Source organism: Schistocerca americana, chromosome 3 (genome assembly GCF_021461395.2).
Source record: "Schistocerca americana isolate TAMUIC-IGC-003095 chromosome 3, iqSchAmer2.1, whole genome shotgun sequence".
Lineage (NCBI taxonomy): Eukaryota > Metazoa > Arthropoda > Insecta > Orthoptera > Acrididae > Schistocerca > Schistocerca americana.
Window position 1 is genome coordinate 608,717,905 of NC_060121.1, and position 144,179 is coordinate 608,862,083.

Consider the following 144,179-nt stretch of genomic DNA (forward strand, 5'->3'; position numbering starts at 1 on the left):
TCACACGAACGGTTTATAAACTTAGCCGTTCCAGTAAGGCTTCCACTCTTGGCCCGAAAGCCAATGATCATGCCCTTTTGGACGTTAGACAATTCGCTCCGTTTTATATACCCTCCACTGCGGGTACTGTCACCAGCCGTCTGTGAGTGGTTATTTACGTTGACGCGGTCACATTTAAATTAGAGATTAATCAGTTGTCGATGAGAAGGTCATTAGATGTAGAGCTCAAGTTCAGTTACAGAAAAGACGGGAAACAAAATCTCTATGTCTATTTAAAACGAATAGTCCTGGGTTCACGCTGTTTACGGAAACCACGGAAAATCTCATAGGAGAAAGCCGCACAACACTTCGAAACCCTCTACTCCCAAATACGACTCCACTGCCTGCCAATGGTGGACCACCGCGTTGTTGACTTGCTCAATTTGTGAAACCCTTTATCTCGAATAAATCGTCCAAGTTTTCTGAAAATGTAAGCGTTTGTTTGTCTTTACTTTCACATCACATATACTGATTTCCTTTCCATTCCGAAAAGTACATCGTGGTGCGTCGTCTTTTCTTTTTTCTTTCTTTCTTTTTTTCTTTTATATTTTTTTTTTCTCGTAGAGTGTACGCAATGTGTTCAAAATGCACCAATGCAAACAAACGATGCTCTGTGACTGAGCCCATCTCCCAGCACATATTTTTCTTTAGCGTTCACTCGTTTGAATGAGAAATAATTTTATGTCCGTATCTTTGATATTCAGAAATACGAAAGTTTATATCCAATAAAGACTTTTCAAGAGAATGTAATATCTAAAATTAGAAATGGCCATTCAGACCATTCACGACTCACGTAATCACTGTAGTAACTGTTGGACGAATAACCAAAACGTACTTTTCAATAGATAGACGAAGACAGTGTTCTTACTTTTATCCACATTGCCAACGGAACATCTATTTATATCTGATGGCAAACTACCGTTTCAGATAATGAAATTTATTCCCGAAACCCGGATTTACCACTTATTCCGAGCAGTTTTCTAACCACTTACGTTTTCCGAGCACACTCCCCAGACCGACCTCAGCTTTCACATGTCACACACTTATCTATTTATTCTCATAGATTTATTTTATTCTCATAGATTTATTTATTATCATAGATTCATTTACCTACACACGCACATCCCGTGATTCCTTGCAAGTTTTAGAACCATGACAACAAGAAGTCATGTTCTATCATTGTCGTTTTCGTCGCAGGCCCATGTTCGCCTTATGTATATTTATGTTCGATGACGAACTACAATCAAGTACAGATATTTATTCCAGAAATTCGACCTAACTGTAATAGATATAGACGTACTACCTAAAGTGAAGTATGAAAATTGGTGCCGACGGAGACTTGAACCCGGATTTCCCACTTATCCCTAGCAGTCGTCTTACCGCTTAGGACATCAGATTACACTATCTATTTCCTTTCATCCATTATTAATTCATTTATGCACACTCCCACATCTCGTGATTCCACTGCATGTTTTTCGAATTAAGACATATGACATGTGACATGTGAAAGTTTGGGTCTCTCCAGGGCTCGTGTTCAGGTAGCCTAAGTGGTAGGGCGAGCCATCGCGATAAGCGGGAACTCTTGAGTTCGAATCCCACTCCGGCACAGATTTTCAAATGTCGCTTTACGCAGTACAACTAGTTCCATTTTAGGAATGAATTTAAATGGAAAATCTGTTTATGTGAAATTCTGAGCAGTTCATCACAACCATGGAGAAAATATAAAACAGATACTATGATAGTATGAAGGTTTTCCACGGGCAAATCATATTTGTATGTAAACGAATTCCTTAAACAGATGTTTCAGGACACATGACGTGTGCATTTATGAATATCAAATAAATTTGTACACATAATTTACTAGCTCGGATGAGCGCATACTGGAAAAATTTGCCTACGTGTATACTCAGATCTTTGACATCGCATGCAAGAGTTAAAGAGCTTACCACTGACAATGGGAAGGCCTCAGACACCGCCAACTGATTCGCCTGCTACCGGTATTTGTGTGGTCCAAGGTGTACTTCCTAAAATGAAAGACTTTTTAGATATTTTGTCTCAGCTCCCCTCGGTTCATGGGGAAGCCACACCTAAAGTTGACGACGTGCAATCGGCTCAAAATTGACAGGATAAATAGATAACTGAGAATTCAGCATTTGCCATCATCATATATGTTGTATTCAAACGCATATATTCCTAGAAATCGAGGAAATAAATTTTCACGACTGCCGCTTATGTTCCCATAACTTTTCATCGAAAGCGCCACTAGCGTAGAGACAACGGAATCTGAATGGAGACCAGAGAAAATGGAGTCCCAAATGCTGTGCACTTTATTTTTTCGTTTGTATTTTTTTCGTTCCGTTCGTAGAAATAGAAGGATTAATAAGGTGACTAAATCAATGAGGAATAATAAGGCAGGTAAATAAATTGCTCAAACGTCTTTGATTAGTAAACCATTAAAAGTTTAATCCTTGTCACTTTACAATGGTTCTTCCACTCACTCTTTCAGATGTACTGAGTTCCCTTCGAACATGATGGAAGTTACTTCTTATACAAACATTCGAAGCAAATATACTTCGAGCACTAAGAACATCTAATGAATCGAATCTTCGCGCAACTACATCGTTCCTCCCAAAGAGGCGGCGGAAACATTTAGAAATATTTCTTTTCTGAGAATTATTTTCGATGTATACCAAGCATACTATAACATTTCCTGAAAATCGGTGCTGAAAAAAATGTTCAAATGTGTGTGAAATCTTATGGGACTTTACTGATAAGGTCATCAGTCCCTAAGCTTACACACTACTTAACCTAAATTATCCTAAGGACAAACACACACACCCATGCCCGAGGGAGGACTCGAACCTCCGCCGGGACCAACTAAACAGTACATGACTGCAGCGCTCGGCTAATCCCGCGTGGCTCGGTGCTGAAAACTGATCATGAATTATGCTGTGAATTGCTATTACATCTGTGCGGTTATGCAATTCTGCTGAGTTGCTGACGGTAATCTTGAATCTTCTAAATAAAGTTTACAACCTGGCGATAAAAATAAGCATAACATGGCTGACACACAGCTGTGCATTTTGACAGTATTGTCCTACCGCCCATGTCGGCTGACCCTCGTCGTCTGTAAACAAGCTATTGTTCATGGCGGCATTAGTTTGTCCACTCTAGGAATCCCCTATCCGACCTATCAGACAAAACTTGCTATCGGAAACATACAGTTTTAAAATGTTCTCCAGATATGTTCTGTAAACTCAATTTGTGAATTTATCGACTTTTGCAGCAAATGATGTAAGCATTTTGTAAGAGTTGGTTAAATTATTGACCTTTTGTACACACCGAGGACCAAATTAAGTATGAGTTTCTTATAAGCACAGGGAAATCTTAGGCAACAATTTTCCGGACGCTATGGTGGAACATTGAGTCGCATGCAAAGACGTTAGTTTAGTTGCCTAAACTACCTTTTGAAACAAGGATTCGTTTTTCTCCCTTAAGCGTTAACGTCCGTTGTATGCTCGTCTTCGCAGTAGTTTACTCGGAATCGTTTTCACACAAAGAGGATTAAGACTTAAAATCTTTATTTATTCAAGTCGTTTAGAAATTTATTTGCATCTCTTGTTATTATACCTCGTTGATTAAATGAACTTATACAACCACCTATTCCTACCAGTTTCAGTGCGAGAAAAATCCAAACGAATGAAAAGGAACTGGTGAATGCACTTGCAAATTGAACACAGTTCAGAACTGTAGTTGAAGAGCGTTTATCCTATGGATACATTCGGGGCAGTCTTAAAAATTGCTTTCCTCGATTCCTAGGAAAATGGGTATCTGCGGACCCCATGTTAATCATGAAGAAAAACGTTCAGTTTTCAATTATCTGTCTATCATGTCAGTTCTGAGTTGATTAGACGTCGTAGAATTCAGGTATGGTTTACTCGAAAACGGTGGGTTATTAAGCCAAAATATCTTAATCCCTCCTTTTAGGTTCTACACAAGCGACCTGCCAAATCGGTTGTCTATGTCTGAGGCCCTGCCCTTATGAGCCTCCAACGCTCCACAGTGACAAACACATATAAAGTGTATAAGAACTACAACGATCAATCCTCGAACGCCATTTCCTCGATAGTGGCTGCTTGTGTCTTATGCCTTTGCCTACTGCAAGTCTCAGTCATGAACTTGACGTATTCTAAATGAGGATCGAATCGTTGAGGGGACGTTCTCACCTATCCTTATTAGTGAAAATTCAATGAGTGACAGGCTCCTGGGCATAGTCCGTTGACTGAGAACTGTTGGCAGTAGGACGTCCGGGAGCCCCCTGCAGTAGCAGCCTTGTCGAAATATTTGTGGGATTACAGTGAAGGGAGCTATCTAAATCATAATGACGAAAACATACACCATATGTACCAACGCCGAAGCTACGAAAGGGTTACGAATCTAAAGTTTTTACTTGCACATGTTTCTCACTGTTCTCCGACTCATGACTGAAAATTTATCTGTAACTGATGAAGGGCACAGGCGTTAAAGGGGGAGTAATTTTTATGAAATCTTAGGACAAAAAGCAGCATTACGGGATGTCTAATTGTGTATCCTACTGTCATGTTCCGATTGACTGCAAAGGCAACAAGAAAATTATTTGTTATTATTACTATTATTTTCGTTACAGTCATCTATGGGCTACGTTTACACAACTTCCCTCACTTTCTAAAGTTCTCTTCCTTTCTCTTTCGCCAGTACTCCTTCATCCGTTGGCGCCGGCCGGAGTGGCCAGAGGTTCTAGGCGCTACAGTCTGGAACCGCGCGACCGCTACGTTCGCAGGTTCGAATCCTGCCTCGGGCGTGGATGTGTGTGATGTCCTTAGGTTAGTTAGGTGTAAGTAGTTCTAAGTTCTAGGGGGCTGGTGGCCTCAGTAGTTAAGTCCCATAGTGCTCAGAGCCATTTGAGCCATTTTCATCCGCTGACGCACTCGTGCACGTTCATCTGCCGAGAATACTCTGTTCTTCCTTATTTTCTCCTCGAAGAAATCCTTTAACTCCGCAACTTTTTTCCTAAAGATCTGCCTGTTCACAATTTCTTCTGTCGTGATACCGCATTTTTCTAGATCCCAGTACACTTCTTTCACCCATGTAACTTGTGTCTTCCTGTTCTCCTGGAAGAGAAGAATCTTGTTGGCGAGCCTCTCTGATTCCATTCTTTTAATATGTCCATAGAAAGTCAGTCTTCTTTTCTTCATTGTGGTGCTGATATTTTCTAATCGTTGATAAAGTTCTTGATTTGATCTTAGACGGAAGGTCAATTCATTAGATATTTTTCTAGGCCCAAGAATTTTTCTAAGAAATTTTCTTTCTTTCTTTTCCAAGTCTGGAAGTCCCTTCCTGACTATTGTCTCAGATGCATATAAACATTCAGGTTTGACGACTGTGCTGTAGTGCTGGAATTTGGCCTGGAATGAGAGTGATTTGGATTTGTGTCTGTTCTGACACCATCTGAATGCTATTTCCGTTTTTCTTGCTCGTTCTTCAATTGTTGCCTTCTTATTGTTTTTTGAACTCAAAATCTTTCCTAGGCACTTGAAATTCTGAACTCTTTTGATGTCGCCATACTTGGTCCTCGATGTGCAGACTTGATCAGTGGCATTTATGTTGATATATTGTGTCTTCTCAAAAGATATTTGCAATCCTGCTTTCACTGCTGTATCCTTGAGGGCTTTAATCTGTTTAGTTGCAATTTATAGATTCTCTGCAAAAACCGCTATATCAACTGCATACGCGAGGCATTCAAATGTAAGCCCAGACTGTTTGCGGCGTAGTCTGATTCCTTTTGGAAAGTTGAACTGACATACTTCTTTTCGCCATTCCCTGATAACTTTTTCTAAATCACAGTTGAGCAAGATCAGAGAGAGACTGTCTCCTTGTATCAAACCTGTTTTCATTTCAAAGGGCTCTGACAGTTCTCCTAAAAATTTAATTTGTGATCGGATGTTTGATAGTGTTTGCTGAATAAGCCTGGTTGTGTTATCATCTGTTCCAAATTCTTTCAGCACTTCTATTAATGTGTCTCTATCTACGGAGTCGTACGCCTTTTTAAAGTCCACAAATGTCATGATCACTTTCTTATGAGCTGCTAGTGTCTTTGTTTTGATTAAGGTTTTGATGGTAAAGATCTGCTCTGCACACAATCTTCCTGTCCTAAAGCCGGCTTGACACTCACCTAGTTATTGATCTATGTGTTGCTCTATTCTATGTTTGAGAGCAATGGCAAGGATCTTGTATACTACAGGTAGAAGTGATATTCCTCTGTAATTATTGACATTGGATTTGTCTCCTTTCTTGTGCAACGGGTGGATGACAGCATCTCTCGATTCTTCTGGGATCTCCCCCGTGAGCCAGATTTTTTGAAAGAGTCTTTCAAGTCGTTTCAGGAAACTGTCTCCTGCGTACTTCAAAAGTTCTGCAACAACTGAATCTTTGCCAGACACTTCCTTTCGTATTTCCTTTTCATCTGGTGGGGTGGAATCAGAAAGTTTGTTTTGTGGTTTCTGGAAGCTTAATTTTTCTGGTGATGGGTCACAGTTAAGTTACCATAGAAGCTCGTTCTGATGTCATGACACTCTGAATTATCAAGGTAAGTTTCCAGGTGTTCTGCCGAGTTGTGGTTTCCGTTTTTTATACACTATCTCGAACAGAACCCAACCATTTTATTTAGTTGCTGCGACTTTTGCTGTTACGTGTATTTACTGCCTCGACGCCAACTAGACTGTGACCTATTGTTGATCTCACACCGCTGTTAGTAGCCGAGCTCGATTTCCGATACACACTATGCCGTTTGGTGCTGTTCAGAAAAAAACATTACTTAGACAGAAAAGACAGAAGGGGAGAGTACGTCATCTGGTGTTCAAGAAGGGAGTGAATATTTTGACCAAATGGTTTGTTATCTATAGGGCAATAAATTATTTAATGTGTGTGTAGGACCTTCCAGCGTATGAAGAAAGGTACACACAAATGCAGCAGAAGTTGAAACGCTTAGAGGTACGAAATCACCCAGATTGCATCACATCTCGAACATGAAGCCACTCAGGAAGTTAAGCTTAGTAGAACAGGAGTTAGCCTTTTTATTTCTTCTCGGCGTGTTGGAATTATGAAATGTGCAACCCAACTAAAATTGAATTCGGTTCAGTGCCAAGTAATAGAGAGATATGTATTGGATGGATTTTAATGGATGCTTATTTCATATACCGATGCACTTTGCGAGCTAACATCCCAAAGACGTTCGGACTTACATGCGTCTGCTCTTCGTCGAAATGTCTTGGCTCAAATTCATCTAGGGGTTGAACCGCACGTGTCACATTACACGTCCTAAACTAGACACTTGTGACCCTTTGATTAAATTGTCTGGCTGATGGCAAGTTAGCGAAATTGTATGAAACAAAGTTAATGTAATGTGTAATTAAAGTAATAATAATACCAGAAGCTAAATTAACGACCCATAAATGATGTAGGCCACACAGTTGCGATTTGGTAAGAATAATGTTTATTCAGAAAGGAAACTAATAGCGAAAGTGGTCGTATTTAGAAATTACTATTACACTCGAGCGCATACCCATTTGACACAGTTCGATCATTCACAATCATTTAGAAATTACTATTACATTCGAGCACATATCAATTTGACACAGTTAAATCATTCACAATCTCATAGCGAAACACAAGTCCAATTCTCCACTTTGATATTTACACGAAAAGTTAGAGTTCACACCAGGCGCGCGGCTGCTCACTGCTCAGTGACCAAGTCCCGCGATACCACACAACGCGACATTTTCTAAGTCGTTTCACTTCCTAGCTGCCTAAAGACCGACTGTCCACTTTCACGTCTCAATCCGAACTGTCCCCTTTGGTGTCTAGACCAGAACTGTCCGCTTTCACGTCTGCACCAGCATTGTCCTCTGCCCGTCCCCGGGCGCGTATCCCGCGCGCCGAATATCCTCGCTCCACTAACTAGGGCAGTTCCCATCCCTGAAGCCGTCCATCTGATTAGCTACAACTTGTTCTACATCGTTTTACATTTTAACATATTTAAATAATAAAAGCTTGACCACTTTCACGTTCTAAATAAAGTAACAGTAATATCCACTACACAATAAACGTTAAATTCTTTTACATAAAACCAGTACAATTTCCTTCTTAACTTTGAATGTCACGGCCAGTAGCGTTGCACCAATGTGCTTTCTGATAAATAAATAAAGAACAAAAGTAACTATTATGCACTAAACCTCACAACAAATATTCTATTACCTAATGCTTAAATGAGGTGTCATGCTGTCATCGTTCAATGTGTTTTGCGTGGAGGAAATGATGATCTGATGCTTAACTGAAAATACTGATAGTTTAAAATTACTATATCTTTTAAACAAATTAAGTTACAGAGTTGATATTTACAACGTAACAGCGCTTCTATATGAAACGTCGATCGTTAAGATCCACCAAAGCGTCCAGATTTTAGCATTCAGGTCTTTGTTACAAAACTCGTTAATTTCACTTTAACAGTAAATCCTAAACTATCATAGGTATGTTCAATATTCAAGTTTTATTGGGATCACCATGAAAATTTATGGAGGATGGCAGATTAGAATTACTGTGGCTTCATTCCCTGAATTACTACAGAATTAAATAGCTTTCATAAATGTTTCCCTGCATGGCCGATCTTAGGTCCGCCATATTTAACACTGCCACGTCTGTCTGGCCACAGACAACTTCTACTGGGTTTCCCTATGTTCTCGTCGGTCTCATTCACATACTACAGCGCTTATGCCTCAATAGACAATGAACGCCTGTGATTTTCCCCATGTCGTAGTAAATTTTCGCCCTTTGTGGCGCACGGTCCTGGACGACAGGGTTCGTTTCACAATTCCTGTAGGCTGACTCTTTCGGCCATATGTTTAAATGAGAGAGCAATGCTCGTTAACTCACAACTTGTGAATAGTGCACATAAGATTGAAAGAATAGTCTGTTGAAGGGAATGTTGATTTAGCCGTGCAAGGGAGCAAAGGGATATTTTATGCGTCTATTCAGCCCCTATAGTGATGCCCATGGAAGAATGGTGCTCATGGGGTCGTTTTGTTGCGCTGAGAGAACGCTAGAGGATCCCTGAGAATAGGGAGAGAATGGAAGCAGAACAGGCAGACGAAGGTGAGTCGGAACGAGCGAGCGCTGACAATGGAAGATGCTTTACACGTTATGTTTCAGAGAAGGTAGGGTGTATCGCAGCCACTGCAACGCAAGGAATGAAATATGATCAAAGCAAGCACAAATGATGACCGAATAACTTTTAGAGAAACGACGCAGGTGTGAAGTGACCGAAACATCGAACAGCAGGGAATGTAAACAACGAAGTTAAGTGCAGTAATTAATAAGAACGCCCTGTAGCTACGATTTAATTTAGAAGGCATGTAAAATAGTGTGTATCTTATTCTGGTAGAATCTGAAAAAGAATGTTGCGATTAATGATGTGTGTTTTTTGTCATCAGTAATCAATGTTGCATGTCTAAAGTGTGATGCAAGCGCAGATAATACAAAGATGGAAGTGCGGTGTGAGACCTTCTAGCAAAAGAAAACTGGATTCAGAGCCCCAGTGCTCGCTCTTAGCCATGGTATTCCGTAGAAAATTAATGCAGAAAGGAAGTGAGGACACTGAAGAATGGAGGTGAAGTACATGTAACGTTTCGTTACCAAAGGTCGGACATCAGATTAAGAGGAGGTGAGTGTAGGTGCGTTTTGTTTCATTGATGTGTTGTATAGCGTTCAAGTGGAATTATGAGTGAGTATATCCACATGAGGCAGCCGAGAGAGATTGTCTACACTTCTGGACTATTTCATTATGTTCTGTAATTTCCTTCGTGGTACTAATGGTAAAGATTTGATATCTTGTGAATGTGCGATGTATTTGTGAGCTGAGTGATTTATTCATGCAAGTTACTATGGCGAAAATTAAAAATAATTTATAATGTTTGAATTGAGCTAACCAAGGATAACTTGACTCAGTTTTAAGAGAATATTTTTGTCGATAACATGAGTAGATTAATAACGATTTGGTGGTGGGTAGCTCCTCGTTTGTGTTGTTAGCACTCGTCCATCTTACATCCAATGTCAACGTAAAGAAAAACAAGAGAGAGAGTGATGACAAAATATTTCTTTCTCCTTTGACTATACCGTGAGCCATATTTCGTCATACGTATATTGATGAGACTGCATTTGTAGGTGATTACTAGTAAATAAATAAGGCACGCACTTTGCCACACTTGTTATGGCGGAGTGGCTGTAAGTAATTAAAAATGGAATTCCTTTTTTAACTGTTTTGATTTCGGAGGACAGGCATGCCAGTGTGGTGCACTTAAGTTATTCTGTCATACTTATTGTATGTGATTAAGGAGACCGCTGCTTTGTAAAGCAACTATTCGATTTAGTGTAATGTAGATCTCTTAAGTGTAATGATGAAATGATTAACGTGAATTTTAAATAAATGTATTAGCATTTGTTAGTTAGCGCCACTAAGGTATTATTTGCATATGTATAGGTTAAGGAGCTTGTCGTTCACAATTTCGCTTTTGTCATTTTAATATAATGTAGTATACATTTTAGTAGGCAAGTGACTACCAGACAAGTAATTGCAAAGTATTGTCTAGTACGCACAGAGCAGTAAACTTTAAAAGAAGACGTGAAGGTGAAATAGGATGCTAACCCCCATGTATGTGAATGTTGCAAGCGACTTACGTTCGTCGGAGAGAAAGAAGGTGCTTTTAGACTGATGGGCTGGCTCCGCCGATGCATTCATGTGCAGACCCATAACGGAACGCTGAGGGGCGTGTCCTGCTCAGGGGCTTTCTGGTGGGTTTCCCGCTGAGAGCCGCAATAGGTACATCCCGTAGTGTACGGCAGAGTACACTGGTACTGCCGTCACACGCAGCTGGTCGTCGGCGTTACCTGCCAAGCCGCCCAGCTGATGCGAGGGGCACATCCGCCAACCCCAGGACAGCTTTCTGAGGGTGTGTGCATCCCCACTTTCCTTACCGAAGGCGAAAGAGAACTCACGTCTAGAACGGCATGGGATCATAATTACTCAACAGAAACAATATACTCCGGTGTTTTGTGACGCGAGGTTGAGGTGTGACACACGAATTGGAGCAGCTACAGAGACAATGCCTCTAAAGGTAAGGTTGTTTGGGAAATTGTAAACATGGCTGGAGCAGAAATAGTGTTGTGGACGATCACATTCAATGAAGAGGCAACTGCTAGTGTCAGAACTATTGAAATTTTGAAGAGTTTGTAATGGTTCTTTATTTACGTGACCATTACAGCACTCCAGCTCCAATTCTCGATACCAGTAATATCGTACAATTTTCTGCGAAGTAACAGATATATTTTTCTGACAATTTTCACATTTGGTTTTATTAATGTATAGGTACTCCGATGTATCGATATATTACAGTGATATGGCTCTTGTGTGTCTTCATTTCTGTGAGACTGTCATAATCTTTGACTTACTTGTAACCGTTTTGGCGTCAATCCGCACAGAGCAGTCTTTGTTTCACTTTGCAGAAGTTAAGTTGTTATTTCGCTTTGTAAAACAAAAGTCAAGTCTTGTGTTTGGTTAAAGTGGAAATTAAATATATGAAGATTGATACAAAACTGTTTTCTTGATGATGAGACAATTAAGAAGAAGTATATGTGAATTTACAAGAAGTTTAATAGAAATGTGGATCGTGAACACCAAGTCAAAAATTATTTCTACCATACCATTGTTCTAATCTGGGATTGTTTGATCATTAAGAATTTCCTGAAAAACACATTTGTTAGGTCTTCAAATATAGCTAAAATACAGATCTGGACCTTCTAGCAGTCAAAGTGGAGTCACCCTAGAATCAACAAGATGAGCCATAACAACTTCGACGAAACCTACGTGGGAATCCATTCAAGATAAGTGCCAAAATTAATTACCTTTTTACAGTGACTTCATTATTTCCATTCTGACGATACCATCCACAGTCAATAACTTTGTTGTTGCCCGATAAAGCGAACGTATGCTGCGTGAGCAACATTATTAATCTGATTTCTAACCTACTTTGCAAGTGGTGTTACTGTTAGAAGTTGCACTAAGTCGTCTTTGAACAGTAACATGCTGAGTTTCGTGGTGTATTGTTTTCCACGAAGTATGAGTTAACGTGACTGGATTATATGGAACATCTCTGGATTTGGCGAAGAAAACATTACTATCACTGCGTCGGCATGGTATTATGAGGATCCAAGAACTGCGAGGACAACATCGATTCGACGGTAGCAGTTAATATTATGGTAATATCGGTTAGCATTTTTAGGTGGATAGCACCGTGTCATACACGTAATACATCTACAAGGCTAACATTTTTTAAAGGATTTACTATGACGTAATTAAATTTTCCACATACTGTAATGTGAAAGTAAAAAGTAGGTTCTAAAAGACAAGATCGAGATTGAATTACATTTAACAGCAACATGTCATCATCTTTTTGCTGGGGTGCAAAGATACAATCAAGTAATCCCTCAATAGAACAAAAAACCAGTCCAAGTTGAAAATTTTTGCTTTTTATTCATTCGCTGACTAGATTCTGGCCGAGACCCATTTTCAAATCATAATAACAAAGTCGAAAATGGCACTTTCGAAGATGTTAGAAATGTGCAGCTCACATTTACACTCCATACAGCTATCTGTATGCACTGTAAATGTTCACTGCACATTTGTGACATCTTCTAACATGCCATTTCTTTGTTATGATGATTTGAAAATGGGTCTCGGTCCTAAAATAGTCATCGAATGAATAAAAAGTGGACTCGTTTTTCGTTCCATTGATTAACAGAAGTTGCTAACCCAAGCTACTCCAGAATGCTGGAAGTTCTCAAGGTACCTCGCAGGAACCTTTGGAAGTCCTCCCTAGCGATAAACCAGACCACGCCTGCCACCCTACCATTACACATTCTCGTAAGTATTATTTCAGAGCACTGAAACTTCTGTTATTTACGTGTCCGGAGTGTAATCTCAAGTTGTCAGTATTCATATTTTAATTATTTGTTGTTTTCATTCGTTTGTGCGTTCAATGAGAATTGGCTTGTGAATGTTGTAGCTACCGTGAGTCACCAGTTTGCTGTATGAAGTTACCAAGTGTTCCTGGTGCAGTGCGTGTCCAGTCCCGTTGACAGACTCCACCACATGACTGTAAATTGCGTGCGTTGAAGTTGTTGTTATAAATTGTCTTAAGATTGCGGTTTTGCAGGTGATTATATTCTTCTATTTGTTGTTAAGCCCTACGATAGTTAGATTTCACTCTTTTGTGGAGTACTGGATTCAGTAAATAAAATAATTAGCTTTTAGAACAAGTATTTTTTTGAGTGGCAACTATTGCTATAGCTCCTTGCCCTCAATCCTTCAAGATTTTTTTTCAGAAACATTCTTTTCATAGTAGAGAAATATTACAATAGTTGCTGGAAATTAAGGATGCCATTTGCCAACATATTATTTAAAAGCTGAACAATTTTGGAAATGTATTTATTTAGTATATTGTACATATTCTAAAATAAACAATAAACAGGTAAATAAATATTCTACAAAATAGAAGAAATAGAAAATTGGTGGTGATTTACAATCCAATTCAGGTATCACAGGTATTGAATTCCTGAAATGTGGAAACAGGTAGTCACTTGATACCTATAATTTGGTGTATGTATATGTTGTTGTATTTTGATTATAAAGACGTCATTCTCAGCCCAGGTTGTTGAGGAGCCGATTTACTGAATTCAGTGCAGAAATAGGTATCTGAAAGAGAGAAATGTGATGCTTTAGTATGAATATGCAGCGTTGCACATGAAACAAAATGAAATAAAACAGATCAAACAGTGGTAGCTCAGGTAATACTGATTCATGCATTACGATGTAAACTTAAAACTCTCTTTCTCTTTTACTCTCTCTATTTCTTCCCCTGCATCGTGACTCAAAAATGATGATTTATGACTGCAGTTAAGTAGAAGGACCGTCTACTAATCAAATATTTCCAACTGGACCAGAGTCTCAAATATCAAACAGCTATACGCAAAAATTACGGAGAAAAAATAGTTTTTGTGAACTGTTGTAATTTCTGAGTGCAGTTAAGTGTGATAATTGTATAAAAGTTATTGACTTTGTTAACAAAACATAAATATTTATGATATTACCACGATAAACTACTGTTGATATTGGCCTTGTTCAGTGTTTCGTTGTGCAAGGTTAGTATATGATTAACTTATTTAAGTAAAAATTTCATTTTGATCTAAATTGTTGCTAACATTACCTGTCAATATTTTCCAACAATAATAATTAAAATTCAGTCTTGTAAGGTTCAGGTGCTTTAGAATTTGCATACTCGATTATGAATGTATTTATATTTTGCCATGAGGAGTATTGCCATCGCTGTTGACAGGCATAATTCCCATAAATATACATTGAACTGAAGATGAAAATACACCAACTGCCATGCACTGCAGAAAGCACTTTAGTATTTGCTTTTTCTGACTCCAATAATGGCTTCACAATTACAAGTAATGTCAAAAACTTGTCGTGGTCGTGTGACAATGAATTGGAATATGCGAAGTGCAAAATACATTTTGTTTGCTTATCAACATAAATCATGGTAGAAATTTAAACATATTGAATTGACTTAGAAGATGCTTAGTTACTTTTTACTCTACAGTCACATGGAGTGTTTTCTTATTTAATGAACATGTCTCAGTTTGACGTGCATATGAAGACTTCAGCATTCATTACAATGTCTTTCACATTAGAAGAGTTACAGGGCATTAACATTAACTTTTCATTTAGTGGAGAGCTGAAACACTGACAGTATCCTTTAGTTCTGTGAAACTGTTTGGTTGTTTTCTTGAAAGACTAGATCGTGAGCAAAATGTGGATCTGGATTGTTGAAGACTATGCAGAAATTGTTCTGGACCCGACACTTACATCGTGATGTTTGCCATGCAAACCCTTATCGTCTTGTATCATACTGTGATAACAAACAGATGATGTAAGTCATATGTATGGTAACAAATAATTAGAAAAGGCATTGAGTCACTAAGGAATAAGACATATCACACGGCTAAATGCCACAACCCAGTGTGAGTAAAACAGAAGCGTGTTGCTTCCATTTAAATAATCGGTTGGTGAACGTAAAATTGGAAGTAAGTTTCAGAGGCAAAATTCATCGTCATAATTGGAGCCCAAAATATCTTGGTGTCATTCTGCACCATATATTATGCTTCAAACAACACCTTCTTAACTTGGCCCAAAAGTTGAGGACTCGAAACAACATTCTCCATAAGCCATGCGGAACTAGCCGGTGATCTTCAGCAACCACCCTGCGAACTTCAGCTCTGGGTTTGGTGTACTCACGTACTGAGTATTGTGCATGTGTTTGGATGAACAGTCATCATACAAGGCTTGTTGACACCCAGGTGAATACGACAATGAGCATAATATCTGGCGCAATCAGATCTACTCCATTTTATTGGCTTCCACTGTCAACTGGTATAATGCCTGCTGATCTTCACAGATGTGCTGCCCTTATGAGGGAATTCCACAGGATCTCAAGGAATTCTAATCTACCTGTGCATAGCGACCTGCCACTTTTAAATCGAAAGAAACTGAAGTCACATCATCGAACTCTGTGCGATGCTGCTGACATGGTTTCTAAGGATTTCAAACCCCTTGAAGAATGGAAAGTTCGGAGGGAAGCAGTGACTGATGAGCCCCTGCACAACATCTTCTTAGGTGCTAAACTTCCAAGTGGATTCGACCTACCACGTATAACGGATCTTTTACGTTGGGATAAATTTATTTTATTTTTTCTTAGATGTTTTCGTTAAATCGCTGAATAAATTGTAATTAGCAATAATTTAATTATGCAGAGTAGAAAAAATAAAGTCAAAGAGATGTTCATTGGGCAGACATTGTCGTAATGTAACGTCGTTGCGTTGTTCGGTTGTTAAAACAAGTCGTTTGTGTTCCGTTCTGCTGTTCGGTCGCGCGCGTACCTGAAAGGAATTAATTCGGGGACTAAAATAAACTTCCACATAATAGTTACGATTCGATGTTCCGACAAAAGGGGTTAACGTCAGTGTTAATTTGAATTGTGGGCGACAGGATTAGTTTTGACAGATACGTGAAAACGGACGTAACGAAACTTGTTCGCGTATCATTCTTGAACGTGACTTTTTATTTAATTAACGATTGCGGGCTCATTAAAAGCTATTATCTCATGATTAGGATCAATCCCTCTTTCCTCCTAGATGGTTATCATTCATTAACATTTACGTCATAAGAAAAAGGATTATTAATAAAAGTGATGTTAAATGACAATTACGCGTTATTCCGTTCGTGTGGAACCGACTAATATCTCTGAAATGACATTGATATATAATTTGTGTTAAATACTGAACTGAGATAGGAAGTAAATGAAATTAGTGAACATTTGATACTGAGATTATAGAAGCAGAAGCGCTTAAGGTTTCTCTTCTCTAAAATGGCAAAACAGGTACGAACTTTAACTCGATAGTCGACATTATGTATTGCAAAGACATTAGCATTTCATACTTATTTTGACGACGCGCTGTTAAACAAAGGAACGGTTAGTCTCTGTACGAGTAATAAAATTAAATCTAAAAACATAATTAACATCGGCGAACTCCTCTTTAACAAACTGTATTGCGTGTCGTCATCGGGCAATAACTGCTCAACCCTGGAGACTTGTGTGGGTAAATTAGAAGTCGGGCATATAAAACAAACTTAAAAATCCATTCAAGCTACAGTGGAGTCGGCACAACACGACGTGGGTAGTTATACACGCAAGACCTGGACTGCCATCAACAGAATCCGTACCAGCCATGGTCGATGCAGGGATGCTGTCTTTAAATGGAAGAAGCTGACTAATCCAGCCTGTGACTGTGGGGCTCCATACCAGACTGTTCACCACATTGTCAGAGAATGCAGGATTCGAGCCTATCACGGTGCTGAAGAGGACTTCCTGCTAGCAACTCCAGATGCAGTGCGCTGGGTTGAAGGACTGAATATTCAGTTGTAAAGCCAAACTTAAGTTTGGGTGTAAATATGTATATATGTTTACGTAATTTAATTATATGAAATGTCTGTGTTAGCCATATGCTAAATAAATGAATAAATCAGTGACTTTGTAACACTTATGTTAGACTTAATTGTGTTTGCTACATGTAGCTTCTATGTTTTCCTACGTGTAATGTAATATCTGTGTTACTATGTTCTTTGCTTCAACATGTGTGTAAATAAGTCTTCTTATTTTCTGTAAAGTTATTTGACAATAATTTATTTGTAATTGTATGTTTTGTATCTATGTAATAAAAATATATCAAAGTATTGTGTGTAAAATTGGTTCATGCATGTGGCACGTAGGTTTATATAGATGTATAACCTGAATGGAAGTCCCTCCACCAGGGAAAACTGTAAGCGGGAATGTAAGAAGGTGGTTTGCCGCGAAGTACCGCAAGAAGTCTTTGTGACATACACAGTCGGCGGTCAGCATTCATCCATTTAACACCAGATTTGCTAAATCAAGCAAGAATAACCGCAAGATTGAATTAATTATCCTTCTGATGGGGATATATATTGTCTGTTAAGTCTTGAGATTTGTTGGTTTGCTCTGAATTAATATACTTCAAAAGAATTAGTGGTAACAAAAAGTCGTAATTAGATTGTTTGATTTTCATTATTAATAGAATCTTTGCGTAGTGCTAAAGGTAACAGGCAGCTGTTGTGATTATAAGCAGGAGTTATAGGCCATTACAGTTTAAATTTTTTCTGTGTTATTATTTAATTAATAGGTTTTAATAGTGCTTTTCTTCACATTATTGTGTTTATGTGTGTATCCTTATTGTGTTTGTTTTAAGTGGTTGTCCTAAACCCAGTCAGTAGGTAGAGCAGTCTCTGAATCACTTCCCCTCCCCCGACACCCTGATTTGGTAGTTCAGTAATTCTCACAGCGAACGTGTTTATGAAGTGCAACAACCATTCTAGAGATATTTCAGTTCATGTAAATCCAACTGGCTACAACTTATTGAAAATGTAGCAGATTAAGATATCTCTTATGCTCTACATAATGCTCCATCTGAACACAAACAATAACCATGTTGGTTAGCATTAGAGTTCGACATTTATTTCTACTATACTGTCTTTCAATAGTAAAGTATTAAAGTCACCGCACATCTGGATTAGCTTGCGCCCTCCTTACAAACTGTTAGTGTGTAATGAACACTGTCTTTTTTGCTTTAGTACAGACGGTGCACGTTGGTGACAGATACTTCGTTGCTAAAACATTTTAAACTTTCATGTGTGTTGCTCATGGTTAGCTGCCTGTCACAATTCTTGCTAGATTATACTGTTAGTTTGAAGTTCAATTTACAAAGCAGATTTAAGACCCATGTAAAGCTACAACAGTAGTCAGTTTTCTTCATTAACAGTGTATTTACTTTGACTCACATTGCCTAATTACCCTCTTTTATTTAGGAGACATCAGTTTCACTTTACAACCACAATAGCACTGGCTCCATTCCAGATAAATTACACTACTGGCCATTAAAATTGCTACATCACGAAGGTAACGTGCTACAGACGCGAAATTTAACCGACAAGAAGATGATGCTGTGATATGCAAACGATTAGCTTTTCAGAGCATTCACACAAGGTTGGCGCCGGTGGCGACACCTACAACGTGCTGACATGAGGAAAGTTTCCAACCGATTTCTCATACACAAACAGCAGCTGACCGGCGTTGCCTGGTGAAACGTTATTTTGATGCCTCGTGTAAGGAGGAGAAATGCGTACCATCACGTTTCCGACTTTGATAAAGGTCGGATTGTAGCCTATCACGATTGCGGTTTATCGTATCGCGACATTGCTGCTCGCGTTGGTCGTGATTCAGTGACTTAAACAGAATATGGAATCGGTGGGTTCAAAAAAATGTTCGAATGTGTGTGAAATCTTATGGGACTTAACTGCTAAGGTCATCAGTCGCTACGCTTACACACTACTTAATCTACATTATCCTAAGGACAATCACACACACCCATGCCAGAGGGACGACTTGAACCTCCGCCGGGACCAGGCGCACAGTCCATGACTGCAGCGCCCTAGACCGCTCGGCTAACCCAGCGCGAATCGGTGGGTTCAGGAGGGTAATACGGAACGCCGTGCTGGATCCCAACTGACTCGTATCACTAGCAGTCGAGATGACAGACATCTTATTCGCATGGATGGATCGTGCAGCCACGTCTCGATCCCTGAGTCAACAGATGGGGACGTTTGCAAGACAACAACTATCTGGACGAACAGTTCGACAACGTTTGCAGCAGCATGGACTATCAGATCGGAGACCATTGCTGCGGTTACCCTTGACGCTGCATCACAGACGGAGCGCCTGCTATGGTGTACTCAACGACGAACCTGGGTGCACGAATGGCAAAACGTCATTTTTTCGGATGAATCCAGATTCTGTTTACAGCATCATGATGGTCGCATCCGTGTTTGGCAACATCGCGGTGAACGAACATTGGAAGAGTGTATTCTTCATCGCCATACTGGCGTATCACCTGGTGTGATGGTATGGGGTGCCATTGGTTACCTCTTGTTCGCATTGACGGCACTTTGAATAGTGGACGTTACATTTCAGATGTGTCACGACCCGTGGCTCTACCCTTCATTCGTTCCCTGCGAAACCCTACATTTCAGCAGGATAAAACACGACCGCATGTTGCAGGTCCTGTACGGGCGTTTCTGGATACAGAAAATGTTCGACTGCTGCCCTGGTCAGCACATTCTCCAGATCTCTCAGCAGTTGAAAACGTCTGGTCAATGGTGGCCGAGCAACTGGCTCGTCACAATACGCCAGTCATTACTCTTGATGAACTGTGGTATCGTGTTGAAGCTGCATGGGCAGCTGTACCTGTACACGCCATCCAAGCTCTGATTGACTCAGTGCCCAGACGTATCAAGGCCGTTATTACGGCCAGTTGTGGTCGTTCTGGGTACTGATTTCTCAGGATCTGTGCATCCAAATAGCGCGAAAATATAATCACTTGCCATTTCTAGTATAATACACTCCTGGAAATGGAAAAAAGAACACATTGACAACGGTGTGTCACACCCACCATACTTGCTCCGGACACTGTGAGAGGGCTGTACAAGCAATGATCACACGCACGGCACAGCGGACACACCAGGAACCGCGGTGTTGGCCGTCGAATGGCGCTAGCTGCGCAGCATTTGTGCACCGCCGCCGTCAGTGTCAGCCAGTTTGCCGTGGCATACGGAGCTCCATCGCAGTCTTTAACACTGGTAGCATGCCGCGACAGCGTGGACGTGAACCGTATGTGCAGTTGACGGACTTTGAGCGAGGGCGTATAGTGGGCATGCGGGAGGCCGGGTGGGCGTACCGCCGAATTGCTCAACACGTGGGGCGTGAGGTCTCCACAGTACATCGATGTTGTCGCCAGTGGTCGGCGGAAGGTGCACATGCCCGTCGACCTGGGACCGGACCGCAGCGACGCACGGATGCACGCCAAGACCGTAGGATCCTACGCAGTGCCGTAGGGGACCGCACCGCCACTTCCCAGCAAATTAGGGACACTGTTGCTCCTGGGGTATCGGCGAGGACCATTTGCAACCGTCTCCATGAAGCTGGGCTACGGTCCCGCACACCGTTAGGCCGTCTTCCGCTCACGCCCCAACATCGTGCAGCCCGCCTCCAGTGGTGTCGCGACAGGCGTGAATGGAGGGACGAATGGAGACGTGTCGTCTTCAGCGATGAGAGTCGCTTCTGCCTTGGTGCCAATGATGGTCGTATGCGTGTTTGGCGCCGTGCAGGTGAGCGCCACAATCAGGACTGCATACGACCGAGGCACACAGGGCCAACACCCGGCATCATGGTGTGGGGAGCGATCTCCTACACTGGCCGTACACCACTGGTGATCGTCGAGGGGACACTGAATAGTGCACGGTACATCCAAACCGTCATCGAACCCATCGTTCTACCATTCCTAGACCGGGAAGGGAACTTGCTGTTCCAACAGGTCAGTGCACGTCCGCATGTATCCCGTGCCACCCAACGTGCTCTAGAAGGTGTAAGTCAACTACCCTGGCCAGCAAGATCTCCGGATCTGTCCCCCATTGAGCATGTTTGGGACTGGATGAAGCGTCGTCTCACGCGGTCTGCACGTCCAGCACGAACGCTGGTCCAACTGAGGCGCCAGGTGGAAATGGCATGGCAAGCCGTTCCACAGGACTACATCCAGCATCTCTACGATCGTCTCCATGGGAGAATAGCAGCCTGCATTGCTGCGAAAGGTGGATATACACTGTACTAGTGCCGACATTGTGCATGCTCTGTTGCCTGTGTCTATGTGCCTGTGGTTCTGTCAGTGTGATCATGTGATGTATCTGACCCCAGGAATGTGTCAATAAAGTTTCCCCTTCCTGGGACAATGAATTCACGGTGTTCTTATTTCAATTTCCAGGAGTGTATATGTGTCCAATGAATGCCCGTTTATCATCTGCATTTCTTCTTGGTGTAGCAATTTTAATGGCCAGTAGTGTAACTATTGCTTACTATCAATAAGTAATCTACCTGATAACGTAACGAAGTCCGATACCTTGACATCTGTACACGATTACGACCAACTTAAAATCCTGTATCGAGAGTAACGTTATTGGCATCTTGTCCTTGTTGTGGGAACAACCAATAGTGTTATACCTGTCTTTTGTCTTAACAGGAGTAGCAATAGCCGGCAGAGTTACAACTTGTCCCGAAAAGTCCCTGACAGCAGAAACCATCAGTTTAAGAGGTGAGACTGTTTGAATCATCTGTGATATTCCAAGGTAAATGTGTTTCCCCTATTTCTCGTTACACGGCTGGAAGGAGGAGACTAGCAGAGATTGTGGCACTCACGTTGAAGATGGCGTCGTAGTTGGCGGGGTGGCCGCCTGCAGAGCCTCCTGCCGAGGCCGACGCCGAGGCGCCGGCGCTGGACGCGGCACCCGAGCGCGAGCCCACGGCTCCCTGATGGCTGGCGCTGTTGGAGCTGCCCTGGCTGTACGTGTACGTCTTCTTGGGGTAGTGCCGTCCCGCGCCCCCGTAGTTGCCGTAGCCTCCGTAGTTGCCGTAGCCTCCGTATTTCACCACCGTCACCCCTCCAGAGGCTGCACAGTCCAACACAACGAAAAAATTTTTCAAGTGAGCCACTCGGTGGCAATACCATTGTGACAAATAATAAATATCTAGGACAAATAGAGGTGTAGGGTGGGGTGAGAGAGAACAGTGGCGTAGTGGGGATAGAGTTGAAGTGAGGTTGAGGAGGGAGGTTGAGATAAACGTGCGTACCAATGATGAAAAAATGAAGGAGCGGGTGGGGAGGGCTAGCTGGTAGGAGATGGGAAAGGAGGGTTAAATTACGGGGTTTTTCAAAAGATAACAAAGTAGCCTCGAGGCTAGCGCATTGCTAGTTTCACTTATCATACAATTAAATACATCCAACAAAAATTGCCAGTTGTTGATAGTATGCAAAAACGTAGTATAAGATGTCGTGCCCACTTGAAACTTCGCTTTTCTCAGCCACACCCTCTATTGGAGCGCCACAATGCAATTAATTTTATAACAAATGTACTGACAGTACGCTATTCTCGAGGTTACTTTGTTAACATTGAAAATCCTTATATTTCTCCCCACTCTTCCGAAATCCACTTATTATGAGCCACTCTTGCCCCCTCCCATACACCCACATATTTTTAAATATTGGTTTTTATCCTTCTCTTTTCTTCACTTAACATGCATCTGTACAATACCGCATTCCTGAATACATACAGTGATATGTGCAAACCAATTAAGATACATAATACAATGCATAGATATTTCATGATTTCATGTAATTGAAATATGTGCATGATAGTGTCCATGATGAACGATAAATAGTAGTGACTGTCCACAGTTAGACTGAATATATATATTTCACAGTAATGTCACCAATTTTGTATTCATAAAAGCAAAGTTTATGCATGTATCTCTGAAGAACTTTGCAATTACATCTACTGGTAAATGATCGATGTAAGGTGATGACCACATAGTTTTAGGTAGTTGATTGTGTCACACGTTCTTATCAAAAGTTTGAAGTGTGGAGTCAGTTACATGCTGTGTATTTCCCATCTGAATTTTGTTTTCATAAGCAATGAGATGAATACACTAAGCAGATTCAGAAGTATGTAGGTTGCAGTAGGTACTGGGAGATGAAGAAGCTTGCACAGGATAGAGTAGCAGTCTCAGGACTGAAGACCACAACAACAACAAGAAGCAATGACATCTCTTTCTATGGGCTGGAGATCCACATAAGGTCACAATCCATTTAATTGTAAGACAAATGTAACTGACACTACACTAACCTCATGGCTACCAAGTTATCTTTTGAAAACCAACGTAATTTCCCCTTCTTTCCCGCCACCTTGCCTCTAAGGACTCCCTTCGTTCTCCTTCATTCTGTTTCGTCATTGCTACCCACGTTTATCTCAACCTTTCCCGTACCTCGTACTCAGCCTCAGCCCACGACAGGTCCGTTCTCTCTCCCCACCCCCCAACCACCCCCATCTTCGTCCCCAATTTTAACGATTTATTCTTATCTTTCTTCCCTTCATTCCATGTACACATACGCAGTGATTAATGCACACCTACTGGGATAAATGTAACTTTTATCGTTAACTAATGAATTTTATATACTCAAAGTAGGTTCATAATGTTGTCCATCATAAGCTGCATATAGCAGTCAATATTTACAATGAGGCTACGGTCGTATACAGTTTATAAGTAAATCAATAACTCTGTATCTGCACTACGATATTTTACCCATGTACATCCTATGAAGGACTGTGCTTTCACATCGATCTCTTAAAGAACAATATGAAGTAATTTTACTCATTTCATCACTACACTTCTTGCATTTGCAGCCTGTCAGAGGCTTTTGCAAGTAAATTTAAATGAGAGATGTATAATGAGTTTCGTATTTACTGTGTACGTAAATGATGAGTTTTGTCTCAAGCTATCTCATCTATCGGTTTGTGATGTAACTCTAGTTAGGACTTTTTCTCTAAATGCAACACCCTCTATTGGTTTGTGTTTTAACTCCACTTACTTCTGTTAGAATACAATTACTTGTAGGAAAAATGTAATAGACAGTTTGTTGGTTTTAAGATTACTTCTTAACTTTTTAAAATTTTTTAAAAAATATGTACACAATCTTGTGGGTAATCGGCAAACGTATCACTGCACCAGTGCCCTCCTGCCTCCGACTTTAATTAAGATCACGCAGCGTTATGATCAGTTTGCTCTTGGCTGTGGTACACAACAGATACTGAGACAGAATGTACTCGGTTTCAAGAGTATTTTAGCATGAACATTTTTTATATTTTTAAAATTTCGGACGATATACCCATGAATTTTAGGAGATTCATTGTGACATTTATGTAATCATTACTTACTTATAATACCTTATATATACTTCTTCGTAACCCGTGGAAAAGATGTAGTATCGAAATGCGTAAAGCAATTTTCATCCGATAAAACGTGTAACTGAGACAAGCAAAGTTTCAGTGACTAATTACAGCACCAAGAAGGACTCAGCTGGTTGGCTCTGCATCAGAGGAAGGTGTAGAGCAAGGTAAGATACTTTTTTGCAGCATGCTGTGTTAATAACGGGAGAGCAAATTGTGTTAACCAGTTTTATGTAGAAAACAGCCAAGATACAGCTTCTGTATTTAATTGATGACAAGTTTTAGGTTACCTGAACCTAATTTCAAAACATCCTGTGGTAGGGAAAGTTAAAATCACAATTTATCTAATAACTGGCTACAAAAATGTAGTGCATATAACAAGATACAGAGCATGTCATACAGGATATTTATACCAAACGGACCAAATGCTATATTCGATAACAGCATACAAACAATGTTATGATTGTACACACACTTCTATCAACGTCAAGTTTTTCAGTAAAGACTAGCAGGGCAAACGTACAACTGATAGTCTATTTCCTACACTGTCACAAGGAAACGACAGGTAGGGGGCGTTCCATAAGGATGCAGTGAATTTTATTACAATTGAATGATATTGAGGTGCAGACACCTCAAGCTTGGTCAGAAAAGTATGAAAGATGAAGGGCGAAGTGGAGGACCACCCATCTGTAAAGAAATGGGATTTGCAACAGATGTGGAGGCCGAGGTGCTCGAAGACGTGTATATCAAAGTAGGGACGACTGTAGAAAGACAATCATGTCTCAGTTTTCAGCTGGGTTTCAAGACTGTTTGCGCGATTCAAACAGCCGGCCGAACCGAGAAAGCCACAGAAATGTTGCAACTGGATCAGACCAGTGCGGATGACTTATGGACCATATGAATCACCATAGAAGAGCGCTGGATATTTCACTATGATCTCGAGATAAAGGAGAAAGCAAAGCAGTGGAAACAGGTAGTTTCACAACTACCGAAACGACGCAGAGGCAACCATTATCGGGCAAAGAGTTGCTCAGTGCTTTTTGGAACTGCTATGTTGTGGAGCTGACAGATTATGCTGGTAAGAGGCAAACCATCACAGCGGCATAGTATCGAAAGCTGACGATATTACGGAAGGCGTCACGGAAAGCTATCAACAGCTCCTCAACAACATCCGAGCTCATCCTCTTCATGACACAGTCACACATGCTATTTCTTTGGAATATCAAATTTTTACTCTCCCTCCCGTATTTCCCTGACATGCTACACAGTAACTTACCTCCCCTTTCTTCAGGTGAAGGAACCACTCAATGGCAAGCATTTCCAGAATACTGACGACGTCTTGTTTCTGATGGGCATTTCCAAAAGGCAGACGTTTACAAAGAAGGTGAGCGTCATTAGGAAAAATACGAAGCATTGAAAGGTGAATATGTAAAGATCAGCTAACATTGTCACCAAAGTTAATGGTCGCCTTGATAAGAATAACTTCATAGCTAGTCGTAATAACATTAGTTAGTGTGATGAAAACACGTGCAGTGCAATTTTAAATGTTGTGTAGTGGCACGTTTAAAATGCACCCAGTTATCTTTGGTTTTCTGCTATCCAAATTTCACTAATATACAGGAAATGCTGAAAAACTTCAGTTCGAAGACGACTGAATATAGACGACAGTTACCCCGAGAAAGGCAACTCGCAAAGTACCATTATTAACTGGAACATCTAGATCTATGGCTCAACTCCTCGCATACTGCTTCTGAATGTACCACGAAAAACACATTATGCTGACTGCAACGCGCATACAGACATTTAAGCAGTCATTATTCGCGGAACATGTGGTGCAATGTCTCACAGTCGTTAGTACGACGGCGGGCTGTAAAGCAATGCTTCCGAATTTTTTATGTGAAAACTCTTAGTTATTATATTGTACACCTTTGTTGTTCATATCTGTACAGGGGATATGCAAAATAATATGAACGTCTGTTAAATGTTATGCCACTCTTCGATCCAGAAACTGTTCTAACGTTGCAGTTCAGTTCCGTGCTCCACATATCACGATTGTACTGTCCTAGCTGTGTGAATGGGTGCATTGTCAGCCTGAAATATGGCATCATTGTTGCTGAACGACATTTGAATCATGGGGTGCACCTGATTTATTAAAATGTTCATATAATCGTTGGCTGTAACACGGCCTTTGAGACTAATGATGGGACGAACAGAATACCATGATATGGCTGCACACACCATCACACTTCCACCTCCATGATTAACCGTCGGAATCAAGCAGACAGGACTGTAAGCTTCTTTTGGCATTCTCCAGACGCAAACCCGATCCGATGTTGCAAATAACGAAAACGTCCACTGATCAACCGTCCACGATTTATGCTCCTGACACTATGTTTTACGCTTCTTTGCGTTGGTTGTCGTCACTAATGCTTTTGGTATAGCAGCTCGTCCATGAATATTCGCTTTATGGAGTTCTCGACAGAGAACCATTTCAACAGTGCGTTGCTGTTCCTGCACAGCTTGTTTAACTGCACGTTCAGATGGAAATGTGAACTTACAAGAACACGTGTTTCTCGAAACGTGCCGAAAACCCTGGTAAACACTCTACGATGAGGAATTGGACATGTCGGAAATCGCCGATGGTATTCTTCCATGGCCGTCCGTTGTGGCCGAGCTGTTCTAGGCGCTTCAGTCTGGAACCGCGCGACTTCTACGGTCGCAGGTTCGAATCCTGCCTCGGGCATGGATGTGTGTGATGTCCTTAGGTTAGTTAGGTTTAAATAGTTCTAAGTTCTAGGGGACTGATGACCTCAGATGTTAAGTCCCATAGTGCTCAGTGCCATTTATTCTTCCAAAGCAGCAGGAGCACTACCAGCTTAGAAGCAGTAACCATACATCCTATCTGCACTGTCTTCATTAGTGTAAATGTGTGGCATTTTGTACAGCTCGTGTACAAACACAGTTAACTGTTTGCTTCTCTCTGGTACACACTCAATTCCTCGCACTACTTTACTCGTAATACACCACGGACAGCTGAGAGTTAACTGGCTAATTTAATGGCAGAAAGACATCCCGAGCAAAGAAGTTGAAATCAACGAGGCAGGGTGGGCTGGAACAAAATGTTAAAGAGTTTGGATTGGTAAGAAACACACGTGAGCGATACTATCACAGAAAAAAAATGTATATTGAATGTATTCTAAATTGTAAAGTTTTCGGAATAGGGCAATATGTTCATATAAAGTTTCTTGCTTCAGATGAGCATTCCTGTCATATCCCTGAATATTGACGTTTCCTCCTGGGACACGCTTTTACAGGCTATCCGTATGTACTATATGAGAACTCTTTGTTTTAATACGAGTACAACGGAAGTTTGTACGCTGTTAGAATTTTACGTTATTTCCTCCTGTGTTCTATATGAAATTATGCAATTTTAAATAGAAATACAACCTGTTATATCTACTTCTTAGATTCTCGCACGCCCCTTGCACTCGCGCCGCGTTACTTGATTGTCACAAGACTGTTCGAGCAGGCTCGCTACTGTATCAACCACTGTGGCATATCTCGATCCAGTTTGAGAGCAAATATAGTTTGGCCACACCTATGTGAGATCTGAATTTTTTCTGATTTTACCGGTGGACCAGTTTGTGAGGCGTATGTGCTAGTAAGTGATATGTTTCTTGATTCTTTATTGAATACGAGCTCTTGGAATTTTTACAGTAGTCCACGCCTATTTTTAATTTCATTTTGCCTTCTTACAAAATTTTGCATGATCCTGAACCACAGCTACGAGAAGTTAATCCAAGTTTATGATTGAGATTTGTTCAATATGTTATATTACAAGGTCACGAAAACGTTCCCAGAGACACTAAATGGAAAATATTATTATGTAGTACTCGTATTATACCATTTTCACGCCTTAGTTTCCCATCTTCTAAGTTCACTGCCAGGCCGCTAGGCACATGTCGTTCTGTTTTCGTGTCGTAACAAGGGCAGTTATCTGCTTATGTTTTGGTGTTCTGTGTTCTCCACTCACGACACTTTTTCTCTTTTCTCTGCAGAGAACCTGCTCATTCCGTATTTTGTCAGTCCACTTAATTTACAACATTCTTTTGTAGCGCCGCACCTAGAAATGCTTCGATTCTCTTCTGTTCACTTTTCCTTCGCAGTTCATGATACATTACCATTCAATGCTGTGATTCAAAAGTACAATCTCAGAAAATTCTTTCTCAGAAATAAGCCCATGTTTGATACTAATAGAATTCTTTGGGGCAGGAATTCCCTTTTTGCTTTTGTTAGTCTGCTTCTTATGTCTTCCTTCCTCCGTCCATCATGGGTTATTTTGCTTCTAATGTAGCATATTTCCTTAACTTCGTCTGTTTAGTAATACCAGTTTTGATGTTCAGTTTCTTGCTATTCTCTGCTACTTCTCGTTACTTTCTTCTTTCTTCGATCTACTCTCAATCCATATTCTGTCTCATTAGAACGTTCATTCCATCCGACAGGTCCTGTACTTCTCCATCTCCTTCATTAAAGGGTAGCAATATCATTAGCGAATCTTATTATAGATATCCTTTCACATTGAATTTTAATCCCAATAATGAAACTCGTTTTATTTCCGTCATTGCTTCTTTTTAATACGAGCACATCGTTCTAGATCGTCTAATCTTATTGTTTCCTCTTGGTTCTTGTATGTATTTGATATTACCCTTCCTTCTCTTCAGTTTATTCGTATTTTTGCACCATTTTACATTGTGGAAAGCTTTTTGCAGGTCGACAACTCTCTTGATTTTTCTTCAGTCTTGCTGAGCGCAATGTCATGACTGCCTCTCTGGTGTCTCTACCTTTTCTTAAGCCAAACTGATCCGCAATTTTTTCCCTTTTTTCTGTATATATTATTCTTGTCAGCAACTTTGATGCATGTGCTTTTAAGCTGATTGTGTGATAGTTCTCACAGTTGCAATTTGATGCTGTTGTGTGGATGATGTGTTTTCCCGAAAGTCTGCTGGTATGGCGGGAGTCCCATAGGTTCTGCACAACAATATGAATAGTCATTTTGTTGTCACTTTTCCCGAAGGGATGGATGTTATCTATTCCTTCTGACTTGCATGATCATAAGTATTCCAAAGCTCTTTTAAATTTCGATTCTAATACTGGATCCTCCATCTACTTCATACCGACTGCAACTTCTTCTTCTATCACGTCATCACACAATTCCAGACAAAACCTCCCCTTTTTAGAAGCCTTCAATGTACTCTTTCCATCCATCCACACTCTCCTCCACTTTTAACACTGAGATTTTCATTGAACCCTTAATTTTACCTTCCTTATTTCTGATTTTACCGAGGGTTGTTTTGGCTTTTTTATATGATATAGTCGGTTCTTCCGACGATTAACTATTTTTCTGTTTCTTCACATTTTTCATGTAGCCATTTCGCCTTGACTTCCCCTCACTTTCTGTTTACTTCATTTTTAAGTGATTTATATTGCAGCATTCCCATCTTTTCCTCAATATTTTTGTTCATCCTTCTATTGTCGATCAACTTAAGTAGGTTACTTCTTCTGTCACCCGTTACCCAAGTCTTGTTCATAGTTACCTTCCTGGCATCTATGTTTGCCTTTCCACCATGTGTGACTGAACTTTTTAGAGATATCCGCTCCTCTTCAACTGAACTGCCTACTGTGGTGTTCCGTATAGCTTTGGCTCAAATGGCTCTGAGCACTATGGGACTAACATCTTAGGTCATCAGCCCCCTAGAACGTAGAACTACTTAAACGTAACTAACCTAAGGACATCAAACATATCCATGCCCGAGGCAGGATTCGAACCTGCGACCGCAGCAGTCCCGCTGTTCCGGACTGCAGCGCCTATAACCGCACGGCCAGCGAAGCCGGCCGTATCGCTTTGTGGACATCTTATAGCGAACTACAAACGCGTCTCATTCTTGCGCCTGAGTTCAGTATCCAACTTACTTCCACAATTATTCTTCCATACGATTGACTTAAACTTGAATCTAATCTTCATAATTACTAAATTGTGATATGAGTCCATGTCGTCTCCTTGGTACCCCTTCAAATCGATAATCTTATTTCGGAATCTTTGTCTAGCCATGCTGTAGTCCAACTGAAATATCTACTCATGTATCCGGGACTTTTCGGCGTGTACCTCCTCCTCTTGCGATTCTTGAACAGAGGATTCGCTTTTACTACTTGAAAATTACTGCAGAATCTAATTAGTCTTCTCTTCCATTGCTGCTACCAAGCCCATATTCTCCCTAAATTCTTTCTTCTATTCCTTTCGTTACAACTGCTTTCCAGTCCTCATGGTCTTCTTCTCACTTTACATACAGAATTACACGCTCAATATCCTCTTATACTTCCACTATCTCTTGATCTTCTGTTTTCGACTACGACATGTACACTTGGTTTACTGTCGACTCTGGTGAGAAGACCCCAGTCACTAAACTCTTTACACTAACTCGTTCCCTGCCCTACTTTCCTGTTTACAATAAATCCTACTCATGTTATACCACTTTCTGCTGCTGTTGATACTACACTATAGTGGTCTGACCCGAAATCCTTGTGTTCGTTTCCCTGCCTTTTATCTAGATTGAGGCTCAACATTTCCCTTTTCAGATTTTGTATCTTCTCTACCACTCTAAAACTTCTTACATTCCACTCCCCGACTTGTAGATCGTTACGTTCCGTCGTTTATTACATTTTTTCCTCACAGTCACCTCGTCTTGGTGGGTAACTCCCGGAGATCAGCATGGGGGACTAATTCGGAATCTTTGGCCAATGGAGAGATCATCGTGACACTTTTTCATTTACAGGACACATTTCCTGTGGGTACATTTTATTTGTCTTTAACGCAGTGCTTTCCATTGTCTACTGCATCCTCACACCTTTGATTGTAGCTGATTCAGCCGATTCTTTGGAGCTGTGTTCCACCCCAAGGACAAGAGAGAGAGACGTGAACATCTGTCCACTCACCCGACCTCTTTGATAAGGCCAGTGGCCGAACATGGATGACTTCTTTTACCGGGAGTCTTCGGCCACCCTTGCTGATGATATTTATTCAAAATCTAAACAGTGGGCAGAGTCGACTCCAGGGGCCAGGAAGTTTTAATCACTAGTAAAAGATGCTGTCCCAAGGCCAGAGCACTCGGAACATACCCACGCTCAAAAGGATGCAGCATTTTATTCCATTATCGTTTCTGTTGCAAGAGTCGCGGTCGCAGTTCAGAGGATGAAAGCTACGTAGCTCGTAGTCAGGCGTCGGAGGAACAATAGCGCTCTGAAAAAAGCGATGTGAGAATGTGGTCGGGCGCGGCCTTCGCAACGCGGCCTCGGCTTGGCCTGGCGTGCCCACACTGGAAACAGCCTGCTCTCGCCGACCAGGAAGCCTGATTGGAGCTCCCGCGCACGCCGCACCCGCTGACAGCCGAATGCGTCAAGAGTGTTTTCCGTACTGTCGCCCAGTGAAGAAAATACGAGCTTAAAGAATATCGGCCTAGCTATGTGACTGGATTAAGTGATTCAAGGTAGAGAGAACTTGACATACCGTTGTTAAAACAAAGAAATGGTTAGATGTTATAGTAACTTCAGGCGTCCAATGACTGAGTGCTATAGGACGGCTACCTCTGTCGATATGTATAAGAAAACTGATCGACATCTCGGAAACTAAGTGCAGCTGTTACATGATAACGCTATCACTTATAGAGAAGTCGCAACGCTAGGAAACTGTAGCGGAAAAACTATTAATGACTCCCTAAAAAAGGAAAAAAACACAATGGTCTCCTTGGAGCGCTGTAGATGGATTAGAAGTGACCCTCCACCGGTGGCGTACTTCATAGCAGTGAAATGGTATGTACACTGATGAGCCAAAACATTATGACCACTTGCTTAATAGCTTGTTTGTCGTCTTTGGAACGAAATATATCACTGAATCTGGGTGTCAGGGATCCGGCAGTTTGTTGGTAGGTTTGTGGGGTTGTGTGGCATTATATTTCTACTCAAACGTCATGTAATTCGAGTAAATAACGGGCCGCTGATTTACGTACGCGGTAATGGCGCCGACAGCGACCCAAATGGAGCCATAGGATTTACATCAGGCGAATCTGGTCGCCGAGACACCAACGTGAATTCACTATAGTGCTCCTCAGACCACGTTAGCACGGTTCTGGCTCTGAGACACGGATAATTGTATTGGTAAAGGATGACAACGTCGTGGGGGAAGACATCAAGCACGATGGGATACAGGTGGTTCGCAGCTGTCAGCGTGTCATCGATTACTACGAAGGTCCCATTCAAGCGCAGAAGAATGTCTCCCATAGCAAAATACTGCTCCCATCATCCTGCGTTCGTGAGGCACAGCACTCTTCGAGCCGCCATCTACCTCAGTGACAGCGTTTGGCGAGACGACCATCGATCTAGTATGGCAAAAATGCGATTCTTCCTCAGTGCCTGCTGTAAGACATACCAATAGTATAGGAATAAACTAGATGACCAAAGTTCAGTCCGTTTATACATTTCCATTGAAGAGCTACACCACTCGTCCATCTTCTCCACACACGTACTTGTTTAGCATATGTATATATATATATATATATATATATATATATATATATATATATATATATATATATCACTGTAGACTGTATTTGCTTTACGAGGACACAGTTCAAATAAAAAAATAATTTTCTGTATTCACATTAACATCAATACTGTAATCGTAATTGACAATACCGTTGGGTCAACATGTGATCACGTAGGGGTCGTCTGCAGCGGAGCTCCATGCTCAGCAATGTACGATGAGCGATGTGCTCCGAAACACATGTACGTGCACAAGCATTGTGTTCTTTCGGCAGAGATGCCACACATCACCATCTGTCCTACTTTAGGGAGCAGGCAAGCCTGCGAATCCCACGTTCTGTGAAGAGTCGTGGACGTCCAACCATTTAGTGCCTAGAGGAACTTTCATTATCCTGCTACCTCTTTCCGTAGGTGCTCACGACAGTAGCACGTGAACACTCGACCAGCTTCACCGTTTCCGAGGCACTCGTTCTCAGGCTCTGCATAGTAATAATTTGCCCTTTGTCAAAGTCGTTTATTTCAATAGATTTTCTCATTTGCAGTCCGTATCATTGCTAGGATGATTCCCATCCGTTTCTGCTTCGCTTACATACATCTTGTATCGCGTCACGTGCCCGCAACGCCACCAGGATAGATCCGACGTTTAACTGGGCAGTGGTCATAATGTTTTGGCTGATCGGTGTATGTGACTGTCGTTTATGTGGAATCCGATGTTAATAAAATGATCAACGTGGAGACGTAATAAAATGGCAGAAAGAAGTTACCCTGATTAGGCTTTCCCATGACTACATCATGAATGAAGTAGAGTGGCCAGATTTGTTTGTGAACCATCGCGGATTTGCCGTCTTGTCTACAAGGAGCAGTGTATCACTCGCAGCCATTGAATACGGAGTAAGAACAGTGTTCGTAAAGAATTCATAATCGACAGGGAATCGAGACATCTGTCATCCCTTGTCATTAAAAAGAGACAAGAATTTTTTTCTGTCAGTGAATTCAGGTCCATTTGAAGCTGTTTCCGAGGAAACACTGCTATGACAACTCCGGTCAGTGGAAACTTTGATTTGGGTATTTTGAGAAACGTTATTACTCACGGCGACAAATGAAAATGTACTTATTCAGCGGGCGAAGAAACACATAAATTGGCATCGAATGACTGTAGATGTATAGTGAGTTACGAAAATACGCCGTTTTTCCACTTTTTAAAGGAGACAAGTCGTGAAGCATGCCGTCGGTCCAATGGTCAGACTGGAGGCTGTTCTGTTACGTTTTTCGAGTGTTCTTCATACCATGAGCTGGGCTCACTCAGTTACCGTGAACATGAAACAAGATACTTCTCGAAGACCAAGCGTTGCCCTAACTTCTGCATCTTCATGATGAGAATGCTGTGAATCCTTTCATCTTTCAGGACAACAACATATATGTTCGCAGAGCTCTACGCATACATTCCTGGTTGACAAACACTCATGTACTCGGTCGCACCTCGATTGGCCCGCTAAATCACCCGATCTTATTCCAATAGAAAATGTCTGTGCCCATTTGGAACAGTAGGTCGAGCTTAGCAATGGACATTCTCCTAATTTTGTGATCCTAAGGGATCTAATAATTTATATGAGGATTCAGATGAACATGGGATACCTAAAGCAAGTTACGCACTCTCTTCCTCACCAAATCGAGGCGCTATTACACGATATTAGTGGGACATTTTCTGCAGGCGATTAATTGCTTGTCTGATGTGGTTATAATGCAACCCCTGCAGAAGTTCGATACTTTCATCAAGGAACGGCAACTGGCAGTCAACCTCAATGAATACTGGGAAATAGGTCAGTCACGGAAAACTACTAATCGCGCGCTTTTGGACGACACGGCGTGATAATTTATGGGAATATCAGAAGTGATAAAAGTCGCTAGGCATTGGACCAGTTTCCACTCTCATGTCGCTACTAAACTTGTCTCAGCGTGTAATTCATTGTAGGGTGGCTCTGTTGTTGCCATGTTGTGTTGTCTTCGACGTGCTGAGTTTTGCATCGTGAGATGTTAACTACGCGAGTCACGTTTTATTTACCAACGGCCTTGCCACGCTGGTAATACCGGTTCCCGTCAGGTCACCGAAATTAAGCGTTGTCGGACTTGGCTAGTACTTGGATGGGTGACCATTCGGTCTGCCGAACGCTGTTGGCAAGCGGTGTGCATTCAGCTCTTGTGGAAGCAATTAAGGATCTACTTGATGGGGACGTAGCGGCTCCGGTCAAAAAAAGCAACAACGACCGGAAGAGCGTTGTGCTGACCACATGTCCCTCCATATCGATGTCCAATGACACCAATGGTCTGAGGATGACACGGCGGTCAGTCGGCACCGCTGGGCCTTCAAGGCCTGTTCGGAAGGACTTTAGTTTAATTTAATTTATTATGTCGTATTTAGTACACAGAAGCAGATAGCGTGCTTCATTCAGTGCTGTATACTACCGATCAGGCTACGTTAGCAGCGAGCAATCACTGTCAGTATCGATCGAGTAACCTTTGATTGGTATCGATTCAGTTAACCACCATCACCCACGCCACCGTGTGCCTTGTTGGAGTGCGCGAATAGTAACAGTAGTATATCTGAGACTTTGTGTACGGAAAGCAGATGCAAGGCAGCGATTGATTATGAGAACCTTAAGCAAATGTATTCACTCACGGAAGGGGCACCTTATAAAAACCCCATTTAAGCCAAATCCTGCTTAATGCTGTTCAGTCTGGGACTCTTGCCAGGTATGATTAATAAAGGAGACAGTGAAGGTGTAAGGAAGAGCGGAGTGTTTCTTCACGGGTGCGCGCAGTAAGCGCAAAAGCGTCACGGATATGCTCAACAAACTGCACATGACAGTTACTGTTAGAGAGGCATCGTGCATCACGAAGAGGTTACGCTGTCACAATAGCGAGAGCGTGCATTAAAGAGGAGTGGGACTGTCTGTTACTTTCTAACTAATATATCCAGAAATTGCAACTCATGCCGAGGCTTACCGACATAATTGACGAATATGATCAGAAAGGGGGAGGGGGAATGATAAAGGCACCCGATGTACCCTCTTTACTCGTACATTGTAAGCTGGCTTACTGAGTACTGATGTTAATCTGAATACAGAAAATTATTTTTTTATTTGAACTGTGTCCTCGTAAAGCAAATACAGTCTACAGCTAAACAAGTACGTGTGTGGAGAAGATGGACGAGTGGTGTAGCTCTTCAATGGAAAAGTATAAACGGACTGAACTTTGGTCATCTAGTTTATTCCTATACTATTGGTATGTCTTACAGCAGGTACTGAGGAAGCCTACGTTATCAGCAATGCACCAGAAAGTGGACGGGTAGACAAACACTTCAGATTTCTTGTGGATAAAAAAATTACACTTACCACGTCAGTTTCTCCCTCCCTAACGCGAAAACAATTTGGACTTATTACTTTTACCATCAGTGTAACAAATAAAAAAAAATGTTTTGACTATCAAAATCTGATAGGCGTTTTGCCTGTTGTTGTTGTTGTTGTGGTATTCAGTCCTGAGACTGGTTTGGTGCAAGCTTCTTCATCTCCCAGTACCTACTGCAACCTACATCCTTCTGAATCTGTTTACTGTATTCGTCTCTTGGTCTCCATCTTCGATTTTTACCGTCCAAGCTGCACTCCAATACTAAATTGGTGATACCTTGATACCTCAGAATATGACCCACCAACCGATCCCTCCTCCTAGTCAAATTGTGACACAAATTTCTCTTCCCTCCAATTCTATTCAATACCTCCTCATTAGTTATGTGGTCTACCCATCTAATCTTCAGCATTCTTCTGTAGCACCACATTTCGAAAGCTTCTATTCTCTTCTTGTCTAAACTATTTATCGTCCACGTTTCACTTCCATACATGGCTACACTCCGTACAAATACTTGATATTTGAAATAATTTCCCGCATTGGAAATAATTCGTAGACTTGATAAATGATAGTCCGTTCCGTCTTTAGAGTTCCACGTTCGAGTGCAGATTTCATGTCACTACAAGGAGACAGCACCCTTCATAGGACCGTACCTAGTGAGCCACTGTAGTCCGTCAACCAACTCTCAGTTTGAGAGTATTGCTTTTTTTAAGATCTTCTCTTTAATGAATCAGCATATACATTCTGTCTCCGTCGAATCCCATGCTTTGTTGCAAGGCTGTTCGGCTCATCTTTCATTTTACACCTGGATTTGTTCTTAATTTCATATTTTAGTATTAATTTGTTTAATAAGTGGATGTCTGGACGGACGGTGGTTTTTTAACAACTTCTTTAACAGGGAGTCCTTCCACAATAATCCGGAAATTTCTGGTTGCAATTTCGTCTCCATTATTTCGTCTGAGAGTATTGCGATGTCATCTGTTTCTTGCGCAAAGCAAATGGAAAGGTGGCCGATGATCACCATGTCACTGCCACCCGCCTACTTCTGTCTTGTTACTGTATGCGACACAAATAACGCAGATGTGAGACTGATTACATAAGCGACTCTAATGTAGTTTCCTCCAACAATGACAGAGACGATTTACTTTTGAAGCTGTGAGAAAACACAAACTGTATCGCCTCCTGTTGATTTTTGTTTCATACGAAATGTATTTTAAAGGTATAACTCTTATAGGATATACTAAAAATTTCAGTAAATAATTCCAACTAGGGTGCCTTTCGTCTTGTATAAAGCTGTCTAATGGTAAAAGTCGCATATGGATCGAATGAGGTGATCAGTAATGATACTGTGTTTGTTGCCTCGAAGGTGGCAGAAACACTGGGGGATGTACTGTAAGACTGATGTAAACTAACGACGCTGATTTATAGTGCACATTGGACTGCAACTTCAACTTCCCTGTCCATTGCTATTAAGACGTAAACGCTTTGAGGTAGAAGTTGGCTTCATATATTTGCGATGGATCATTTATCTATCGTCAAATGCTGAGATCATAATCACGGCTGCGAGAGCAACAGCTGTTACTGTCAAAATCAGAAGAAAGGGATTGGGAAGTGGATATCTACCTGCAAATACTAAACTGCAGGTATACCACCACATTTACCTACACTTGCGATCTTGGACTGTCTTAACGAGATGATAGGGCTGACTCAACACCTCTTATCTACGCTGTTTCCATAAGCTCCCCTAATGAGGGACGAATACCAGACAGTTTCTTTTCAGAGTATGCTGATACAATAGCTCCATATTTAGCAATGATATTAAGTCGCTCACTCGTCGAAAGAACCGTGCCTAAAGGCCGGAAAGTAGCACAAGTCACACCAATACCCAGAAAGGAAATAGCAGTAATACGTTGAATGACAGACTCACATCACTAACCTCGATTTGCAGTAGGATTTTGGAACATATAATGTGTGTGTACATTATGACTCATCTCAAAGAAAACGATTTATTGACAAACAGCCAACGCAGATAAGGAAAATTTCTTTCTTGTGGAACACTACTAGCTCTTTACTTTGACGAAGTAATGAATGCTTTTGACACCGTTATCCACAAGCGACTTCATCGCGAGGAACGGGAGCAAAATATGGCGTTCACCAAAAATCTGTTATAGGCCACCTGCTGCTCCTCATCACAAAAACGATTTGGGAGACAATCTGAGCAGCCACCTTCCATTGTCTGTAGATGTGACTGTTATTTACGTCAAATAAAATAGTAAGTTGATCGAAAAAATTGCAAAACGATTTAGATAAGATATCTGTATGGTGGGGAAAGTGGCAATTGATTTTAAATAATGAAAAGTGTGGAGTCATCTATACGAGCACTAAAATGAATCAGCTAAATTTAGGTCACACGATAAATCACAAAAATAAAAGGGCTGTCAGTGAAACTACACACTTAAGGATTACAATAAAGAATAACTTAAACTGGAACGATCACATAGACAACGCTGAGGGGAAAGCAAACCAGAAATCACAATTTACTGGCAGAACACTTAGAAAATGCAACAGGTATAGTAAAGGCAATGCTTACACTACGAATATCCGTCCTCTTCTGGAGTATTACTGAGAAGTTTGGGATTCGCATCTGATAGGATGGACGGAGAACATGGAGATAGTTCAAAGAAGGGGAGCTCGTTTTGTACTATCGCGAAATAGGGGAGAGAGTACACCGGATATGATACTTGAATTGGGCTGGTAGTCACTAAAACATAGGCGTTTATAGTTGCGGCAAGATCTTTTCATGAAATTTCAATCAATAACTTTCTTCTCAGAGTGTGAAAATATTGTTTTTGGCACCCACCCACGGAGAGGGAAATGATCATCATAATCGCGTAAGAGAAATGAGAGTTCGCACGGAAAGATTTAAGTGTTCGTTTTCCCCGTGCGCTGTTCGAGAGTGGAACACTAGACAAATAGCTTGAAGGTGGTCCGGTGAACCCTCTGCCAGATACTTAATTGTGAATTGCAGAGTAATCATGTAAATGTAGGTAACTACGTCCCATATGCTTTATGTACATGTTGTTCGTCGTTGACAGATTCTGTGGTTAGACACTAACATTTTCTTGACCATGTACAAGGGCCTTGTCTGCTCTGTCATCGATTATAAATGTTCCGTGTATCACAGCGCTGATGGACGTGCAGTTCATAAACCTGACATGATACAATTCCGATGCCTGCGCGTACGCCTTGGAACAAAGAGGTCGGCTCCGACAAACACCTTATTAGTAGAAATTGCGGAACCTCCATTGTATATTAGATGTTAGTACTTGGCAAGAAAATTTATTTAGCAAAAGTGATTAGCACACTAATAATTATCCTCCTATGTGAAATGAGAGATAATCTTCCACTCATAAGATCTACCCGGGAAAGGTGCAAACTTTGCCCTCCACTATTGGCAGCTACGAAGTCCTATTTTGCTTTCCATTCCGATATCGGTTGAAAAATACCGATAATCACTATTGTTTTGGCACTATCATTTCCAGCTTCATTACTTACAATTATCTTTATCAGCCGCACTTTGTTCAGGTGTACACTAATACCTCTTACTTCAACAGTAAACGTGCGTTTGTTGTCCCGAAGCCGAAATATTTCAAGTAATTTCGTCTGGCTCCATACTGGTAAATTTTACATGGAAGCGATAGTGCTTCGAGAGGCTCACAAGTTTGCTTGTTACACGCGGTTCCAGAACCTGCTGATAGTGTCAGCGTGCCGCGCTGGGTAAACGCGCGGTCTTGGACGCCTTGTCACGGTCCGCGCGGCTTCCCCCGTCAGAGGTTCGAGTCCTCCCTCGGGCATGGGTGTGTGTGTCGTCCTTAGCGTAAGTTAGTTTAAGTTAGATTAAGTAGTGTGTAAGCCTAGGGACCGATGACTTCAGCAGTTTGGTCCCACAAGACCTTACCACAAATTTCCAATTTAGTGTCAGCGTAATGCAATCTACTGAAAACCAAAAGCGGAGCAGTAAAATTAATATTGCCGTACTGGAAAGTATACGAGAATCATTTCTAAATTAACGAAGAGGTAAGAGTGTCTCCTGTCTGTGGGCTCCACGCTCAAGTAGAGTTGTTTCACAATGAAAAAAACCAGCCAACTGACGCAGGAAATCAGTGCTTCTGAGAGCCCTACAATGAACGTCAGTCTACCATCATCCGATCACAAGTTACGGAAGCGAAAACTGATTGAGGAAGAAAATGATAAAGATTGACGCCTTTCAACCTGCCATAGAGGTCAATATTACGAAACGATCCAACCAGTAATTAGAAGCTCCCCCCCCCCCCCCCCCCCCCGACATCGAACATTTAAGGCTAGCAGGAAGATGCTAACAGCCTTGGTACAAACCATAGTTCAACTCCTTACCACTTACATCGGGTAGGCATCACGCGTAAGAATTTCTGCGACAATCAGATTAATGAAGAAGCGTGTTTAGCGCACATGCTGTTTACAGCAGATTCTTCGAAGCACAGTGAAACCGTTTACTGCAAAACCTTGTGAAATGGAAGGCAATCCTTCCAACAAGTGCTATTGTTTTACTGTACCATGAAGATCATTAAATATACAAAGCCCTTTTTGATGTATGCGATATATATAAGCTAGTGTTCTGTTGATGGCTACGTAATGAGTCTGATCTCAAAGCGTATGCTTCTCTATTTGCGTTGAATTCTCTGATTCCTTAGCTATATTGCACCTACATGGAAATTGCTCGTAATTTAAAATCATATTTCAAACTGTTTCTGTTGTGATTGCGCTTTCTATACGATTTCATATTTGTATCAACCTGGCAGCAGTGTGCTTCAATAAACCCAAGCTAAATAAAAGAAATATAAGCAACTTAATATTACGACGGCATCATTCGTTGCCGGGTCTGCTAGACAGAATTCTTGGACGCTGACAAGCAGGTAACAGGTACACCGCAGTCCCAGCAGTGTTGAATGCACTACAAAGTGTAGGTACAAGGACTTATTGTCGGTTTCGACGAAATACAGGAAATGTTCTTCGTACGTAAGCAACTTGTCGACCTAGTGTAACCACTCCATAGGGTCCAACTTATGGGTTTAACTAGCGACAAAATTCAGCTATGCATGCAAACATTATTAGAGAAGATAATCAATTTTTTAATGTGTTATACAACTTTTTATTTCACATGACATACTTTTCGGGTTACAAGTTCGCTTCTCACGTTACGCTACTGTCTTGAATGCGAAATCATTGTCATGTGAAGTTAGGATTTCAGAGTAGTACGAATTTGTATGTTTACATGAACAATTATTTTAATGATTTTTACTAAGATCTCAAATACAATTTTAATGTTTTTTACTAAGATCTGAAATACAATCAACCAAAATGTACACAAGCAGCCACTTGCAGTACCTACCGCCGCCACAAAATCTGCAGTTCCAGAAATCAGAATACCAGATATTCAAAGCAGTTTATCTGTATCCCAAAGTCTGGAAGCCTGAGTAGCGGAAGACTCATTTACAGTAGATTGTGCGACGTAAAAACTGAACCATAAAGATCGGAGAAATCTGTTTCTAACGTACCTGTCCAGGTCTAGTTAATGGATTCTCATTGCATATTTATTCTGTGAGAAAGTGTCCTTACTATCACCTGGACATCTTGGAAACTGTCCAATTTTTAGGTGTGGTGTTCTAAGGTATCGTGTTTCAGACACATACAGAGATCCATACATCGCTGGAGAACGTCTGTTAAGCCTCAAAATTAGTGAGATGAGGCGCTGCAACCAGTTGAACGTTTCCACAAGCTCAGCTGGCTTCAACTTCTCTTCATCAGTGATAAAGGCTGACAACTCGCCCCTGCTCTACTTGTGATTTTTTATTTCTGGAAATATCCACAACGAGTACTGAACAGCAGCCTCTTTAGATCTAAATCGTGTAGATATAGCTAGTCTGCGTTGCATTGAAGAGGCGGACTACAGCCTCTCCACCACTACCAAGCACTCTTTCACAACTAAGCAGTGTTTTTCCTCTTGCGTCACGTCATACTGTGTGCGTCATATCGCTGTAGAGAAAGAAAACCGACTGGGGTTCACAATATCCTTTATTAAGTGTGTTCTTTTTGTTATGTAGATTATCATGTCTTGTTACTTATTTGTAAACGTGTATCTTCTATTAGAGTGCTTATTTTAACGCACTTTTTGGATACCGTTTTAGAGGTATATCCTGCTCCTAACTTTATCTAGTAGCGTTGCCCCGTCAAAAACCTGTTCACAAAATTCTCTCTTCTTTCTGGGTTATGCCTAAATTTTCCATATTAGCGTAGTTATTTATTTCATTACTGATGTTATCTTGATAGTAACACTTTAGGTCAGTCTGATTACGACTGAATAAAAGGAAATTTTCGTGCGATGTGCGTATCGCCTTTATTATTTGAAAGGCATCATTAGTGTCAAATCTCGTAATGCTGCTCTACTTTTGTTCCATTCACAGTTGTAGAGCTGTCGTTCTGCTTACTACCAGTCGAAATTTCATTTGTACAGCAGTGGTAAATGAACACCCATTTACTTTATTTATTGTTTTGGATAAAAAACCGGAACAATAACACGTGTAGAGCAGCATGTACGAAATTTGCAGCAGATGTTGCTTTTCAAATAATAAAGGCGAAACGCGTGTGGCACGAGGAATTACTTTAATTATACGTCATTAGATGGATCAGAAGTGATAATCATCCAGATAATACTACACGCAACTGAGAGCGACAGAACAACTGAAGTTAAAATTTTAATCGCTAATGTTTGCTACAAGCCAATACAGAATAGGGATATCACTAGATAGGTGTTGAATTTATTACATGCGTAGCAGAAACACCACTCGTAAAAAATGGATATTTTGTGACACCCACCGAAGTTTAAAAAGATTTCATTTGCATCAAGGTATTTTATTAGACATCCTTTTGATCTCCTCTGATTTTAACCGGGCTTCACAATTTACTGTAAGTGGCTTCTCATAGTTATCTTGTAACGTTACCCCGTACGTCCTTCATCGGGAAAAGGCATCGCAAATCGGCTTTGGACATTTCAGTTAGTATGTAAACGAATATTATCTTACTTGATCGCAGTAGTAATAATGCGTCGAACGTGAATTCCAAATAACACATTCATCGCGTATTATTTGAGCTACAGTGACATTAAAGATACATAACACAATCACTCCCTTTCTATAGAGTTCGTTTATTTCAAACCTGCCTCGTTAGCCGAGGGACTTCACTGTAGTACGATATCATTCGGTGAGGCAGTAGCTGCTTCGAATATTAATCAAGGAAGAAATTTTCTTCCCAAGGGGATGAAGAGTGATTTACAGCTCAAGATTATTAGCCTGCGTTGGATACCAAACCGCTCCATAGTGTCTTCTAGAGTAAGCTTTCGGGAAACTGTTGATTGTGATTTAGCGATCCGATTTGGTGAGCATCAGAGACCCATTTGGTGCTATTTAAGATGATCAATTCGCTTGACGACATCAGGTTTCGCCCTATCGTTTCCTTTCACTCCATTATCATCTAACAACTCGAACATAGTAGTACAGTCCATAACCATTAGTCATCGACAACCACAACCACAACCTTATTGTTCCAAGATGTGTCTCGGAAGGTGTAATAAGACTAGCTCCATAGTGACCTAGAGCAGACCAGTTGTACCGAAACTCCGTATTCTACCCAACGCTCGTTGGATGTTTATAGGATGGTTACAATTAAGCTTTCGCTACTTGAGAGGGTCCCCAGGAAAAATCAGTGAGCCTAGGACAATTAATCTTTTGGGAACATTTTTAACGACATGAAAAAGAGAAAATAACGAATAAACCATTTAAAGAAACACATTTCAATTTCAAGAGGGGAGGGTAACGTCTGTTAATTGCGTACCACGTTTACGTTCCAGGTAGCAGACTTTGCTCAATGTGACGACCATTTACAAACACGACAGCCTGCTCTACTCTTGCCCGACACGTTCCAGGTGAAATATTGGCTACCTCTCCTCTGTGCTCATCGTCAACCAAGTGTCCAGAACTCTCCGCCATGGCGACGGTAACTTCTTCAACAACTTGTGGCAAAATTGGCCATTGGCACCCCCCATGAGCAATTCCAAAATCGCCAGTTAATTCGAACTTCCGAATAACGTTCTTCAACCCAAATACTGAAAGAGAACCTCTCCGTACTCCTTTACTGCGTATATACTCAGGAAGGGCAGCAGACTATTGCTGTCGTTTTGATAAAACAGCTTTACAAGTAAATCCCTGCCCTCCTTGTCCATGTTGACTATCGGAAACTGCAATGGAAACTGATGCCTGTGCTTCATCCCTGTATCGTCGTACTAGTATCGGCACCTAACGACAAATCATGACACTAACACTACTAACAACGCAAATCGTGCAGTGCATACTCCGAACAACATTCCTATGATGTTGTGTACCCATTGTGTAAATAGTTTTCCATCTACACTTGTTTAAGAAGTGAAAGTTTAATTTGTACCATCCAGTAGGTCTCAATTGACTCCATTACAGTTTTATTTGTAGGTGAGAACCGATTGTAAAGTTATACAGCCACACATTTCTCTTCTTCCACATGTGCTAACAGAAATACACTTTCTACGTCTAGAACGAATGCTGCGAGGAAACGTAATTCTCTCTTAAAATGTGTTTCATTTGTGAAGCGCGTTTGAACGGTACTACTGTTTCTGCATCAATAAAATTTCTCATTTCTTGTCTATTACAAATGACTGCTGTAGCTCTGCAACAGCAACTAAAGCTTTAAAGTGTAATGCCACTCAGGATTTTATCTTGTGCAACATTTGTTCCACGAATTAATTCACTTTAAATGTCGAAGCACTTCACCAGACAAACAAAATCCATAGAAAGAAAACGTTGCAAAATGTGCAGATCCACTGGTATTGCTCGAAATCAGAAGACAGCTTCCTAAGCATTGAACGTGAAATCAAATTAATAAGTTTCTTCAGATTCTTTGACAATGTTGTGAAATCAAACAAAATTAAAACAATAATGATAGAAAAAAGTAGTCATGTACCTGTTACATAGTAAATAATTTTTATTTTTCATGTTATTACTGAAGTGTACCTTTTCTGTGAAAGTAATATTTATGCTTTAGGGCGACTTTTAACATTATTTTTCCCTGTCTGTCTTATTACGGTTTTTTGCTAGCGATGATGGCCATCGGTGACTTTCTGCATATAATTCCCAAAAATGAAATATGCTTTTACATTGCTAGAACCTATCGGACAAGTAACTCTATATTAGTGAGATTACGAGGTCGATGCGACATTTCACGAGAAGTACATATAATTAAGATGTAAAATATAAAAACAACTGAGAGTGAGAATTACTTCCCGAAACGCATAGGACACAGGACAAAGTAGATAAGTAATAAACTTGACTGCCAGCAGTGTATGTTATTTTGATGGCGGCAACACGTTAGCGTTAAGAAAAAAATATCTATAAGTCAACATTACTCGCATTGATTGTGGTTCTACGTGCCTTTCAGTACTCAATTATGACACAGTGCAAGTGCCACCGCCAGTGAGATGTTCTTCCGTTGTTAGCCACGATGAGAAATTTCGCTGTTATTTGAAACTGAATAGATCAAGCATAATTTTCATCGTCTTACAATATTTAATAAGTGTGTCACTGAACTGTTAATTATATTGGCAGCCAATTTGCATACTGGAAGTGTCCATAAATGAAAAGGATACGTAAAACGCAATATGTGGGTGCTTATAGCAGTAAGGATATTTGAAAACATTGTACAGTAATACTCAAAGACATTACTTAAGAGTGTTAAACATATTCGATACTTTATGTTCGCCAATATTTACTTTTCAGTTTTCAGGTAAACAGTTTCAATGTTTTTCTTAACGTATCTATGTAAGTTGTTAGTAAAAATAGTTCTTTAAGTTGGTTCGTAACATTTAACATATTCTGAATTAACGTAACGTTCTATTTACAGATATTTACAACAGATCCAATTAGTAGTATCTTATACTACCAAACATGCAACACAGGCAACACACATACAGAGATGCAGTTTGTTTAAACAAAACAGAGTAAGAGTAGAGGGGAAAAGGGCGTACCGTCCTAATTTACAACAGCCTCTTATCGTCTACGAATGTACAAAAATATTCACTGGGCGAAAATCATGAACGTGTTCATTGGAAGAAAAATACGCAAGTGAAGGACACAGGGAGAGTGAAGTAGTGTTTTGACACTTGGTAAATAAATGTATGTATTTATCTATGATGTCCACACCCAGCCCGACAATTTTCCCTACTATTCGTGATACGCACTGTACGATAATCTTGCAGTTGAGCAGCCCTGGCACACCTCTCAGCTTATCGCTCCAAGCGGCCGCTATTAATTATGATACATCCTGTGTGGAAATCTTATAGTCGTAGCGCCAGACGACGGTTTATGTCGCGTGTACCTTACGTCGACTCTTGAGTCAATGTAACGAGCATAGTTGTCAATACATGGCTGGTGTCGTACTACAAAATCTGATCCTATGAGATGTAAAGATATTTTTAGGACTCCGAATGTATTTGATATGGGTGGGCAATGTGTGGTCTACTCTAGGCGACTCTAGAAATGCCCATTTTGGAAGAATTAGCGTCGATGTTTAGACAGTCTTTTCAAATATGAAACTAATAACTGACCATGAACTGCATCTGTGTAATTGAGTTGTAAGGTTGGGTTTAGTGAGGTACCATTAACAGTGACTTCACTGTAGTTCAAGCTTTACATGATTTATCAACGAACGGCCACGTTTGTCAGGCGAACTATTCATGTTCATCTCTCCGACTCACAACCTATCTATCGTTTCTGTAAAGTGACATCTTAACCTTGGTGGGATTATTTACAAGAAGTCGAAAAAATGATCACTTAAGTCCCATAGGACGCGATTGGGGAAATTTTGGAAGTGTTTAATTTCGAAAGAATCACGACGTCCGTTGTTTTATATATATATATTTTTATTAAACTAGATTTAATGTAATTTTTTTCTAACCAAGTCTCATATTTGAGTATGGTCATCATTTGGCAAGACATGTTACTGCATTAATACAGACTTTCAGGGAATTTTGGGAAGTTACGTAGAAAACGTTTCACGATTGTTGTAATGGTTGGCCGAAGACTAATATCGAACACTTTCGGTTAATGTCGCATGTACAATCTTCAAGGTGTTGACATAAAAGTTTAGGTAGCTAGAAGCCCCAACATACGTAATATTTTATTTGAAACAGACATTTATGTTCCGCAGAGAACTGTCGATTTCTCAGTGGGAGCATTGTGCGTAAGGAAATTATGAGATCTACTATTAAGTGTTGTATACTGCAGTAAAGTGGAAAACAATCATGCGGGAAATACAATTCGAGAACAGAAAGCCTAATTCCCATGCGGAGGGATAGGAACAAAGAGCGTGCTCTTCACTTGTCATGACCACAGATCCCAGGCCTGGCTACTTGCCCTGTTTATTGTTCAGCATCTGGTTCACGGCTTTCAGCACCGATGTCGGGATCTGAAAGAAAACAAAAGGAGTCAATGAGAGTCAATGCTATGATAGCGACCAGGTGACTTCGTTTGGCAGCTTAAAGTGAAACTAGTTTACTGTAAATCGATCTTAATGCACACACACATATATATATATATATATATATATATATATATATATATATATATATATATATATATATATATATATATATATATATACGCTCGCGCTGACATTGATGTGTTTTTAATTTTTAAACGTAATAACCTTCAACTAAAGTCAAATGACACTTAACAATGATTACAGTGATTATGCTAGTAATCTGAGTTCATACTGGCACGACTCGCTCATCAAGTTTGGAACGTTTTTGTGACTAAACTGCCATTTCAAGAACGTGCAAACAAACAATACGTTGGGAATATTCCTGTCGTATTACAGCTCCTCTGATGTTTTGGTAGCGTTTAGGGAATTTACCTAATGTTACACGCATTTGAAATAATTTATTGAGGTCAAGAATTCTGTGATCTCGTGTACCGGGTGTTTATAATTAAACTTTCCCCTATTTAACACGTTATAATATGGAAACTAATTACTGTACGAGTACCAGACATGGTAGCATTAATGTCCATAGTATGGGGTGCATGATTTCCATGCGTCACAGCGCCACCGCCCAGTTCCAACTATGGCCACCAGGTGCCGTGATCAGTCATCGTGATTCATACTCTCTCATGTCTGACAAGTCGCAGTGCACTTGTTGACATGTGAACATGGGCTTGGATAAAAGGAGCAGGGTATTATTGGCAAAGCTCTGTTATCAAAACAACAGTAATGCTGCTCCTCAACTTCGAGAATATCGCCGGCTGAAAGGATTCCGAAAGGGTACTCTTTCTCCACCTGCGGTGCGCAGCATGATGAACTACAGGAAGAGGCCGACAACCGGTTGCACCACAGGTGGGCTATGAAATCGCTGTTGCTATGGCAGACAACGCTGCGCGCAATTCCCGATCGTCAGACAGTCAGCGTGCTGTGTCACGACAGTTGAACATCCCGTGGTCCACTGTACAGAAGGTGGTTCGAACAATTCTCAAATGGTACCGTACAAGAGCCATAAGCTTGCACCACAGGACGCACAGCGACATGTTGGCTTCGTTCTCCACTTTCTCGCAATGGTTGAAGTTGAGAGGGCTGGCCGTGGACCATCCTATGGACAGACGAAGCTCATGTTTCTCTGACGGGGAACCGTGCGACTGCTACGGTCGCAGGTTCGAATCCTGCCTTGGGCATGGATGTGTGTGATGTCCTTAGGTTAGTTAGGTTTAAGTAGTTCTAAGTTCTAGGGGACTAATGACCACAGCAGTTGAGTCCCATAGTGCTCAGAGCCATTTGAACCATTTTTTTCTCTGACGGGAAAAGTGAACTACAGAGTCTGGACATCTTCACATCAAGTCATTGTGCTTGAAGTTCCTCTTGTGGTGAACGTGTCACCATACGATGTGGCTTTAGGGCTACGTTCATCATTGGGCCATTCTTTTTTGAACACGTTGGCCCTCAAGGGTCAAAGACGTACAGTGTGACTGGCCAACATTACTGGGATATACTTCGCCAGCATGTCATAGCCGCCCTGAAGCACAGCATATCAAGAGAGGTAGTAGCATACCAACGGACATGCTTCGTTCTGTTGTGCAGAATGCAATCCATCGCTTTCAGTATCCTCTGGACACTGACGGGAGCCATATTGAAACCCTCTTGTAGCAGTACTGGAACCGGTATGTAATGGTATGATGTACCGTAACAGCACATTAAAAGTGTTTCAATTGAAGTGATTCTACGTTATTTCTCTTCACCATGAACTTGAAATTAACGCTACAATGTTTGGTCCTCGTACTGTAATTGGTTTCCACGTTGTAACTTGTTAAATAGTGAAAGTTTAATTATAACCACCCGTTGTTAATTATAACCACCGTCTAGCACTGTCAGTAGCATATATAACGGCTTAAATTGGGCGAGTAAGGGACTTCACTTTCTTCACATATACCATACACAACAATTCGTTGACGATTACATTTCGCAGAACTATGAAATTGCGGGAATATTTATTGGTATGTGTCACCCACTGTGCCAGATAGTACCCGAGATTTTCCATGGCATTAAGATCGGGTGGTCTGGCGGGCCAGTCGAGTGATCGTGAAATCAATGACGTACCTGTACAGTTCTGGGAACACGGATGTTATCTTGGAACTCGAAAGTGCCACCAGCATACTCATCACGAAGACGTATATGAATGGGCCACATTTGGTCACAGAGAATGTTGAAATAAGCATCCCGGTTCGTGTTCATGGTAACCTGAATGAGTGGGCACAAGTCATGATGTGAGAACACCACTGTACCCTTCATATCCTGTGGACTAGACGACTCGCGACGCGTCTGACTACACTACCCGCTCCCAGTAAGCTGCTGTATGTATCTGTGTTGCTTATTGACCCACTTAAGACGTGCAGTTCCTACGCTCACATGGTTCAAATGGCAAACTAAGGACCTCACACACATCCATGCCCCAGGCAGGATTCGAACCTGCGAGCGTAGCGGTCGCGCGGTTCCAGACTGTAGCGCCTAGAACCGCTCCGCCACTGCGGCAGGCTCATATGCTCCTACAGGCAATTGCTTTTTGAGGGCTACTCCACTATTTAAGTTTATTGCATGCAGTTTTCTTCTGAGTTTTCTTTCGGAAATTGGATGAGATGGACCAGAATTCACAGACAACAGAAATTCCCATTGGACTAAAGCCGGTTGTCACTGACAAGGTTTGAAACCCGTCCACGGTCGCTATCAGCTAGTATCTTTTTACGACCACTGCTCTTACGCCGTGATACATGGTCTCGAGTGGTAAACCATTCATTGTAAACACGTTGGACAGCCGATGTTGATACACCAACAAATCGAGCGACTTCATTCTCGGTGTGTCGTATGGAAACGTCGGAACACGGTAGCTCCTTTCCACAATTCTGTTACTTTTACGCTGATAATCTAAATCATTATGACTGCCCACCGCAACGGTGGACGCCGCCTGGAGGCAAAACTATACTATCTGGGCAGACACGGACAGGGGATCACCATAGCGAAGATATAGCCTGTAAATGGGGGAATCTATTGAGATAAGCGGGTTTGACGAAGGGCGGAATATTATTATTACGTAAAGCCTGTGAACGAGCCTCTCGGAAATAGCGAAGCTCGTCGAATGTTCACGTGCTACTGTCGTGAGCACCTACGGAAAGAGGTAGAATGACTGCACTGGGTGCTAAATGATGGGACGTTCACGATTCATCACAAGACGTGGGTTTCGGAGGCTTGTCTGCTGTGTTAAGTAGGATAGATGGTATTCTGAGGCATCTCTGCCAAAAGGCACAATGCTGGTGCGTGAAATTCTAATACGCTTGCATCGGACATGCGGTAGTCATCGAAGACACGCTGACAGCAGGGTAACCACCTGCATCCCTTCATCCTTGATATCTTCCCCGACGGCGATGTCATCGTTCAGCAGTATAACTGTCCGTCTCTCAGAGCCGGAACCGTGCTACAGTGATTTGAGGAGCATTGTAGTGATGCTGGTGTCTCGGCGACGAAATTCGCCCGATGTAAATCCTTTGGAACCCATCTGGGTCGCCGGCTGGAGTGGCCGTGCGGTTCTAGGCGCTACAGTCTGGAGCCGAGCGACCTCTACGGTCGCAGGTTCGAATCCTGCCTCGGGTATGGATGTGTGTGATGTCCTTAGGTTAGTTAGGTTTAGTTAGTTCTAAGTTCTAGGCGACTGATGACCTCAGAAGTTAAGTCGCATAGTGCTCAGAGCCATTTGAACCATCTGGGTCGCTAACGGGCACGATCACCCCGTACGTAAATCAGTGGCCCGTTATGATTCGAATTACATGAACTGTGCGTAGACTTTACGCGAGAGGTCGCCTTAACCGCTTTGGTTATCCATCCACGACTCACGGCCAGACCAAAACTTCCATATGTCATCGTTACTACGTCATAACCTATACTCGTACACACGTTATGTAATTACCAGACACAGGAGAGCATTTTAACTTAGTCGCTGCCCGGTATCGGCGGATTAATACGATACTGCGGTGGATACGGTGTTCCTACGTTCCCAGACAACACTGTGAATGAAGTCGCTCTATTTATTGGTGTATCAACACAGGTTGTTCAACGTGTATGGAAGGATTGGTGTACCACTCGCGGCAGTGTAACACTGGGTAAAATCAGTATGGATGTCCGAAGGAACATTGAATCGTTCTTTTTAACAACACAGGCACTATAATATTGTAATATTTTATCCCGTGAACCTAGATCTTAATGCGCAGATCTTACAAATTAAACTTCAAGGCCCAATGAGAAACACGTTGATGGTACTATACGCGTAAAACTACAAGTTCTTTGATGTTATGATCTTCTTCGGTAAGTAACTCTTTCTTGCATCCACTAGTGTGAATTTCTTTATGGACGTCAAAAATATTGCTTTTATATATATTTGGGTCACAGTATAAAGAGTTGTCGACATCGTGATTATCACTGACTAAGTGACACTTGGGTCCTAAAATCGTCACAGATCTCATAAAATTATCACCATATAATTTATTTGTTTGTTATTTTTTTCATCTCTCCCTAAAAAACTTCGTACTTGTTTACAAAACCAGTTATTATCAGAGGTTACATAATTCTCCGAAAATTTTCGCGGAAAATTTGCTATAGCGTCTTAAGGTCAATGGTTATTAATGATACTGCGATGACAACCATTTAATATTTTACTTGATGTACCTATGATGTACTACGAATACATTCTTCGTGATTGTTGTGTAATAGGTCTTAACAGGGAAACGGTAATACATAAGTGAAAATTGAAGTATCATTAAGGAATCATACATTTAAAGCAGATACTGCAAGTGAGTGACACACCATTCTGAAACAGAATATCAACAGGAAAACTTTAGTATTTTATGACTAAACATTGTGAACTGAGGATCATTTACATAAAAATATACTGTCTTAGCCGAAGCAACTTGTAGTCAACAGTTGAATCTCGGAACGTCGGAGTTACTTCTTTCAAAATAAGGTTCTATAAATCATATCGGCAAGATGAACACAACACATTTACTCAAATTCCGGGGACTGAGTTATGTAAGTGGTTTCATTAGCATCAACAGTGGTCCAAACATCTACAAGTGCACTCTCACGGAAACTACCTGTGGTGTTATGCAGTATTACGTTAGCTCTCAGGATATAATTTTCTTACGTCATTTCGTTCCTCGTACTTTCCCCTTCTTGTTAGCCGTTCTGTGAGAAGTTACAGGACTTACGGGTGTGTTTGCGAGCATCGTTGGCAGGAATGCGGTAAGTTGCTGGGAGATGTAGCGACTTAACACGCTTTGACGTCGTGATTGATAATGACTTGAAACACTATTTTAGAGTTTATAAAGACTGGTTCAAGACTTGAAATAAAAAAGCTCTAGGTGCGATAATAATAAGGAATTTTGAATTTTTTGTGTAATACGATCTACATGCCAAGCCTAATAACGCATAAAAGGCTCAAAGTGGCACGAATGAAAATGTTGTACCAAATGCAATCGACAGATGGCATGTGGTTAAGCAGCCACTGCTGTTAAAGTATGTAAGGCTTCATGTTCCGTGCTATTACTCCTCAGTGTTAAACTGGCGGAGGCAGCATATGTTTGTAACAGTTTGAGTGAAAAGAAACGGCGAATGAAAGGAGAAGGTTGTGTGGCAACAATGAGGAGAAAACTGAAAATTGGAAGAAATGAATACATAAGTTCAAATAATAAAGGTATTCTTGCGAAAGTTCATCCAGCACAGGACGTAAGTCTCATTACTGATCGCTATCCTATACCATAACTGGACAGACTGTTTATTTTTGAGTTACCAAATGTATTGTTCCAGAAGATTTCGAGGGTGTGATACAGAAATAAAGATAAATAAATCCATTTAGCGTCAGTACCATCAATGCATCTGACTTCTTAGATATCAAGTAAGTAGCAGATTGTAATATAAACAAAGCAAATCTAAACATATCCAATGTACAGTGACTATGGTCAGACAGACACAGGCCTCGTGTAGTTAACAGCAGGAGAAGCTTAAATGAAATTGATGCCTAGGAAGGTATCCCTATTTTGAGAAAAGTGGTAGAGTATAGGACATCAGGAAAATTCAGCTGCCTGCCCTGGATGTCTGTGAAGGAAAGAAGAGAGATTCGATGGAAATGATGCAGTACCTGACAAATAGTGACTACATGGAGTTTTACGAAAGTAGAATAATGGTTTACTATCTTTTAGCTGAAGTATGGCATTTAGAGCTTTTCATTGCATTTCCACGTTCAGTAAATTTTTCGTACTATTACAACACAACATTGTCATTTGCTTTTCTCATGATGACAGAGTGAAACTTTTCGACATGACACAAATTTGGCCGTGGTATCAGTGTGCCTTTTTATTTTTGTTGTATTGGTACATGATGGGGAATAACATAAATCAATTGTTCTATTCGAACGCGCTGTATTTATATTGTTGTGGGTGATCTGCGTGGAGGACGTTGAGCCAAAGACGGCAACCACAGATGACAAGATCAATAAAGTACACAGTCTGCTACTAGACGATTGGCTGTTGGAATGGATGACATACTAGCTGACAGCACAGTCGTATCAGGGTACAGACAATGATGGATTGTACATGAATTTCTCAGCAATTTAAACCCTTTAATAAGGATTCAATTAACGTAGCCCTAGGACACTGAATGGGGAAAATGTTACATTGTTACTACAACATTGTAAATTTTACTACTCCATATTTTATTCGAGGAAAGACATAATTTACAGTTTTACGCGATGGTTAATTACAAGGCATCCAGTGGATGTCACCTACAAAGTAAGTGCAATAACAGATTGGCGGGAACCGTGAACTGGTACGAGCTGCAATCGTAAATTTTACGAGGGTTTAGTAATCTAGAGTTGATACTCCGGTTTTTTGACAGTATTTGAAGTACATCACTTTAAGCCAAGAGCCTAACAAAATTCAAGGCAGCGAAGACCGTAATGAAATGCAAACAGACCTGCAGATAATCGACGATAAGTGCAGGAACAGACAGTTGACGGTGATAATAAATAAATGTAACGTATTTCGCAAAATTTGGCCAAGATATCCATTACACTTCAAATAAGCTGTTGGCAATTATTCACTGGAAACAAAATAGCTAGTACTACCGATGTAATGTGCTCAGCTCTTCTTGGCACATCAAACTAGTTGTAAGAAAAACAGATGCAAGGATAAGATACTATGCAAGGCTGTTAAGGAAATGCAGTTGATCCACAAGAAAGATCACATAACGTAGTTGTAGGCTATGCTCTAAAACTCATAAGGAAATTCAGTTCATCCATGAAAGAAATGGTTTACAAAACCCTTATTATAGTGATTCTTGATTAATGATCATTTGTCATGAACCTGCGCCAGGCTGTATTAATAGAATAAAATTGGTTATCGAAAGAGTTTAATAGAGATCCTCAACAAATACCAGCGGCAGATGGTGCAAGATGGGCGCGAATCTCGCAGAATTGAAAGTCTAAGTTCTTACGTCCAAACAATAGTTGAGCAACATGTTACTTCCCGTCACACATGTAAAAAGACCATAACGAGAGACTCAGGGAATTTAGAGCTCATACGGAGGCTTACCGCTGCGCCATTCGAAACTGGAAAAGAGATCGTGGGGGAATGATAGTGGTATCGCAAGTGTCATCAAACGTACACCATAAGGTGCAATAACTTGTGCAGAGTAAATGCAGATGTAAATGTGGAAAGAAAGAAAAGGGCATAGTCGATAATAATGTTCCGAAAAGTTATGACCAGTATTTCCTGTAAATTAGAAAGATTCTTCAAACTGATTGTCTCCCAAAAGCACCAAAATATTCTGTAACAATATATTAAATTTGAAGACTTCAGGTACACGTTGAGTGATGATGCTGAAAACTGTGATTTTTCCAATTAAGATTGTCTCTGTTGATTCTCGGACTGCAGGTGTGCTCAGTGTTGTCAAGTCCTTGAAGGAAGCACTCGAATAGCGAATTCACGGTATCCAGATTATGATGGCTGCAGTATGCTAATATCGATACACCTGATTGTCTGCACATGAAGTGCACATGGGCCCTGAAGTTGGCATACTGAAATGCCGAAACTGGTTGTCTAAATAAAAAAAATAAAATAAAAAAAAACTTACAAAAACGTACGGCTGCTTGGTGAATTTTATTCGGAACAGTTAAGATTATGGTTGCACCGGCCTTGTGTTAATGAACAGCAAAACAAGAGTCGAACACGGGTAACGAAATGTAGACAAATTAAATCAAGAAATGGTGTTAGAATTGTATTAGTAAACTGGGTGGCAAAGTAACTGCCAATGACCGAGGTACAGAGGATGTAAAGCGCAGATTGGGAATGGCAAGCAGAGCATTTCCGGAAAAGAGAAATTCGTTAACATTCAACATAAATTATGTGCAAATACTTCCCGAGGTATTTTATTTGCGCGGAAGTGAAACTTGAACAATAAGCAGTTTAGCGTCGCTAAAGGTTAAAAAGTGACGCCATTGGATAAATGGATGAATGGAAACGAATCACGTTATATTACTTGGAGATCCGATTGAAGGGTTTGAGTACGGTGAATGCTTGGCGAACGTTACCTACCATCATGTTTAGTGCCAAATGTAAAGTATGGGCGAGATAGCGTTCCGATATGAGTGTTTTTCGTGGTTAGGGTGTGTTCCGCTTATTGTGCTTAAGGGAATTATAAAAGCGGAAGGCTGAGAACGTAGGGAGGATAACTCCGTCTCAGTGCCTGTATCCAAGACATCAAGGACCAGTTACAAGAATGTAACCAGCAATAAATATACTAAAAACCGTATTTTCATCCTTGTTTAATTCCATAGACATCCAGTTTCGGTATTCCATTACGCCATCATCAGGTTCTCTATGGTAACATAGCGGCTGAGGTTGTATTGCCAGACGACATATGATCCAAAAGCGAACCAATATCCACGCCAGCTCACCTAAAAAGCTATACACTCGTAAGAAACCTGAGCGCTCAGATTATTTATGAGGGTACAGTCGTGTTACTTACTATTGCTCGGATACTGTTTCGCTTCTGCACGATATTTTGTCTGGTAATACAAGCTCAGCTACTGGATACAAGCAAGGTGCCCCCCCCCCGAAGATAACTCCGGTGATAAAATGTTGCTCCCTAGGAAATGCTTGCAGTTATCCTAACGGGAGAACCTTCCACCACCAGGACACAACACAACAGCAATAGGTCAGCCATTATGTACCATAGAGGGCCTTACGGTGGTACAATGGAATGCTGAAACCGAATGCATCTGGAGTAAATCAGAGATGAAAATACAGCTATTGGCTTACTTATTGCTATTTATATCTGTGTTGGTTGTCGTCCTGTCGTAACTCATGGTAAGGATGAATGAAGTTACAGCTGTTGTGAGGCAGCTTGTCTAAAGGGTGGGGAAGGGCTTTACGGCTATCTTCCCAACCGAACCAGTTCATGCATCCAGCCCAGAGGGGGTAGACTCACACCGCTACGTTCTTCGTAAATCTGATTCTATTTTGTAATCACTGAAACAACGTCAGTGAAATTTCATTTCATTTCCTCGTCCCTTTCTCGGCATTTCACTTTGTTTGTCGTATAGTGTATATGGCTTAAAGTTAAGACTTTGATTAATACAAATTGATGCGCCATAAACTTACGTTGAAAATATCGTCGAACAGTGTCCTTCCAGGCTGCTGGTGAACTACTTTGCCGCCGCCTCCACCACCAGTAGCGCCAACACCGTAACCGCCAGCACCACCACTGCTGCTGCTGCTACTGCTGCTGCTACTACTGCTACTGCTGCTGCTGTAGCCGCCCCCGCCACCACCACCCCCGAGGCCGGCACCGGCAGCGGGGCCGCCGCCGCCCACGCCCGCTCCTGCGTGGAGCCCGCCGCCCGCCTTGTAAACGACGCCCCCGCCGCCGCCCGCGGAAGCTCCGCCAGCTCCTCCAGCCGCGGCGCTGGGTCCGCCGCCGCCCACAGTCGCCCCGGCGTAGAGGCCGCCCCCGGCCCTGTAGCCCAGGCCGTCAGCAGCGGCGCCTCCCCCTAGCCCGGCCGCCGCGCTGGGTCCTCCGCCGCCCACCGTGGCGCCGGAGTACAGCGCTCCTCCTGACCTGTAGCTGCCGCCTCCGTTCGAGGCGCCGCCACCGAGGCCAGCGGCAGCGCTCGGTCCACCGCCGCCCACTGTCGCCCCTGCGTGCAGCCCACCGCCTGCCGCTTGTGACGACCCGGAGGACGCGCCGCCTCCCAGGCCGGCGGAGGCGCTCGGCCCGCCGGGAGTTCCCGCCCCCGCGTGGAGGCCTCCGGGTCCGATGCCGGCGCCTGCTGTGAAGCCACCGAAGGAAGCCGACACTCCACCAGCCCCCAGCGAGACAGATGGGCCCTGTGTTGCAACACAGTGACTGGTTTAACTTACGACAGAGGGAAGAGGAAGAGAGAGAGAGAGAGAGAGAGAGAAGGGGAGAGAGCGAGAGAGGGAGAGACACTGTCACCTACCTTCCCAAGAGAATGTGTGATGTAAAAACATGTGTGTGTTCGGAATATTTTGTAACCTGTAAAGTGTGTGTTTGAGTGTGTGTGTGTGTGTGTGTGTGTGTGTGTGTGTGTGGTGTGTACTCTATGAAATGTAGATTATTTTCATAGGTAGTGATAAAATAAGCCAGTATGTTATCCCCAAGAGAACATACACTGACGGAAAAAGAAATCGCGACGACAAGAAGGGGTTCGCTATCTAAACTAAATTGATAGACGTGTTCTTACATCTTAAAAATGATTTCGCGTACGAGTGGAGCTAGTAGCGCTACTATGAGGACGAAACTCAGGTTTGACTTAAATACACGTTGTGACAGGCGCGAGCGGAACTTACCTTTGCGACTGGACGTGGTGAGTTGATGCGGATCAAAAATGCCTTTAAGAAGACAAAGACTCCATTATTAGCAGCTCTCTGAGATCCTGTAATACGGCTACGAGAAGCTCGATATTCCAATTGCGATATTTTAGAAAGACTTGGCAGTAATGTGGGCACTGTACGTAATGGCTGGTAGCGGTAGTCACGCGAATGTACGGTCGCAAGAAGACCGGGCTCCGGATGCTCACTTGGCACTACCGAGAGGGAAGACTGTCGTGTTCCGCGTGTGGCTGTGTCGCATCGTAGAGCATTTTTATTTATTTATTTATTTATTTATTTGAGTCATTAGTTTTCTGACTAGTTTGATGGGGCTCGCCAAGAATTCCTCTCCTCCGCCAACCCCTTCATCTCTGAGCAGCACTTGCAACCTACGTCCTCTATTATTTCCTGGTTTTATTCCAGTCTCTGTCTTCCTCTACAGATTTAGCCCTCTGCAGCTCCCTTTAATACCATGGAAGTCATTCCCTGATATCTTAACAGATGTCCTATCATCCTGTCCCTTCTCCTTGTCAGACATTTCCACATATCCCTTTCCTCTCCGATTCTGCGCAGAACCTTCTCATTCTTTACCTTTTCACTCCATCTAATTTTCAACATTCGTCTGTAGCACCACATCTCAAATGCTTAGATTCTCTTCTGTTTAGTATTACTACTATATAATGCTATGCTCCAAACGTACATTCCCAGAACTTTCTTAATCAAGGCCTATGTTAGATACTAGTAGACTTCCTTTGGCCAGGAATGGCCTTTTTGCCAGTTCTAGTTTGCATTTTGATGTCCTGTCATTGGTTACTTTGCTGCCTAGGTAGCAGAATTCCTTAACTTCATGTACTTCGTGACCATCAATCCTGATACTAAGTTTCTCATTGCGCTCATTCCTGCTACTTCTCATTACTTTCGTCTTTCTTCGATTTACTCTCAATCAATATCTGTACTCATTAGACTGTTCATTCCATTCAGGAGATCCCGGAAGTCTTCTTCACTTTCACTCAGAATAGCAATGTCATAAGCGAATCGTATCATTCGCCTTAAATTTTGATTCTACTCCTGGACCTTTCTTTTATTTCCATCATTGACTGTTACATGCACAGATTAAACAATACAGGCGAAAGACTAAATCCCACCTTACACACTATTTAATCCGAGCACTTCGTTCTTGGTTGTCCACTCTTACTATTCCTTCTTGGTTCTTGCACATATTGTATATTACCCGTCTCTCCCTGTAGCTTATCCCTATTTTAATCAGAATTTCGTACAACTTGTACCTTTTTACATTGTCGAACGCTTCTTCCATGTCGACAAATTCTATGAACGTGTCTTGATTTTTCCTTAATCCTGCGTCCATTATCGACTGCAATGTCAGACTTGCCTCTTTGGTGCCTTTACCTTTCCTAAAGACAAAGTGATAGTCACATAACACATCCTCAATTTTCTTTCCCATTCTTCCGTATATTATTCTCGTTAGCAACTTGGCTGCATGAGCTGTTAAGCTGATTGTGCGATATTTGTCGCACTTGTTAGATGGTACTTCGCGAGACACATACATTCTACACACCAACGTGAATAGTCGTTTTGTTGCCACTTCCTTCTCATCGTTTTATAAATTCTGATGGAGTGTAATCCATCTCTTTTGCCATATTTGACATTAAGTGGCTGGCTCTGAGCACTATGGGACTTAACATCCCCTAGAACTTAGAACTACTTAAACCTAACTAACCTAAGGACATCACACAACACCCAGTCATCATGAGGCAGAGAAAATACCTGACCCCGCCGGGAATCGAACCCGGGAACCCGGACGCGGTAAGCGAGAACGCTACCGCACGACTGACATTAAGTCCCCAAAAGCTCTTTTAAATACGGATTCTAACACTGGATCCCCTGTCTCTTCTAAATCGACTCCTGTTTCATCTTCTATCACATCATACAAATCCTTCCCCATGATCGAGACCTTCAATTTACTCTTTCCATATATCTGCTCTCTCTTGTCTGTTAACAATGGAATTCCCGTTGCACTCTTAACGATACCACCCTTGCTTCTTATGTCACCGAAGGTTGATTCGACTTTCCTGTATGCTGAGTCAATCGTTCAGACATTCATTTATTTTTCGATTTGTTCACACTCTTACTGCGCCCGTTTCGTCTTAGCTTCTCTACATTTCCTGTTTATTTCGTTTCTCAGTAGCTTGTAATTCTGTATTACTGAATTTCCCTGAACGTTTTTGTCCTTCTTTCATCGATCAATTGAAGTATTTCTTCTGTTACCCATGGTTTCTTGGCAGATAGCATATTTGTACCTATGTTTTACTTTCCAACTTCTGTGATTACCCTATTTAGAGACGTCTACTCCTCTTCAAATGAACTGCCTACTGAACTATTCATTAGCACACTATCTATAGCCTTAGAGAACTTCAGGCTTATCTCGTCGTTCCTTAGTACTTCCGTATCCCACCTCCTTGGGTATTGATTCTTCCTAATTTCTTAAAATTCAACCTACTCGTCGTCGCTACTACAGTGCGATCTGTGTCTATGTCTGCTTCTGGGTACACCTTACAGCCCAGTATCTGATTTTGGAATGTCTGTCTGACCATGATGTAATGTAATCTTCCCCTATCACCCTGCCTTTTCCAAGTATACCTCCTCCTCTTGAGATTACTGAACAGAGTATTCGCTGTTACTAGCTGAAATTTATTACAGAACTCGTCTTTCTCCTCTTTCATTCGTTAGCCGCAGCCCATACTTTCCTGTAACCGTTTCTTCTACTCCTTCCAGTACAACACTATTCCAGTCCCTCCTGACCATTAGGTTTTCCTCTGACTTTACGTACTGTATTACCCTTTCCCTATCCTGTACTTTCTCTATCTCTTCACTTCAGCTTGCGACGTCGCATCTATACCTGAACAGTCGTTGTTGGTGTTGGTTTGCTGTCGACTCTAATAAGAACAACCCTACCACTAAATTGTTCTCTATAACACAGTCTTTGCCCAATCTTTCCATGCATAGCGAATCCTACTGCCGTTCTACTATTTTCTACTGCTGTTTATGTTACCCTATAATCATCTGACTAGAAATCCTTGTCTTCTTTCTATTTCACTTCACTCACCACTATTATACCTAGTTTGAGCCTTTGTATTCCCCTTTACAGATTTTCTAGCTTCTCTACCACATTCAAGCTTCTGGAATTCCATGCACCGACTCGTGTAACGTTATTTTTTCATTGGTTGATCAATCTTTCTCCCATGGTCACTTCCCCCTTGGCACTTCCCTTTCGGAGATCCGAATGAGGAGATATTCTGGGATCTTTTGCCACTGGAGAGATCATCATGACACTTTTCCACTTACAGGCAACATGTCTTGTGGATAGACGTTGTGTGTCTTTAATGCAGTGGTTTCCATTGTTTTCTGTATCGTAACGCCGTTGATCATTGCTGATTTTTCCGTATTTAGGTTGAGTCTTCCACCCCAAGAACAAGAGAGTGTCCTGAAGCTCTGTCCCCTCCTTCGCCCTCTTTGACAAGGCCATTGGCAGTATGAGGTTGACTTTTTATGCCGGAAGTCTTCGACCGCCAGTGCTGATTATAAATCAACATTATTTCTAAGCGGTGACGGGTATCGAACCCGGAACCGAGGATGGTTTGAATACTCTTCGAAGACACTACCTGTAGAATGCGGGTGAACAGCATACGTGCATATGTGGCAGTAATTTCAGCGGCACTTATCACCCAGTGACCCAAGGCACTGTTACAAATCTTTTACTTCAAGGATAGCTCCGAGCCAGACGTCGTGTTTCGTGCATTCCACGGACCTTAAACCACCGCCATTTGCGACTTCCGTGGTGTCAAGTGAGAGCTCATTGGACGGCAGGTCGAAAGTCTGTTGTATTTTCTGAATAAAGCTGGTTCTGCCGCGGCGTCAGTGATGGTCATATGTTGGTTAGAGGAAGTCCAGTTAAGGTCCTGCAATCAGCCTGCCTGCACGATACAGTGCACGTACAGATGGAGTTAAGGTTTCGAGTCTGATTTCGTATGACAGCAGAACCACTCTCTTGGTTACGCCATGCAAATTTGTATGCCACACAAAAAAAAAAGGTTCAAATGTGTGTGGAATCTTATGGGACTTAACTGCTAAGGTCATCAGTCCCTAAGCTTACACACTACTTAAGCTAAATTATCCTAAGGACAAACACACACATGCCCGAGGGAGGACTCCAACCTCCGCCGGGATCAGCCGCACAGTCTATGACTGCAGCGCCCAAGACCGCTTGGCTAATCCCGCGCGGCTGCCATTCACAAACAGGACTCCAAGGCTTGTTTCCAACAGTATAACGCTCGTCTATATACCGCTGTTGTAAACCAATATGCTCTACAGGGTGCTGACATGTTGTCTTGGCCTGCCCGATCACCGAATCTGACTCCAATCAAGCTCATATGGGACATCATCGGACGAGAACTCGAGGGTCATCCACAACCAGCATTAACCGTCCCTATACTGACGGATCAGGTGCAAAGTCATGGAACTCCATCCCGCAAACTGACATCCAGCATACGTATAGCTCAATGCATGCACGTTTGCTTGCTTCCATTCAACATTCTGGCAGCTACAACGGTTACTATTGTACTATAATTTCACATTTGCAATGGCTTATCTCTTACTTTAACCTGAGATCTTACAATATTAATCACCTAAAATAGGTTACTTAGACAAACACATTCCCGAAATTTCATTACTCTACATCGATTATGGTTTTGTTTGCGACTTTTTTCCGTCAATGCAGTAAGTGAAGTGACCTGACGGTAAAAGGTATGGAAAATAGTAAAACAATATATTTGCATTAATTCAGATCAACATAAAGAAAAATGAACATACATATCGATATACAGTGTAAATAACAGATAATTTTTGATATATTTAGCTTTCCATGTACAGCGTCCAGTGGGCGATGTGGTCGTTAGAGACGGAGCGTATGTTAGGATTGTGAAGAGGAATGTCCCTAAGGAAACCTGAATCTGATTGATCGGGAGGGAATTTGAACTGTCGTCCTCCCAGACGCGAATCCTGAATGATAATACTCACGGCAGAACCGCGCTACGGATCGAATGGTAGACGCTAGTAGATTCATACTTCGGGCAGTTCTTCAGAATCGAATGAACAACACGAACGAAATTTTACGCTTTGCTACGTCTATGCGGCCGAGTATCCGCTCTTTGCTGCAGTCCTCTTCTACCCGCCGATTCCACACACGTATAGCTAACTTAGTAGATGCTATCCCGATTACCCTTCGTGTAACTAATCTGCACCTGTTGAGCTTGGCGCAATACCGGTCTCTCCTATCACACGAGATACTTAAGGGATTATCATCTCTGTATATAAAGGGCAATGTCCTGACTGACTGACTGCCTCATCATCGCCCAGCCCAAACCGCTAAGGACAGAAACTTGAAATTTGGGACAGATATGGATCGTATAATGTAAGCGTCGTTTGAGAAGGGATTGTGCAAAATTTAAGCCCTAAGGGAGATAAATAGAGGATGATTTTTTTTTGAAAAAGACTGCATTAAGGCAATCTTGAAGTTAAGAACTACTAAAATCGGTATGTGGTTTCTCGGTCAGAAATAAAAAAAACACTTATTCCAACAATTTTGGAAATTTAACCCTGTGGGAGTGAAATAATGGGTGAAAGCTTTTTTCGAAAGTATTTCAGTATTAAAGACGTACTAAAGTTTTTTGAAAGCAACATCTGTGAACATCGGTATTTACCAATAAAAAAAATACATGGTTCAGGTGAAATAGGGAGTAAAATGTTTGTGAAAATATTTCACTGCGAAAGCATTTTTGAAGCTAAATCTTTCAACATTAGTGTTTGGCTTCTCGGTTAAAGATGAAAAAACACGTGTGTCACTGTTTTTGGAAATTCATGCCCTAAGGGAATGAAATTTGGTCAGACTTATTCACTGATTCATCATCGCCCAGCCCAAACTGCTAAGGACAGAAACTCGAAGTTTGGAGAGGGTGTGGATCTTATTCCGTAGGCAGCGTTTAAGAAGGGATTGTCCGAAATTCCACCCCCAAGAGAGTGAAATAGGCTTTTTGAAAGTATGTCGCTATTAAGGGAATTTTGAACCTAGAACTACGAAAACTGGTGTTTCGTTTCTCAGTCAGAAATTAAAAATAAATACTTGTTTCACCTTTTTTGGGAATTAAGCCACTAAGGGAGTAAAATAGTGAGTGAAAGCTTTTTGTAAATAAATAATTGCTAAAGAACTCCTAAAGGATTTTTAAGGCTACATCTATGACGACTAGTATTTTACTTGTCGGTCATAAATAAAAAAATTACACGTTTGTGTTTCTGGAAATTAAACTCGTAAGGGAGTGCAATAGGGGATGAAAATTTTTAAGAAACTATCGTTACATTAAAAAATTTTAAAGCTAAACTTATGAAAATTTGTATTTGACTTTTCTGTTAGATATAATGAAATATTTGTTAGGGGATGGAACTTGCTATGGAAATATCTCCAGAAGAACGCAAAAGCTATGATAAACAAAAACCTTAGACTCCAGATAACAGAATTGCTTGTTGGTCAGAAGTACATTCGGGGAAAACCACGCTTATACGGCCTTAATCGACGTGAAAAGCTTGGAAGGTGTCGCAATTTGTGAACAACACAAAAATTCGATTAAATGAAAAATAAAAGAACTCTGCTGTCCGTACAGTCTACAAGAGCGAAGCAGCGGGCGCCTAAGCTAGTCCCTCTACAATTTTAGTCACTTAATGCTTGTATCCTGTTCAGCACAGTATCCTGAATTAACTCGGGAGGGTTTTCCCTGGTACAGTATGTAGTGTATTTTCTATGACAAACTGAGTATACTAGACATGTTGATCTTTCAGAATGTTCTGTAAGCGGAGTCCAGAAAAAAGAATAAATGTACTGGGAGGCGGAAGGCCTTGTAATGAGGTTTTCTTTTCAATGAGGAATTTTTTTTAAATTTTATATTCTTGACATCAATCGACCATGTTGTTTGTCAGAACATTTTCGATCTCTGAAAAATAATTGTGTATTTACATTTTTGTTGTAACTGTCAATATCATTGGAGCCAATGCAGTATCTCAGAAGGAGGAAGATAGAAGTCATTGACTACGTACTTTTCTGATGGTAAAGTCCTGGTATTATTGTAGAACCTCTTAGGGTTTTGAGGAAACATTGTTAAACGTAAATGTGGGTGACTAGACGGCGATTTGAGGCTCGTTCCTTCCGACCACGAATCCACCGCCATGACTAAATGTGAATTTCCGTCACTGTGAAAGAGAAATAACTTTTGCCATTCTGTCACATACTATTCAACTCAGAGTAGCTCTTGCAACCTACGCCTTGAATTAGTTGTTCCATGTGTGGCAATCTTAGTCTTCCCCTACAGTTTTTACCTCCTATATCTCCCTTTATTAACCAGCAATGTCTTCAGACACAAACTGCCATTCTGTCCCTTCTTCTTGTCAGTGTTTTCATTGAGTACCCTGTCTTCCTGATTCTGCGGGGAATCTATGTATCCCTTCTCTTAACAGTCCACCTAATTTTCAACAACCCTGTAGAGCACCACATCTCAAACGCTTCGTTTCTCTTCTTGTCCGGTTACGCCACAATCCATTATTCATTACTATACAATGCCGTGCTATAAAAGCACATTTTCAAAATTTTCCTCAGATGAAGACCAAACTTGCAGAGCTCTCTTGGCCTGTCCTAATCTAATTCTTATGTCCTCCTTGCTTCGTTCGACATGTGTTAATTTTCTTCCTAAGTCACAGAATTCCTTAACTTAATCTATTTCGTAGTCCTCAGTTTTGCTATTAAACGTCAGGCTATTCTTATTTCTGCTACTTATCATTACTTTTATCATTTTTCCATTTGCTCTCAATCCACGTTGTGCTCATTAGACAGTTCCTACCATTCAGCACGTTCTGTCACTGAGGATAGCAATTTATCAGCGATTTTTATTATAGATATCTTTACACCTTCAATTTTAACCCTACTCTTCAATCTTTTATTTACGTTATCGCTTCATCGACGTATAGACTGAACAGTATAGAGGTGAAAGATTACATCTCTACCTTAAACACGTCAATCTGAGAAGTTAGTCTTGGCCTGCCATTCTTATTGTTTTCCTCTTGGTTGTTACATTATCCATCTTTTCCTGTAACTTGCTACAACCTATCTCGGAATTATTAATATATGCACCATTTTACATGGTCGACAAATCAAATTCTGTTAACTTGTTCTATCGTTTCTTAACTCTTTCTTCCGTTACCAGCTGCAACATCTGAACTGCTTCCCTTCTTTTCCATTTTTCTGCATATTATTCTTGTCGGCAACATGGATGCATGAACCGTTTAGCTAATTGTGCCATAGTTCTCGTACATACCTGCCTTTCATATCTTCTTGCTCGTGTGGATGATATTTATCCGAATGTATGATGGTATGTCTCCAGTTTCAAAGTTCTACACACAAATACGAATCGACACTTGGCTGACACTTTACTCAATGATTTAGCAAATTACGAAGGAATATTACCTATCCCTTATGTCTTATTTGATCTAAAGTCTTCTAAAGCTCTATTTGATTTTGACACCGGACCCCATGCATTCTATATCGACTCTAATTTCTTCCTAAATCACGTTATCAGACGAGTTCTTTCCGACGCAAGGACCTTCAGTTTAATACATGAGTTGGATGAAAATATGGAAACAGCAAAAACGCATCACTTTACCTTGCATAATGCGGTGTTGGAAAACCAATGGCATTCAAAACAGTTTGCAATCGTTTCGGAAAGGATAAACATAGGTCCAGTATGGTTTTCAAGGGATCCTCATACCATCCTCATTGCAAAATATTGGTACGCATCCTTCTCTCAAAACTAAAGTACCGCTGTTCACTAATATTGAGATCTGGTAACTGTAGTGGCCATGGGATATGCGACTTTTCATTCTTGTGCTCCCAAAACCAGTTTTGAACAATGTCAGCTGTGTGAACAGAGGCTCTGACGTCTTGGAACACAGCATACTACTGGGAAACAGCCATTGTACTACGGGGAGCACATGATCAGCCAAAATGATCGCATCATCACTGGCAGTAACGAAACCTTGCAGAGCAACCATGGGGCCCATGGAATACCTACACAGGGTTGCTAAAATCATGACCGAAACACCGCCATTTTAAATTCTCTGGGCGTTAACTCTGCCAGAAATTGAAAACTATTTGAAACTAGACCTATCCGACGAAATTACTGTCTTCTACTGCACCATAGTCCACGTTTTATGGCTTCGGCACCACGTTTACCAGTCACGAGCATTTGCATCACTTATGCGTCGTTTAGGAATTCCATCTCGCCCTGAAATTCCCTGGTCATGGTGCTCCTTTTGTGTTGTTTTGGGCCGGCCGGAGTGGCCGAGCGGTTCTAGGGGCTTCAGTCTGGAACCGCGCGACCGCTACGGTCGCAGGCTCGAATCCTGCCTCGGGCATGGATGTGTGTGATATCCTTCGGTTCGTTAGGTTTAAGTAGTTCTTAGTTCTAGGGGACTGATGACCTCAGATGTTAAGTCCCATAGTGCTCAGAGCCATTTTGTTGTTTTGGTGCCGACAAGATTTGCAAGGGCGATATTCAGTTCTACGGCGACTTTTTCCATTATCGTCCACGTATTTTTTGTCAGAATTCTCTTCAACAGCCGTCAGCCTAGGTCACTCAATAGAAACTTTCATGCACTATCTTCGACACGGTCCGTCTCGAAACACCAAATGAATGGGCCCCCTTGGTTATGGAAGCGCCCACCATACGAGAACCAACAATTTTCCCATGTTGCAATTCACGTAGCTCCGACGTAATTCACCCACTACACAGAATACTATCCTGACCAAGATACACACTTGCATAGGTGCCATTCGTGGTCAAATACAACAGCACAGCCTGCAGGCTTGGCTGCCATCTGCATTTATGTTCAAGCATGCTCTTCTCGATGTGTTTCCATATTATCCAACTCCCACACTTCCACCTATTCTCTCTCTCATCTGCACTTCGCAGAGGCACTCCCATTGCACTCTTCACATTTACGTCCTGACTTTTAATTTCACCGACGGTTATTTTGATGTTTCTGTATGCAGAAGCATACCTGCCAAAGACCATATCTTTTTTCGAATTATTCAGGTTATTTATGCAACCATTTCACCTTGTCTTCTTTGCATTCCTGAAGTTTTCTGAACATTTTTGTTCTTCCTTCTTTTGTCGATAAAATTAAGTATTTCCGTTACCTAAGATTTATTCGCAGTGACGTTCCTCGTACCAATGTTTGTCTGTCTAAATTCTGTGACTGCCCTTTTTGATATGGCTATTCCTCTATAGCTGAACTGCCTACTGTGGTCATTATCACTGTACCTGCAGTCTCAGAGAACTTCAAACGTATCCCACCATTCCTCGGTACAACAGTATTCGCTTTCTTTCCACACTGATGCATCCAGACGAGTTTCTTAAACATCAACCAATTTTCATCTCTATTGAGATGTAATCCAAGTCTATATCGACTCCTGTGTATGAGTTAAAATCGGTGTCTGATTTCGGAATCTTTGTGTGATCAAGATGTATCGACTGGATACTTTCTGTAACTCCAGGTGTTTCCCACTTTTTTCTTGTCATTTCTGAACAGTGTATTAGCTGTTACTAGCTGAAATTAATTGCAGAACTCAATTACTGTCTCTCATTTCTACCACAAAGCCCATATTATCCTGTAACTCTTTCATCTATTATTTCTTCTACTACCGCGTTCCAGTCTCTCCTTGATTATCACATTATCTCCTTTGACATAGTGAATTACCAGTTCAGTATTCTCATACATGTTATCTCTCTCTCTCTTCACCTTTTTCTGGTGATGTAACCATTTATATCTGAACTGTTGTCGTTGGCTTTGGTTTTATGTGAATTCTGATGAAATTCTAGGCCAATTGTTATCATTTGCTGACAATTTTGGTGAGCGTTATAGGCCACAGATTATCAGCGTTTCAGTTCACTATTTTTGTAATAATTACGTACAAAATTTGTCCAGATCGCATTGTGCTTATCATTCTTCGTGCGTTACGTTCAAAGCCATCACCAAAAAATATCGATAAAGTGTGCAAGGTGGTATCCGAAGTTCTCGAAATTTTAATTTTGCTCACCAATGGTTACTAGTACACATCTCAATTTAGTATTTCAAGTGGCTGTGAGCAGAGTGGTTGGGTTACTTGCCGATGAGTACGTTTCCTTGAGTTTACGGTTTTGAGACGGCTGATCTGAAAGAGTAGTTTGTCTTTATAAAATTTTATTCTGGTCTGATAACAACAGAACCGCGCCAAAAATTGAAGCAAGCTTTTGAATACGGCACTTTAGGTTTAACACAAACTTTGACTGGTATAGGCGTTTCAGAAACTGAGGAACACCGACTGGTGATGAACATTCCTGCGGACCATTTACTAGCATCCCAACAAAAAAAGGTTCATGAATTGAGGAATATGATTCTGCTATCGTAAACAGACAATCCAAGACCTCTATAACCCCTGGGGGACAAGATGTGCTAACATGAAGGTATCCTGACAGAAAAATTGGATATAAGACGAATTGGGATGAAGACGATACAACTTTCGTGTAGGCAGACATTATCAGTAAAGGGGACAACGGTTTTCAAGTAATTTACTAAAAATTAAAAAAGAATATTATATAAAAAAATTTTACTACTTAGGCCGCAATTTACTTTGGACAATTAAAACGCGATTCAGTTGTGTATAACAACCATTTTCAGAGCGTTCAGATCGCAAATGCAAGTAAATATGCATTGAACAATTTTGATAGTAAACATCATGCAAAACATGCATTCACATTAAAAAGCAAGAAGACTATGACAGTATTGATGTTAAAAGCATAATCAAGTTCGAATCATATTGTAGCTCGTTGTATTGCGTGATGCAGAAGAAGAAGGGAAGGGGGGTGGGGGGGGGGCAACGGTACAAATAAAATTAGACTCATCATTTGTAACAGGTGATACAGCGAGAAAGCTTTACGCAACGCCAGCAAGAATTAAAATCTCTTCCCCTCCCTGGTTGAGTTTTGCATCATAACATACAGAATAGCCATCGTTGTTGACAGAAATTATAGAATGCAACACTGGCTATTTTATATGTTAGATGGGTTACTCTCTTGTAAACAAGGGCGTGGAACAGTTTTAAATTCTTGTTGTTGCATAAAGTTTTTCACTGTATCACCTGTTATAAACGAATGTAATGAATGACTGATGAAATTTTACTTACGCAAATGTGGCCCCCCTCCCTCCACCCCCCCCCCCCCCCCGCCCCCCCCGTTTTTACTAGCATCTCATCTCGCAAGATCGTGGGCTACGACCAGGTTCGCCCTTAATGATGCTTTTAACATAACTATTGTCTTGGTCTGATCGTTTCTTAACGAGAATGCTCGTTTTTGGATGATGTTCGCTAGCGGTACTGTTAAGTGCATATTCAACTGCATTTACGAATTGAACGATCTGAAGATGACATTTTTGGTAACATTTTTGGGAAACAGATCTCGTATACAGAGAGCTGTATAAAATCAGTAAAAAAACACTGATTATGACGAAACGGGTCATTGTAATAAAATAATCATCGCGATCTAGACTGTTTTTTCACTGAATTTATGTTCCGAAGATGGTTGTTATACACAACAGATTATAATCGTCATGTTTTAATTGTCTAATGTAAATTTCGGTATAGAGGATACAAAGTTTTCTGTATAATTTTTTTTTTTTTTTTTAACGTTAATACGATACAAGCTTTCGTTGACGTTTACCGCTGGTGAAGAAAGCTAGGTTTATGGTTATGATCCTGTAATTAAACAGCACTCCTCGCAATGGAAGAGTGCCTCTCCAGGTCGACCTACACGTGTGAAAGGTAATATTCAGCCTTCAATTTTCTTGTTTTTTTTTGTATTACGTCATGTTTTTATCATGAAGTGTTCGTCTCTTCTGGTCAGAAGGTAAGTAAAGAATTATTTTACGATGTTCTGAAATTGTTGAGGGAGGAGATATGGAAGAAACGGGAATGACATGTGATTGACTTGGTGCACCAGCATGACAATTCACGAGAGCATATTGCCCACTTTATGCAGGAGTTTTTCAGTAAGAACATGAAGATAGTTGTTCCTCTCCTCCCATACTTACCATTAGCTTTGTGTGACTTCTTTCTCTTCACCAAGAGCAAAAGTAAGTTGAAAGGAGGATATTTGACGACATGGAGGAAATTTAAACAGAATCACAGAGGGTAATAAATTCCCTAAAAAAGACAAATACCAGAATGCATTTGAAAGGGGCAGAAACGTTGATGTCGGCATATTCACTCCTAAGGTGACTATTTTGAACGTTCTGATGCTGGATAGCGTTTAGGTACCACGTAAAAATTTTAATTAATACATTTCAAGAATTTCTGCATACCACTGACGTATAGGTTACGAAATACATTGTATCTATCCTAACATTTATATTTTTTACCTGGTGATAGCTGTGGCAGGAATGCATCAGAAGGGGTAACAAACGCATTGGGGTCTTGAGAAAGTCTGTGTGTGGATGTTAACTCTAATGGCCGATCTCTATAATGATTTCCTACCCTATGTAGTAATATTGGTGTCTCTCCACTCTCTCGAGGGTTACATTTTCTTGTAAATGATTGTTTGTTCCTCAAGGTTAGGAGTTCGCTTGGAACCGGTGATACAGACGCGACATCGGAGCAGCTGGTCTGAAGCTGGCAAACGAGAGGGCAGACTCACGTCTCCCACGGACAAACATTTGCTGTGAGCGCAACGCTGGAGAGCACCTACCTGTCTCACGGTGGCCGGTGGCCTTTCCCGGGGGGCTCGTTACACGTAATGCGCTGACGAGCACGGAAGTGAAAGCCACATTAGCTCGCGGGATGAGTCAGCTGTTCTTAAGAAAATCTCCCTCCGTTAACAACACTAACCAACACACTGCATCATGACCAAGCCGGTCGCTGTGGCCAAGCGGTTCTAGGTGCTTCAGTCCGGAATCGCCCTGCTGCTACGGTCACAGGTTCGAATCCTGCCTCGGGCATGGATGTGTGTGGTGCCATTAGGTTATTTAGGTTTAAGTAGTTCTAAGTGTAGGGGACTGATGACCTCAGATGTTGAGTCCCTTAGTGCTCAGAGCCATTTTACCATTTGAATCATCATAACCAGCCAGGCGGCAGAGTTGTAAGGCATTTGGAGTCGCATTCGGGAGGATAATTGTTCAAATTTGTATTTGATCATCAAGATTCGTATATTTGATGGTTTCCTTAAATCACATAACGCTAATTCCGGGGTGATCCCACGTCGAAACCTTCTCAGTAATGACATCGTCTCCGATGTGGCTTTAAATCTTATTCTGGTTTCCTTCGTTATATTTGCCCGCCGGCATGCATGATGTCACTTTATATCATTTCTTCCTAAACCGTAAATTGAGTTCCGAGTGCGCATCGGGAGTGAATGTGACTTAAATATGTTGTGATTGTATATGTCCTTTTTAGCTGCAGAGAAAGAAAAGCACTGTTCAGGTAATACGGGAATACGGGTGATTATCTATATTCTTATCTTCACGCAAATTTTGAAGGTGGCAAGGAGAAGGAATGTTACTCACAACTTCTTTATAATCCTGGTGCCAATCATAAGAATCAAAGGAAATTAAAAGCAAGAATTAATGGGGAAGGTTTGGAGTGTATTCCCTAATTTATTCAATATCTACAACGAGCAAGATGAAAAGGAAATCATGAAGAAATGTGGAAAGGGAATTAAGATTCATGGAGAAGAAATAAAAACTTTAATCTTTGTTGATGACAATTTCGTCTGAAATGGAAAAGGTCTTGGAAGTTTAGTTGAAGAAGTTATCAATATTAATGGAAGTATAACAGGTGTAGTGGAATGTAGGTTAGGAAACGAGACTCTAAAAGCTGTAGATGCGCTATGATATTTGGGTAGCAAAGTAGCTGATGATGGCCGAAATAAACAGGGTATAAACTGCAATCTGGCAATAGCGAGGAAGGCATTTTCAAAAAAGAGCATCTCGTTAACTTCGAATACAAGTTTAGTATTAGGAACACTTTTTTCTGAACTTCTTTTTATTGATTGTAACCTCTCACGAAAGTTAAACGTACAGGATAAACAGATAAGATAAATAGGGATTAGAAACTTTTGAAATGTGCGCTACAGAGGCATAATGAAAATGGGATGGGTAGATCACATAACTAATGAAGTACTGAATCAGCTTGGGAGGAAAGAAACTTATAGCAGAAATTGACCAGAATAAGGGCGTTTACAGGATAAACTCCATGTTATCTACGAATAATTAATTTGGCCATGGAGGGAAGTGTAGGGGTAAACAGAGTAGATGGATACCAAGGCTTGAATGGAGTAAGCAGTTTCAAATTTTTATAGGTTGCACAAGATAGACTAATGGGGAGACACGTATCAATCCTCACAACATCCTCTCCGAAGAACAGTACTATGTTGGTAGGTTTTCCAAACAATTTCAAGACAGGTTCTTTCTCTGGACATTTATTATGCAGCACATCAATGCAATTACGAAGAGATAAGAAGATATAATATGTAGAGGAAGAAAATCATTTATGAACACTTATAAGTTAACCAGACATAACTCTCGTTTTTGGTTTGTTTAAGCATACAATTACTGATTTCGTTGTCTATTTTCAATTGTAAAGTATAGTTCTTGGTTGACAAAACAAAGTGTAAGGAGTGACAGTGTGGCACAGAACACGAAGTGACGTGACAGCAAAAAGTTAAAGGTGAGAAGGTCGATGAGGTGCGACAAGTAAGCGGGACACTGTTGCAGCGCTGTTTACGGTGTAGAACTGTCACCAGGCTGTTACGTAGCCACTCCACCTTTGATGAAAGTCATGACAAACAATGATGTGCTGCGTAGGTGCCAGTCAGCTAAGTGGAACCAGCACCGTATGACAGATAACCGTGGGAACGTGATACGAAGGCGTAATGAAAAGTAACACCTCGGAATTTTATTCTGTTCTCAATGTCGGTTGAGGTATTACATGTAATGCTCATTACTCGGTAGATTTCCCGTTTCACTAACACAAGCTACAACCCTCTGCTACTAGAAGGCTACGAATTTCACTGTGAAACACGGAGGTGTGTACAGTAATTATGTCGGTGTCGAGATCCACGAAAAAGACAGGCCGCGGCGCGTACGTCACAGCACGTGACATTGCAGGTGTTACGAGTGCCAGCAGCCGTCTCCGGCAGGGAGCGACTAACGATTTCAGACGCGTTTAAATGCATTCAATCTCTCAACAGCACACGACAAAGTTAACACCTTTGATGGGTACATTTTCAACTACATGTCAATTTCCCGTGGGCCTCGCACGGAACCGACAGTTCCGAAGCGTGGCGGACAAGCCGTCGAGTGTTACATCACAAGTTCGTTGCGGGGACTGTATTTCTCTTGAGCCCCTGTTGGTGCGAGACAAGCAGCGGTCTGTTATCGGGTCTCTGGCAGCAGAACAGCTCTCCACACATGAGCCAACTTCTCATTCAGCTTGAAAATGCCACACCACACACGGGCGCTGCAGTATCTGCAACAATACCCTGCTTTGGGTTCACCGCCGTCGATCATCCTACAAACAGTCATGAGTTGTCCCCATCCGATGTTCATTTATTTCCAAAACTTAAAGAACACCTTCGAGGACTTCGCTTTGATAGTGATGAATCGGTGCAAGCAGTCTGGTCTCTCGTTGGGAGAAATGCGTTCGTCGCCTGGATGAGTACCTGACGGGAAAAATGTAGATATGGATAATAAAGATGTAGAACAATATAAACTTTGTTTTATTTAAAAATCTTTTTGGAGTTTTCACATAAAAATTCGGAGGTGTTACTTTTGATCGCGCCTTCCTAGAATGGTGGCAAGGAGCTGTCGTGAACGGTCATGTCCAGGAACACAAAGTAAATTTATTTGCCCGATTTGTTGGCGTATCAAGCAGTAGTGTACCATTCGCACCTACGTAACATGACTTAAGAACGATGTTCGCAAGAGTATTCTAGCTGCTAGCGACTGGAGACGGGTGTCACGCCTCGACAACAGCAGACGGTTCCACGTCCGTCTGGAATTGCTACTGTCAGTGAATGCAGATGCATCTCAGTTTCCGACCCAGTGTTGAGAAGGACTCTGTTTGTACTGCATTACTTGAAGCCCCGGTAATGACCATTGGTCATAGTCACAAATCAAGTTGCACATCTAACGAACAAGGAAATCGGGTAGTAGTAGTGGGGTCCGACGAATCGCGATTTTGTCTCTTTTAGAATTATGAAAGGCGTTGAGTGCACCGATAGTCAAACGAAGCGCTTGACCGCAGTGAGCGGAGAGAGTAGTTCAAGTCGGAAGTGTTTATGTAATGTGTGGCTGATGTTTATTTTACCGCGAGTTGGTTCCAGTCACTGAGGTTATCGTGAACACGGATCAGGAGGTTTAGTTCAACGTTCTTGGTGAAGTAGTGCTCACATTTCTTCTCCATCTTCACGGTCATTATTAAGTGGACACTCTTGTCTTCAAATATGACAACAGGTGAGTTTATAGAGCTGCACGCATACTACGTTTTTAGCATCGTACACTACCGATAGCACGCCAGGCAGTCAACGTCGCGAAGTTGCCAAAGGAAAAAAAAAAAAAAAAAAGTGGCTCTGAGCACTATGGGACTTAACTACTGAGGTCATCAGTCCCCTAGAACTTAGAACTACTTAAAGCTAACTAACCTAAGTACATCACACTCATCCATGCCCGAAGCAGGATTCGAACCTGCGACCGTAGCGGTCTCGCGGTTCCAGAATGTAGCGCCTAGAACAGCACGGCCTCATCCGGCCGGCTGCAGAAGATTGCTGGATATTAGATGGGTAGATCACGTAAGTAATGACGAGGTACTGAACAGAACTGGGGAGACAAGAAATTTGTGGCACTACTTGACTAAAAGAGGGGATCGGTTGATAGGACACATTCTGAGACGTCAGGAGATCACCAGTTTAGTATTGGAGACAAGTGTAGTGGGGAGGGGTAAAAATCGTAAAGGCAAACCAAGAGATGAATATAGTATGCAAAACCAGAAGGATGTAGGTTTCAGTAGTTATTTGTAAATGAAGAGACTTGCACAAAATAGCTGCATCAAACAAGTCTTTAGACTGAAGACCACAACAACAACAACAACAACAACAACAATGTTAGATACCCTTACATTGTACTTCTTGTTCAGTAATGACACGAGAGCGTGCTAAAGGTAATGACCATAATTTTTTTCATGGGAAGACTCTTAGAGCTTTTTGAGTAAAACAAACGATACTAACGATCTACACCTTTATTCTTCATGTCTCAAAATAGTCACCCTGACGATAGACACATTTCTCCAAACGAGAGACTGGTTCACTGATTTTTGACTTTGTTCACGGAGCCATAACCTCACCTCTTCTTGCAAAGATTCATCACTATCAAAGTGAAGTGGTCGAAGGTTTTTTTAAGTTTTCGATACGAATGAAAATCGAATGGTGCCAAGTCGGAACTGTATGAAGGATGATCGGTGATAGTGAACCCAAGGTGTCGTATTGTTTCAGATGTCGCATGGCTCGTGTGCGTTAGTGTGGTGGTGGTTAGTGTTTAACGTCCCGTCGACAACGAGGTCATTAGAGACGGAGCGCAAGCTCGGGTTAGGGAAGGATTGGGAAGGAAATCGGTCGTGCCCTTTCAAAGGAACCATCCCGGCATTTGCCTGAAACGATTTAGGGAAATCACGGAAAACCTAAATCAGGATGGCCGGAGACGGGATTGAACCGTCGTCCTTCCGAATGCGAGTCCAGTGTGCTAACCACTGCGCCACCTCGCTCGGTCGTGTGCGTTCTGGCATTGTCACACTGAAGGAGAGGGTGCTCCATGTGTGGTTGAACTCTTAGAAACTCGATTATAGCACGTTGTTTGTCACGCACCGACACAGTTACGTTACGCACCGCCCTCTTACATGCTACAATTCGGAGCCATCTAGCGGCAGAGCTATGCAAAAAATGGCTCTAAGCACTATGGGACTTAACATCTGAGGTAATCAGTGCCCTAGACTTAGAGCTACTTAAACCTGACTAACCTAAGGACATCACACACATCCATGCCCGAGGCAGGATTCGAACCTGCGACCGTAACAGCAGTGCGGTTCCGGACTGAAGCGCCCAGAACAGTTCGCCCACAGCAGCCGGCCAGAGGTCTACAGATATTTTCAGTAATGAATAAAGATGTCGAATGTTAATATCGTCAGTGTTATTTAAAAAGCTTTCCGAGTTTTCGCATTAAAAATTCGGGGACAAAACCTCTTAGCATGCTCTCGTATACCATCGCTCCAGGTAATTATCACAAAACACAGTTTACTAACAGAGAAACATAGCATTTTTGTTTAAAGTACATGTACAATCAGTACAAAATTGTAATAATATTTGTATCATGCCGTGCACAATAGTTAGGTAAGAGGTCAAATGTCAAGATCAGTAAGTAAATGTACAGGGTGGTCATAAACAGTCTGAAAACCTTGTAAGGTGAGTTGTGTTGAGAAATACTCGTAATTGTTAAGAAAAATAATCGATATGTCACGACGTTTCCGAGATTATTATCATTGAAGTTAGCCAATCAGGCTGTTGCTAGCAAATTCAAGCGTAGATGACAGCGCAAAAGACTGATTCGCCTTCGGCTCGGTTTCGATCCTTACGATCTCCTCAAATCTAATTCTTGTATTACCCTCTTGTTCAGTGTTAGGAAACCAAATGAAGATCGTCTGAAAACATTATCTCTGGCGGGACCCTTGAGTCTGCATGCGCAACAGCCTGATGGCTAACTTCAGTGCTAATTAATTCATAAACGACGCAACGTATCGAATTTGTTGAGTTCTCAGGATAACCTATAGTTACAAGCTTTTCAGATTGTTTCTGACCACCCTGTATTTGGAAAAGCGGATGATGAAATGAAGATAAAGTAAATCCAGAAGTATAGTGAGACAAACAGTACCATGAAGTGAATTCTCGGGTGTCATAGTGCACGCATAATTCCTGGAAAAATATGTAATGATTCCATTCGACGACTAACGAAGTGAGTGAAACAAAACCTTATTTTTACCGCATATCTGCAACCGCCTTAAGAAAGGATGCCACGACTTCAAGCATAACTCGAGCTCCTCTGTCTTACAGAGCTTGCTTTTATTCCTGTTCAATAAACTCTTTTCTTATTGCTTTTAAATACTTTCGCTTAGTATTCTTAACAATGAAAATATTTCTACAATCCATTAGGGAGTTCATATTAATATAAGACGCTAAATATAATTGCAAGTTTTTTCGATATTCTGCTCAACGCAGCCGTGAGAGTGAATTATGTCAAAGATCATACCAATTGCTCAACGATCACGTAACGAAGGGAATCGCATAAGATCAGAAAACAGGTTATGAGGGAGATGGAGCTACAAGTGCAGCAGTTATACTAATACAAGTGTGAGTTACGGTGGTGCAGAGCGGACATGTAGGTACTCACCCCTGGTATGCCAATAACAGCATCTTTGGCGGCTGCCGCCGTCACTAAAAGCAGCACTGTCGCGATTCTCGCCATGTCGGCTACTCGGTCAGTCTCTGTAACAAAATGCGAGCTTGGAGTCAAATATCTTGGTACTGTCAAACTCATCGCAATATTTCAGTAACGCATGGAACAGCTGGGTGAGACAAGTACCTGCTTGACCTAAACATATGTTCGTTTGTCTGAAGTGAAAAAAAGTAAATAAACAGAAATTACGCCTTCACGAGAATTGAGCGCAAGTGACATTTTTCTGGGAACCTGACCGTGTGGGAGTCTCCGGAATGATAGAACTGTTGAAGTGGTGAATTCTTCTTCACTTTCACTGGGGAGAGCAATGCCATCAGCGAATCTAATCATTGATAACCTTCCACCGTGAATTTCCATGCAACTCTTGAACCTTTCTTTTTCCGTCCTTATTTCTTCGATGTATAGATTGGAGAGTAAGGGTGAAATAGACGCCCTTTTCTGTCCGAGCGCTTCGTTCTTGGTCTTCCATTATTATTCTTTTCCTCTTAGTTCTTGTACATGTTGCGTTTATCACCCATATTTCCTTAGAGATTTTATCCATCTTTCTCATAATTTGTAACATCTTGCTATTATTCGTCTAACGATTTTTCTTAGCCTTGTTTCCATTGCCAGTCGAACGTCAGAACTAACTTTCTTGTGCCTTTACTTTTCCGAAAGCCAGACTAATAGTCATCTAACAGATCCTCAATTTCTTTCCATTCTTCTGTATATTTTACTTTCAGCAATTTGGATGCATGAGCTATTAAGCTGTTTGTGCGATTTGTACTTACTATATTCAGCAATGTGTGGATGATATGTCTCCAGACTCATAGTTCCTGCTCATCAGCTTGAATACTCGCAGGATTGCCGCTTATGTCAAGGATTTATGAAATTTAGAAGGAATATTATCTATCCCTTATGCCCTATTTGATTCTAGTAACTTACTTTCAACTCTGACTTCCTCTTCATGACTTATCAGACGCCGGTCATACCATTTCCTGCTGCTGATGATATTCCCCTACACTCGTCTGACCAGAAATCCTTGTTTCCCTTCCATTTCACTTCACTGACCTTCACTATGTCTCGACTGAGCCTGCGCATTTCCCTTTCAGGTTTCCTAGCGTCCCTACCAAATTCAAACTTCTGACATTCCACGCTCCAATTCATAAAACATCCTTTCGTTGGTTTTCCAGTCTTTTTCTCGTGGTTACCTCCCCCTTGGCAGCTCTCTCCTGGAATCCGTATAGGATACACATTATGTGTCTTTAATGCAATGTTTTCCATTGTCTTCAGCAGCCTCATGCCATTGATCATTGCTGATTCTTCTGTCTTTAGGGACAGTTTCCCATCCTAAGCGCGAGAGACTGCTCTGAACCTCTTCCGCTCCTACGCCCTCTTAGACAAGGCCGTTGGCAAAACGGGGGTGACAAGTGGACGTCATCGGAAGCTACTGTTGATAATTTTCATGCTGTTGCTGGGTTCGTACCGTGAACCGATGACGTTTGGATTACTTGTCAAAGACGCTAGCCTTTCCTTGTTTTTAATGCTGGTTGATCAGTTGAGTTACAGAAATAAATGTTCCTTGTCTACATGCTTATAACTATAGAAAAGTTTTATTTCTTACCGTACAGCAGTAAACAGTTGCTGGATAGGTACGAAGCTGTAACGAAAGTGAGAAAGTCAAGGGACACCTTTCCTCTTCTTGATGTTCTTATCGGATATCTCCCTTTTTCTCTTTCTTTTGTGTATCTTTTCTTTCTTTTCTCTTCTTCGTCGTCTGTATCTTTCCCCTTGACGACCAATTGCTTTCTTTTGTCAACAATTTTTCTGTCATATACGTCTGTGTCATCAAGCTTGATCTCTGTTCCTCTCTTAGTAACAGACACCTATGTGAATACTTTGGCAATCTCTTTAACATCTAGGTCATGCAGTTTCAGTTTTGAGTTGATTGCGTTTTTAATTGCAGTGTTCGTGACAAACACACCCAGGTACCTGAGGTTTTGAACCTTTGTGGTGTTATCATATCTTGACGTGAGGCAACACATGTCTGCGTGTTTGGAGCCCATGTACTGTTCTTCATCGTAAGAGGAGAACAAATAGTACGAAAGGACGAATTACGATTATCAAAGACAATCTTCGCCGTCATAAAAGGGCCCCAAAAAACCTTGATACGATGGCCAGCCGACACTCAAGAGGATCTCAGTCAGTGTCTGATGACACACTCCGAAATGCATTGGCGACAGATTACGGGAGACCGATTCTTACAAGCTCACGTCAGAATATCTAAAATGAAGAATTCAGGAACTCAAAAGTGCGCGGGCACTGCAACAGACCCATAGAGACACGATAAAGATTAAGAAGAAAACAAGAAAATTAAAGACAATTACTGGTTCTTCTTGCTTCAAAGCGCGGTATGAAATAACAATAAATTAACATTCACAAGAAGTGGTAATAATAAATAAATCAGCTTTCACGACATGTGATTTATGGAAACAGAGTGGTGGTCAGCGATATGAACATTATACCTATCGAATACGAGTCCAGTGCGTTAGCCACTGCACTTGGTCTTTCGGTGTACATGAAATAATTACGTATTTTGGTGTAGGAGATGCTGGTTATTGTTAGGGAAGGCGAGATATTTAACGTGTAGAACCGATGCCGTAGACTTTTCCGTATATAGGTAGTGCCGGATTAAGGTACTACCACACTGTGGTGATCAGTCGAGGTCCACGCAGCATCAACAGACAAATCCGATGCTCAGAAAAGCAACGGAGAAAACCTCAGCATGGCGTTTCGCCGGTTCTTGGCCGTAGTGACGACAGTGTAGGAAGTGGCGAGTGACCGTCTTGAAATTGTACGAAGAAGAACGCCAAGGTGTTTGCGTGTGGGGAGAGAGGAGAGGGAAAATGGGCGGAGGATCGGGGGATGTCAGGTTACGCCAGAGCCGAGCGGATGCGTGCTCACGCATGCGCGGTCACACGCAACTGTGAGTGTCTGGCAGCTGCAATTAACAACCGCAATGGCGACGTGTTGCGAATGAGACTCCAGCCATTCTTTTGTCTTCCTTATATGACAGCGGCTGATCTCATCAGAACGACAACTCGCTGTACTTCTGGTGACCGCTTGATGGAGGCGAAATGAGGCAAAGAAAGCTTCTGGATGAACCTTTAGTTATGGTAGTTCGATGTTTCATTTTTGCCTCCCCCGTTTATGATTAACTGCTATTTGTCCCATATATGTGACGACTTGTCTGTAGCTTGTCCTGAATTGTATTTTGATTCAACAATGACCGAGTCTCGTGCCTGAAGCATCAGTTGACATCAACACGTATTGGTGACATATGCTGCACTTCCATCTTCCAGAAGTGTGCAAGAATTCCGGACACATTTGCTGGAGCGTATCGCATGTAAGAACCTGAGCGTTCGTCTTCACTCTTTTGCTATATCATGGCGGAGAAATGAATGTTTACCTTCTGCTCTATTTTGCTCTCTGTGTTTGCTGTACTTTTCCTTCTGTATAACCCACGGATACAGGAGATGTAGTGTCGTATGTTGCGCATCTCTACTGCGAGTGATCGGATAGGTCGCGGAGTGACTAAGTGTCGGACTACAAGTCCAAAAGTTCAGTCCTTATTTGTTATAATGTTATTTTCTGCCACATGTCGCTTCATTCACTTCCGATAATGCCCTGTCAGTATGTGAAAATGACAAATTGTACCGTTGAACAAGCTGGGTAAATCTATTCAGTGATCAGAGAAAAATAGGGGCTTAGCACCTTTAATACAAGCGTGCCTACTAAAACACTGTGATATCCAAAACAAAGGGCTAAGCAGATGTTAGTTTTTCTAAACGGGGAGAGACGTTATAATACTGAAATAATTTAGCGTTTGACAGAGTAATGATGGGAAATTAGCATCCCACATCTGCCCAATACTGAACTACGTGATCTCTCTAGTTGCACACTCTTCCTAGGGAACGTTTTAGCATGGCTTATTAAGTGCCAATTGGTAACGATGCCTTCCCCCATTTAGCTGTAAATCGGAGTGTATGCCGTAATTTTTCCCGCATTATACAGAAGTATCAACAATTGTCACCGAAAAATGTGAGGCATTTCTGATAATTAGTCTGGTTTAGCGGACTGTGCATAGGATGTTGTTCTTTTCTGCCTGATTAATTTTCTGTAAAAGCTATTTGTCAACAACAAGTTATTTTAATAAGGCTCGAGTTTATTGTTTCAACATTTGAGAAGGTATTGCTAATGTCGTCTGCAGTCTGAGGCTCATGTGTTGTTATTCTTGATGTCTGAGACAAATCGCTCATGACGCCAGCCTGTTTGAGTGAACGTCCTTCTCAGAAGCATTTTCCTACAGACATTATGGTTTCCAAGTAATACTGTTGCAACGAGGCCAGCCAACGTACAGTGTGAGTCGCATTACACATCTCAGTTCTCAGAAGTTAGTAGTCTCTCCACACCTTAACAAACGCCTTAAAGTTTTTTCCTAAGCACATTTAATAAGAGGAACAGGTTGCAATCCTCAGTAATCCATATCCTATGTACACATTGCCCTAAAAATTTGAAATCGTCAACGAATACGTTTCAGAAAATTTTTCTTAGAACAAAAACAAAAATAATTGCTGGAAATGTCGATAACCACCGGTGCACATTTAGTCCCACACACGCACGTAGTAAGAGATCACTTTGACATATTTTCTAAATTACACTGATTTTCTAAACAAGTATTGTACCTCTGTTAAAAGTAAGAAGAAAGATAAAAAGGAATACAGTTTGAACAGCCTCTTCTGAGCAAATTTACTGAAAAAGATCTTGGAGCTCAGTCATGGAAAGTGTTATAATGACGAACGCATGGACGGGTTTTCACAACCCACCGTTATGAACAAAGTCAACAGAGGAGAAAATGTAATGAGGCTGCCACAAGGCAAAACACTCATATAGATATTCATCCGAGCAGGAGACACAGCTGAAGTTTTGGGGTCTTCGAATATGATGTTAATACGACAAAAGTGGGACCAACGCCCGGAAACCATGGCAGAGAAGTATACAGGAAGAATTGATCCAAGTGGTTGAAATGACGAATGAATAAGAAGAAACATCTAAACCTGATTCTTGTGAGCCGCTTGAGGGACTGCTACCATATTCCTTTCGAATGTAGAGTGAATGGCAAGAAGTACTTAAAACTTGGTTCCATGTAGGCTATAATTCTTGTGTTTGTCGGGGGTACTGCTAACTTCGACTGCAAACATCAGTATCCGCTGTGTCAAAGGTTTTGTAATATGACTGGCTGATTCCACTTGAGAGCAAACAAATACTACTGCGTTTATGTGCCGACTGTAAGTGAACTGACTGGGGCTATATAGAACAAGTCTGTTTTTATCGACGATAATCATTCCCCTTGCGTTATTTGGATAACGACAGTAGTACTTAGTAACATTGAAGCGTAAGGTATTCGGTCTACAAGATGAACTGGAAAATTTTTAATCATAAGACGTCATCTTATCGTCCAGTCTAGATGTTATCATCCATCCAAAGGTCCGGGTCACGAGTAAAAACTTGATCAACAGGCTGAGTTAGCCATGTGAGAACAGCCCTAAATCTCTAAATAGATTTCATTCTAAGTAGCCGGCCGGTTGGCCGAGCGGTTCTAGGCGCTACAGTCTGGAACCGCGCGACCGCTACGGTCGCAGGTTCGAATCCTGCCTCGGGCATGGATGTGTGTGATGTACTTAGGTTGGTTAGGTTTAAGTGGTTCTAAGTTCTAGGGGACTGATGACCTCAGAAGTTAAGTCCCATCGTGCTCAGAGCCATTCTAAGTAGTACTGGTTATTGACTATTAATATTTTTATTAGATTCTAAGAATTATTTATCAGATCATAAAAATAAATTGTTTTAGGCAGTTCCGAACGTTTTAGAAAGATTGGGATTCCCCCTCAATTTGCTCACTGTGTGAGATACCACAAACGTAATACGTTTTTGTAGTATACAAAAAGCTGTGTTCTAATTAGGATAACTATTTGCTAGTAGTCAGTTCAAAAGCTCGTTTCTTAAGAGTGATAACACACAGCCTACAAAATTGTCTAATATAAATCTACACTCCTGGAAATTGAAATAAGAACACCGTAAATTCATTGTCCCAGGAAGGGGAAACTTTATTGACACATTCCTGGGGTCAGAAACATCACATGATCACACTGACAGAACCACAGGCACATAGACACAGGCAACAGAGCATGCACAATGTCGGCACTAGTACAGTGTATATCCACCTTTCGCAGCAATGCAGGCTGCTATTCTCCCATGGAGACGATCGTAGAGATGCTGGATGTAGTCCTGTGGAACGGCTTGCCATGCCATTTCCACCTGGCGCCTCAGTTGGACCAGCGTTCGTGCTGGACGCGCAGACCGCGTGAGACGACGCTTCATCCAGTCCCAAACATGCTCAATGGGGGACAGATCCGGAGATCTTGCTGGCCAGGGTAGTTGACTTACACCTTCTAGAGCACGTTGGGTGGCACGGGATACATGCGGACGTGCATTGTCCTGTTGGAACAGCAAGTTCCCTTGCCGGTCTAGGAATGGTAGAACGATGGGTTCGATGACGGTTTGGATGTACCGTGCACTATTCAGTGTCCCCTCGACGATCACCAATGGTGTACGGCCAGTGTAGGAGATCGCTCCCCACACCATGATGCCGGGTGTTGGCCCTGTGTGCCTCGGTCGTATGCAGTCCTGATTGTGGCGCTCACCTGCACGGCGCCAAACACGCATACGACCATCATTGGCACCAAGGCAGAAGCGACTCTCATCGCTGAAGACGACACGTCTCCATTCGTCCCTCCATTCACGCCTGTCGCGACACCACTGGAGGCGGGCTGCACGATGTTGGGGCGTGAGCGGAAGACGGCCTAACGGTGTGCGGGACCGTAGCCCAGCTTCATGGAGACGGTTGCGAATGGTCCTCGCCGATACCCCAGGAGCAACAGTGTCCCTAATTTGCTGGGAAGTGGCGGTGCGGTCCCCTACGGCACTGCGTAGGATCCTACGGTCTTGGCGTGCATCCGTGCGTCGCTGCGGTCCGGTCCCAGGTCGACGGGCACGTGCACCTTCCGCCGACAACTGGCGACAACATCGGTGTACTGTGGAGACCTCACGCCCCACGTGTTGACCAATTCGGGGGTACGTCCACCCGGCCTCCCGCATGCCCACTATACGCCCTCGCTCAAAGTCCGTCAACTGCACATACGGTTCACGTCCACGCTGTCGCGGCATGCTACCAGTGTTAAAGACTGCGATGGAGCTCCGTATGCCACGGCAAACTGGCTGACACTGACGGCAGCGGTGCACAAATGCTGCGCAGCTAGCGCCATTCGACGGCCAACACCGCGGTTCCTGGTGTGTCCGCTGTGCCGTGCGTGTGATCATTGCTTGTACAGCCCTCTCGCAGTGTCCGGAGCAAGTATGGTGGGTCTGACACACCGGTGTCAATGTGTTCTTTTTTCCATTTCCAGGAGTGTATATATGCCTAGACAAGAATGCAGCAGGCTTCCATGTATGCCAGAACCACTGGACTCAAAATACTTCATCGAAACAAATTTCTGCATGTAGCATCATCAGGATCAGGGGGAAGTGTTGGCCACGTCTTTGGCCAAAATGAATTTCTTCATTTTTCCTGACGTTGTAGGATAGTCTCAGTATGTGTAATGAAAAATGCTAAGCAAACACTACGCTGAAATTTAGCTGCAATACGTAAACCAGAGGTAACTCCGGTTACAAAAGCAGAAAACAATTTTTGTCCTCTAAAAACTTCCAACTGTCAGCTGTATAACTGTTACGGTTTCACGATAAAGTTTTCTGTTTAACAATTCTTGGCATACATTTCATTCATAAGGGTAAACAATGGCGGAAGACGCTCCACATAATACAATACCTCACGCGTAATCAGAAATGAAGTGGATTGTTTCACAAACGTCTAACATTTAGGGGAATGCTTTCGAGGCGATTTATGGTAAAGAAAACCGACATAAATATGATTGTGAGAAGGCAGGTTCCGTACTGGGATTCGTCGGGAGCATTCTGAGAAAATATAATACAACCACGAAGGAGTTCGTGACAAAAATGTTCATAGATAAATCCTTGAACGTTTTTGATTAATCTGAGTCCTTCTGAATTTCGGGCGTAAAAAAGGAGCTAGAGAGCATTTTACTAATGCTCAAGTAACGACTTTGGAGGAATATATATATGGAATTTTATAATTTTATTAGTTATGTCGTGTTGTTAAAACTCCCAATACTGCTTTAAACAATTATTGTCATTAATAGAGGGTGCTACCCGACCACACTTACGATCTGCTCAAAGACGTCACCTCGCACGTAAAACACACGGTAGACAAATAGTGCCAGTCATGAACTAGCACACTATATTCAGTTGCTATTGATCTTAAACTGAGATGTGGAGGTAATTACTTCAATGGATCGTGTAATAAAAAACGGACGCCGACAAGTGTGAGTATTACAAATCAGCTTAATAAGTCATGGCAAAATATTGACGCGTATTGTTTGCTGAAGAGTGTAAAAACTAGTAGAAGCCGGCCTCAGAGAAGATCAGTTTGGCCGGCGGAGATATATAGGAACACGAGAGATATTAGAGACCAAACGACTTATTTTATAAGGTACATATAGGAAAGCAAACCTACGTAATTAACATTCGTAAATCTAGAAAAGGTTCATGACAATCTTGGCTGGAACAGATTGTTTGAAACATTGTAGGTAGCAGAAATGAAACACAGACAGCGAAAAGAAATCAGATTGTAGATACAAGAATTGAAGAACATGGAAGGGAAACAGTAGTTGAGGGTGGAGTATTACAAGGTTTCAGCAATCCACAATGTTATTTGATATATCCAATGATCTATCAGCAAAGGACTTGAAGGATTCAAGGAGAAATTTGGAAAGGTAATTAATGTGCAGGAAGAAGGAGTAACAGCTTTGAAGCTTGCCGATGACTCAGCAGTTCTGTCAGAGACGGTACAGGTCTTGGAAGAGCAGTTAAACGGAATGGATGGAGTCTTGAAGTTATCAGATGAATAGCAACAATGCAGTCGAATTAATTCTGCTGATGATTTGTTTTGCTATCTGGGCAGAGAAATAACTGCCGATTGTACACTGGTACAAGCAAGTATAGGCTTGCTAAAAAAGACAATGATAACATCTAACATAAATTTAAGGATTAGGAAGTTTTTCTAAAGGTACTAGTCTGGAGTGCAGGCTCATGCGGAAGTGAAAATATGATAAGGATGACTAAAAGTCCAGACAAGAAGTGATTAGAAGCTTTAGGAGTCTGTCGCTAGACTGCTGAAGGTTACATGGGTGGATCATGTAACTAATGAAGAGGCGCTGATTCGAGTTCAATGGAAAAGAAATTATGAAGGCACAACCTCACAAAACAAGGGGCTCGGTTGATAGGACACATTCTGATACATCAAGGAACTGTCGGTTTGGAACTAGAAGAAAAATGTGGGGCCAAGCTATAGAGGGGGACCAAGGCTCATCTACAGCAGTAACATTCAAACGAATGCATTTTGCAGTAGTTATGCAGAGGTGAAGAGCCTTGTGCAGGATATCCCAAAGTAAAGAGTTGCCTCAATTCGGTCTCCGGACTGAAGACCGCAACAAAAGGAACAATAATATCTGAAATTATTTCCCCACAGTGGAATATGCATAATGTGAACTTCAACAACAGTGATGTAAGTTCTAACGCGTTACACTAATGTTATTTAAGAGAGACTACCAAAACTATCTCCGACGTTTCAAAGGTAGGGAACGAAAAAACAAAGTATGAAGGGTGAAGGAAAATTCCGCACCTAGCGGTCAGCACGCGATTCTTCATCCTATTTCAAGACGAAAGCGTGTCTAGCAAAACCTAGTGCCACCAACAGGATTAATAGAAATTCAGTTTAAGAAAACGAGGCTCTTACAAAGCCGTAACTGCGTGCAGCATGGCCAAAAACGGCTAACATGAACTCTGCACTGTCCCATTAGATCAGTGAGACTAGGCAATGCCGTAATGAACGACATGTAGACTCGCCGACGTTTGAAAAGCATTGGCAGTTAAACATTTCTTTTTTTCAGTTAAAGCCTCAAATTTACCCACTTTACGCCTCCACAAAATGGTTCAAATGGCTCTGAGCACTATGCGACTTAACTTCTGAGGTCATCAGTCGCCTAGAACTTAGAGCTAATTAAACCTAACTAACCTAAGGACATCACACACATCCATGCCCGAGGCAGGATTCGAACTCGCGACCGTAGCGGTCGCTCGGCTCCAGACTGTAGCGCCTAGAACCGCACGGCCACTCCGGCCGGCACGCCTCCACAAAGCGATGTCTTGTGCATTTATTTCTGTTACTGTTACCCTAATTTAAGCATTAAGACATAACATGACGTAAACAAACTGTTTCGTCCGTGACACAATTAAAGCCAATAGAAGTTAATAATGGGTACAGTAACATGGTATGTGTCAAATTAGGTACAAAAAACACAACAGGAAGGCTACACTAGAATCCACATTCTGCTTGCCAAATAATTCAATTCTGTTCGTTTGAGGTCCAGGCTTATCTTTATAGAACCGTTACATACACGTATGAGCGATGTTCACATTAGAGAAGATGTTCAAGGCGACCATCTTGCATTTGCAAGCACTTAGATACTCGCTGGATCATACTTTTCTGGACCGTACACAACACATCTGCATCCACCATTGCCGACATGGCATGCACGCTAGTTATTAGGTCGTGTACATCCATGGGTGGAGTACAAAGGTCTTATACCTTTAAGTATCCCCACAAATAAAGGTCTAGTAGATTAATGTCCCTGAGGACGTGGAGGGCAGAACACTGGTCCTCCACGATCAATCGGTTTTCCAGGAAGCATCTCATTTAAACAGTTACGCACATTATTCTAAAGTGTCCCGGTGCATCATCGTGCTGAAACCATAGCTGTCGCCGAATCGCAAGTGGAACGTTTTCAGTGTGTCTGGAAAAATATTGTAAAGAAACGTATGATACAGGGGCGCATTCAACTTTTGCTGCAACAGGCAGAGGCCCAAAAGCACGCGTTGCATGGTTCCAGCTGTTCCAGCTGGCACTTTTATGCCAAAGCGTGCCTGAGAGCCACGTTCACAAGTAACATGTGTGTTGTGTTCCCACCAATAACGGCTGTTGTGGAGGTTGAAAATACCTTCACGAGACAAGCTAGATTCTTTAGTCTATATCACGTTCTTTACAAAATTTCGTTATCTTCCACTTGGTGTAAAAGCCATTCGCAAAAGTGTTCTTTTTGAGTGCAGTCCTCTGGCCTCAGGTGTTGAGTTAACGTTCCATTATATGAATTCTGTTCCTCATCGTGCAATACTTCCACAACCAGTCTTTGAGGTGTCTGAAACTGCCTTGTAATACCACCGGCACTTTGCTGAAGTTGCTGGTGAACTGTTTCAAGAATCACGTCCTCTGTTTGTGGAGTACGGCTAATTCTTGGACGATTTCTGTCCATTACTTGTGGCGAAGATTGCCGGATTCCCGAAGGCCTTGCTCCAGGCGATGAAGAACGTACTTATCGGAACAGCGCCTTTGAGGGTATCGTGCAGCACACACATGAACAACAAGAGCAGCTTGGTTATCGGATGCACACAGCACCAAAAGCATATGGACATGATCACCGTTTGTATACTCCATCGGGAAGCCGTCTTATATGAACCTGACAGGACCGGTTATGGTTGTGCACTGCGCGGTCGATAGACACATGGATGCAGTTTAATGGATCAGTCATGTGACAGGCTATTATTATTTGGCAATAAACGACGAGAACTAGGGAACGGACGTCGTTTCCATAAACGTGTTTTTGAATTACACCCAATCTGATTTTGCTAGATTTACTTATGTCTTGATCTGAATGAGGAATCGCATGCCAATCACCAGATATATAATTTTTTCTTCACCCAGTGTATGTAATAAAGCTACGGTGTGTGAAGTGCTGTGGACACAACAGCTGAAACCGCGTAACTACGGAGGAAGCTACATGTGGCTCCTTTATTTCTGCATTAGCTGCAAAGTATTCCAGTTTCCGTCTAACGACCGGTCATTGGTACGTGTGATAACTAATAGCCGGGAAACGGCACTGATGGGGACAGTGGCACTCCGCGTGTTTTGCCGCACCCGGGACATCGTAATAAAATGACGAAACAGTTCAAGAGTACGAGTCCCCTCGCACGTAGGCTTATTTCGAAAACCTCGTTAAGGGAGTAAGTTACATAATGGATATCGGGATTCTAGGGATGGAAGCTGAAGTACGTGAAATGTTTCCTCTATTAATATTCATCTCGAATCGTGAAGCACTTGGCGTGGCTCACTTGCTACCAACGATTATCCTAAGATTACTAAAAACAGGCAATCCTGGCAATCATGCAAAAGAAAAACCCTTACTGTCATATCTGAAATTGAAACAAACGTTTACAAGCAATTGATGGTTTTGAGCTAAATACTTATTTATCGCAGCTGCTTCTAATAAGTCTATTGGCGATACTAAGCCCATCTGTGTTTCTGTATATGGCCTTCCTTCAACAAATGTTCAGCAGACTTGTTCAATCTGCAGCTCTGTGCATTCTCAGTCAGTCTAGATACTACAGTCCTGCTCCGTTTCACTAATATACGAACAGACAGTTCAAGTGATTTTATCAACACCTCTGGTTGCAAGTGATCATTTACAGCTGAGAAAATATCCATTCTTAAGCTTCACTTAATCCCATCAACTAGCCACACAGCCACAGGCCTCAGTCCGAATTCACATTCATATCCAAAAACTTGTATCACAATAGAATAGTCACGATGCCTTTCTTTGATTTTCCTTAGAAACTTTAAAAATTCTTCCGTACAACTTAGACAGTTTACAGTTTCATTTTAGGTAATTTTGTTATATAGTGTGGTTGATATTACCAACTCGTAAATTGTAATTTAGCATTGTAGTTTATCATGTTTGGTGTGTAATATGAGTGAAGGACGCTCAATTTGACCTGTCTCACCGAATATAAAGGTCAAATATCCTGTGGATGTTGACAGTACCTTTGTTACCTACACTCTAGCGTCTCTTGTGGACGCTACTCTGGTTTTTTTGGCGATGATCTTATAAGCCAAAAACCAGTTGGAAGTAAGAAAAAATATATCAGTAGAACAAGAACGCAATTAGTTTGCTTTTCAATCTAGAATATGAGATTGTTCTACCAAGAAGTGCGGGAAGAATCCTATAAAATATGACATTACTTTACTTTGGATGTTGCTACGGCTGATGATTTTACTTGATCATCAGCAATACAGTCTTTCTCATGCAGTATCTAGAGTGCCAAGGTATCACACTTTGCTAAATGTGGGTGATGGTGTCAAAGGACAGAAGGGTGGCAAATTTCTTGTTGCATCTGAAGCGCAGAACACGAATTCGCATCTTTTAGGAGTAGACAATGTTGGATAGGATAATAATTGGAAAGAATTTTTCTATTTGAAAAGGCGTATTGCAGCTTTATCATTGTTTTCTACTTTATTTAAATAAATGTGTAGTTTTCAGTAGATTTACTTTAAGTTATGAAATAAAATATAGCTGAGTTTGCATAGAAATTCATGTATCGGACAACATGAACTGGTTCTTTTGTTCTACATGTATGTACTTCTCATTTTCGTACCGTATAAACGAACATCTACACAGCGAAGGAATAACATCCTTTTGCAAGAAATTCGTGACGGAAAACATTTAATAACAGAAGAAAAAATTTAAAAAAACTTATTCGCTAGGAACAAATTCATATTTTCGGGCATTTCGGAATTTGAACTATCTGTGGGACGCATTTTCACTTTTCCCTCTCTTTTCAGTGTCTACTGAAGAAACATGATAATATAGTTTCTCAATTGGGTCGACAATATTGATATTTTGACGATCTATATTTTGACTACGTACCTATGTGACGACGTGATCTTAAGGAAAATTGACAGTGGCTAGTTAAGGAGAATTAAAATTAGTGCAGAATTTTTCGTATAAAATAATTTCTATCGACAAACCTAGCAATCTGAAGTTTCTGCATTCGCGGAAATTGTTTCGAACTGTAGGTGAAAATTACATTCATTATTGCAATTAGTACTATCCTTCCGCTGTTCAGTGACAAATGAAAGTTAGGATTGTAATGAATGGCGGTCAGGTTTTGGGTAGGATTTTACGTTACGTAGACACTCAACAGGATTTTATCTACATTTCAACCCGTAAAGTAATCGGCACATTATCTTTCTCTCCATTGCTTTTATTACTTGCTATTTAATTTCCCATTCTTCCGACTAAAGTAAGGAAAAAGTGTAGTACATCTCACTGTTTTCCAAAGGTTAATGCTCGCTGTATCAACTACGTAGCTCAGTCTTCTACAGACATAGAGCATCACTATTTCAAGCAACGTTAGAAGCATTCGTTTTCTATGTGAGGGATAACACGATTACGGCAGTAAATGTACTACTTTTAGAGCATTTCTTAAATAAACTAGCCTCTCCATAAATACGTTAAGTAATATTTTAAAGGATAGACAGAGAATAAACACGTCACAAAAACTAGAGTTATGTACAAGATTTATAAATTTAAAACAAATTTTACATAATCTCCGGTTACCAGTATAACAAAATAATTTTAGCAGCCGAAGTTTTCTTCTTTCCAACGCGGAAACATTTGATGAAGCTAAACAATTAGTAAAAATCTTGCATAGCTATAATTTCCCCTAATGTAATACATATGGCTCCAAAGCCCACAAGTAATGACAGGGAGGGTTAAACATTCCTGAGTCCTTGTACTGTTTACAGGTCTTATTTCACTTCCCACTGGGACTTTTAGTTTTTCTGCCGAAGCCTTAGCTATACGTGCAGCTCCACGTTACTTGAAAAATGGCTGGTTCAAATGGCTCTGAGCACTATGCGACTTAACTTCTGGTCATCAGTCGCCTAGAACTTAGAACTAATTAAGCCTAACTAACCTAAGAACATCACACACATCCATGCCCGAGGCAGAATTCGAACCTGCGACCGTAGTGGTCGCTCGGCTCCAGACTGCAGTGCCTAGAACCGCACGGCCACTCCGGCTGGCGTTACTTGAAGAAAATCGCAGTAAAAATCACTTTGATTTTAAGGAATTGTAAAAACTTGCTCCAATATATGTAGCCGCCAACCGTTCTCATTAAATGTGATTAGAAAATACACTAAGAAAAACGAACATCTAGGGAAGAAGATAAAGTTTATATGGATCGAAGGACACGCTAACATTAAATGTGATGAATTAGTCGATGATTTGGAGAAGACAGACTCTAGAAATGGCGCATTTAAAAACATGTTATTACAGACATAAAAGTTGCGTTATATAGAAGAGCAAGACGCCAACGGGAAGACGAATATCAATCATCGATACGCAACAACAGGAAATGATAGAGACAAATATCGGAAAAGGTTCGCTCGAAGTCCTGATTCCCTGGTTAAGGAAAATAACACTTCGCATGAGATTTATTCACGAATCATTTTCCAGCCATCTTCACTAAATGCATACTCGAGAATGTTAATGTGATGTAGTAAATCTATCAAATTTTTTAAAATGTAAATTTCGTGCAGCCAGCAAAGTGATTTCATGCAACAATTAATAGGGTCCCATCCACTCTCACCAAGTAATATAGCAGCTCTCTATCAAAATAATACATTTTTTTTAAATAACTATGGAACTTGTAAATAAATGTAATCTTACGATGTAAATCCCCAAACAAGTCCTAAAGAATTATGAGATGGCTGTATCCTTTGAGCCCAAAAGCCAATAATTAAATAATACGCCAGTGTTTTCGCATTCTTTAAAGATTGTGAAAATTGATGAGTTTTTTTTGGTGCTACAATGTGTCGCTGTTGAATAGTCAACTGTCAAAGAGAGAAGTCAAGATACGTGAAAAAAGAAGATATGTTTGCAGCATTGCAATTCCCTACATTTCTAAGTAGACATATAAGTTCCATTTGCATAAAGTTAATGACATGCGTGCACCAACATGCCAGAGTAATGCATAGTACGTTCCATTAGATGCCGTTCTATACTTCGTAAATAGGTGGTTGAAGCTCGACAGATACGTGTTGCAACTCGAGACAAGTATGCCTCCTTTAGATCTAGAGTATAATGTACCACATATAAAAGAAATAAGGCACTGCTACTACTCGAGGTATTATAATACACTCCACGGCCGTGACGTCCGCCGCTCCAGCAGCAGCCCTCTGCGGCACCTACCTGCTGTAGTATCTGCAGTGTCCGCTAGAGGATGCGCCCGCGGTCGCAGGCGGCGAGCTACTGACTGAAGCTCGCGGCCGCCTCGCTATATCCCTGCGAGGCCAGCAGCAACCGGTGTGTTTACATCTCATTGCCACGCGGCTAAGCCGCTCTCGTGACCGTCACGGCCGAGCATAGAACACAGAAGCGGAGGTTGGACTTTGCCACTGGTAACACTAGACTGCACGGAGGTGACAAAGTCATGTGATAGATATATCCAAATATACAGTTGGCGGTAGTTTCGCGAACTCAAGGTGTAAAGGGCAGTGTACTGGCGGAGCAGTCATTTGTACTCAGGTGATTTTGTACACAGGTGATTCAGACGGAAAGGTTTCCGATCTGATTACGGTCACACGACGAGGATTAATAGACTTTGAACGCGGAATGGTAGCTGAAGCCATACGCATGGTATACTCCATTTCGTAAATTGTTAGCGAATTCATTATTCCGAGGTCAACAATGTCAAGAGTCTGCCAAGAATATTAAAATTCAGGCATTTCATCTCACCACAGACAATGGCCGATGGCCTTCACTTACGACCGAGAGAAGCGGTGTTTGCGTAGATTTGAGCTAACATATAAGCAACACTGCATCAAATAACCCCAGAAATCAATGTGGGACGTAGGACGAACGCATCCGTTAGGACAGTGCAGCAAAATTTGGCGTTTATGGGCTATGGCAGCAGACGACTGACGTAAGTGCCTTTGCTATCGAAACGAAATTGCCTGCGGTGCTTCTCCTTGGCTCGTGACCATAGAAGTTGGACCCTAGACGACTGAAAACCCGCGACTTGGTAACGCGAGTCCTGATTTCAGTTGGTAAGAGCTGATGATAGTGTTCGACTGTGGCGAAAACACCACGAAATGATGGAGCCAGGTAGTCAACAACGAAACGTGCAAGCTGGTGGTGGCTCCGTAATGGTGTGGGCCGTGTGCACATGGCATTGAGTCCTCTGGTCCAGTTGAACCGATCATTGACTGGAAATGCTTTTGTTCGGCTACTTGGAGGCCATTTGCAACAAACAACGATGGAATTCTTATTGCTAATAATGTGCCATGAACCGGGCCATAATTGTTCGCGATCGGTTTGGAGAACATTCTGGATAATTCTAGCGTATGGTTTGACCATCCACACCGCCCGACATAATGCCATCGAGCATTTATGGGACATAATCGAGATGTCAGTTCGTGCCCAAAGTCCTGCGCTGACAACACTTTCGCAATTATGGCTGGCTACAGAGGCAGCGTGGCTCAGTATTTCTGCAAGACACTTCCAACGACGTATTGAGACAATGGCACGTCGAAGTGCTGCACTATGCGAGGCAAGAGCAGGTCCGACACTGTATTAGAGGAGAAGTGTCCCATGACTCTTGTCGCCTCAGTGTATGTTTCATTCAAAGCAGTGTAAGATTCATCCGATTTCACTGATTTGAGGAGCTATTAGCCGACGTTCAGTTTGGCTTTAGGAAAGGAGAGGCATCAGAGAGAGAATTATGGCTTTGTGCTTGATAACAGAAGAAAGATGCAAGAAAAATCAAGCACATTCGTGGATCTGTCGACTTAGATAAGACGTTCGTGAACGTAAAACTGTGCAAGATGGTTGAAATCTCCAGGAAAGTAGGTGTAAGCCTTAGGGCGAGACAGGAAATATGCAACATGCGCAAGAACCAAGAGCAAGAAATACGAACGGAAGATCAAGAACGAAGATTTGGCTTAGAAAGGGTTTAAGACACAAATGTAGTCTTGCGCGTCTTATGTTCAATCTACACATCGGAAAAGCAAAGACGGAAACAAAAGCAAATTCAAGAGTCGTACTGAAATTCAGGACGAAGCAATAACAATGATAACATTTGCTGATGTCATTGCTATCCTCAAGGGAACAGAGGGTGAACTGCAAGACCCATTATGATGAACACACGGGGAAATGATTGTAAAACCGAAGACAAACAAAAATAATGAGGAATGGCACAAATAAGATTAGTGGTAAGCTTATCATCATAATTGGAGGCAACGAAGAAGACGAAATGAAGGAATTCTGTTACCTTGTAACTTAGACGAAGAGGGCATTCTTGGCCAAAACAGGTCTACTAGTTTAAAAATTGGACTTAAACTGGGTTAGAAATGTCTCAGGACGTACATTTGCTGCACAGCATTAAGTGAAAGTGATTCGTGGACTGTGGGGAAACTGTTAAAGAAGACAATCGAAACGTTTGAGATTTGGTGCTGCGGTCAAATGTTGAAAATTAGGTAACTGGTAACTTATTCAGAGTAACTCTTACAGAGCTATGCCGTCCACAGAAGGAAATAATACCGAGAACTTCCAGCACTGATTTCTGGATTCTAGTCGGTGTTGCGAAATAGTCGCCTAACAGGGAAGCTTAAAAAAGAAAAAAAAACCTGTGGGGAATGTCTCTGCCCTCATGCAACGATATTTTGATGACATTAGGTGATGGTGCTTACTAAAGTGGTCAACAAAATGATATGGTTTAAAATCAACAAGATATTTTATAAGGGCTTCATATTTAGAATCAGAACCGAACGTGTCGTGTACTAATTTTCCTAATTGTTTACTGTTGTGTGCACCTAAGGAAGGTGTTCGATATGAAGAAAGCAGGTAGCGAACCCTAGCCACAAATGGATGAGGCTAAATGGAAGTGACCTGCTGACACACTATCTACACACTCTCCAAAGGACAATATCTCTGACACAGAATCACTAGAGGTAACAAGCAAGTGCACTAAAAATCGTTTGTTGAAAGAATATATATCACAATGTTGATATTCATCGTTTGCTTTGTGAGAATGTGTGGCACTGCTGAACCTACGCAGAAGTAGCACATTAGATGATTTATAGTAGTGATAGTTTGAGTGCAAGGAGCTGGGAAAAAATATTTTATTTCGTGAAGCCACTACTGCACGTACCAACTGCCGCAGAGCTTAAACTGTAAATACAAGGAATTAATCAGATGTCAAGGAACTAAGATATAATGTTTGTAAACCCGAAACCGACAATATATGAAAGAACTTTACGGTCTTGGACTGCTAATGAAAAGCCTGTTATGGAGATAAACTCACGTAGAAGGACGTCCTCTTAAGGCAAAGATAAAAATTAGCTTGCTGAAAATCTACGTACAATTCGTGTTATTGCTCAGTTGCTAAATGAAAAACTGACACCGTCTCTCAGCAGCCTATTGCTCTAGTCGCAGATTAAAAAATGTCTGTGTTTGGTAATATCGGGAGTACTTCTCTCAACTAGCAACTGTCCGCCCCCGGTAGCTAAGTGGTCAACGCGACAGCATGTCAATCCTAAGAGCCCGGGTTCGATTCCCGGCTGGGTCGGAGATTTTCTCCGCTAAGGGACTGGGTGTTGTGTTGTCCTAATCGTCATCATTTCATTCCCATCGACTCGTAAGTCGCCGAAGTGGCTTGCAACAGGCGAACGGTCTACCCGACGGGAGACCCTAGTCGCATGACATTTCAACTAGCAGTTAAACAATTATTGCTATTGAAAATAATGTGTTAAAGCAGGATGCAATATATTTCGTAAGACGCTCCCGTGAAATAACATTTTGAACCATGGCTGGGAGGCCGTTGTAAACATGTGTGATGGATGAAGCTGGAGCGCTGGAACTTATCGTATAAATTTTAAACTGAGAAGAAGATGATTCCATTGCATATCCTCTTTTTATATCGAAGTATTCTCTTATTACCAGCATCAGATGACTGGCTGTCGAGCATACAAGAAAACTTAAAGGACAAATGGTTCAAATGGCTGTGAGCACTATGCGACTTAACTTCTGAGGTCATCAGTCGCCTAGAACTTAGAACTAATTAAACCTAACTAACCTAAGGACATCACACACATCCATGCCCGAGCCAGGATTCGAACCTGCGACCGTAGCGGTCGCTCGGTCCCAGACTGTAGCGCCTAGAACCGCACGGCCACTCCGGCCGGCTCTTAAAGGACAGAAAAGCGGAGATCGTCGGGATGATTAATTTGCAATTTACAGTTTGAGTCCTCCAGAAACGTTAAGAAAAGAAATGAGAAACTAAAAAAAATTACTTGGTTTTTAGAGTTCATTGCCTGTCCTCTTGTTGAAGTCACCGCAATGTTTGTGAAAATATTGCACGTGCTAATATGTATCGTTGTATTATTTTACAGAGGATAAAGGGAAAATGATAACAGAAAAGTATACGCTGTAGAATTTAGTCCTTAAACGTTAAATTTACATCTTCATTTCTTCAATAAAAATGAAAAATGCAGAGATAAAAGAATATTCTAATGAAGAATATCATAGTATATTAATGATTTTGCGGTTACGTCTGTGCGCAACTGAATTAATTGCGAAGAGTATTGAGTGGCCGGGCTTGGTGACCGTGCGGTTCTAGGTGCTTCAGTCGGGAACCGCGCGACTGCTACGGTCGCAGGTTCGAATCCTGCTTCGGGCATGGATGTGTGTGATGTCCTTGGGTTTGTTAGGTTTAAGTAGTTCTAAGTTCTAGGGGACTGATGACCTCAGATGTTAAGTCCCATAGTGCTCAGAGCCATTTGAACCAAGTATTCAGTGGTATAAAACACGCCCTCTGTCCAAAAATTCCAGAGACTGATTTTATTCCTTGCCCCTAAGCGATTTCGGCGCAGTAATTAGCCAGGCAACATGAGCTAACAACTCTAAGCAACAGATGTTCATTCTACTGGACGTGCGCCATAGTGTGTCAGAGCTGTTTTGTCGTGAATCGCAATGGAACAACGAATTGAACATCTCTAAATCAGGCTCTCCAGACATTCTCTAGCATGTTTTTATGAGTGGGAAAGCTTGACTCCCGAACAAAAACGACGTGTGGACGCCTGCCGCCACTTAATCAAAGTGAAAAACAGAGACAATTATTTTCTGCAAAAATCATCACGACGTTATGAGTACGAAGCTACCACAAAAGACAAACTGCAATATTGGTTCTGATGACTCGCCAAGACCGAAGAAGGTGTGACTTCGACGTGCGAGATGAATAACGTCTCAAAGAAGGTCTTTTCTGACAGTTTCAGGTGGTTGTTTGAACGATCTGTGTGCTGTACGCACTACTTGCAGTGTTTGTTGATGGTGCAGGTTGTACTAAATGGACATCGCTTTTCCGATGGTGAAACTGATATAAATATCATTTTCGTCGTCAGCGATCTGAAATCCTTTGGAGGATAAAGGGCTTCTCTCTTCCATCCATTTTTATGGTCCTCAGGTAAGCAGGGATCACTGTTGTTCCTGCACGTTTTCCAATGTTATTTGGCCACTTTCCATTAGGTCCTCGTCGCGGCTTTCATTGGTCAATCTTCTGTTCATTCGGCCACATGTATGTCTCACCTGTCTCCATTTCGATTAAGTACAGTCAAGATTAATTTATCCATTTGATTATGTCCTCTGATGTGTTATTATTTGCTTTATAGTCCCTCCGCATAATTCCAAACTTGCGTGTACGTATTACTCACCGAACAATCCTCAGCTTTGCTACGATTTTTGCTTTAAACTCAACGTGTCAACACTATAACAGAACAATGAGAATATACACTAAATGGGATGATTTGTTTTCATGTAGCTCGGAAATTTAGTTTTGTAAAGCGTATATACGAAAAGCACTTAAACTATTTTTTCTTCCGTTTATTTTTATAACTATTGAGTCGTCTTTTTACAAGTTAAAAATGTTACATTATCAATACGTTCTATGACTTAATTGTTAGCTCCTTTAGTTTTTTGTTCGATGTGTTCCTTGCAAGTTATTTTGGATTTATTACAGTTGATTTTTCACGCCTGCATTCAAATGTACTCTTATGTTCTTCTCTTCGTCCTTGTCTCGTACGTGGACTTCATATAACTGCTTGTCTTGGAAACCTTTATTTCCTTGAAAAACGTTCAGATGGCCTGCAGAAGATGTAAATAACAAATTAATCAACGTGAAGCAAACAGTACATAAAACGGAGATGGTTTCCATATGTTCTACTAGCACGTGTTGCTTTCCGCTAACCGTTTTCAAGGTCTTAGTTCCTTTGTCGGTGCTGAGATAATTTTTTTGAATGGGAGTCACCTGACCGTCTCCTTTATAATTTCTCGATTCCCGCTGTTCTGACTGACGTATATGTATTCTTGAGTGTGTTAACGAGTGTTGAAACAAAAGTTTGTTTCTCAGGACCTGTTGGTTCAGATTTCTTTGACTTAAAATTTTTCTCAAAATTTATTCATCTCAAAGTGATGATTCATAAACACTGTTCCGGCACATATTTTCGACCGCGACAGGCAAATTGTCGACAGCGCTATATCCACCTCTGCACACAGCTTGTTCCTTTCTCAGAGCTAAACCGAATATTTTTTCAGTGCTGATGGCGATAATTTTAGTCATTGTCTTGTACACTGCGGAAATTAGGATCATGAGCGCATAGTTTTTTTTTTGTCTCGGTTGTTCTCTTCCTTTTGAAGTGGAACAGTTACACCCTTGTTTTAGCTTTGGTGCATTGTCTCCTTTCACAAAAATTCTGCAAACGATTTTTCAATTTCTGTTTGTATCACTTTGACCCCAACTTGGGCCATTTATATTCAAACACCATGAAGCCCAGCCTCCTTTCGTTTCCTTATACTGTGATTGGCATTACACATTTCATTTTGCACTAATTCTGAAATGTCATTATGTCCGTTTTGAACATATTTTCTTCTGATTCATCTCCTTAACTATTCAAAAACTTAAGGAAACCTTAAAAGAGATACTAAAATCTACTCTATCTTCAGTTTCTGTGACCTGTGCCTTCTGCTAACTTACCAGACGAAATTTGATGCCCACCCTGCACAAGTTTCTGTTTTTTCCGTCTGCACACTTTTAGTTTTGCAGGTATTTCTCTTACCAAATTGTCATTATATCTTTCACATTGGAAGACATTTAAGAAAAGTTTTTTTCTTTTTTTTAAGAGTCTATAATAAGCCTACACGATGTAAATATAGTTACCAAAAGATGACAGCATGTTTGATGCCAAACAATTATTAGAAATAAAAGAAGAATACGCTGAAGTTTTGTAAATTTTGTATGAGAGTCATAGACATTAAGTATTCCTGTTGCAGCAAGGAAGTGTTTAAGGAAACTACCTCTGCTAACAAAATTTAAGTTGGATTCTAATATTTTGAAATACGATGACTTATAAATGACGTTGGTCTGTGTGTGGCTGTGAAGACAAATTAATAAAACGCAGTCAAACAAACACTGTAAAATAAACCAAACTTTTAATGGGTCAAACATGTACATATTCGACTGTAGTGAAACGGTATGAGAATGTTTATCTTCCCCAGGGGAGTACTTACCGTGTGCGCGTAGAGGCTTGCTTAATCACATGAAGCCGAGGGCAGCGCCAGCTGTGGTGGCAGAGTCTCCCTTGCTGGACAGGCTTCAGCTGATGAACTAGACGAAGGGCGTCCCACAACGCATCATCTCTCTCTTATGTCGGGCAACCTCCCTGAGTAATTATCCTTGTGTTGCGTGGAGTTCCCTGATGTCGACCGAATAGATCCCCAGTTTTCGTGGAATGGAGAACACTGAAAATAAAACAAATACTGAGGGGCTTGATCAGACCTCATACACACAAGCATCAGGGTTATCGTCGATAGAAGTAGTTTTTGCGATTGGATTGGGCGATAGGCCAGTCCAAGAAGTGGAAGCTGTTGCTGCAAAATTGGACAAGTTCGAAGTTAAATTCTTGTCTGCGGGTCCGATGAGGAAACTTCTCAAAGAACATAATGAAAAGGAAGGCCCAATGGATTGCTAAACATAAATGGAGGAAGCTAAAACGTCTTGAACCTAAGACCTCCAAAAAAAGGATTGGCTCAGAGTGAAGGGGTAATCAGACTCCTTCTATCTCTAAGGCAGTAAACCAGAGATCAAGGGAGCAGTCTAATTCTCCCATCTCTCAGGATAAACAGATCCAGAAAAAACTGAAACAAGAAAAAGGGAAACAGAGCTATAGCACTGTAGCCTCGGTTTTCAGGATGGAGATTATCCAACAGTGATATCCGCTGGTCAATGTAGCTTCGCGACAGGTGGTGCTTGCTTATGTGGCTCTAGTTAATAAGACTGGGGAGGATGCAAGTCCAGACCCCAAATTCAAGAGAGTCTATCTGGACAAGGGTGCTCTTATACTTGTGTGTGAAGGAACAGAAACTACATAGCTGGATCAGGGACTAGCACGCAGAACATCGGGCTGTAATTCAAAAACAGAAACACTGCAAGGTAATGATGCCAAAACCATCTTTCGAAAGAAGCTGTGTAATCCTGAACTTGAACAGGAGACAAATCAAAATAATGATACGCCTCATGACTGGCCATGGAAACTTTAAGAAACACCTACACTTGATGGATATAGAGAAGAAGAGACTAGCGTAGTTTATGTGATGGGGAGGATGAAACTGTACCAAACCTGATCTTCCATTGCGAAGTTAAGGACGTCAAAAGATACAGACTATTCGGGTTATTAAAGCCTGAAGAAATTGTGTCTAATAGGTAACTAGTAAACGGTATCCAACTATTTTTAAGGATATCTTTACTAGAATAACAGGGATTGAAACTGCCAATAAATTTAGTTTTGGTGTGGCCAAAAGACCACTGTTGTTTTTTCCTCCCTGCATTAATCAAATAAAGTAATATCAGCTTTATTTATCAAATTCCCAGAAATTCCGAATGAAGCAATAGTATAAAATCACACAAGCTCTTTTATGGCCTTCTGGCCTTTTGGATTGTAGAAATGAGGTCGTTGGACAAACTGTGGATTCACAATCTGCTGTTACATTCACTTGTTCTTACTGAATACAGGGCAATAAACGCAGATAGATTATAGTCCAGATGAGAAACCTTAAAAATTTGATAATGATAAGTTACATTGGTAACTTTTTGAACAGTGTAGCACTATTCATAACAACGGTTATGACTTTAATCTAAATGGTACATAACTGAGGAAAATAATAAGAAATCTACATAATGATATGATACGAACTGTAATGTTTTATTACCGTATGATGTCATACACCTTACATATTAGTGAATTTGAAATCAACGACAATGGTCGAGTAGCGTTCTTTCTTCAGTTTTCAGAGTGGTGCTATGTTGAACTTAAAAATATGCAGCTGATGTGGGATTCGGTGGGTTATACAAGCGAACCAAATGTGGAAGGTGGTTAGCGTCGGGGATATACGATTACTGAAGCAGTCTGCACTCATGCTTGCCAGATATACCCTCACACTGCCCCCACCCCTCTGGTATTATAGGCCAGTTACTCTATGTGTAAAAGGGAGGAAAATTTAAAAAAAAAAGAAAAGAAAAAAAGGCAAGAAAGTAAAAAAAAAAATCAGGTTTTCAATACTACTCTGTGTCGAAGTGTTTATGTAGAAATTGGCAGGAAATGCAAAACTAAGCAATTATCCAATTGTTTGACTCTACAAGCTAGCAGGTACAGAGATACTGGTGCAGCCTCTGTAGTTGTCAGACTTACCAAAATGGCCATCCAAGATCGCGATCTGTTGGTACTAGGATAGTCCGAAGTGTCGTGTTGGTCCACGAAATCAAGATGGTGAACCAAGATGGCTACTGGGTTTTCTGCTGATGCCACATCCTCTCCTACATTTACGTCCAGTACTCTTAAATTTAAACAACCTACCTCACCTTATGAAATCACAGCTTGCACATTTAAACAATTTGCCCCACCTTTTCTACCTTAAGTTTGAAACCTAAGAGCTGACTTGCCCTATGTTTAAGGCCTTTGAGTTACGCTAAAATAATTCTTACACCCCAAATTCTAACACGCTTTTGCTATGTGGTAGGAATGGATAGGAGTGTTTACGTCTTTACTTAAACAAATACTGTGCATGGAGGGCCACACTTGCTGCTCTCCAAGTCCCGAATCACGACACTCTTTGCTGGTGTTGGATGACCAGCGACTCTTGCTGACAGTGCCTCGCCTACTGCTTGACTGTTCCTGGTGCTGGGCCATCGCACACCCCGCCACCTCCAAAGAGGAGCATCGGTTCCGAGTCTCAAGTATAGGATCCAAGAACGCACCTGCCTGTTAAAAATTGCGGGAAAACCAAATGTCCAAGACAGTAGATCCAACTTTTCCCATTAGTACATCCTATGTAATGGTACTACACTCCCCCCCCCTCCCCCACAATGCCTCTAAAATCACAGCGCCAAGCATCGGCAAAATGTGGGTTCCTTTCCAGCGTGGCATTTGTTAAAAAAAAAGACCTAAAAATTCCTATCCTGTTCCTATTACACAGTACAAGTGAGGTGGCAGTTGGGGAAAAAGGGGGATTGTTTAAGCAAAGGGCAAATAGGCTTAGGGCAAGTCACGTCTTGGTTTCAAACTTAGGGTAACTGGGGTGAGATAAATCATTTTAACTTGCAAGCTGTGACATGGAGGGGTTCTTGTATAAAATTAAGACAACCGGACTTAAACTTATGACACATACATACTTAGAATGTCCTACTTTGCCCAGGTCGCCATACTGGATCGCCATCTTAAATTCTGACAACGCGGATCCACTATCTTGGATGTTCAAATAATACGACAGTTGCCTGTTTTTGAAATTACAGCCGATTTATAATTAAGACATTTGGGCTCTGAGCTGCGACATCAGAGCAGTGGTGAAAAGCCTATGAGCCTTTAATTTCCCACAACATTTTAAATTTCCTATCATTTTATAAATAGGGCAATTGACATGGCTGGGTGCGGTGGAAATCTGGCAACAGTGGTAGACGGCATCATCAGTGACATTATCAGAAATTTCGTAACGATGCAGACTGCACCAGTAAAGGTACAGCGCCATTACTATCGTTAACGTAAACTGTGTATACCTAAAAAGAGAATGGAGCGAAATGTGAATTGTAGCAGAAGTGGAGATATAAGGTTCTATACTGGTAATAGTGACTGGCAACTCTGCCATCGGAAATGGGGGAACGCTTTGTGAACCTCTGCTAACAGTCTGGCTGGACACCACATTTGTAATGTTAGTATCAGATAAAATTACATACCTAGGAAACTTTCTGTTTTGAACATACATTTTTCTGAAAAGCATCATACTGTTATCACACTATTCTACAGTGACTATTTGTCTCCGACACAGACATGCTGTGGAACAGCACGGTAAATGTTTGAGTTTCTCGGTAACGGCTACGCTCACGTCAACTTGTACGCAGAAAGTGTTAATTCCCGGAAACACATATCTCCGTTGATGACTAAGGATCTGACATTCTCTTCAGTTGATATAATGAAATAATGTAGACTGTAAACGCTGTACGTTAATCAGATATGTCGATAAGTAAATTTCCTGGAGATAAAAAAATGCACAAGACGTCTACAAACACGTCTTTTAAATTTGTTTGGTAGGAACTATGCATTAGCAAAAGTTAGAAGTCGGCAAACGTGTTTCTTTTACTTTTTTCCCATAAGTTTCCTGACTAGGCACTTGCTCCCCCCGTCTTCTTCTACTGTGCCAGTATCTTCATCTCAGAATACTAAATGTTTTCGGTTAGGTGCCTCACGTCTCTTCTGTTTAACGGAAATCTGCACTGCAACTCAGAGCTTTGCAGACAGCTTGTGAATTTCTTAACATTCAGCGAACTAATTACTGTTTCAGCGAGGGGTAAGTTGAAGATCAGAATATGCCACGACCGCCTTGCAATTGTATCGACAGATTTTTTTGTGTTATTAGTTTTCGGCCATATCCCGCCTTCTATGTCAAATATATCAGGCAAGCAAAATACCTTCAGACTTCAAGAAGAATGTAATAATTTCAATTCCGAAGAAGGAAAGAGCTAGCAGGTGTGAATATTACCGAGCCATCCGTTTAATAAATCGTGGTTGCAAATTCTGACACTAATAATTTACAGAATAACAGCAAAACTGATAAGGGTGACCTTGGGGAAGAACTGTGTGGAGTCCGGTGAAATATAAGAATTTGCAAGGTAATGCTGACCTTACGACTTGCATTAAAAGACAAACTCGCGAAGGTCAAACCTATGGTATAACATATGTAGATTTAAGAGAAGCTTTGGCGCGAGGGCCGTTCAATATGTAATGCAACACACTTTTTTTTCTGAAAGCAATGGTTTTATTCAGGATTGCAGTATACAATTCCCTACTCTTTTGGCTAAAAAACCCTATTTTCAACATAATTTCCGGCCTTATAACACATTACTGGGAAGGACTTTATGCCCGTGTAGCACGACTCTACTGGTCGACGTCGAACCCAACGTCTTGCTGAATCAATAACCTTGTCATCATCTAAGTACTGATTCCCGTGGAGTGCATCCTTCATTGAGCCAACCAGATGGAAGTCGGAAGAAGCGAGATGCGGGCTGTGAGGTAGATGAGGAACCTTTGATTACCTCAACTGGTGGACGAGTGTGTCAGCATTACGAAGAGAGACGTCCAGCTGAGGTGTCTGGTTGTGATCCGTCGATCACCTCGAATGAGAGTGTCCGCATGGTCTAACACTGCTGGACCCAAACCTGTCTGCGGCCGACCGGCACGCCGGAGATCGAAAATGTTTGCGCGACCATGTTGCGATGATGACAGACACCTCGCCCACCGACTCAGTGTACTTTTGTTCACCGCCAGGTCTCCGTGGATAATCTGCAAGCGCCTATGAATAGCTGCGATGGTCTGGTTTTCCGGCAAAAGAAACTATTTTCATGGAACGCATCTCCGCCACAAACGCGATTTGAAGGGCTATATATAGCGTCGCTACCTATCGCAACTTTACGAAAGTATAGCTGTTGAAGCAGGAATTTTCCACGATGTCCCGCAATAAATTCCACATTTTTCAACCTAAACTGGCCGAGAAAAGAAATTGTTGCATTAGGTAATGAACCACACATATAATACTGATTGGATTACTTTCTTTAAAATTCTATAGGTAGCAGGACGAAAACTCAGGAAACAAAAACTTATCGGCTACTTGTACGGAGACGATTCTGCAATTATAATAGTCAAAGAGCATGAAAGGGAAACAGTTGTTGAGAATGTGTGAGACACGAAAGTAGCCTCTTCCTGTCGTCATTCGGTCCATAAACTGAGCCATCAGTAATGCAAGCCAACGAGAAATTCGGAAAGGAAATTAAACATCAGGGAGAAGAAACAAAAACTTTAGGGTTTGTCGACGGCTTTGTAATTATCACAGAGACAGCAAAGGACTTGGAAGAGCATTGAACGGATTGGATAGGGTCTTAAAAAGAGGTTGTAAGATTAACATTAACAACAGAAAAACAAAGGTAACGGAATACAGTCGAATTTAATCGGGCATTGTTGAGGCAAGTACATCAAGAAATGGTTCAAATGGCTCTGAGCACTATGGGACTTAACTTCTAAGGTCATCAGTCCCCTAGAACTTACAACTACTTAAACCTAACTAACCGAAGGACATCACACACATCCATGCCCGAGGCAGGATTCGAACCTGCGACCGTAGCGATCACGCGGTTCCACACTGTAGCGCCTTTAACCGCTAGGCCACCCCGGCCGGCTACATCAAGAAATAAGATATTAAAAGTAGTAGATGAATTTTTGCTATGTAAGCAGCAATTTAACTGACGATGGCCGAAGTAAAGAGGATAACAATACAGGCAGGTCATTCCAGGAAAAGTATTTTGAAAATGATAAATTAGTTAAAAAATTGGAAATGAAGTCCCATGCTTCTTTACAGAGCGTAGGGGAACGATGCGGGAGACCCGCACCTTCTTACTAGGCAAGGTCCTAATGGAGGTGGTTTGCCGTTGCCTTCCTCCGACCGTAATGGGGATGAATGATGACGACACAACACCACCCAGTCATCTCGGGGCAGGAAAAATCCCTGACCCCGCCGGGAATCGAACCCGGGACCCCGTGATCGGGAAGCGAGAACGCTACCGCGAGACCACTGCTATAGCGAGAGATAAATTTGTTAACATCGAATATAAATGAAAGTCTTTTCGGGAGGTAGCCTTGTACAGAAATGGAATGTGGGCGATAAGCAGTTCACACAATGGGAAAACAAAAGTTTTTGTACTGTGGTGATACAGAGGAAAGTTTAAAAGTAGGGAATGAGGAGGTACTGAGTCGAACTAGGGGGCGGTGGTAGGGGAAATTATGACATAACACGACTAGAGGAACTGATTGGTTGATAGAACTAATCTTGATGCGTCAAAGAATCGTCAGTTTGGTAATGAAAGAGGTGTGGGACACAAAAATGGTAGAGGAGGACCAAGACTTAAATACAACAAGCTGGTTGAAATGGAAGTAGGTTGCAGTAGTTATTTAGAGATGAAGAGACTTGCACAGCATAGACTAGCATCCAGAGCTACATCAAAGTAGTCTTCAGGCTGAAAAATACAGCATCATCTTCCTCTATTTTCACTGTCCGTCCATATAATTCTCTAGTTTTCTGGTGCTGCTTCAATTGTTATTACGTTTTACTATGAGGGATATTTTGTCGATTTGTGAAGAAGAACTATATAGGGCTGATACGAAAGAGCAGGTGGGAGGATTCAGAGATATTTTGAAAAAGATTACAACTAACAAGTAATGCACACAGTGGTGACAAAGTCATGGGATTCTTCCTCATACCACGTCGGATCTCCTATTGCTTGGAGTAGTGCAGCAGCTCGAAGTGGTATGGACTCAGCAAGTCGTTAGAAGTCCCCTGCGGCACTATTCAGCCATGCTGCCTCTATATCCGTCCATAATTGCGTTGGTGTTGCCGGTGCACGATTTTGTTCACGAACTGACCTTCAGATTATGTCCCATAAATATTCGATTGGATTCATGTAGGGTGATCTGTGTGGCTAAAGCATTGGCTCGAACTGTCCAGGATGTTCTTCAAACAAGTCACGAACAATTGTGGCCAGGTGACACGGCGCTTATTCGGAAACTTGAAGTCCATGAATGGCTGCGAATGGTCTCCAAGTAGCCGAATACATTTCCAATCAATGTTCCATGCAACCATAGCCGACATTATTATGGAGCCACCAGTTTGCATAGAACCTTGTTGTCAAGTTGCGTCCATGGCTTCATTGGTTCTCCCCACGCTCAAACACTACCATCAGCTCTTAGCAACTATACTCGGGACTTACCTGACCAGGCCACGGTTTTCCGGTCATCTAGGGTCCAACCGATATGACCACGAGGGCGATGTTGTTTTGTTAGTAAAGGCACTAGTGTCAGTCCTCTGCTGCCATAGCCCGTTAACGCCAAATTTTGCGGATACGTTCGTCACACGTCCTACATTGATATCTGCCATTATTTCACGCAGTGTTGCTTGTCTGTTTGTACAACTCTACCCAAACGTCACTGCTCGCGGTGTAAGTCAAGGTCTCTTGGCCACTGCATTATCCGTGGTGAGAGGTAATGACTGAAATTTGATATTCTTCGCATGCTCTTGACTCTGTGGATCTCTGAGTACTGAATTCTGTAACGATCTCCGAAATGGAATGTCCCATGCGTCTAGCTCCAACTACCATTCAGCTTAAAAAATCTTAATTTCCGCATGATCCTGTCGAAAATCTTTTCACATGAATCACCCGAGTACAGATGACAGCTCCTCCAATGAATTACCCTTTTATATCTTGTGTACATGATACTGCCTCCATCTGTATGTGTGAATATAGCTATCGCATGTGTTCTGTCACCTCAGTGCGCAACATCAGAATAATTTAAAATTTTTAACAGTTTATTAGGTTGATCAAATTCCTAGTTTAATCTATCTCTCTCACAGCTTCTTCTATCACGTACGGGACTGGAATCCCGATTCAGAACTTAGGTGCGTCCATTCGTGCTTTACTCAATAGTAGAACAAATACGTATGTTATAAATGTCAGGAAGAACGTTTGCTGCAATTTCGTCTCTAATTTATTTTGCTACAGGCAGCTAATAAATTGCAGATTAAATTACAGTTGACGGTGTTCTTGAAATTTTTAACAGCCCAAAATTCGCTTGCAAACGGGCACCAGATGAAGATTTGCAAACACATTCATATCCTATTTAGCGCCGTATAGCATGGATCACAGAAGTGTCTCGTTCTACAATGAGGTGGAGAATTATCTTTTAGGTATGGAAGAGGGCGGTGAACCATACACGTGCCTAATAATTCTCGTCTATTGGGACCTGTGCAGTGCATCATACATCCGTTTGTAAATCGTATGGTTTTTCTACATTATTCGGGTTGTGCCATTTTGCTTTTGAGTTTCTCTTATCTTACCAGACCCTCTTCTCTATTTTACGAAAAGTAGATCTCTCTACAGAATTCTAGTTACAAGTTCAATCAAATAAGATGTTTCTGTCTCATAGAGACATTGTTGTAGTGTTGTGCAACTTGGAAACCTAATTCAAAAGATACATGATACAAAACTGTCCAAGTTCAATCTCAATGTCGCGATTGATCTATGCCGACATGATTTCTTTAGGGCCACGTGTCCATTTTCAGATTTATATAAAAACTTTAAATTACGATTGGTTTAAATTACGAATGGTCTAAGATATATGTTTACAAAAATTTTCAAATGTGTGTGAAATCCTATGAGACTTAACTGCTAAGGTCATCAGTCCCTAAGCTAACACACTACTTAACCTAAATTATCCTAAGGACAAACACACACACCCATGCCCGAGTGAGGTCTCGAACCTCCGCAGGGACCAGCCGCAGAGATTTATGTTTAGAAAACCTCAAGTAAGTTGTTACAATGCAACAGCTGCATGCCATATGTTATAGTTATAGGGTAAGCTGACGTATAGGGAACTGAAAGTTCACTGTCATAATTAGCCATACACCAGTCTACTGCTGCTTTATAAAATTTTTTGATAATTCTAACTGGTGCAACACCTACAGCGCTGAAAAGCGCCCTCTATCTGTAGAGAGGACTGATGTAATTCATAAAAATGCTCCTAAGTATAGTATGAATGACTGATGAGGAATTCAAAAAAAATTATAAAACTTATACAAAACACTAAAAAAATTATAATGATTCCAACTGGTGCAACAGACAAAGAGCACTTTTCATTGCGGAAAGTGTTGCACCAATGAGGTTTTGTTTTAAAAAAGAATTAGTAAGCCACAGCTTGCTTGTGAATTGCTAATTAAGACAGTTAACTTTCTGTTCCATATCCGACAGCTCACTTTGTAACACATGCCATGTTGCTCAACTGCTATATTGTAATTTTGAAACTTTCCAAACATAAATCTTAAACTGTTTCTGATTTAAGCCAATTGCAATTTCAGTTCATTCTAAGAGATTTGAAGATAGGCAGCTGACCAGAAGTAAGTCACGTGAAAATAAAGACAAGCTATCAGCAGACTGAATTTGGACAGTTTTGTATTATTAACGATAGCGGATAATTTCTGATGACAAATACGACTGATTTTAGTTGACAGACGTACGATACTTTCGGTAGATAGATGTAACGTCTAGTTTCTAAAAGATACGGTGGCCTACGCCATACCTCGCTGGATCTCACAATTTCCTGCAGATGATAAAATTATTTATTCTGAGTTAGATATGTTTGATCTTTAACTACTGATAAAATCCCTGATCGAAACTAGCTCCGTTCTGAATATTCTTTTGGGTTAACCTAATATGTCTCTATGCAGTTCATTTTCTTCACGTTCCATATTAGTTCTTTATTTACACTTTTTGTACTTTGACAGCTATAACAGCTTCCAAAACCAAGTGGAACCAGAAAACCACAGCTGAACTACGACGTTACGCACTTAAGGATTTATGCTAATGGTAACAACTCATAGTTCATGATTGATGGATATGAAGAAACACAGAATATCAGGCTAACAATGCTTACACTTGTATGATAACCTCTATCAGACACTTATTTCTACAGAGTTTGTGCTGTACAGTAGTAATACAACACAAAAATTATGTTTGACCCATTCTAGATGGAACGTGCGTTTGACAGGCTAGATAACAATCTGTACATGTAACGAAGTATTATTTAGCTGGTTTGACACTGTCAGGTAATGCACTACAATTGTTATTGTGATTGGAAAAACCCTATTACATTGAGTCAGGACACTCAGAGTGAAAGGCCGAGTGCATGGCTCCTGTCACGCGTTTGTTTGCAGTCACCTTGAAACATCTGGTTATAACACTCCTGTCTGCTACTGCTATACCATAACCTCGAAACTGGAGGCAGTTTGCAAACAGAAGTATTATGTTAGAGTAATAATGGTATAAAGCAACAGAACAGTGTTACCCTCTGAGAGGAATTTTGCTAAGTTGACCGTGTTGCACCTAACGGGAATGGCTTATCGGAATGAAAGTAAGAATTAAGTAAATATTCGAACAGTAACAAACAAAATGTTGTCTATCTGCACTGTTCAACGGATAAAGAAAACGGTCGCCAGCCTAACTAGGCAAGAGAATGCTTAACATTCTCGTTCAAGAAAATAGTTATTTGAAACTTTAATGGATAAACACAACCTATACTTTGTCACACGCGAGTGCAGTGAACTCTGACACATACATATGTTTACGGTAAGATTGAGACTAACAGTTAGAGCAGCAGAAACTATTTGCAAAATTATAAGAGGTACTGAAACACGCTATTACTTTCAGGACTTAAAGAAATTATGGTTTTTATAATTAGTGGTCTTTCACAATAGACAAACTGTGGATCCTTTTATACTATTAATATGTACTTCTAATACACAAGAGAGACAAACACTTAGCAAACACACAACTGCAGCTTTCCACTTTTACTACAGTGAGACACAAAATTAACATACATGTAAGGTATTGACTCACCTTCTGCGATTTACAACAGACAGTAATGTGATCATTTACTAAGCAAAACTTTATAAGCCTCAGTCTTAAGAACTTTTAGTTTGAAGTTGGCAACAACACATTAATAAGCAGTTTTACTAGGAAAATTATTTTCAGCAAGCATCATTAACTTTAACTCACTCTCTTGCCACATTAACTTTAACTTTCTCTTTACTATGTTCAAGAGGCATTAATTAGAAAACTGGGTTTTAACGTACTTTCAGTAAGGACACTCGGTAATCCCTTTAGTTCAAACGGAGAGGAACCTGAGAGGTGTTATGATGAGGAGAAAAATCAAGCTTGGTACATAAACACATCCAGTAAGCTAATCCTTCACTGTACATCATTATAGTATTACGTTACAGAGATTGCGCAACGTGGTGGCAACTGCATGTTGGTAGATGGATTCGCAGGCAGAATTGCTGGACTCTGGCCCTTCTTGGTGGCGATGATGAATACCAAATCCAGAATCGTTCCAGCTATTTATCCATCCATCCGAGGCATTGGAAAGTAGCAGAAAAACCTCTTTCGGAAGCAGAACAATATGCATCTTTTACATGGCAGTGCACAGACTCGTAGCTCGTCTCCGACTCGTAGCTCGTCCCCGACTGACTATCAGTTCCACCTTTTCTACATAGGCCAACCACAATTTGCGCGCGCTACACAGTTCCGTTCCCGAGGGGAACCACTACACCTTTTACATACAAACTAACTAAGAATCCAAGTGAAGATCAGCAGAATTTGTTATCTATTCAACCAAACACATTTACAGAAGCACAGCAATGTAACATTAAATGAAACAAAAGCAAAATAAATCAGTACAGCATTAGAGCTATGGTGTTACATGGTTTCGCAGAGAGAATGGAAAAGTTCTGATGGTGATAATTTGATTATAGTCGTTAGCATGTTTGCAGGGGCACGTTTCTTTCTGTTACTGTCAACAAATACAGGTCGAAGAAAGCCAAAAAACATGCGCTTTAAGACAGAAAAAATAAGGATTACGTTAATTCGTCACAAATTCATATTCACACAGGTATCGCCGAAAATTGCAAAATTGTAAACTTTGGTGGCTGTTGGATAAATGTGTGACATTGCAGCGTAATTTCACCGCACAGCTATCGAGGATAGTAAATAGGGAACATGTCGGTACTAGAGTATAAAGTCTTTGAGAATTTCATTCCATGTACTCAGCTGAATAGTAACTATGCGTCACAGCAAAATGTGTGACATTGCAGCGTAATTTCACCGCACAGCTATCAAGGATAGTAAATGGGGAACATGTCGTTACCAGAATATAAAGTCTCTGGGAATTTCATTCCATGTACTCAGCTGAATAGTAGCTAAGCGTCACAGCAAGCGCGTGAACAGTATACGCAGAGGTCAGCATAACGTGTAGTTGAGCTCAAAGAAGCCAGCTGGAGGAATCGGCGAATCAATCGACATTTGAATAGGAGTGATACCACTATTCGACGATGTTGGCAGGAATGGGTGAATCGTGGCCGAACACAGCGTCAAGAAGGAAGTAGCCTGCCTAGGCAGACGACAGAACGTGAGGACCGAACAGTCGTCTGAGAGGCACTCAGGGCCACGGATTATTCATCATCACCATCATCATCATTGATCCAGACGTACAAATCGTGCTCCACTGAACACAAGGACTATTAATACGCGGCTCACAGAAATGGGGCTGAGCTCTCGGCATTCCTTGCGCCGAATACCATTGATCTCTGTACACCAACGAGCTCGACTGCACTGGCATTCGGCATATTCAGCCTGTACTCTCATTGAATGGAGTAGAATGGCCTTCAGTCATGAGACCCGCTTCACTGAGCCCCGATGATCAGAGAAGACCTGTCTGGAAACTGTCGGGAAACGTCGCTGACTACAATGGGATAAGCCGGCCGGTGTGGCCGTGCGGTTAAAGGCGCTTCAGTCTGGAACCGCGTGACCGCTACGGTCGCAGGTTCGAATCCTGCCTCGGGCTTGGATGTGTGTGATGTCCTTAGGTTAGTTAGGTTTAATTAGTTCTAAGTTCTAGGCGACTGATGACCTCAGAAGTTAAGTCGCGTAGTGCTCAGAGCCATTTTACAATGGGATACCAACCTGACTGTTGCCCGCCATATGGCTCGACAACCAGGACATGGTTTGGGGCGCGATTTCAGTTCGTGGCAGGACCCATTTGGTTGTCATCTGTGCACCCTTACACCACGTCGACGGTACTCTATGCCCCGTTTTTTTACTATCCTAGGCTTCCATTTCAACAAGACCGGTCCGCGCACGGTGAGAGTTTGTACTGTTGTCTTTGTGGTTGCCAAACCTTACCTTGGCCATCGAGGTCGCCGGATCTCTTCACAATTGAGAATGTTTGGAGCGTAATAGGCAGCAACGCCTCCTTCTCTCCCCCTACCCCCCCCCCCCCACAAAACCGTTAGGGATTTTGGCGATGTAACACGCCAGCTGCAAAGAATTTCTAATTTAATTCCTCAGGAGGACATGCAGAACTCTATCAGTAAATGCCTGCATAATGGCTAGAGGTGGACACGCGTTACTGATATGCTCACTTTGTGAAGCTCTCTCTCTTGAATAATTCATCCAATTTTTTCAGAAATTGTAACCATTTGTTTGTCTGTACATGTACATCACATCTGTCGATTTGCGTCCCAATCGGATAATTTCTTCGTGGTGCGTTGCTTTTCTTTCTATTTTTGATTTCGAGGGGCATATAGTTTTTGGGTGCCAAACTTGGTTTCGCCTAAATTTTCAGTGGATAATCTGATTTGTGACTATATATACTGCAAGAACAATTGTAAAATATCCTGAAACACGAACTTCGTGAAACATGTCTAAGATGCGCATCCTCTTCTATTTCCATCGCCATCCAAGTTTTACCAAAGACAAGATCAGAACACGCACTGATTTTAGAATTCTATGGAAAGATGGTACCAACTATCCGAAGAACATTTGTTGAAAGGTGTGGACGGTGTGCTAAGTCGTCATGAAATAAGCCAATGAAAGGCTAAATTAGCACCTTGATTTTGTTGAAAATATGACCTAAAAATTTCATCTGTTTCCTGTATGTGCCTTTACATTTAACCTTTTTGTCTTTACATTCGGAATTCTCCTTTTTCATACATCAGCGAAAGATCTGAATATTATTATGTGTTCCAGACAATATTTTGATAGAAAATGATTTCATCATATTTCATTTACGTTTCACGTCGTATGATCAATATACAATATTTGGAACGTTTCGGACGTTTTCCTAGAATTTTCTAGTGAGTGCTAAATCAGAACTCAGGATTTTACTGAGAGAGAGATAGACATTCTGATAATAGTTGAGACACAGTTCTACCTGATTTTTAAACAGACAATGTATATACTTTTGAAATCATTCCCTGGAGAACACAGTTTATGATCGTGTCCCTTCTTGTCCAAGGCAAGCCACTGTACTGTGCAAGACGGGTCACTTTCCGTGTTTTTTATTATCTGGTTCACTTATTGCAAGGATATTTCTAGAGGTCACCAATTGTTCCTCGATATAAGGCTATCCCTTTCTCGTCAGGAAAATACGTAACTTCTATTACAAATTCATGCCAAACAAAATTTTTACGCTTGGAAACTAGTCCACGGAATATTATCGTAGCTGTCCTACGAAGTAAGAGAAAAGCTCTGCGATAAACGTAACACTTGGCTACAATGGTTAACTGTGGTTGGGTACAATATTAGAATCTACATAAAGGAGGCCATCCCAATAAATAATTATGAGATAGGCAAAGAATATCAAATATTATCTTGCTTGGATTGTGTCATTAGCAGTTTGTATGAATCTGATTCAACAAAAAGCCACTTTGAGGAAGTAAAGATTATTGATAATTTTGAGAGATAGTAAATGAGTAGGAGATGTCTACACACTTAATACGTAAAGTGATCAAACGATAGATTCTACAACTGAAAGAGCCCAAAAATGTCAAATAAGAGATCTTTTGTACAATATGATCCTTAATATGTATACGATATTGAAAGCTCCATATATATATATATATATATATATATATATATATATATATATATATATATATACATTGTAAAGTTTATTGTTCAAGGTGTACGGATACGTGTAAAGTCTACGCGTTCAAACAGACTATGTGCATATTCAGTAATGACACTTCACCGTTGGACGAAATGTTAAACTGGCAATACAGTGGCGAAACGTTGTTGATTGCCGAACAAGTTATCTGCGATTGGAAGTGAAAATAAAATTATCTTGTATGAACTGTAGGCTACTCGCTCGAATAAACTATGCTTTCCAGAAAGCAAGCCAGTCGCCGCATTTATTCTGGACACTACTGTTTCATATTTGTTCACTCATGTTTCGTATCTTAAATGTTTGGTATGTCCTCATTCGACATGCTTCATAAAAACCTTGATCGCGTGAGCAAGTGAAATAGAGTTCCGTTCGGTGTTGCAACCGGCTCATAAAATTTAGTGATCGTCAAAACAACATGGGTAAATCTACCTTGTTCAAATGTTAGCGAATGGAATAATATTATTTTAATATTTCGGAAAATGTATAGTCTTTCTTATTCTAAGGTGTACAGTCGTTTTAAACTTCTTGAAAGAAGTTGTTGGCCTACCATTTTTTAAAATAAAACAGTTTAATTCCATCCCCTTTGGCGTCATCAAGCGATTTGGTGGTAACAACAATAACACAAGTTATTAAAAGCAGCAAGGAAGTAATAAAACGTAAATTACAAACAATATGGTAATATAAAAATTATACCTCTTAGATTTATACGTAACACAAACAGATAGGTTATGTGCTTACATCACGTAATGGCAGCAGTGTTGAAAGAAATTAGCTCACTGCAAATGAAAAAGTATCGAGTGCGAAACCTGCATAACAAACTGACTCACTTTCTTTCTGTGTTATGTAGTTCAACATGGAATCTGCAGCACTTCAGTCAACATCATATATCCATTGAGAATCACGATGGAGAATCTCTCGGTATGATTCTTACGTTTATCAGAAATCTATTGTAGCACCTTATTTAACTCGCAGAAATCACAATAAAGCGAAGACAATAAACATTTTACATGTTTATTCACATGCTGGCCCTGAAGCTCGAAGGAGCTTCATTTTTGATAACTGAAAATCGACATCGACTGAATTGGATTTCTTTCTGACCGACGTCAGTAAAAGTTTAAAAGCAAATCACTTCACGTTACATGGTTGGTAACTTTTCCAATGTTTCAATTTTAGGCACAAGATAACCAATCAATAACTTATTACTTTAAAATTTACGACGCCTTTCGGAACCTTTGCTCCATCGTCAGGTGACAGATCCGGTGTTTAACAAAGCTGTTGCTCCTGAGAAACAACTATGTCGAAATATCTAGTGTGTTTCCACTTTATTGTGTTGATTGAAGGACGTTTCTGGTGGGTTAGTGAGAAGGAGCGAGGGAGCTTAGTTAAACAGCGAACTGCTACCTAATGATTGCGTAAAGCCTACGAAATGGTTCTTAAATAAAATAAAACTTAAAATTTACAAACTAGTTACATTGTGTTTATATTTGTACTTAAATCTTATGCATTGGATGTTGACTATTAGGAATCAAAATAGAACTTCAGGATTTATTTTACATCATAACAAAATGAATAAATGAAAGTTTCGTATGTACCTGATGAAACAAAAAAAAAAGGTTCAAAAGGCTCTGAGCACTATGGGACCTAACTTCTGAGGTCATTAGCCCCCTAGAACTTAGAACTACTTAAACCTAACTAACCTAAGGACATCACACACATCCATTCCCGAGGCAGGATTCGAACCTGCGACTGTAGCGGTCACGCGGTTCCAGACTGTAGCGCCTAGAACTGCTCGGCCAACCAGGCCGGCCATGATGAAACATCTGTGAGGCACTAGAGGGGTTGTAAGGTCCACAGGAGGGTCAGTGGAAAAGAACCGAACGGCGCAGGCCTGAGACCGGCTGCTGTGGGATTTCCAGGTGTCTCGTTGGCGGGAACGGCCGGCAGACACTTGCCGACCATCGGGCTGTTCACCAGGGCCTGCTGCGAACTGGTTCCCCGCGGCGTCCCGTTACGGCTGCTGCTGCCGAGGACACCTGCTGTGGCCCACGGCGCTGCTCAACCCTCCTGAATGTTGCAACAGCTGATCACTTCATTGATGATCGATCACTCACTGAGACCACATCTCCGAAATCACAAAATGTCAGGTATTGCAAAATTAACACGAAAAGCAAACTGTTAACGTACCTTTTGACAGTTCCTCCTATTCGATAAATTGATTCTTCTTTCAAAATTTGTTACATATTTAGTACGAAAGGGTGGTATATTCGCTTCTGTTATTAAAACTGTGAAGTTCGTTAGTCATGCATTATGACTGACAGAGGTAGGTGCTGAGTCAGCTGTCGCTCCTGGGGTGGGGGTTCGTAATAAGTTGCAGGCCCTCCCCCATCGCCAACAGAGTTTATTGTCACCCATAACGTTAGCGTGTGGCACATCCCTACGAATCAAATAATAATAAATATGTAATATGGATTTCCAGTTTGTTGGATTATTTGTAGGACAACGGATTGTGTTAGCCATAAAATAAAGAAACAGTCAAAGATACAAAATTCACTTTCTCTTTAATAGATAACTAGTTTCGGGTTACCTCAACCCATTTTCAAATCATCTTGCGAAACGGAAGATAAAATTACGATTTATCCATTAAAATATAACAAAAATTATTCAGTAGAAATAACAAGATACAGAACATATTGTAACAGGGTATATGTACCAGATAGACAAAGTATTATTTTTCGAAATAGCATATAATTCATGTCAAGATTATACATACACGTATACCGAAGTCTGTTGATCTTCGAACAGTGACTGAAAAAACATATAACTGGTAGACTACTTCCTCCACTGCCATAAGGAATCCTCAGCTAGGGACGCCCTATCAGGATGTAAGGAATGTCCTTACTAAAACTTTCAGTCATCAATACACGTCAACTGCCACACTTAAGTTCCTTCAAAACTTTTTAAAGGGCAGCAGGGCCTAAAACCAACGGACAGTAAACAGCACCAACATCGTATCGGTCGTATACAAAAAAAAGTCCTATGGTTTAGCGACACGTAACGTTATTCGCTGGGAAACATAAAACAGTGTGAAAAGAAATCAAAATAGTATACACTCCTGGAAATGGAAAAAAGAACACATTGACACCGGTGTGTCAGACCCACCATACTTGCTCCGGACACTGCGAGAGGGCTGTACAAGCAATGATCACACGCACGGCACAGCGGACACACTAGGAACCGCGGTGTTGGCCGTCGAATGGCGCTAGCTGCGCAGCATTTGTGCACCGCCGCCGTCAGTGTCAGCCAGTTTGCCGTGGCATACGGAGCTCCATCGCAGTCTTTAACACTGGTAGCATGCCGCGACAGCGTGGACGTGAACCGTATGCGCAGTTGACGGACTTTGAGCGAGGGCGTATAGTGGGCATGCGGGAGGCCGGGTGGACGTACCGCCGAATTGCTCAACACGTGGGGCGTGAGGTCTCCACAGTACATCGATGTTGTCGCCAGTGGTCGGCGGAAGGTGCACGTGCCCGTCGACCTGGGACCGGACCGCAGCGACGCACGGATGCACGCCAAGACCGTAGGATCCTACGCAGTGCCGTAGGGGACCGCACCGCCACTTCCCAGCAAATTAGGGACACTGTTGCTCCTGGGGTATCGGCGAGGACCATTCGCAACCGTCTCCATGAAGCTGGGCTACGGTCCCGCACACCGTTAGGCCGTCTTCCGCTCACGCCCCAACATCGTGCAGCCCGCCTCCAGTGGTGTCGCGACAGGCGTGAATGGAAGGACGAATGGAGACGTGTCGTCTTCAGCGATGAGAGACGCTTCTGCCTTGGTGCCAATGATGGTCGTATGAGTGTTTGGCGCCGTGCAGGTGAGCGCCACAATCAGGACTGCATACGACCGAGGCACACAGGGCCAACACCCGGCATCATGGTGTGGGGAGCGATCTCCTACATTGGCCATACACCACTGGTGATCGTCGAGGGGACACTGAATAGTGCACGGTACATCCAAACCGTCATCGAACCCATCGTTCTACCATTCCTAGACCGGCAAGGGAACTTGCTGTTCCAACAGGACAATGCACGTCCGCATGTATCCCGTGCCACCCAACGTGCTCTAGAAGGTGTAAGTCAACTACCCTGGCCAGCAAGATCTCCGGATCTGTCCCCCATTGAGCATGTTTGGGACTGGATGAAGCGTCGTCTCACGCGGTCTGCACGTCCAGCACGAACGCTTGTCCAACTGAGGCGCCAGGTGGAAATGGCATGGCAAGCCGTTCCACAGGACTACATCCAGCATCTCTACGATCGTCTCCATGGGAGAATAGCAGCCTGCATTGCTGCGAAAGGTGGATATACACTGTACTAGTACCGACATTGTGCATGCTCTGTTGCCTGTGTCTATGTGCCTGTGGTTCTGTCAGTGTGATCATGTGATGTATCTGACCCCAGGAATGTGTCAATAAAGTTTCCCCTTCCTGGGACAATGAATTCACGGTGTTCTTTTTTCCATTTCCAGGAGTGTATATTGAAAAATCGTCATCACCTATCGAAATAGTCATATCCGTAAAATACCAGAAACAGATCTAACACAATATAACAACTACTTATATAAATACCCTTTTAAATGACCTTCGTAAGTAAGGACAGAAATTAAACGCTGGGTTGTCCCATGCGCTATCCCAAATGTAACGGCCCACAACGGCCCACAATAACTTGTTTTATCTACGTAATCAGACAGTAAAGTATGGATATCAGATACCTAAAATATATGAAGGGAAAAGGCCAAAGGATAGCAGCCATACCGGGGAGAGGCAAGGAACAACTCCCGGCCAGAAAGGGGGGCGGGGTAGGGAGAGGGAGCTGGAAGGTCTGGGCGGAGAGGAAGTGCGGAAAATGGAAAGAGTCAAAACAGGACAATGGTAAAAGGGGATGACAAGAAGATACAGGAACATTGAATAAGCATTGTTGCCAACTACCCAAAATGTTAGGCAATAAAAATCCCAAGAGGAGGAGATAAACTTGGAAAACGTCGGGCGAAGGGGAGATTTCAGTTATATTGCATCATGATCAGACAGAGATTCCGAAATGAGATACTGGATTGTAAGGCGTACCCAGGAGCAGATATAGACTCAGATCACAAAGTGGTAGTGGTGAAAGTAAGTCCCGGCCGTTGTGGCCGAGCGGTTCTAGGCGCTTCAGTCTGGAGCCGCGCGACTGCTACGGTCGCAGGTTCGAATCCAGCCTCGGGCATGGACGTGTGTGATGTCCTTACGTTAGTTAGGTTTAAGTAGTTCTAAGTTCTAGGGGACTGATGACCTCAGATGTTGAGTTCCATAGTGCTCAGAGCCATTTGAGCCATTTTTGAAAGTAAGCTGAAGTTTAAGAGATTTGTCAGGAAGAATCAGTACGCAAAGAAGTGGGATACGAAATTACTAAGGAATCACGAGATACGCTTGAAGTTCTCTGAGGCTACAGATATAGCGATTAAGAATAGCCCAGTAGGTAGTATAGTTGAACAGGAATAGACATATCTAAAAAGGGCAATCACAGAAGTGGGAAAGAAAGACATAGGTACAAAGAAGGTAATTGCAAAGAAGCCATGGGTAACAGAAGAAATACTTCAGTTGATCGATGAAAGATGAAAGTACAAAAATATTCAGGAAAATTCAGGCGTACCGAAATACAAGTCGCTCAGGAATGAAATAATAGGAAGTGCAGGGAAGCTACGACGAAATGGCTGCATGAAAAATGTAATGCAATTAAAAGATGAAATGATTGTCGGAAGGATTGACTCGGCATGTAGAAAACTCAAAACAGCCTTCGGTGAAATTAAAAGTAAGGGTAGTAATATTAAGAGTGCAACGGGAATTCTACTGTTAAATGCAGAAGAGAGAGCGGATAGATTGAAAGAGTACACTGAAGGTCTCTATGAGGGGGAAGATTTGTCTGATGAGATAGAAAAAGGGACAGGAGTCGATTAAAAAGAGGCAGGGGATCCAGTATTAGAATAAAAAATTAAGAGAGCTTTGGAAGATCAAGTAAGGCAGAAGAAATACGTAACATTCCATCATAATTTCTAAAAACATTGGAGAAAGTGGCAACGAAACGACTTTTCACGTTGGTGTGTAGAATGTACAAGTCTGGCGATATGCCATCTGACTTTTCGAAAAATGTCATCCATACAATTCCGAAGACTGCAAGAGCCGACAAGTGCAATAACTACCGCTCTATCATCTTTACAGCTCATGTATCCAAGCTGCTTACGAGACTACTATACAGAAGAATGGAAAACCAAATTGAGGATGTGTTAGATGGTGATCAGTCTGGCTTTAGGAAAGGTAAAGGCACCAGAGAGGCAATTCCGACGTTGAGGTTGATAATGGAAGTAAGACGAAAGAAAAATCAAGACGTGTTCGTAAGTTTTGTCGACCTGGAAAAAGCGTTCGACGATGTAAAATGATACAATATGTTCAAAATCGGAGAAAAATATGGCAAGGTGTAGGGAGAGACGGATTCCAATAACAGTGGACGACCAAGAACGGAGTGCTCGGCTTAAAAAGTATGTAAGACAGGGATATTGTCTTTCGCCCCTTTTGTTCAGTCTGTACATCGAAGAAGCAATGATGGAACTTAAAGACAATTTCAGGAGTGGAATTAAAATTAGAGGTGAAAGGGTATCAATGATACGATTCGCTGAAGATTGAAGGGTGGTGTATGGAAGGGGAGAGGAGAAGAGAGAGGATAAAGGTTAAATTTGATTTCGTTGCACATATGTTTATAATATTGTCATGGTTTATATGCTATTTTGGAAAATACTATTTTATCCTGGTACGATACATTCTGTATCTCGTTACATGATCTTAGTAACTTTTGGTACAGTTTGTAGGATAAATTGTAATTTTAACTTTCCGTCTCCCAGTATGATTTGAAAAAGAGTTCAAGTAACCCGAAACCGGTAATCAATTAAATAAAAAGTGAATCTTGCAAATTTGGTTGTTCCTGTATCGAACTGAAATAGGTAGTAACTTTAACACATTAATAATTTGTTTATATCATTGCTTTCTCCCCCATTAACCATGGACTTTGCCGTTGGTGGGGAGGCTTGCGTGCCTCAACGATACAGATAGCCGTACCGTAGGTGCAACCACAACGGAGGGGTATCTGTTGAGAGGCCAGACAAACGTGTGGTTCCTGAAGAGGGGCAGCAGCCTTTTCAGTAGTTGCCGGGGCAACAGTCTGGATGATTGACTGATCTGGCCTTGTAACACAAACCAAAATGACCTTGCTGTTCTGATACTGCGAACGGCTGAAAGCAAGGGGAAACTACAGCCGTAATTTTTCCCGAGGGCATGCAGCTTTACTGTATGATTAAATTATGATGGCGTCCTCTTGGGTAAAATAGTCCCCTATTCGGATCCCCGGGCGGGGACTACTCAAGAGGACGTCGTTATCAGGAGAAAGAAAACTGGCGTTCTACGGATCGGAGCGTGGAATGTCAGATCCCTTAATCGGGCAGGTAGGTTAGAAAATTTGGAAAGGGAAATGGATAGTTTAAAGTTAGATATAGTGGGAATTAGTGAACTTCGGTGGCAGGAGGAACAAGACTTTTGGACAGGTGAATACAGGGTTATAAATACAAAATCAAATAGGGGTAATGCAGGAGTAGGTTTAATAATGAATAAAAAAATAGGAGTGCGGGTAAGCTACTACAAACAGCATAGTGTACGCATTATTGTGGCCAAGATAGACACGAAGCCCACGCCTACTACAGTAGTACATGTTTATATGCCAACTAGCTCTGCAGATGATGAAGAAATTGATGAAATGTGTGAGTAGATAAAAGAAATTATTCAGGTAGTGAAGGTAAACGAAAATTTAATAGTCATGTTTGACTGGAATTCGATAGTAGGAAAAGGAAGAGAAGGAAACGTAGTAGGTGAATATGGACTGGGACTAAGAATTGAAAAAGGAAGCCGCCTAGTAGAATTTTCGCACAGAGCATAACTTAATCATAGCTAACACTCGGTTCAAGAATCGTGAAAGAAGGTTGTATACATGGAAGAACCCTGGAGATACTGATGATGATGATGTTTGGTTTGTGGGGCGCTCAACTGCGTGGTTATCAGCGCCCGACCCTGGAGATACTAAAAGGTATCAGATACATTATATAATGGTTACACAGATATTTAGGAACCAGGTTTTAAACTGTAAGACATTTCCAGGAGCACATATGGATTCTGACCACAATCTATTGGTTTTGACCTGTAGATTAAAACTGAAAAAACTGCAGAAAGTTGGAATTTAAGGAGATGGGACCTGTATAAACTGAAAGAACCAGAGGTTGTACAGAGTTTCAGGGAGAGCATAAGGGAACAATTGACAGGAATGGGAGAAAGAAATACAGTAGAACAAGAATGGGTAGCTTTGAGGGATGAAGTAGTGAAGGCAGCAGAGGATCAAGTAGGTAAAAAGACGAGGGCTAGTAGCAATCCTTGGGTGACAGAGAAATACTGAATTTAATTGGTGAAAGGAGAAAATATAAAAATACAGTAAATGAAGCAGGCAAAAAGGAATACAAACGTCTCAAAAATGAGATCGACAGGAAGTGCAAAATGGCTAAGCAGGCATGGCTAGAGGACAAATGTAAGGATGTAGAGGCTTATCTCACTAGGGGTAAGATAGATACTGCCTACAGGAAAATTAAAGAGACCTTCAGAGAAAAGAGAACCACTTGTATGAATATGAAAAGCTCAGATGGAAACCCAGTTCTAAGCAAAGAAGGGAAAACAGAAAGGTGGAAGGAATATACAGAGGGTCTATACAAGGGCTATATACTTGAGGACAATATTATGGAAATGGAAGAGGATGTAGATGAAGATGAAATGGGAGATACAATACTGCGTGAAGAGTTTAACAAAGCACTGAAAGACCTGAGTCGAAACAAGGCCCCGGGAGTAGACAAAATTCCATTACAACTACTGACAGCCTTGGGAGAGCCAGTCCTGACGAACCTCTACCATCTGGTGAGCAAGATGTATGAAACAGGGGAAATATCCCCAGAATTCAAGAAGAATATAATAATTCCAATCCCAAAGAAAGCAAGTGTTGACAAATGTGAAAATTACCGAACTATCCGTTTAATAAGTCACGGCTGCAAAATACTAACGCGGATTCTTTACAGACGAATGGAAAAACTAGTAGAAGCCGACCTCGGGGAAGATCAGTTTGGATTCCGTAGAAATGTTGGAACACATGAGGCAATACTGACCTTACGGCTTATCTTAGAATCTAGATTAAGGAAAGGCAAACCTACGTTTCTAGCATTTGTAGACTTAGAGAAAGCTTTTGCCAATGTTGATTGGAATACGCTCTTTCAAATTCTGAAGGTGGTAGGGGTAAAATACAGGGAGCGAAAGGGTATTTACAATTTGTACAGAAACCAGATGGCAGTTATATGAGGCGAGGGACATGAAAGGGAAGCAGTGGTTGGGAAGGGAGTGAGACAGGGTTTTAGTCTCTCCCCGATGTTATTCAATCTGTATATTCAGCAAGTAGTGAAGGAAACAAAAGAAAAATTCGGAGTAGGTATTAAAATCCATGGAGAAGAAATTAAAACTTTAAGGTTCACCGATGACACTGTAATTCTGTCAGAGACAGCAAAGGACTTGGAAGGGCAGTGGAATGGAATGGATAGTGTCTTGAAAGGAGAGTTTAAGATGAACATCAACAAAAGCAAAATGAGGATAATGGAATGTAGTCGAATTAAGTCGGGTGATGCTGAGGGAATTAGATTAGGAAATTAGATACTTAAAGTAATAAAGGAATTTTGCTATTTGGGGAGCAAAATAACTGATTATCGTCGAAGTAGAGAGGAACTAAAATGTAGACTGGCAATGGAAAGGAAAGCGTTTCTGAGGAAGAGAAATTTGTTAACATTGAGTATAGATTTAAATGTCAGGAAGTCGTTTCTGAAAGTATTTGTATGGAGTGTAGCCATGTGTGGAAGTGAAACGTGAACGATAAATAGCTCAGACAAGAAGAGAATAGAAGCTTTCGAAATTTGGTGCTACAGAAGAATGCTGAAGACTAGATGGCCCGATCACATAACTAATGAGGAGGTATTGAATAGAATTGGGGACAAGAGGAGCTTGTGGCACAACTTGACTGGAAGAAGGGATCGGTTGGTAGGACATATTCTGAGACATCGAGGGATCACCAATTTAGAATTGGAGGGCAGCGTGGAGGGTGAAAATCGTAGAGGGAGACTAAGAGATGAATACACTAAGCAGATTCAGAAGGATGTAGGCTGCAGTAGGTACTGGGAGATGAAGAAGCTTGCACTGGATAGAGTACCATGGAGAGCTGCATCAAACCAGTCTCAGGACCGAAGACCACAACAATAACAGTATGTCGTTTAACGTAGCTTCCAAGAAATTGAAATTCAGGGAAGTACATCAATTGAAAAGAATTTGTCCGAAATTTTGAGAGGAATATAGATCTCATACAGTAATCAATTTAATGATTTCCAGTAACCCGAAATTAGTAATCAATTAAATAAAAGGTGAATCTTGCAAATTTTGTTATTTCTGTATTGAACTGAAGTAGGTAGTAGTTTTAATACATTAATAATTTGTTTTTATCATTGCTTAGTATGTCGTTTAACCTAATTTCCAGGAAATTGAAATTCAGAGAAATATATCAATTGCAATGAATATGTCAGAAATTTTGAGAAGTATATATGGTATACTGTAAGTAATTTTATGAGTTCCAGTAACCTGAAACTAGTAATCAACTAAACAAAAAGTGAATCTTGCAAATTTGGTTGTTTCTGTATCGAACTGAAGTAGGTAGTAGTTTTAATACATTAATAATTTGTTTTTATCATTGCTTAGTATGTCGTTTAACCTAACTTCCAAGAAACTGAAATTCGGGGAAACCTATCAATTGAAAAGAATTTGTCAGAAATTTGCAGACTAAGAGCACACGACGTGTTTCGGACGCTTTGCACCATCGTCAGAGGACAGTTCTGATGGTTAACTAAGCTGCATTACTTCTGGGAAACCAACAATTTCTGAACATGTGTTTTTAATTTGTCAATATGAAGAATGCCTTTGGTAGATTAGCTTGTCAGTATGACTGCAGAATGCTTTTGATACGTTACTTTGGCAAAATGAGTGCACAATGCTTTTGGTAGATTAGTAAGAGAGAATATTTTAGAACTCATATTTTGGAAAGTCAGTCTTTCTGTTACTTTTTTCTTTGTGGAAGACATTTCTCTCTCTCTCTCTCTCTCTCTCTCTCTCTCTCTCTCTCTCTTTATATATATATATATATATATATATATATATATATATATATATTGCCTCACTCAACTCTCTGCGGTTTGCCTGTTCCGCCTTTGGACTCACGATCCGTGTCAGATTTCTTGTGGGCAGCAAGTACGGTCAGCCTACGGATGGAGACTCTATCCTGGCTGGAATGTCCATATAACGGGGGCGTGCTTTAATGCCTATAAATTCTTTATGTGCAAAATTCTTAAAGCTTCTTATATAACATTATTAACACCCTACATCTATATTCTTCACTCTATATTTTTATTCCTCAACATAGTCACCCTCACGAAGAACACATTTCACCCAACGATAGACCAGTTTGTTAATTCCGTCCCTGTTGCATATATGATTGTGTTGACAGAGCCAAAACCTCACCTCTGCTTACACCGCTTCATCACTATCAAAGTGAAGTTCTCCAAAGTGTTCTTTGTGTTATGAAAACAGATGAATACCAGACGGGATGAAGTCGAGACTACTGTACGGAGGATGATCGATACAGTGAATCAAAGGCAAGGATTGTTGCAGAAGTAGCACCGCTCTTGTGTGGTCTAGCATTGTCATGTTGAAGGAGAGAATGCTTCATGTGTGGACTATCTCTTCGAAACATTTCTGTGGTTAGAAACTCGATTCCAGCACTCTATTTCTCATTTACCGACATAGATGCGTAACACACTGCCATGTCGCGCGCTTCAATTCCGAGCCTCTAGCGGTAGAGGGTTGCAACTTGCGTCAGCGAAGTGCTAAGGTCGACCCAGTAATATGCATGACGTGTGACACCTCAACCGATATTTAGAACAGAATAAAAAATTCTGAGGCATTACTTTTTGTACTTTACTCTCTTCAAGGCAGCTAAGAAATCTGGAGAGTATTATACGGAAAAATATAAACGCGTTTAGATGAGATGTGCCTTTTGGATTTGTGCCTAGATACAGAGGTTACGAGATACACTGCTTCTATGTGAAGTAACGCACTACTAATTTATGTTCTGAGACTGTGGTCAGTTGTGTTTAGTGTTCGCTGTTGGTGAAGCTGCTTACTCTGTACACTAAAGCGTAATTTACATCAACATAGTGACAACTGTGTAACACATTCATCATGTCAACAATTTCAACAACGCAGGGAACTACATCTTGAAGAGAGTCTGCTGGTGACGGATACACAGAGTACCTCACGCCTCCCGCACAATAACAAATGCATAGACGTTAAGTCGGGATGTTGTGTTAGTCAAGACGCATGTATACTATTGCCTTCTCAGCAACTTCGAAAAATAGATTTGTACGCTTTCATTAACAAGATAGCACGGCCGTGTCTTATTAGAGTCACAAAAAATTCTCTAGCAGCTTGAACTTCACTAAGAACTCTACCAACACTTGAAGTAGGAATACTACATTTTTCCTTTTGGAACGTGGTTAGCATTCTATTAGAGCCAACCGGAATATTACAGTGTTCCCTGCGGAGCATGGTTAGCATTCTATCAGACTCGTCCGTATAGCTTTGCATAATATTGAGCAAGTACCACTCATGGCTGTTGATAGCTTTTCTAGGTTTCTGAGTTAATCATGCTCTCGGAAGTCAGACCTAGGTGAAATTTCCTGTAGGAATCACCCGCAGAAGTCCACGCTGGATTGGTGTAACGCTGTTTCGTAAGACTCTTTACTGGTGGGGTTAGAAGTGTATGTGGGTCGTGAGATGGAAATTGGAAATTTGTGGTAAGATCTTATGGGACCAGACTGCTGAGGCCCTCTGTCCCTAAGCTTACGCACTACTTAATCTAACTTAAACTAACTTACGTTAAGGACAACACGCACACCCATGCCCGAGGGAGGACTTGAACCTCCGACGGAGGGAACAGCGCGAACCGTATTAGGACGTCCTTGACCGCGCGGCTACACCGCGCGGCCGTGAGATGGAGGTAATATTGCTTTCTACTGGTTGTAACATGGTCACTGCAAACGTAACATTTTACACGTCAGTATGATCTCAGCGATTTCGTTTTATTCGGTCGATGAAGTGCTTCAAACGAGACATGACACAGTAGCGTCCTCGTGGCAAATTATACTGTCTGCAGAAATTCGGCTACTAGCAGTTGCTTCCTTACTCCCAGTATAAGGGATATATGACAGTACGCTTGGGCACAGAACACTCAGCAAGTGTGGAAATTTCTGTGTATGCACTGCCCACTAGAACAAATACTGTTGTAAAGTAGTAGTAGAGTAGTAGAGGGGTGTGTGGGCGCACGACAGCAAGGTCTTCAGCGCCCGTTCAGTATCATAGTGAGACGGGTGTCAAGAAAAAAAAAACTCAGAACAGTTACATAAAACGGAACATAAAACACGGGGAACAATCAGTGAAAAATATGTGCTCACCCACACCGAAGCGTGGGATGAAGCAGGGCGTCAGCAGTAAAACATGGACAACACAGGAAGAAAAAGGTAGAGGGAGCTAAAACAATGTAGCAGATGGAAGTGGCTGGCTGACCGCAAGGAAAAAGGGGAGGAGTCAGCCACTCTGCAATACACTAAAACCTCCAGCCTAAAAGTTTAGGCCAGAGTCCAGACACATCACAAAACTTAAAAACCCTAGATACACACGTCTCATCGTTAGCTAGAACACAAGGCAGATCCCCATAAACTTGTGCTTCTGCCCTTGCATCAAGGTATAAAATGCAGTCTGTTAAAATGTGCCGGACAGAGATTGGCACACCAAAAGCATCACAAAACGGAGGATCCTCCCGCCGTAACAAATAGCTATGCGTCAGAGGACAGTGCCCGATCCGAAGACGTGTGAGGGCCACCTCTTCCCGCCTGAGCAGCCGGCAGGAGGAACGCCACGGCCGAGTGGTTGACTTTATCGACCGCAGTTTATTGGCCGTCACCGCCAGCCATTCGTCCTCCCACATCTCCATGCACTTCCTGTGGAGTGCAGCGATGACTGACTGCAAGGGGATAGGACACTGGACCACATCCTGCTCTCTGCAGGCCTCCTTGGCAGCCCGATCGGCCTGTTCATTGCCCCATATGCCGACATGACCAGGCACCCAGCAGAAGGATACCTCTTTACCCCGCCGTTGGAGCAAGTAAAGTTGGTCATGTATCAGCTGGACCATCTCCTCAGTCGGGTAGAGGTTCTGCAGTGATTGCAAGGCACTAAGAGAATCGGAGCAGAGAAGAAATCGATCGCCCCGAACACGATGCATCTGCTCCAGTGCCTTCAGGATCGCGTGGAGCTCCGCTGCGAAAACGGTCTATTCAGCAGGGAGGGGAATCCGGGTAACATGATCAGGGAACACCACAGAACAGCCAAGGAAATTCTCCTGTTTGGAGCCATCAGTATAAACAACAGTGAAATCGTGATGCACATCCAAAATGTTAAAAAACAGAGATTGGAACGTAAAATCTGGTGTGCCATCTTTCTGAAAATTAGTCAAATCTAAAATAAGTCTGGGTCTCCGGAGGACCCAAGGTGGAGATCTGCTCCAACCGCGACGTAAAACACGAAGACCAGCCATAGACATCGCACCGAGGCAATCCTGTGCGCGAATCCCATAGGGCTGCGTCGCACGTTGCCGGTTATGAAACAATCGTGCCAGAGGAGGCTGAGCAACGGTATGGTATGCAGGGGTGTATGGTGTGGACAAAGTTTTATACGCCTGGCGCACTGTTAAGTAGCCGTTGCCGCATATGAAGTGGCGGTTCACCAGCCTCTGCACAGAGGCTTGGTATGGAGCTAGTTCGGAATGCCCCAGTGGCCAACCGAAGCCCTTCATGGTGGACAACGTCCAAAATCTTTAAGTAAGAAGGCCTCGCAGACCCATACACCGTGCACCCATAATCGAGCCGAGATCGCACAAACGCCCTGTAAAACTGGAGCAGACAAGTCCTGTCAGCTCCCCATGTACTGTGGCTATGACATTTTAAAATACTTAAAGCCTGAAGCGACCGCCGTTTCAGGTCTTTAAGATGAGGTAATCACGTGTGCCTCGAGTCAAAAATGAGCCCCAGAAATCTCACCGTGTCTTTAAAAGTAAGAATAGTGTCCCTCAACCGCAACTCAGGAAAGGTTAAAATCGAACGAGAACGGTTAAAAAGAACACATACAGACTTCTCGGTGGAAAACTGAAAACCACTCTTCTGCGCCCAGTCATCCAAACGCCTAATCGTAAGTTCCAACTGACGAGTTGTCGTTGCAAGGCTTGAAGAAGAGCAGAACAAAGAGAAATCATCCACAAACAAAGAACACTGGACAGGACGTTTCACTATGGACGTAATGCTATTAATGGCGATGGCAAAGAGAGTCACACTTAAGACGCTGCCCTGAGGGATACCATTCTCCGGCTCAAAGCGATCAGACAGGACGTCACCAATTCGGTATCTGAAATATCGCGGCGAGAGGAAAGACTGAATAAAAAGAGGAAGACAACCACGAAAACCCCATTCGTGAAGCTGCTCCAGGATGAGACGCCTCCAAGTGGTATCGCAGGCCTTTCTCGATGTCGAAAAAGACATCTAGAAGGTGATGACGGCGGAGGAAAGCTTGTTGTATAGCCGCCTCCAGGAGGGCAAGGTTATCGAAGGTGGAACGAAACCTCCTGAACCCACACTGAAAGCGACTAAGGAGTTGCCGGGATTCTAATATCCAGACAAGGCGGCGGTTGACCATCCGTTCCAAGGTCTTCCCTATGCAACTAGTGAGGGCAATACTACGGTAGCTACTTGGGCTCGTGCGGTCTTTCCCAGGTTTTAAAAAAGGGATTAAAACTGCCTCACGCCACGCGTCAGGAAAGTGACCCGACGAACAAATGGCATGAAAAAGTGCGAGGAGGAGTTCTCTGTTGCGCATTGTGAGGTGCCATAGCATACTGTAATGGATCCTGTCGTGACCAGGGGATGTGTCACGAGCTCCAGACAAAGCAGAATCCAGCTCCCACATAGAAAATGGGCAGTTGTAAACTTCATGAGAGGTGGACTGGAAGTTCAGACTACATCTCTCAGCAACCGCTCTATGGCGCTGGAAACCTGGATCCTGACTGGTTGTTGCAGTAACCGTGGCAAAATACGCTGCCATAGTCTGGGCAATGTCTCGCGGATCCGTGTGGAGAGTGCCGTTAATCATTACAGCAGCTATGGGACACCTCCCTCCTGTGCCAGAAATTCTCCTGATGGTCTCCCACACAATGGAACTTTTGGTGGAACGATTAATGGTGTTCAGGAACGTTTGCCACGACCTCTTCTTGCTCTCATGAATAATGCGGCGACATCTTGCCCTCGCCACCCGAAAGGCTGCAAGATTCTCAGCAGTCGGCCGACACTTGAACCGACGCAGAGCCGCACGCCTGGTCCTGATTGCAGAGCGGCATTCGGCACTCCACCAAGGCACAGGTGGCCTCTTCCGGTGGCCTGTGGACTGTGGAGTGGATGCTGCAGCGGCGTGGTGGACGGTTTTGGTAATATGATCCACCCACACCTCAACATTCGCACAGTGTTCGAATTGGGCCAACTGGCTATAAAGTGTCCAGTCAGCTCCACTGAGCACCCATCGTGGTGGTCTCCTTTCGGGCCCCACGCCATCTGGCAGGTGAATCTAGATTGGGAAATGATCACTGCCGTGCAAGTCAGCAACCACTTCCCAGTGAGCACTGGCGGCAAGAGCTGGAGAGCAAAGCGACTGATCAATGGCAGAGAACGACCCAGTCGCCGTGCAGAAATGAGTACTCTGTCCTCCATTGAGCAAGTAGGCACAGGATGACAGGAGAAGCCTCTCAATTGCTCTACCCCTGGGGCAGGTAATTGCACAGCCCCAACGCACATTGTGGGCATTAAAATCACCACAAATAATGAATGGCTGGGGGAGCTGTGTAAGAAGGTCGGTGAGGGCCGCTTCATCAAGAGCATCATGTGGGGGCAAGTAAAGTGAACATACAGTCAATGGATGACGCACGTGCACGGACACAGCGACGGCCTGTAAAGTCGTCGTAAGTGAGAGAGGCGAGGAGTGGTAGTCTGTCCTGACGAAAATACCTACGCCGCCTCTAGCTCTCTCTCCACGCAGGTCGTCCTTTTTGTGGAGCGTATAGCCTCGTATCTCAGGGGAGTATGATGGATGGAAATAAGTCTCCTGGAGACATAGACACATTGGTCTATCCTGAGATAGTAGACGAAGTTCTTCCACAGGCGTCCTGAACCCTTGCAAGTTCCACTGAAGTATGGGAGCCATCTATGATGGGGGTAGCACCTTCATCCTGTCTCTCCGACGAGGCGGGGAGACCGCAGCAGGTGGAGGAGCAGGTGTGGGGCGAGAAGATTGCCCCACACATACATCGTATTCCATCAACTCTGGGGAAGAGTCAGAGGAAGCCTCACGTAAAACAACATCCGCATGGTCAGATGGTTTACCACGGGATTTGACCCGCTGTTGCTGCTGTACAGGAGCTTTCTGTGGTTTGGTGGGCTTTGGGGGAGCGGATGTGGGAGTGGTAATTGGCGCACTGGGCTTGGGAACAGCCGCAGCTGTTGGAGGCGCCAGGGGCTGGCCCAAGTTCGCCACTGTACCTTTGTCTGCCAGTCGAGTAGGGGCTACTGGCTCTGAAACACTGGCTGCGTTGCAAGTGCACTGACAGCTGCAGGTGTTAGTGCCAACACTCACCACCTCGGTCTGCGTCGAGGCATCGACTTTTGGAGTAGGCTTCTGAACCAGGGATGCAAAAAATGTAACAAATGTGGGAGGTTGCATCGACTTATAGATCTTCTAGGCCTCACCATAGGGGATACGCTTGGTTGTTTTTATTTCCTGGACTTTGCGTTCCTCTAAAAATATTCGGCAGTCCCTACTCAACACAGGGTGGTTGCCAGAGCAATTGATACACCTAGATGGAGACGAGCAACCAACTCCTTCATGAGCAGCCTTACCACAGTTGCCACAAGTCGCTTCGCCTTTACACCCGAAGGTGGTATGCCCAAAACGCTGGCATTTAAAACAGCGCATTGGAGACGGGAAATAAGGCCGCACACTAAGGCGAAGGAAGCCAGCTTTAATGGGGTCCGGAAGTTTCGTGCTACTGAAGGTCAGAATAAAAGAGTCGGATTTCACAAGATTGCCATCAACCCTCTTCATGATATGTTGAACATCAACGATACCTTCCGGAGCCCACTCACGTTGCAGTTCGTCTTTGGGAATGTCGACTAGATCCCGGCATGTCACCACACCTTTGCTATAATTCAAGGTGCTGTGTAGTTCAGTGTCTATGGCATACTCCCCAAGGCATTTAGCAGCTTGCAGGTTAGTGGCTTGCTGGGAAGTGGAAGTTTCCACGAGCAAGATCCCACTACGCAAACGCTTCACTGATTTTAAGGAGCCACAGAAGCCCTCCAGACCCTTTTGTATATAGAACGGCGAAACCTTCTCAAAACTACCCTCCTTCCGTTTTACAATGAGAAACACATTCTGATTACCAGAATGCATTCCGTTACTAAAGACTTGACTTGTCAAAGATGTGCTGCAGTCAGGGGGACTGACTGCACGAGCCCTCTTCAGAGACTGGGTGTTGGAACCTTCCAGCGGCCCACCCTTTCCGCTGGGAGGAAGAAAAGAGGAATTCGAAGGATCCATCTCGGTCCCACGAGCAGCTAGGGAACTAGAAGTCCCGCGTGCCTAGGTAAGCCTTATACAAATGGGGTGCGGCAGGTGCCCCAGAGGTTGCCCGCTTGCGACTGTTCCACCCCAACAGCCATGCATCTTATAGGCGCGCAGCACACCGTAAGATTGAGGGGTTTTATAGAGGTTTACCGTCCTCGCAATCCAGGCGGTCAAGCCAAGATAACCATTCCCCGCAGCACACAACATTCCACCGCCGCGCCATACGGTGGTCGCTGAAGCATGTCCGGGGGTTACGGTGACAGGAGACTGGCGGCGCTGACCAGACCCCACCTCAGGACCCCGGGGTCGCCAAGCAAATGAATGCTGAGCCCCTGGGGGCACTGTTGTAAAGTTGTGACTACTGATACTGAGTGATAAAAGTCATAAAATACTTCCTAATATCGTGTCAGGCCTCCTTTTGCCCGGTGTAATCCAGTAACTGGACGTGGCATTGACTCAACAGGTCGTTGGAAGTCCGCTGCAGAAATACTGAGCCATGCTGTCTCTGTAGCCGTCCATAATTGCGAAAGAGTTGCCGGTGCAAAAATTACAGATGGGATTCGTGCCGGGCGATCTGCGTGGCCAAAGTATTCGCTTGAATTGTCTAGAATGATTCTCAGACCAATTGAGATAGTTGTGCCCGGGGGCATGGCGCATTGTCATCCGTAAAAATTCGATCGTTGCTTGGAAACATGAACTTCATCAATGGCTGCAAATGGCCTCCAAGTAGCCGAAAATAATTTTCAGTCAATGATGTGTTCAGTGGGATTAAAGGATCCAGTTCATTCCATGTAAACACAGTCCACACCATTGTGGGACCACCACCAGCTTGCACAGTTCCTTGTTGACAAGTTGGCTCCATGGCTTCCTGGGATCTGAACCCTATCATCAGCTATTACTAACTGAAATCGGGACTCATCTGATCAGGCTACAGTTCTCCAGTCGTCTGGGGTCCAGCCGATATGGTTACAACCACAAGACAGTCTCTACAGGCGATGTCGTGCTGTTAGCAAAGGCACTCACGCCGGTCGTCTGCTTCCACAGCCGACTGACACCAAATTTCACCGCACTGTCCTAACGGACATGTTCGTAGTACGTCTCTCATCTATTTCTGCTGTTATTTCAAGTTGTGTTGTTTATCCGTTCGCTGTGACAGCTGTACGTAACGTCGCTGCTCTCTGTCGTTAAGAGAAGGCCGTCTGTCGACCATTGCGTTGTCCGTGGTGAGTGGTAATGCCTGAAGTTTGATATTCTCGGCACACTCTTGACACTGTGGATCTTGGACTACTGAATTCCTTAACGATAGCCGAAATGAAATGTTCTGTTGCATCTAGCTCCAACTACCATTCAACGTTCAAAGTCTTTTAATTCCAGTCGTGCGCCCATAATCATGTCGGAAACCTTTCCACATGAATCATCAGAGTGCAAATGCCAATTCATTGCCCAGCTTGTGAACGCGATACTACCACCATTTGTATATGTGCATATCGATATCCCATGACATACGTAGCGCCAGTGCACGTCGCAATATACTGTTAGCATGCATACGTCTTTCGGATGAAATAGTTTTAAAGAAATCGGGTGTGGTTTGCTAAACAACTAACCACACATTTTTCAGTGCCTTCCTGTAGGAAAGTGTACTATGTCACAAAGTTTAATAAACCGCTGAATGATGTCTGCTCAACAAGTGAACAAAAGAAATTTTGTTAAGGGTGCAGAACCTGAGTTACCAGTAAAGTATAACCGTTGTGCTAACGTAGAAGGCACGAGCGGATAACCATCAGAACGATTCGACATTCGGTCCGACATCTCTCCCACGACAGTTGCTAACAATAAAACTGCGTGGAACGGAGAAAGAGGTACTGAAAATGGATTTAAATAAGTACAATTTAGATTCAGAAAAAGGTAAAGATATTAGGCCTCTAAATCTATGTGTGTATTCTGCAAACCATTGTGAAGTGCGTGGCAGATTGTACTTTTTCACATTCCATTCATTTTGGAGCGTAGGAAGAGTGATTACTTAAATGCTTCTGTGCGTGATATAATTAGTCAGTTCTCCTCTTCGTGATCCCTGTAGAAACGACACGTAGAGGTTGTAATATATTCCCAGATTCATCACTTAACGTTAGTTGTACATACTTTGTAAGTAGACTTTCATGGGATAGTTTGCGGCTATCTTGAAGCACTCGCCAAATCAGTTCTTTCTGTATTTTCAAGACCCACTCCCGTGGGTCAAACAAATCTGTGACCTTTTCGCGCTGCCCCTCAACGTATCCGTTCAATAGCCACTATTCCCATTCGGTTCCGGGGAGTCTCACGCATTTCGGCAATATTCAAGAATGGTTCGCACGGTTGTTTTGTATGGGGTTTCCTTTGTAGACAGATTGCACTTCCATAGCACACTACCAACGAACCGCAGGTTGCCAACTGATTTACGTACAACCGAGTCTATGTGATTGTTTTACTTCATACCCCTAAAAATTGTGACACGCAGGTATTTGTATGACTTGGCCGCTTCCAGCTCTGACTCATTGTGAAGTGCATAATTTTACATTTCTGAACACTTAAAGCAAGTTGCCAATCTTTGTACGATTTTGAAATCTTACAAAGGTCTCAATGAATATTCGTGCCTCTTCTTTCAGACAGTATTTTGTTATAAATAATTGCGTCATCTGCGAAAAGTCTTAAGTTATTATTAAAACTGCCCATAAAGTCATTGAGATACAATATCAGCAGCAGGGATCTCAACACTCTTCTCTGGGGTACACCGGAAGTTACTTCTACATATGTCAAAGACTCTCCATCTACGATAACTTCGTGCTCGTTCCCAACAAAAAAATCATCAGAATGTCGAATCAAATCCCCTTTCATCAGTGTAAATTTCCAAATTGTTGTATTATTGACCAACCAGTTTCGGTGATATATTGCGCCATCTTCATGCCGCCTGATCGACGTGTAGGATGATTCCCATCTCTAGCCCAGTCAAAGTAGGGGCCAGCATTCAGCGACTGATATCCATAGATCTTTTCTTGATACAGCGATCCCTTCGATCATCACATGTCAACCAATTAGTAATAAAAACTTTACTCATTTGCTATTAGCGTCACGAGAATTAAACTACGGAAAGGAACATTTGAAAACGGAGTTAAGCATTACTGCTTTTGCTTTGCTAGACTGAATTTTCGTATCTCATTCGTGAGTGACTGGACGAAAATTGTTGCTACTAACAGCCTTTACATACTACCAGAATATATTTTGATTTTGTGAAAGAACTTTTGGCAATATTTTGCAGTGGCAGTCATTTAAGGCTCTTGACAGCCAAACGCGTTTGATTCAGCATTTCTCTGTGTAAAGCACTATGCTTTTTTTTTGTACCTATTATGCACTAGTCTCCGTTTTCAATAAAATACCTATGGGGAATAATCCACGCCACTATAAAACACTAAATCAACTGAACTGCCGACGTTTCGACCGACCTTAAGCACTTAACCGCTCTTAAGAGGACCACTGCAATTCATTTGCTTTAGTATTTTATAGTGACTCGGCATAATATCCAAAACTATTTTATTCAAAACGACAATTGAAGCCACCAGACTTACATAACCTATTTCTTAAGAACTTCTTTTATAGTGATTGTGTACCATGGAGTGTCTATCGCATCTTGAACCGCTCCACTGGGACCAATCTATCCATTGCATGATCAACTGGTTTTTCTTTTCTTTTTTTTTCTTTTTTTTTTTTTATTTGAGCCACAGTTGCTTTACATCCCCCTACCCTGAGCCAAAAGTTTCAAGAGGCTCATTGAGATACGACACTGCTGCCTCTTTGCCTAGTTTACTGAAGATACTCGTATACAGATTTCTACTAGTTTTAATTGCCCTTTAAACACTGGTGACCATTGTTGCTGCAAGCGCCTCTTGGTAACTGATACAAGTTCTCATGTTCACATTTAGATGTTCACAGGTCTACTTTTTGCCGTTAGACATTTCACATTTCCTTCATGAGTATGATTCCGAACTATCTGTTCTAGGTGATTGTCAGTTTCAAAGGATGTCTTGTCATGCCCACTGCTAACAAAACGGTAACTATTCCAAATGATTGTAAACTCTCCTCCGATGATTACAGTTGTAATTGAAAATATAATTTACAAAGACAATATTATTTATGGAAGATGTGGAACTAGGGAAGGAAAGCCTTTGGTGAAATATAAAACAATGTGTTCCATCATTAGTTGGTAGAAAAATCTTGCAAATGATGTTATCCAGTCCCATGATCTCTCGTCCAGTTGTATAATGGAGTTCTCACAGGTTCCTACGTTGATTCTAAGTAAAGCGACTTTGTGAATATCCCCCGCCTCCTTCCTGGTATTACACTACAAAACCGCATCTACAGCAGCTGCAGTAACCAGTAACAGAGGAAACGACGGCACTTGTGATAGGAAAATACTGGCTTCAGTACCACGTTGGTTGCAGCATTCTGAGTGGGTGAATACTTCGAGAAGCCGAAAACTGGTGGAATGCTGCCTGCCTAAACGAGTCTTCAATACTGAGAAACCATTCGTTCCAAAACATGCTATTGTAACAATAATATTTTTATACTTGGAAGGAGAGACAGCATTGGTCGTATTTTTCTTGTTTTATTAACCGCAAAATCGATTTTCGGTCACTTAGTGACCATCCTCAGTGCTAGAAGTTAAAAATTTTCACATAACGATCAGAGAGTATAAAACAGAAAATCACAGCTACATCTGCATATGCACCTAACAGTTGGTAGGAACATACCTGTAATATACAATTTTAATTAGTAGGCACTGGTGTCAACAAGCTTAGAGCGATCACATAAACTGAGGCCGCTGTTTACATGCACTTGTTCAGCAGACCTCAGTGCGACAGGTCTTGGAACGCCCTCTATGTGACGTGTCACGTGAAGACTTAATATTACTGGTTTTGCGAGATATTAACACTAAATAACTCTTGTGCATTTGTGAATCATGAAGTAATTCAAATTTAAAATGTGCGTAAGACACATAGCAGACGAAGGGGGACGGAAACATATAAAATACATTGGCGTATTGTTTTTAAAAAACAAACTTACAAAACATAAAACAGATCGATAATAAGTTGTCAGAGTGCAGGACAGATAAAAGAGAAAAAGACCATGAAAAAGAATAATATATAAATAACATGAAATGAGGTATAACACATGTTTTTTAAAAACATAATACCCACCATCTGGCGTGGGAAGTTAGAAGTACAACGTTCGTGATTTACGTAAAATGTTTTAAATTTGAATTACTTCATGATTCACAAATGCACAAGAGTTATTTAGTGTTAATGTCTCGCAAAACCAGTAATATTAATTGTAAGCGTAGGCTTCCGCGGCCGTTGTCTTCTTCAATAAAATTCTTCAGGGTATCAGACCGCATCGTCATGATTTTAAAATGCGCCAACGTTTCGGCCAGCGTTGCAGCTAGCCTTCATCAGGGCCTTACGTTAACTGCTAAATGAACACACTTGGTTCCTTAAATAGCTGCACGAGAAAACCGTGTCGTTTCTTGATTGGCTGTAAAAGGAGGAGGAGGAGGGGTGAAAGGTATGCTTTATTGGTGTTTCCTTTATTATCTGTCATTGGCTGAAACAGCTGTTTTCTATTGGTCTTTATATTAATCCACCCCATTGGAGGAGACGGACGAATAGCAAACAGGTGATGGCTGTGACATCACACTGTTTCCATGCTGTCCAGAAGCCGGCTGCGGCGTGCCATTGCTTTGTGTGCTCGCGACCACTACTGCGGCTCTCCGCGTGTCTGCATGGGCCGCCACGGCTCTGCCGCCGCTCCGTAGCCCTGCTATTGCAGGCAGCCAAGACCTCGGAAGCTTGTACCCGTCCTCTCTATTCATGTTGGCGGGTCTTTTGGCTATTTCTATCGCCTCTCTAATCTTTCTTTTGAAAGTGAGAGGCTGTTTCGCCAGGACGCAGGCTTCTTGAAAAAATATTGGTTTCCCGCACTCGTCTCGGT

General features: G+C 41.9%; 1 protein-coding gene across 1 annotated transcript; it reads right to left on the bottom strand.

Moving 5' to 3' along the window:
- Positions 1-13,597: 13,597 nt before the first annotated feature.
- LOC124605631 (loricrin-like) lies at positions 13,598-96,326 on the bottom strand. The gene is made up of 6 exons (XM_047137448.1): positions 96,246-96,326; positions 79,864-79,958; positions 58,000-58,725; positions 48,172-48,223; positions 22,062-22,312; positions 13,598-13,879 (listed from the first exon to the last, which is right to left on the bottom strand). Exons 2-6 carry the CDS (start codon positions 79,936-79,938, stop codon positions 13,826-13,828), a joined length of 1,158 nt encoding a protein of 385 aa, XP_046993404.1. The 5' UTR covers positions 79,939-79,958; positions 96,246-96,326; the 3' UTR covers positions 13,598-13,825.
- Positions 96,327-144,179: the final 47,853 nt, after the last annotated feature.

What these genes read in the sequence shown, in the direction of transcription:
- LOC124605631 (XM_047137448.1), bottom strand. Translation starts at nt 79,938, where the DNA reads ATGGCGAGAATCGCGACAGTGCTGCTTTTAGTGACGGCGGCAGCCGCC. An exon ending in TGTTCGACGATATTTTCAAC is followed by an intron (nt 48,224 to 57,999) that starts GTAAGTTTATGG and finishes GTTTTCTTTCAG; the next exon opens with ATCCCGACATCGGTGCTGAA. An exon ending in GATGCTGAACAATAAACAGG is followed by an intron (nt 22,313 to 48,171) that starts GCAAGTAGCCAG and finishes TGGACTGTGCAG; the next exon opens with CCTCTGGAGGGGTGACGGTG.